This window comes from Adiantum capillus-veneris, chromosome 18 (assembly GCF_014529385.1).
Source record: "Adiantum capillus-veneris isolate H3 chromosome 18, ASM1452938v2, whole genome shotgun sequence".
Classification (NCBI taxonomy): domain Eukaryota; kingdom Viridiplantae; phylum Streptophyta; class Polypodiopsida; order Polypodiales; family Pteridaceae; genus Adiantum; species Adiantum capillus-veneris.
This window is the reverse complement of record NC_140948.1, coordinates 71,154,558-71,297,528: the sequence shown is the minus strand read 5'-3', so window position 1 is coordinate 71,297,528 and position 142,971 is coordinate 71,154,558. Positions and strand designations below refer to the sequence as shown.

Below are 142,971 nucleotides of genomic sequence, written 5' to 3'. Positions count from 1 at the left end.
GAGGCAGTGGGAGCCTTCAATTGGGTTTGGGTTTGACAAATGAGTTCTGAAATTGTATATGGTAGGTAATGTTCCATAGTAGTTGGAACAAAATGTAGGCAACATTGGGTTGTGAGTATTCCGTGTGTGAGACTGAGTTTTTTCTTAGCTCTTTGTCATTTTGCTTTTGGTAGACTTTCATTCAAGGACTATAATCAAAATAGCAAAAGAATTTTTTTATTTTGGGGATATAAAAGGATTTATTGTGGAATTTAAGTGCAATGGTGGATGAAGGCTTTTGATTTTGTTTCTACTTTTTTATATTGATTGTACTTGCTTTTCAATAAATTCTCTTGTTTTTGCCATCGGAGGTGAAGGAAGTCTCACTCGTGGGGCCTACAAATTTCAAGGAAGGAGAGGACTCCATGTGTCACATATTGGTTCTCTTCAAAGAAAAACTTAAATATTATATTTGAGGTGAGCATCCTCAAAAATCTTGACGTTGTAGTAGCATGTACAACATTTTTTCTTACAATTGTGAGTGGGGCTAGGTAGCTTATTGGTGTAGTAGCATGTACAACTTAAACGTGTGTCATTTCTCCTTTCTCAAGCCAACCCATGTGATTAATGATATACAACTAATGAGCCACACACAAACTAATCTGCTATTGTGTGCTACAAAGAAGAAGAGGGTTGGCTCTCCCTCACCATATATGTGTCATATACTCTCTCTCTCTCTCTCTCTCTCTCTCACACACACACACACACACACACACACACACATATACAACTTCTCTCTTTCGCTTACCTTCTTTCTAGTATCAAAGCCGATTCCTTGCCGACAAGAGAGCGTCATCATCATAATTACTTTGTGCACTATTTGGAGCTAATTTGCAACCATTTTCGAGTACTTATGGAGGAGAGTATTCATCTCGAGTGTTATATTTTGATTGCAGACACATTGGAGTGCATTGGGGTGTGCTTACAACAGGATTTGGAGCAAGAAATTTCCATCCATGCATGGGATTGTGGAGCTGAGATCTTCGGCTTGTGTTTAGCTCATTTAGGAGCTAATTTTGCTTAGATTTGGGACTATTTTGTTGTGGTTATTCGGTCCACTATGTGACACATTAGTAGAAATGGGTTTTTGTAGGTACATTTTTTGGCCTGAAAAATATATTTTTGGCCATAACTCCCTCATACAGATTCAAATATGCACAACCCAAGAGTCTTTTTGGGGTTTTTGGCACGTTCCAGGTGCAATGGTGGTGTTCATTTGTGTCAAGCCAAGGGCCAAAGACCACATGCTGGTCTGAACATAGCTCGGGGGTGCTTATTAAGGGCAAAGGCTTCAGTTGGTGAAGAGTACACGGATCTCCTTTCTTGAGAGCTCCCAAATTAGCAACTTTTCATGCACAACCTTTGCTAAAGTTAGCTCCACGGCACTTATACCAATTTGAGACCACTGGGAGTCTTAGCAAGGGAGGAGGCCACCATTGACTAGCACCAAATCGAGTGGGGTTGGGCTTGGCAAGTTTGCATTGAGCAAGGGAAGGCTTTTCTCTTCTTGCTCTCTTGATCTTGTGGCCTATAGCGAGCACAATGAGCATCTTTGTCTTCTCCATGTTGTCGCCGTTATTTATCTCTAGTGAGAACTCATTCAGTTCTCACTAGGGCCACCCAAGGTCACCCAACAAGGGTTGAAATTCAAAAATATTGAAGTAAGGAAGGGTGCATGGTGCCCATGGCAAGCATCCCCCTTATTGGTTCGGCAAAGCACTCAAAGCAACTACAGCAAAGACACCACGTGCAACAATCAAATCTCTATAATTTCAAAATTACAGAGATTTTTGAGAGTTGCAAGTATTCAAGAGATCAAAGTTGCTGAATTCTAAGAGAACTCCGCAAATTTGGAAGGATTCAAAAGGTGATATAGCAAACTGGCGTCAATCACGGGTTGCATGAAAAGACGATCATATTTTGCACAAAATTCACGGCTTTTAGCAGTCGAATTAGACACGATATTTTGTGATGGGTGTTTAAAGATTGACAAAGCTCGTGTTTGGACGACGCTTTCCAGAAGCTCAACATCGACATTGATGATTCTCTTTAACTTGCTAGAAGTAAATTACCAAGGCTAATTATTTTCAATTGCAGTGGTTCATAGTCGATTATGATTTGTTCTCAGCCAATGATTTTCTCTAAGGTACATCTTTTCTCTATCTAGCACATCACAAAATCGCCATGGATTTGGGCATTGACATACAACGTATGTTTGACTTTGAAAATCGTGCACAAGTTCCACTTGTTGCTGCCCTGCGACAGTTGGCTACTCTCATGGAGGGTACCGACGCGGCCAACAAGGTCAAATGATAGCTACAAATTGCTTCACATTCAAGAGTTTAGAGCACTGCAAACACTCATGAAACTATAGCAAATGTTGAAGCATCAATGAACATGAAAGATCTTTTCCCAATATGGTGCTTTTAATACTGGATTGGATATGAGTGCTTTCTTCAACTTTTGAAATGACTCCTCATATTCCTCCATTCATTCAAAGACTACTATAAGTCTATACAAGGGCTGAGCAATGACTGCATACATGTGTATAAACCTCCTGTAATAACTACGGTGTCCCATAATGCATTGTACCTGCTTTGAGTTGTTTGGTCTACGCATTTTTACAATCACTTTTATCTTATCCAAATCTCTAAATATGATGTTTTTTGAGAAAATATATCCCAAGATTCTATCTTGTCTAACCATGAATACGCACTTTTGTGCGTTAAGGTAGATCCTATATGTCCTGCACTTCTCGAATACGTTTTTGAGGTGTTCCGTATGTTCATCTCTCAAGAGAGAGTGTACACATAGATCATCCATATAGATCTCTAAGAATATCCTCAAGTATTCTTTAAAAGCATGTGCCATTAATCTTTGGAATGTTGTCGGAGCATTAGTCAATCCAAAGGGCATGACTCTATAAGCATACATTCCCCATTCTATGCCAAATGCCATCTTATATTGATCTTCAAGAGCGATTGCAAGTTGGTTGTAGCTAGAGAATCCATCTAAGAAGGAATATGCATGCTTGCCTACCACTTGTTCCAGAACATGGCCAGTGATAGGTAAGGGATAATTGTCCCTTATTGTAGCTTCATCAATCTTCTTTAGATTGAGACACGCTCAAAGTTCACCATTCTTTTTAGGCACGACCACAATTGGAGATACCTAGTCGGTGTGTTCTATCTCATAGATTAACTCAACTTCCTTCAGTTTATCAATATCTTCCTTGATGTGCTTAGCAAATGTATCATTATACGTGTACGATCTCTATCAGCTAGGCTTTGCATCGGGTTTTAATGGGATCGTGTGTTGGTATATTGTCAGATATACTCCCTTTAGGTCTTTATATGACCAAACAAACACGTCCTTATACTCCTTGAGAAGACTTATGAGCTTCTCTTTTTCATTTCGGACTCAGATCAGTTGCTATATAGACCGGCCTTGGCTCTTCTTCTAGCTTTGTCAAATCTATCTTCTTTGCGTCCTCTGGCCTGTCATAAGACTCCTTGTCCTTTTGCTCTCGTATGAGTTGTGTCATCGCTACCTTTCTGTCTTGGATAGTGAATTTCCTGTATTGGGAAGGCACACTCACTTTGTCATCATTTTTCTCACCCTCTTCTTCACCACTTCTATTTTTGTTGTCCACACTTCTCTCAGAGTTTTCTTGAGCTCTCTGTATTTCTTCGTTCTCTCAACCTTGGTCCATTTAGTTTCTCCAAACTCGTCTAGTCCTGGTTCTTTTATGTTCTTGGGTTTTGTTTCAGTTTTAGACTTTCGAGTTTGTTTCCTAAGGTTCTTTATGTTGTCTCGTGTCTTTGGATCTCGAGCTCTAGCGAATCTCCCTGAACTTTTTCTTTAACACAATCTTCAGATTTTGCAAACATCAAAAATTGTGTTATGTCTCTTATTCTAGGCATCAAATTCTCAACTCTCTTGCTCTTATAGCGTTGTTGACATCTAGATTTTTTATTTGGAAAGTCGTAAAACCTGACATCCACTATTCTTTCTTTCTTGTTCACTAGGGTTGTCAAAGCATTCATTATCTGTGTCCTCATCTCACTCAAGATGCTCTAGTGAGTCGTAAAACAGCTTCTCTTTGTCTACTTTCATTGGTTCGTATTTTTTGGGTTGTTCAAAGATTGTTTCCTCATTTTCCTCTTTTACCACGCTAACCATATAGTATGGAACCATGTCATAGCCATCTTTATCACAAAACTTTGCCATGGGACCATCCGCAATAGCACACACATCTATGGTAGCTAGAATAGGTGTCCACTCTAAAGGCTCTAGAATTTCTTCAGGGAAGGGTTAAAGAATGTATTACTTGTCTTCAATCGCCCTTTCCAAAATACATTCTTCTCATTTTAGGCTTCCGCATTGAGATGCTCCACACATCCATAGCTCCTTTGGCTTACCTAACCAAGTTGGAAGCTCAGATCCTGCCAATGTAGTTGAATCAAACTCCTCAAACGAGGTTTGGTTTACATCTTTGTAACTATGTTATTTAAGGTTTATGCGCGTTGTGGTTTCCATGTGCCTGAGGTATATATGATCATATTCCCAATCATGGACCATATTCAGTTGTCGCATGAATGGTTGTCCAAGTATCATGTTGTAGTTGTTCTTCTTGCCAAAATCTACTATAGCAAAGGTATGCTCATACTCAATGCCGCAAGAAGTAACAATCACCTTCTCTAGAGGCCCTAGGGGTTTCTCCATATAGCCATTTGCTTTGCAATTTCATCCTTGTGACTCTGAAGACAGGTTTTCTCCATTTCTTCCTTACCTCTTTGGTTGCAATGGCCACACCTGCTCCACTGTTAAGAATCGCCATGGTTGTAACACCTTGGAACTCAACGGGAAATGTAGTATTGCCATCCTCACATTCACAATACTCCCCTACCTTGTTTAAGGGTACTGGTCGCATGTTTAACGGAAGCTTTTCTAGCTCTCTGATACCTTCTTGTATCTCTGAAATCGGATCCTTTACACAAAAATTTTATAAGCATTTGTCGATTGTCACCCACATGTTTGGTCGTATTCAAAGAAGCTCAGCTAGTGTAATGGTGCAAGTCACGAGTGCACACAATATGTTTATCAATCCTCTAGAGTTTATCATCTTTTTTGAGAAGAGCCTTTGTGATGGTATTGCCTTCACATCAAACTTTGCTTCATACTCTCCCATATAAGAGGGTAAGGTTCTCAAGGATCATCATCAACATGTCCTATCTACAGCTACTCCTACACATCATATGGGGTGTTGCATTTATGATTAGAAAAATGCTTCAGTGCCTCACATGGACTAGCTATTGCCTCACAAATCACTCACACACCATCCGTATTGAAACACGGCTAATACTACCTATGGTGGAAAATTCGGGCGAGTCGCACGCTCCCTAGCACTTCCCTAGATCTTATGAGTCCACCTAAAATAAAATAACAAAACTCTGGCGAACCAGAGGAACTTCTACCTTGTAGGATTAGTCTATGGTCACCTACCTAAGGCTCTTGTCCCTGACAATAGTGCCAATGTTGGCGGATACGCCGTGAGCAGACACTAGCATAGTGAGAACTAAACTAACATACCAAAATGTCGGCCAAGGACATATCTCGACCCACAGGCATGTGGAAGCAAATAGATGGTTTTCAATCACCTACTTGACCTTCTAAGACAATCACTACTCGAGGAAATCAAACCCGGACATCGTATGTGCTTGGGACTGCAAGACAACCTACGACGATTATGCTACCAAAATCAAGACCAAAAGTCCTCGAATTGCCTCAAAACTCACAAGAAATCCTCTACTTACCAAGAGGCCACTACCCTATGGACTTTGACCCTATTTCCTGCATGTAACCACTTGGTGCAACAAACACGTGTATGAAGACAAGCAGTCTATTACAGGCCATTAATTCTCAACGATCCTAATGTGTATCTCTACTCTCGTGAACCTGCTGGTATGAAGAACTCACAAAACAGACACACGGTTTGCAAGAAATCTCACTCAAAATCTCGTGGGAGCTCGCCTTGCGACGGAATCGAAACTTTGCAAGCTTGGCGTTGATGTGTAGCCCTCACCGTTGCTAACTCGTTGGTGGTGTCGGCTTCGCAATGACTGATCCATAGCGCACATAGCAAAGAGATAAGGCCTTACACTCTCTCTCTCTCTCTCTCTCTCTCTCTCTCTCTCTCTCTCTCTCACACACACACACACACACACACACACACACACAAATACGGCACAGTAACCGCAATAGTTTGATTAATTCAAAAGTCTCCTTAGGGTTATAAAAATTTGGTTCATATACATTCCACATTTCCATCAGAAATAATCTCTCCAATCTATAAAAAATGAGATATTACAAAAAAAAGGTGCTCGGGTGATCCTTTTTAGTGTTCCATCAGTCAAGATTGGTTATGTTTGATGACCAAATTAGAGACATTCCCGAGATCTCTCACATGGAGGAGAAAATTTTCATTGTATGGGACGCCAATCATCAGCTCCATGCGTGGAAAGATTGGGCATTGTGGGAGCGGCTAGATGAATTCTCTACACTGAGTGTTGAGCGCATGATTGTGAACTGTGAGCCGGAGGAGATGGTGGAATTTCTATTAGTGCTCGACATGATCAAAAAGTACATTTCTTCACACTTCTATTGGTGCACTTGAGTTATTAATTGTTAGTAAAATTTTATATTTGAAAATAGGGTGACACGAGTCCATGTGCCTCTTTGTCCACGACATATTTATAATGCAAAAATTAGCGCTTGTCGACCCACGGTCATTATTGGACAAATTCAATGAAGAGGATAGGGCAAAAGCTATAAGGGTATTTCGTGGCATGGTAATGAACTCATCAAAATGGCTTAGACTACCTATGTCTTTGCTAGCACAACTACTATGGAAGGTAATTCTAGATTTATAATACACATGCATTAGGTAAGTACATGGGGTTTTTCTTGGAAATCACTTTGTTTTGGCAATTTGTATTGCAAGAAGAGTTTGATGCAATGTATCGGCTGAAAACAAAAAAAAAAGTACAGTCAAGGGGAGTAGAGAGTACCACATCACGACAATGATTACAAGGCAAGCTATGATTTGGTTGTAAAAGAGATCGAGAACTTTTTTGTGTGTAAGGAACTAGAGATAGCGGTCATAGCCAATCCTGCGAGAATAGCGCATAGTTTTTTCAAAAATGGATTTTTTTTGTGGGTTGGAGAGAGAAGGGTTGAAAGGGACCCCCTTCAGAATCTCCAAGGTTGCATAGGCACGCAACATTAGCCCTGCGAAGTAAGTACTCTTTTCTTTTGAAAGCACTATTTGCTTTTCTTAATTTTTTTAAAATGTTATTTAATGGTAAATTGCAAAAAATGTCGCCTAGTCGATATACTGGCCAAGGGCGATGTGTTGTTGTAACTTTTCTGGCATCGATGCAATATGGTCATCAGGTATGCCATTTCATTTTTAAGATTTTTTATTCCGTATTTGAATTTCTTAGGATTCTACGGATTTCTTTTAGCAAGTTACATTTTTTATGCAACGACAGTTCTTGTTGTGAGTTTTGGTCATGCAATAAAGAGGAGCAAGGCTCCATACACTTATTCGCCATAGATATTGTTACCTAGCATCTCTTGATATGTTCTAGTGGGGGGAAGCAAGGCTTCTAGGAGCACAGCTCCATATCTACGTATATGTCAAGGATAATAGTAATCAAGCCAAATAGGTACAAGGTACATACTTTGCAAGTATTTTTCTGCTTTTCAATACGTAGTACAATTTGACAAGGTCGATTATCTGTAAATGTTCGACAAGGTCGACTTTGTTTTGCTATGAAACCTGTTTGTGAGCAAGAATATAAGTTAGCTATGAGAGCAATGGTAGCATCCAAAGTGGGGCTACTGTGATCTATCGGGGATCTATCATGCAAAGACAAGACTTCCCTTGTTTGGAATATGCTATGAGCCTATGAACTTAGGGAGGGACTTGACAAGTGTGTGTAGGTTATTTCATCATGTGCCAAGATGGCGTATATGGTGCATCCGACAACTCTCTCTCGGGCGGCAGCAGATATGTCTATGAGCCCGATTTAAGCAAGTTTTTATTTCAAAAACTCAAGACAACTGGCCACAACAGAGAAACCAGGTTAGAGAATTTCAAGTTTTCTTGTTTTTCTATATTTTAACCTTTAAGTTGGCAACGATTTCCTATTATCCAAAGCAAAGTGCTTTGACAACATTCATGAGAAGCAAGGCTTCTTAGCCGTGCCAAGATCCTATCGTTGACTTTGAATCAACGACATTGGCACATAGTTTTGGGCATTTGGCAAAGTGAGGATATAAGCTCAAAATTTACGTATGACAACGACAAATTGTGATGTATACATGCCCGATTATGCAAGGCGCTTCTAGTATCGGCTCAATATGTAGGGGTCGTCAATGTCACCAAGGGCTTCAATCTCTACGTGCACGGCATGTAAATGAGGTACACATAATTTCATCTCATTAATGTTTACGCTTTCACTATAACACTAGCTACTCTGTCAAGGACGAGGTAAGTTATTGATGTCTTAAAACATTTTTTATTTTTGTTCATTCGCAGGCAAAGTGCCATACATAAGTCACCCTAGTACAGTCACGACCACATCCAAGGTAGGTGGGGTCAAGATGTGACTAATGTTACCTCTCTCAACGAGAGCATTGTACAAGCACACTGTTGTACACTTATAGGATAAGCTACGACAAAGCCATTGTCTAAACAAAGGCATACGCACGGGGTATAAAACACAGTAGAATAAGGGGTTTTCTTTAGCCCAGCATTCTCTCTCTTTCCTAATTCTTTGTGAGAAAAGTGAAATTGGGAATGATTTTACTAAAAATTTCTATGTCAATATGGTAATACGAAGGGCTAAGAGCCATCTATTTGGAAATGGATAAGAGCCATTTGTTTGTAATCCATTGGTGATTGCTTTCAAAATCAAACAATTCTATCTAGTTGAGTACCCATTGATTCTAATAAACAAGCAAGAGTTTTTGCCATTACTAATTTTTTGGGTGTAATTTTACCACTACATATTTAAAGTGTGAAGATCAAGTTGAGTTTTTGAAAGTTTTAAACTTGTAAAGGCTTATCTCTACCAAGGTATATAGATGAATCAAACATTTCAGACAGCATGGCTGTTCACATAAACCCAATATTATGGACTTTCAAGTCTAGAAAAGATCCCCTTGTGAATATGATTCCAGCTTGAGCATATCTCCTATTTTGTCTATAGCATTGAGCATGTATATATGAGCACAGTTTTGGGGTAAGACCCAGTTCATGATTACTAAATCACTTTCTAAGTGTTGATGGGTTCATTCTTGAAACCTTCACACTTCCACTTTCAAGGAAGTCCACAAGATGCCAAGAGCTAGTGGACAAGTTTAACTTCTAAAGTTGACATCAATCATTGCTAGACATGGTAAAGTGTGTTGGTCATCATTGGCTACTAGGTTGTGCAGTTTTCATGCAGAAACTAACCAAGGGGTTTGGATTGCAAAGGCAACACCCGAGATTTTTCCAGTTGTTTCTTTTAGGTTCGCAAGTGCACGTGACTACGGGTAGGTGCACGTTGTTATCTTCAACCTCCATGTATGCGCATAATTTGATTTTATTCTCCTTTTGAATATGCTTTGCTTGACTTTTTCAATCTGGATGAATAAGCTTGACTTCATTTATCCATTCTACTCTTTAGAGATATGACAAGGTCATGTAAGAGCAAAGAAGTTTGGGTCACAGTGTCCCGAATACATTTCTGCATTATGCAGTTATGAACCTATATGTAGGGTTTGCTTTGGCACATGTTGTCACATGGGATACAACATGGTCTAGGAACTCAAGGAGTTTGGTTTAGCCAGTGTGGAGCAGGCTTAATGAGGGTCCCTCTCTGTCACATCGTAGAGTGTTGGCAATTACCTCCACACACAAGTACATAACGTACTTGAAGGACGTTCTTCTTATGAACATCCTTATTTGAGGCATATTCCACATGTGGAGAATATGAGTCTCTGGGAATGACATTGGCACCCGCTATTTTCATTAGTGTCGTGACAAAGTCCCTGGGTGTTGGTCAAATCCGTTTTATAGATCATTTTGAGTATGTAGTATTAGGAACAATTTCAGTGGCCAAAAATTTTTGGGCACTTAGAATGACTTGTTAAGGTTACAAGTGCTGCTAAACAACATTAACAAATGGTTTTTTTTGCATATATCAAGTTTATGAGTTGTTAATGAAAATGTTTCATTGTTTGCACCTAGAAGTGACTTATGTTTCACATTCTATTATGGTTCAAACATTTCAGCAAGGCTTGCAAAAGGATTGCAATAGACAATATTAAGTTTCTTTTCAAAACTATTTACACTCCTATTCCATGTGTGCTATGAGCATCACATTCGCCATAAGTATTGGCAAGTATGATCATGGATATGCAAGTTTGGATCAGTTTTTGTTAAATGCATGCACACTAGGTATTCTGGGTCCTAGTGTTTAGCAAAGGCTGATTTGCAGCGGCATGCTCTTTCATGACATAAATCTAACAATCACCAATAGAGGTCATGGCTTGGTTTGGGTGCTTGTGGATCTTTCAAGTTAACCAAGATGGTTATTCATAACATTGTTGATTTCTTAGCAATGTGATGAATAAGGCACTATGATCCCTGTTTACTAGTCATCTGGGAAGACTGCATGTAAACGGTGGGGAAACACACCTAACAAACCTTAGTACTGCCATTTATCCAAAGAGGATAGATAGATTACAAGTGTAATCTTGTGCTAGGATATGTGAAGAGCGTACGTTAGCACCAAGCAATCCAATTTGAAAGCATGTATCGCTCTAATTGGAGTTTGCTTACAATAAGATAAAGCATGTTTAAGGTAGGTCTCTTCATGTTTAAATCAAGTGCTCAACCTTGAACACTAGTTATGGTGGGGTTGTTTACTAATGCATTGAGATAACAGGTTAAGGACTTAGGTTTTGCTGATGAGTTACGTCAGCCATTTACTTTCATGGAAAGTGAAAAGAGGTACTTTTTTTGGTTACATCTTAGTTATGATAACTCGTTTAGCATACTCAAGTGAGTTCTAAATAGACTCTACATGCTATGATGGATATGAGCTAGTTACACAAGATGGTTGCAAAGGGACAACAATGTGGAAAATCGAGATCTTATTCTTGGTTATAGTGAACCTCCTACTAAATCGTGTTCTGGTTAAATGAAAACCTGGATCCATGAAAGATGCCATTGTGGAAAACATTAGTGTTCTTACAACCACTTTTATTTTGGAGGAAAAAAATCCTTCTCCAACGGGGGAGTAATGCCAGGCCTAGGGTAAGACTGGGCAGCAAGCCAAGGGCCAGTACGGACATGCAGTCAAGGGGGCCCTATTATTAGCAGTCACGGCCTATATAGGGCACGGTCAGGTGGAGAGTTTCATACTTCAGTCCCCTCAACCTCACAACCATTGGACCTGGTGCGCCCATAGAGGCTACCAAATTGATGACCCACTTCTTGACAATGAGCCATACTTTATGAAGATTGGTGTCGTCGAGTGGGACGATGTGATGAGGAGTATGACCTAGTTGATTTTGTTGATGTCTTAATAGAGACTAAGCTCTCTTACATGATATTCAAATATTTTAATGCAAAAGTGATCACCTTAGAGAAATTCCAGGCTAATGTAGTCACAATTCTACGAAGCATCTCCACATGCTTAGATGTGTTAGCAGTCACTTTAGGAGGCTCTCCTATTCCTCGTAGTACGATGATGTCCACGGCATGAGTGAGCGTAGCCTCATCCGTAGTTACGAGAGTCTAGGTCAATGTGCCTACGGGGCCGTAGATAGGGACAACCTCATATCTAGTCAAGGATTTTAAATTGCCTAACTTGGAGGCCAAGAAAGAGAGCAGAACAAAGATTTTGTGAATATGTTTCTAGCAAAGTGGTCGGACATTCATGCACTGTGAAAGCAGCCTAACCGTGTGCAAAAACCATAGAGGCTAACTTCTTGTTGAATGGCAAGGCATATAAGTGGTGGATGTGCTTGACTACTCATCCTGCTACTTGGGCAAAATTCAAAACAATGTTTCAAAAGGAGTTCTTGCTAGGCAATGAAGAAGAGAGAAAGAAGGAGCTATGGGACAAGTGCCAGATGGAGAACAAGTCCCTAACTCAGTACATCTCAGAATACAGAGAGATAGTACTCAAGCTAAAAGGGATCGATGCATTCCAAATTTTGGAGGTTTCAAGAGAGGCCTCACAAAGGATTAACTTGAGTATGTTGAGCCTCTTCAGCCGAAAGACTTCTCCGAGGCGATCAAATATGCACAAAACTATGATGACATCAAGCTCTGCGGTGTGCGGGATGGGGTAGGTAGGGATGGGGATAACAAGAAAAAGGGGTCGGGGTTTAAAAGAAAGGGGTTTTGTAGTGAGAGGCATGGAGAGAGGGCAGACCAAGGTAGTCAAGATAATCGTTGATTGAAATAACATGACCATTCAAAACACGACACATGTTAAAGCGCAAATGGAAAATTGTTGCTTTAGCTGCAATGAGGTAGGGCACACCGAGGCCGAATGCCCTGTCATAAATTTAATATCTAACTTTACCAAATAATTTTCTCATATTAAATTGATCATTTAATATGGGAAGATACAAGGGGAACAAGAGTTAGGATATAAGTATGTGCTTCTAAACCTATCTCAATAGGGGACCAAAAGGAGAAATGGTTGCATCTCAATAGGGGTCCAAAAAGGAGACGGTCTACCAAAGAGCAATGTACAATAAGTGTTTTGTACCTCAGCAAGGGACCAAGAGGAGTGATAGTTACATCTCAATAGAGGTCCAAAAGGAGATAGTCTATCAAAGAGCAACGTGCATCTAATGGAGCAAAGAGGACCTTAGGGTTAGCTTCATTAAAGGCCTCCAAAAGTTAGTGTTAAAAAGTCCTTTGACCTTAGGCAAGGTAGGGCTAACCTTGAGGTGGGAATCCTACCCAAGCATGAGATGCTAAGATTCTTAAAGTGGTTGTGGGAACCTTGCCCAAAGCTTGAGGTGATTTTTATGTTTAAATGACTAAGGTTCTTGAAGTGTTCAATTCAACGATAAACTCTCAAGAGGCATAAAACGTTTCCATGCTTGATTAACTAAGTGCTTGAAGTATTCAATTCAAACCAAATGACTTAATAAGCATAAAAGACACATGTTCAAATGATCCTCCACATGTAGCCCTCATGATGTGCTTGAATCCTATTGGATAGGTTTTAAAGGGGCCCAATGAGAATTTAGATACATAAAAATAAATAATTAAGTTCTTTGTCTCAAAGAGGAAAAAGAGGACACATGTCCAAATGAAATAATTAAATAATACGAGAGAGAGAGAGAGAGAGAGAGAGAGAGAGAGAGAGAGAGAGAGAGAAAGAGGTGTAGACCAAGCATGAGAGAGGGGTATACTCTCCCCCCTCCCCCACATACACACACACACACACACACACATTCTCTCATTGTGTGGAGTGCAAAGTGCAAGAGCTCCATCTTCTTCTCCAAGCTTGTTGAGAAGTGGAGAGCCTACACCAACACTCTTGGCTATGAAATGCAAATCCAACCAGAGTCATGCTTCAATGCTTAAGCTTGCCATCTTCTTCATCTTCATGACTATGCTATTATGCTATGCTAAGCAAGAAGAGTGATGATAAGTGAGGAACTATTTCTTTCTCCTATGGATGATTCTTCTTCCTCTTCCCTACCCTCATTCCCCGCTAGCTCTCTTGACCTTTGAAGGTGTTTGAGGCCTTGGGAGTGAGGCTTGAGATAGTTAATGCTTTTTGCAAAGTTTATGTTATGCTCATGATGCATGAAGCTTTCCATCTTCATAGCATCCCCAAGGTCACAAGGAACACAAAGATTGTATTGTACCAAGTCTCTCTTGGAGGGGAGAATCTATAATACAAACGTCTTTTGAGGGGGGACCGACTCCAAGTAAATCCGGTCCTCAACTATTGTCATGTTCTCTAATACTCTCTCTCTTGCAAAAGTATTATTCATGCCAAGTTAATTAGGAATTATGTTTATGTTGCTACCATCAATTAAGTTCATCCTCTATGTTCTCAAAGAAATCTCACAAAAACGCTCACTCTAATTCTCTTAATTCCGCTATTCTCAAAGTTCATAGGCCATTTCCATTACATTGGTATCATAGCATTTGGTTTCTCTTTTCTTGCTTAAGAAGAGAGGTCCTTAAGTAGCCTATTAATGGTTGATTTGTTAATTATATTAGGGTAAGTGGGACTGGGATCTATTATCGATTTTGTTGAGCCCACTATGTGGGATATGGTGCAGACCTCGGGAGCTTTGGTCTTAATAATGGGGTCTTTTTAGACTTGCCTACGGCTTTACCATTATTGAGCCATAAGAAGTCCAAAAGGAGCTATTCCCCGGCAATTCTGCTATGTTAAACCTACCCCACTACTCTCTATAATTAACCAATTCGAGCCGTGGGTGTACTTAATGCTTATTTTCAAAGGCTAAGAGTAGCAACTAAGGTTTTGAATTGCCAAAGGATACACTAAGTAAACACATAAGTATAATTAGCATGGCTGACAGTAACCAAGAGAGTAGAATGAACATTGATAACTTTGATTTTTCACATAAAGGTGCTAATGATGATGCCCCCATGTTTATCAATTATCTTGTTACTAGGTTGCATCAAGCTATGGGCAACCCTACTTTGCAAGCCGAAGTTAGCCAACAACTTTATGCTTATGGGATTTCCCTTCCTCTCCAAGAGGAGAGAGAGTTTAGGAGGCCTCTTGATGAGACCCCCAAAAGAGAGGAGGAATCCAAAGAACAAGAACGAAGTGAATCCCTAAGTTTCTCTAAAGATGCGGCTCCATGAAGACGACGGTCTAGACTAACACCAACTCCTCCCAAGAGGAAACGATCAACCCATAGTCCTTCTCCTAGTCATTCCAAAAGGGAAGAGAGGAAAAAAAGGCAAGAAAAAGGCAAGAAAGAGGTCACCCTCTTCTTCACCTTCCTCCTATTCCGACGAAAGCAACAACTATTCTCCTAGAGAATACAAGAGGATAGGACATCACAAAACTTACCCAGCATGGCAAAGGTCCCAAAAACTCAAGAAATTCAAAGAGGGAGCCCAAGAGAGATGGCAAATCCTCTAGGTAGTTGCACACAATGTAGATACTTCCTCTTAGTTTTGGAGGGTTCAGGGAGGTGACTCTGTGTCCCTATGATGAACCTCATGCTTGTTTAGTGATAGCTATTTTCTTGCTATGTTTTTTGCTTACATCATGGGACACATTTAACACTGCCATTAGTACTCTTCCCATAAGGGAAAGCTTGTTTTTAGTGATATTACCAATGCTTTGTTCACAAAAGAGGAAATATGGTTATGGTTAAGGTTTTGGTTGTGGTTATTTTTATGGTTAAGCCCAATGGATATGATTGTGGTTATGGTTATGGTTAAGCCCAATGGATATGGTTGTGGTTATGGTTATGGTTAGATTGTGGTTATGGTTATGGTTATGTCTTTGACAATGGTTATGGCTTTGGTTATGGTTGTGGTTGTGGCTATGTCGTTGACAATGGTTATTGTTATGGAATTGATATCTTATTATTTATTGCAACAGTGACAGGTGGAAAAGGCTTGACCGAGCTAAGCTATTGCAAAAGGATATCATATTTTATGTACATTTTATTATTCAAGTGCTCTTTATGAGGTTTGGCCATTTATGACCGACCGGCTAGTTTGTACTCACATTGACCAATGAAGAAATCTATAAAAGAAATACGTGCAAGAGGGAAAGGGTCACTCTTGCACGGGGGGAGATTGCACCCAGTGTCTGTGTACTTCTTCTCTTCTCTCCCCTCTTCTCTCTCGCCATGCCGGCGTAGCACTCTGCTTTAGGAGGTGAGCCTACACGTGCTCGCTTACTCTCTCCCGCTCTCTGTCTCTCTTCGTTTGTGTATCTTGTGATCATGCGACCACGTGATTGTGATAGGTATGCCGATTAGTCTGTTTTATGGTTTGTAGTATGCTATTTCGGGTATTTTGCAGGGAACTCCACGCCTCCGATTGTAGCAGTGGTATCAGAGCTATGACTACGCTCCTCCACATAGAACAATCATAGCTATAGAAACGTTTCTCTACAACGGTGGGAGATACGAAGAAGGAGAAAGACAAATTATTTTGCAACATGGATGCAACTCAGGGTAGCTATCCAGATAAGTATTTTATTTTATTTGTGTTTTTGTATTGAATATAATATGTGTGCATAATTGCTTTCAAAAAGAGAGATATCATGATTTAAGAGTACGACTAGGGATGATGTAGTAATTAGATACAATCTGATGATGGAAAAGAAACAGGATAAATTTCTACTTTTTATGTTAACCCTATTAGGAAGGGAAGAAGAAGAATAAATAGAGTAGTAGAATGAATGATTAGAGATTTTTTTTTAATGTCATAAAAGTTGAGTTCGGATGGACATAGAAGCTACTAGAAAGACTTCATAGATACATTCAATGAACCTTAAACAGAAAAAAGAAACCGAGATTTGGAGATCGCTTTAATGACCTATGAGAAACAACCCTAAGAGGTTTCAAAAAAAAATAAAAAAATAAAAATCACGCAACCCTTGAGACATCTACAACAAGCGTAGCATCAGGTTGTGAAGTGCATGCATTAGGAGCTGCGACAAGAGAAAGATGACAAGGCATAGAGAGGAAACGAATTTTTCTGATTGCAGTCGTTGTCGAGGGAAGCTCATTCTACACCAAGCAGGAAATCCATAACCACTCAAGGTTGAACATCATCTGCAGTGCATGACGACAACTAACTACAACAGTCAGTACAACCGATGACGGTAGCCATGAGTGAACACGCCTCAAAGGACTTTCTACTGAGAGTCTGCAACTTGGAGCCGCCATGCATCCAGCTAGACATGCACTAGTCGTCGCACTCTTTGTGGCAGCCACTTAGCCGTCCCCTCCCTTCTTCAAATAGCAGGTATGCACACCACAGAACACTCGAAAATCTCTCTCTCTCTCTCGTCGGTAATTGACGGTTCAGAACTGCCACCTTTTCCCCTCCTTTAAATCACCAACCACTCCTTTTTTAACCAACACTAGAAGCCTCAAGCTCTCATGCACCATCATGTAGTTTCGCTGCACAGGCGCATACAACCCACACATGCTCCCTCTCATTCTCACTCTCACACACTTTTACGCGCTGCCCCCCTCTCGTAGACCTCCCACAACATGGCGACAGCCGCCTTGCAGCATGGCAGCACTAGTGACACCGGCCAGTATACTCACTCCAACAGTGCCGTTCCCCCCCCCCCCCCCGGGCTGCATGACAAGTTGCCTCACCCACCTGATAGCCTACCCTCACTTTTCGGAGCCACACAAACGTCGCCAGTTCAACTGCCTACTGCGCTTTACTACACATGCAAAAACTGCATGGAGTTCGTTGTAGACATCTCTCTTTCTCTTTCACTCCCACTCACACATCCACAACCTTACGCTGCCAACCACTACCGTTCACCAACTCGCATGGAGTAGCAACCTCCCAAGCCAATCTGTGGTACAACATCCGGCAACAAACATCACCACTGATTTGGTTGAGAAGCCCACCAGCACTCTCACTCTCTCTCTCTCTCTCTCTCTCTCTCTCTCTCTCTCTCTCTCTCTCTCTCTCTCTCTCTCTCTCTCTCTCTCATAGTTGCCTACATGGCGCCGTCATGCGGCTCGATCTGTTGGCCGAAACTCGAGTAAGGTGGGTTCCTTCACCAACTACCAAAACTCGCCAGTACCGTCTTGCCCAGTTTGCCCATATCCTACACTCAAAGCATTATAGGAAGCCATAATGCGGGTAGGGCACTTCTCTCGGACACGTTTTCCCACAAGCTTTGTCAACAAGCATTTGGTGAAGCTTTCAGGGATGCTCACCTCTTCTTCCTCCACGATGGCAGCAAATTCAGAGGCCTTGGTATGTAAGGCAAATAGCTCGCAAAAATTTGACAAGGAGACAGGACCTTACCAAGGCCCAAGTGGCGTGCCTTTTTCTCTGCGGCCACGGTGAAGTGGGATAGCCATACTCCGGAAATTAAGCGCTCGTCAACCTTAACCACCTACAGCAGTACTCTCGCAGACGTTGCTTCAATGCCAAGTAGGAGCCACGCACTCGTGGCTTAGCGATACACCACCTCTCTTTCCAGGAAGAAGATCGGAAGCCGATCATGAGACAATGTACCTGTAATGGCAGCTTGATTGCTTGCTGGGAGATTGAGCCTCAAAAGGGGTCTGATAAGCCTTCCAACACATCGGGATCCTGTTGCTCAAGAATCAAGATATCAAGGTCTGCTTTCATCTTGTTGTATATGTTCATGACCTCGTCATATAGTTGATGTCGAAATCCCTGCAGCCATGAGCTGCCCACATTGACTTTAGGTGACGCATGCTAGTGTCCAACCACACACACACACACACACACACACACACACACACACACACACACACACACACACACACACACACACACACACACAAACAGATTGAAGAGCTTGCCTTTCCTGTAGTGTTGATGCACGTCGGGGAGGGGGGGGGGGGGGCATGGGCTTTGATGATGCATGGAGCAGGTTCCTGGATACCTCTTTCTCCATTTATGGCAATGATGAAGCAGTCTTTACAGAACCCTCATCATCCATGATTGCTATACCTACGAGGAGAACGTTGATCCCTTTCTCCTATGATTTCAATGATTTTCATTATGTAATGATTTATTATTTATGTCGAAATATGTGATTACAACTACTGCGATCTGCGCTCACCGACTGTCTACGCATTGTCTTGTCAGGTTTAAGTAACTTGTATAAGATACCAACTCCCATCCTACCTCCTCCCAGTTAATATCCAAAGGCTTAAGTAGATGGTTTTATAAGGCATTTCCTTGACGCACCAAAAATCTATATTCTCATCCCTAATTCTAGCTCTACCTAACAAATAATTTTTCATAGATAAAGGCTTCTAGGCAAAGGCAGTTCAAGATCAAATTACTTTTGGGTTGTTTGTCCAATTAGTCACAGTTAATCATCGTAGAGGTTTGTCAGTCCTCAATGTAATTTTCTCTCCCACATTGCACTATAAAATCCAATTAGATCTCCTTACCTACTTTTTTTTTCTGGCTTGTTCGTGGCTTTTGTCTATCTGTGCTGTTTCGTTAGGATTGCACCATTTTCTCACATTTCCATTTTCGGAGGGCTATGGCTAACTTTTAATCTATGTTCCAGCTTCATTTAATTTATTTTGCGATTGTTGAATCAAAGTGCTAACACTATATGTTCTTAATATGTGATCGCACACTAATCTTGAATCACATGCTCAACAGACAACATAGTCTTGTCTTTTATTTCAAATTACTAACACAAAATTAACATATTTTGGAATTGTTAATTATACTATAGAGCAAGTTTGATAGTCGCAGTCCTCCTTAGCTTCTACAAATCTGTTTGACACGCCTCAAATGCAAGTTACGGTCATATCTATCTCCACAAACACACTACCTCAAATAATTTTGATGCAGTGTACCCTCAAGGTATGTACATCAACCTCACTCCCCTTTTCATAATTGCTTTACCGACAATCTTTTATAGATTAGGCAACCCAACATCTCTCATGTCATCACTAATACTTATCAAATGGAATCTCAGATACATCACTTTTATTTTTAAATTTCATTTCTCTACATTATCTGCTCACTGAATACTCCATCAAATGCTTCGATCATGGGTTCTAATTGTACTACAAGTACTTTTGATGATTTGTCAATAAGCCCTGCAGCTACTCATGTGAGCCACAGTGTTTGGGGTAATGCACAAAAATTTGTAAGTGCCTTGATATACTGCAATGCGATGTCAACATAGTAACTATTTTTATTTTCTCCTTTATGCCTTGTCTAGTCCATTGGTCACAAGCACACAGATCCGCCGATTTAGGCAGTGTGTCAATGCTCATGTAGTGCAGATTCGCCGATTTAGGCAGCACAACAACAAACTACAGATTCACGCTTTTTTGAACTTATATCAAATGCAGATTCGCCGATTTAGGCAGCATTAGTGCAGATTCGCCGATTTAGGCAGCACGTCGGGTGTAGATTCGCCGATTTAGGCAACACCGATCACAAAATCATGCTGCAGTGATTGGCCACCACTGTAACTGGTATGATTTTTGTTACCCGGGTACATAATGAAATTGATTTGGATTTGGACTTATATTGTGGAATTGGAATTGGATTGGGATTTGGTATCTTGTGATTATTACGACAGTGTTTATGTGATGAGACTTGACATTATGAGATTGATGATGAGTGTGACCAATGATATCCTGATTCATCAGGCTATGACATATACTGCTTATTCTAGTGGTATGGGACACTAGAATAGGTAGTATGTGGATGACGGCAGGCATAAGCTAATGTTGTTTAATTTCATCAATTTCTCTTTTGTTATGTGATGCTTTTGGCACAACATACTAATCATTGTCTTTGACAAGTATTGTTTGCAGTTTTTTATCTTCGCAACTGAGGACAGTTGCTTTCCAACGGAGAGGTATGTTATGGAATTGATATCTTATTATTTATTGCAGCTGTGACAGGTGGAAAAGGCTTGACCGAGCTAAGCTATTGCAAAAGGATATCATATTTTATGTACATTTTATTATTCAAGTGCTCTTTATGAGGTTTGGCCATTTATGACCGACCGGCCAGTTTGTACTCACATTGACCATTGAAGAAATCTATAAAAGAAATACGTGCAAGAGGGAAAGGGTCACTCTTGCACGGGGAGAGATTGCACCCAGTGTCTGTGTACTTCTTCTCTTCTCTCCCCTCTTCTCTCTCGCCATGCCGGCGTAGCACGCTGCTCTAGGAGGTGCGCCTGCACGTGCTCGCTTACTCTCTCCCGCTCTCTGTCTCTCTTCGTTTGTGTATCTTGCGATCATGCGACCACGTGATTGTGACAGGTATGCCGATTAGTCTGTTTTATGGTTTGTAGTATGCTATTTCGGGTATATTGCAGGGAACTCCATGCCTCCGATTGTAGCAGTTATGGTTGTGGTTATGGCTAAGTTCTTGTCTTTGATAATGGTTATGGATTTGATTAATCTTCATGGTTATGTACTTAACTTTTTTTTATTGTTTTATGATACAATGTAAGTCTATCGCAACACAATGCAAGGTGGTCACTATTCACTAGGTAGAGTGCATTTACTTTTGCACTTTTCCTTTTCAACAGAGAGGATTGGTATTTGGTGTTGCAATACATGCAACATCGATATGCCAATCCTCTTTGCTCAAAAATATTTGCAATGCAGGTGTTAGAATATTTGTATATATATGTGTCGATATCTGCATCGAAATATACATCGGTTTGGGCTTATAAATTTGCAACTTGTATTTCGACATGTATACAAGCGTCTATTCCAATGCAGATCTCGACACCTAAAATAGCGATGTTTATAAGAACAATGGGGTTTCGACACTTATTTCCACGCTTTAAACTTTTATATCCCATTCAAATGCGTTGAGATAAACATCGATTTTTGTGCGACGTGTTGTAGTGAACACATACGACGCGGCTTACATTGCAATAAGGTATGCATTGTATCGTTTTCCAAACAACTGATGGCATGCTAAGGTAGTTAAGTATAAGAAATTTATGATGAAAAGACAATGTCTAAGCAGATGTAAGAGTGTCTTCCATCAAAATTAATCCTAGGCTACTCATTTGTAGTCAAGGCATTGATCATGACCCAAAAAAATTCTTTCTCTAGGTGTGTGTGTGCATGTGCCCAAGCACCACACTCAATATAGGTAGTAAGCCCATTGAGCATGGATCTATTGCTTAATCAGATATAAGAGTGTCTTCCGTCAAAATTGATCCTAGGCTACTCATCAATAGTCAAGGCATTGATCAGGACCCAAAAAAGTTCTTTCTATAAATCATTATTGTGGAATTGTTAGTCACTTTAATGGTATTTCACAAAAACCACAAAAGAATAGAGAGAAGAATATAATATGAGGTAAAAAAGATTGAGATACAAGTTTAAGGTAGTATATGGTTGATTACACTTTCTTCTAGCAAATTTTGAGAGGGTAATGCATATATTTTCTCTCCTCCAATTAAATCTAGTAAATGCTGCTCATGAAAGGGCTACTCAATGCGGTCTCCATTTTCAAGAAAACAGATGATGTGACAAATTCTTGTGTATTGATATACATAGTTTTGGAAGAAGTTGGTGAATGTGGTCTTATAATAATTAGACAGTAGATACTATTCATTTATACTGACATATATTTGGTCTTATGCACAATTCTCTTTATTGGTTACATCTAGTCAATTGTGTAAACTAATTGACTTTAGCTTGCATTAGACACAAAAATTAACAAATAACATAATGTGGAGGGTTGATTCTTCATTATATCTGGATACAAATTCCTTACAATGAGAAATTGGATTTTGTAGGGATCTGTCAACTACCACAAATTATGGAGGCTTAGAACACCATAAATTGCATAATTAGTGGCTTCAGTTTGTTGAAATCAAACCCATTGTCCTAGTCTCTCTCTCAAAGGAGTCCGAGAGAGAGAGAGAGAGAGAGAGAGAGAGAGAGAGAGAGAGGAAGAAGAAGAAGAAGAAGAAGAAGAAGAAGAAGAGAGTTTTAACGTAGTAGGAAACTATCCCAAGAGACCTTAAAGATCTAGCCAACGAGGAGAGTTGAACTCAAGACCTCTTATTCAAGAGGGAAATGGCATAACCAATCTACCACACTTGGGTGAGAGAGAGAGAGAGAGAGAGAGAGAGATGGTCTTAATTTTGGGCATGACCCCAAAGCACACACATTGTACGCAAAATAATAAAGAGAAGGAGAATACGAAGAACAATCCCACACAGAAAAGCACGTGGGTTGCGGGAAGGTTTAGCCTTAGGAACCACAAAGTGAGTGGTACGCTAGGCTAGCAGTGAGCACGCAAGGTGAAAGTTGAAACAGAATCAATCTGCTACCGTCCACAAATTACGAACATTGAAACGAACCCAGTGTGGAGCTTCCATAGACTTGAGCCGACGTTCAGATGCTCTACAATTATCCATCTAGCTTGCAGCAGGGGTGAAGCTTTCAGCTCATGGCTTCCTTCAGATTATCAGATCATCACGATGCCCTTCTTGCCTCAGGAGGTCCTCATTCCCCTCAACTTCGACTACCATGGTGCTCTTTGCCGGCTCTTAAGCAGAAAACAAATAAATTCCCTCGAAAATCTGTCATCAGAACGTCGAAGGTGAGGCACAATGCTCACAGAAGTCTGGGAATTGCACGAGCAGTGAAAGCTGAGCTGCTACCATCAAATTTGAAGGAGAATGTAAAGCCCCAAGGTGAGCCAATTTCTGTTGTGCTAGATGTGGAGGGCATGATGTGTGGAGGATGTGTTGCCCGCGTCCGGAATGTGCTAAAAGCGCAGCCCAATGTGGGCGAAGTTGCTGTCAATATGATTACAGAGACTGCTGTTGTACGCACATCCCCTACATTGCGATCGCCATCATCAGCAACTGCTGATTTGGATAGTGTTGCATTTGCTGAGAGCTTGGCAGCTCGCCTTACAGATTGTGGCTTCCCTTCCAAGCAGAGAAAGGCTTCCCATGACAGCAGTTCCCAGAGTAAGATTGCAGATTTGACAAAGAAAAGGGAAGCGTCATTAGTGAAAAGTACTGGACGAGTTGCCTTTGCTTGGACCCTTGTCGCACTCTGCTGTGGGACGCATGCTACACATTGGCTGCATACCCTCGGGTTTCATGGTGCTGCTCATGGTAAATTTTTACCGAACTTACAACCTTTTCGCTCTTGTCTTGATTGCATGTTGGGCTTCTTTGTTGTGGTTGCGGTATCACATGCATAAAGATTTCATGCTAGGGAAGAATAGCTATATCTCTAGGTAGTCCATACTTGTATGTTTCCTATGCCTACACAATTTTTGTATTCTATTCATGTGTATATCTCTCTCTTGGAAGGTTGGGCTAGTCTCTGCAGTTTTCGTGGGGTTTCAAGAGATAGTCAAGGCGTTTGTTAGAGAGATTAGATAGATTTTACATTGGCTCTTAGGCAGCATCTCATGGTGGGACGATTACAATTGGCTTTCTAAAGTGCTATTTGATATTTCCAAGTTTCTTTGCATTTGAGATTCCAGATAATTTCTATGCTTAGATGAGGATTACGCATTCCTGACTTGGTGTTGCAGTTTGCTCTTTTGTATTGGAAAGTATTCGGTCATTCACTAGCTCCACAGATCCATTGACTCATTTGGTCGCATGCATTATTACGCCATCTCAGCTTGTAGACAGGTGGCTGGGATGCGATGTCATGCTCTGTTTCACAGAGAGAGGGAGGCATAGGATTGGCTGGGATGCATATGTAGACAACTTGAGGTGTTTCTAAGCGAGGGATTCTTGTGGGCATAGTTGCCAAGAAACTTGTTTCTTCAATCAAGGAAACTTACAAAACATTTCAAATGTTTCGAAACTTCTCTTGAACATTTCAAAGACGAATACTTTTTTAATGTTTTAAGTCACATTGTCTTGTTCATATTTACTCTGATTGAAGTTTCCAATTTCAAGGCGAGTTTTTGAATTTTTGGTCTTTTAATGTTGATTTGTGTATACACGTGTTATGAATGTAAGCTGTAAGCATACGAAAGCTGTTGTATATTTATCAAAGGATAGAGTTTTTGTTGCTAAATTGGCTTTATTTGACAGAAAAATAATTCTAAATGAATTATTGGATTTATAAGTGAAAGGGTTTTCTCGCTTGGAACACCAAGAAAAAATTAATTCTAAATGAATTATTGGAATTTTACGTGAGAGGGTTTTTCTCAATGGAGACATCCGAGTACATAGTATTTTTAGTGCGTCATTCAGAGTAATGACGGGAGCACTATGAAAGGGATTATCTGTAAGGCCACCAGGAATGGGTACTTCTGATGCGTCACATCGGATGGGTGATAGGGAGCATCGGGAAGAAGTATTCGACCATCCGGGAACGGACATCTCTGATGCGTAAGTAGCATGGGTCACATAGAGCATTGTGATCGAGATTGTACCGTAAGTTCGGTAGGAAAGGACTAGGTGATGGGGATTCCTGATGCGTCACAAGGTGGGTGACGGGTGCATCGGAGAGGGGATATCCATAGTCGAGAGGAAATTCCGAACTGTGTTAGAATTGTTTAACAAGGAATGGGCAAGCACTTGAATGAAGGTGGGTTCAGAGGAAACTTTGAGGAAATACTATTGCTTTTTGAGAAAGCAGGTTGCTTTTCAGGAAAGCAGATGCTTTTCCGCTAGGAAGTCGATGTCTGCATTGCAACTGTGCATGTGATTGTATCGAGGGACGCTTGGGAAGTGTTGTGAAAGCATTGTTTTTAACTTATAAGGTTTTATTGAGATTTTGGGCAGGTTTATACCATTTTTAAAAGTGACCGGCCAGCCACTTAATAAGCGGGTAGCCACCTGAAAAATAAAGCAGCAAAAACAAGCCAGCGACTTTTCTCTCTCTCTTTCTGGCAGAAGAGCAAAAAAAGAAAAAAACCCCAGCCACGACCTCTACGCTGGCAGCCAACACTCAGCTATTCTTGCCGTGGCCAAGGAGCTATAAAAGCATCACACACCCTCTCTCAGAGGAGGAGTTGCTAGCGTCAGCAAGAGAAGACTCTGCCGCGAGTAGACGCAAGAGATCGCGAGACTACGAAGCACAGAGATCGCTTTTCCCGTGCAAAGAGCGAGAGGTATCAATTGTGGATTCACCATATGAATTGTTGTCCTGAGCTTGTGTGTGTTTGCAGGTGTACTTCCTCTTCACGAGGGAGGAGGAGCAGAGGAAGGCATGAGCCTCTGCAGAAGAAAGCGCTCTGAGGAACTAGAGCCAGATCAGCCCAAGGGTTTCGTACCCAAGTTTGGGAAGTAGATCCATGGATCGGAGAGAGGTAGTCTCTTGAGTTGTGATCCGGTGTCACAAATGGGAGCGCATAACAATATAAAAATATACTCGGATAAATAGAATTTATCACTTAATACCGAAGCCAAAGGATATAGAGAGAAATAGATAGAGAGAGAGAGAGAGTGAGAAGATCGACACAGTACTTGGGACCAGAAGATGGGCTGGTCCCCCCCCTTAAAGAGAATTCTTTATTAGGGAGAATCTTTTTACAAGCACAAGAACCGTAGAAAACCCCTCCGTTCTAATTCTCTGACTCGATGGTCGCTCCTTCGCGTAAGGGAAATCCGAGAGACGAGCTCTCAATCCTTTTTCCGTCTGTACTCAGAGTCGAGACTCCGCAGACAATTTTCGAATTCCGTTCTCAGAATTTCCAAGCGTAGGCCGAAGCCTTCTCGCTTCTCCTTCGCGATGAAGTACCTGCAAACACACACGCAAACAAGCGACAACAATTCGTATGGCGAATCCACAATAGATACCTGTCGCTCTTGCGCGGGAAAAGCGACTTCCGTGCCTCGTAGTATCGCGATCTCTTGCGTTATCTGGCGGCAGAGTCTTCTCTTGCTGGCGTTGGTAACCTCCTTTCAGTGAGGGCATGTGGTGCTTTTTTGTTTTTTTTTTTTTTGTTCAGTTCTACCCGAAATAGGGAGAGAGAATTCATTGGCTGGTCTTGTTGCTTTATTTTCTAAGTGGCTGCCCACTTATTAAGTGGACGGCCGGCATATTGTAAAAGTGGTCTGAACCTGCCCAAAAACTCAATAAAACCTTATAAGTTTAAAACAATGCTTTTCACAACACTTCCCAGGCGTCCCTGGATGCAACCACATGCACGAATGCAATGCAAACATAGATTCCTTGTGGGAAAGTGTCTGCTCTTCCCGAAAAACTCGTTAAAATATTCCGCTTTTTAAGAAAAGCTTCTCAGAACCCATCTTTATTCTTGTGCTTGCGTCTTTACGCGTATTCCTCTTTCCAGTTCGGATTTCCTCTCGACTATGGATATCCCCTTTTCGATGCACCCGTCACCCACCTTGTGACGCATCAGGAATACCCATCACCTAGTCCTTTCCTACCGAACTTACGGTACAATCTCCTTCACGATGCTCTATGTCACCCATCCTATGACGCATCAGAGATGTCCGTTCCCGGATGGTCGGATACTTCTTTACTGATGCTCCCCTGTCACCCATCCGTTGTGACGCATCAGAAGTACCCGTTCCTGGTGGCCTTACAGATATTCCCGTTCTCAGTGCTCCCGTCATTACTTTCAATGACGCACTAGGAATACTCTGTACTCGGATGTCTCCAGTGAGAAAAACTCTCTCACTTAAAATTCCAATAATTCATTTAGATTATTTTTCCTGGTGTTCCAAGCGAGAAACCCCTCTCACTTATAAATCCAATAATTCATTTAGAATTATTTTTCTGTCAGATAAAGCCAATTACCAACATCCGGAAGTGGGGATTCCCAAGTAGGGGCTCCGTGTCTGGGAAAGCAAAGTTGTTCTGCAGGAAGAGGACTCTGGGAACAGAGTCGGAAAAGAGTTGCAAGGATGCCATGCCCTGAGTCTGGAAGGTGAGATCTAGAGGCGAGAACCTTGATTCTCGAGGATTTGGAACAAGGAACGGAAGTTCCTTGGAATAGGGTTTTGCCCTAGGAATAGGAAGCCGAGGCTTCCAGGAACCATGAAGTCTTATTTTAGAACAAACGTGGTAATTTGTTTGGTTCAAGTGCTTGTATAGACTTCCCTACAGTAATGAAGATACTATTACAGAGGGGGGGGGGGGGGGGGGGGGGGGGGGGGGGCGGGACCAACCCATCTTCTGGTCCCCAGTACTGTGTCGATCTTCTCACTCTCTATTTCTCTCTTTATATCCTCTGGCTTCAGTAATAAGTGATAAATTCTATTTATCCGAGAATATTTTATATTGCTATGGGCTCCCGTTTGTGACAGTTTTCACCTCGATCTCTCTTTGTGGCTTGACATTTTTATGATGACAAAAATTTTCAAATCCAAGACCACCTTCAATTACTCGGATGATAAGGAAGGTAACTCTGCTTTGATACCAACGAAACTTGCCTTGACACACCATAGGATTATTATTGCCAATCAACACTTTGCATAAAAGATAAATACCAATCGTCGGTTAGAGCTTGAGAGAGAGGGACATATATACATATGTAGAGATATAGCATAGTAGATGTGTAAAGATATGGATATCTTGAAAGATGAGAGAGATTAGATAGTGAGAGAAGATTGAGAGTGACACACTACTGACCCGGAACGGTTGGGCCCCTTCACAAGAATATGTTTATTCCTCCATAATTACAAGTGTATAGGCTGAAAATTCAGCATGGAATCACCATCAAACAAGAAAACAATCTTGTTGGTTTCCCCTCGCATGTGTTGCCCTTACAAGCACATACAAGAGCTGGAGAAACTCACCCATCTATATGCCATCCCAAAGGCCTTCCAATGGGTCACACAACTGGTTGTCTTCTCTTGCGTGTCGAAATGCGCATGGGTGATGTCCTTTGATGAAGAAAAATTCAGCATTGGCTTCCTCATGCATTCTCCTTCATGCGATCACTTCGGTAGCACCTTCCCAATAGCTTACTTCCTCACATAAGCTTTAATGTGTGTGTGTATGAGAATGAGAGAGAGAGAGAGAGAGAGAGAGAGAGAGAGAGAGAGAGAGAGAGAGAGAGAGAGAGAGAGAGAGAGAGAGAGAGGGCAATGGTGATGGTAGTGTAGAGGCTTCTTGGGCTGAGATTTAGAGAGTAATTTCAGCAAAGAGTGATACTCGATGAGGGAAAAGGTGCTGTTTCTGTAGATGAACTTTCATCTTGAGTAAGGAGGTTATGTGGTAGCATTACCACAAGTGTCTTCCCACTTGTCTAAAAAGTTAAATTGTCGTTGACAGAAGTCCCTACATGTCTCAATTGTCGTGGCAGAAGTGTCTTGCCTTTTGTTAGAAAGGTGAATTGTATGTGACAAGTGTCCTTATACAGGTCTCAACTTTTGGAGAACTCCTTTTAGATTCTTCTAGCCCTTGACTAGAAGCTTCTAGAACATTCTCAGCGGAAAACCGATAACAAAAATTCAATATGGGAATCAACTGAAAGCTCTTTCCGAGTAGAATATCTAATGCTTAAGAGTTTTCAAAACGACACTCAATGCAAGTCATCATGCATGTTTTACTGTGTCTGTGCCTAAGGTAGATTACATCCATTTCATACACTGGTATCCATCTATATCTCTCTTCCAATAAGGTAAGGTGGTACAGTCCATGCTTTTTAAACATGTCAATGGCCATTCATACTTTCCCACTCAGGGATAGAAGTATGTCTAATCAATTATGGTTCCGTAAGCACAAGAATACATGTTCAAATATGTAGTCTTTCAATCGAAAAGACAACCTATGTAATCTTTCTTTGATTGATGGGTTTATATGCGAAGGTTGGTGACAAGAGAGACATGGACGGAGAGCTTTGTCATGGAGTTTGTGGTTCAACATACTCTGAGAGCTCTTCAGTCATGGGCCGGTTGCATTCCTCCATTTCTTGTAACTGAATTTTACACAGTGCATGGGAGTAGTAATGTGGATAGATATAGAGAGTTGCTATTGTTTGCCGATCTTTTTTTTCATGGATCATATGTGATAGTTTCTCACACCATGTGAGTTTGGTTAGAATCGGTTGCTATTCAAGTGTTGTGTTGTACCTGGGACTATTGCTTCTCTTGGTACTTTGCTGCTTGGGCTTTTAGTCTAGGATACCTCCTTCGACCTCTAGCTCTTGATTCTGATGCTCTTCCATTGGTTATTGCTCAATACCTGGGGCCAAGCGACCTCGCTGTTAGTTAGATGCATGGTTTTGTGATTCATAGTTGCCTTTTGATCCATTACTTTGTCGTTGTCAGTTGCCATCTTTGCTACTTGATATGGATTTACACATTGTTACATGGAATGCCAATAGTTTGCATTACACCAGTATCATTGGCCGGAAGCAGAATTTACTTGACGAGATTTGCACACTTATGTACAAAGAGATGTGGATGTGCTTCTTGTATAGGAACACAAGATGTGCAGTGCCAGCTATTGCCGATGTGGCAAGCTCTTGCACGGTGCCTCTCATACATTCTGGCAGAGTACGGTTTTGATTATCAGTCTAGTGGTGGTGTATGTATATCTATTGTAGGTATATCTGATGGATTGCGTTGGCGACCTTGTGCACGTTATGATGGCACTTTAGTTCCGGGTAGAGCTATTTGGATTCTTTATAGGTCGAGGATGCTTTGGTAGGAATTTTATGTAAGTACCTCCTACTAAAGCTCGTGCGAGGGATTCTTTTTGGCAATAGATGTGGATGTATTACCTACCATGAACTCATGGGTTGTTTGGGGTGATTTTAACAATGTTGAGAATGCAGATGATTGGCGGGTAGTTGTGTCTCATGCCCTACCTTCTATTGCTTGCTCTGAGGGAGGCACTTGGGATAGATTTCTCTTTGCAGTCTCTGGTGTGGATGCATGGAGATTATACAAGCTAGCAGGCAATGCCCGATGTCCGAGCTCTAGCCATTGCAAATGTTCCTTCTCCTTTTCATTGCTGGTGGCCTTTGTGATTTAGGTTTTTGATATGCAGTAGTGGAGTTTGTTTTCGGTGGAATTGCGTATCTTTCAGAGGCTGTATCATCCTCTCTCCACTTAGCTTGCTAGGTTACTTTTTACTCTCTTGCCATCAGTTTTGAATGTTGCCATGTGGCTAGTTGCATCCAGTTTTTACAGTTTCTAGATTGTCACCTTCGGGCTTGCTTTGTAATCAGTGATGTACTTGCCCTCAGAATCGGCACCATTTGGTCATTCTAAGGGATTTTTCAACTAATAATTTTTTTTAAATATAATAATAATAATAATAAAAATAAATAAATATAAATATTATATATTTATATATATATATATATATATATATATATATATAGAGAGAGAGAGAGAGAGAGAGAGAGAGAGAGAGAGAGAGAGAGAGAGAGACTCAAAGATACACGATGAGGGTCTAATTCTTGTTATTTGATATTAGCAGGCTCACTAGCGGGTTTTCTTCATAATCCAGCTATCAAGGGTGCAATTGCTTTGACAACTCTTCTTGGACCAGCCAGAGGTTAGTAGTAATTTGTCTTGAAACACTTGATGACGTTTTGGAATTGAATTTTGAGTAACTTCTTTTATGATCATTGCGCCGAGTTTAAGCAAGTGGGTTTTACAAGGAGAGAACATATGTCTTCAGTTTCAAATCTTGTTTTTAGGAGCCTAGCATATTGTAGGAGAAATTCCTTGTGTTTATATAGTCCTGTTAGCGTGATTAAGTCATAATTTGGGCAATAAAAGGATACAAAGTTAAATTTTGGTGATGTTTTTAATATATTATATAGCTTTTTGTATCCATATGCTTGGAGTTGCTAAAAACATGTTAAGGTTTTGGGTGTGAACATTGGGACATACTTATTTTTTTCATATTTTGTGGTCTTTGAGAATCTTGTTGCTCTTTGATAATCATTAAAATTTACATTCTATTTGCGTACTTGATGTCAATTTCGACGTGCAAAGTAGAATTGTTGCATGTTTTATGTTCCATTCGTTCATATTAATAAGCTAAGGGATGAACTTGTTAGAGTATTCAGCATGGCATGCTTGTGTGGCTAGTGTGTCTCTCGGGATGGCCACCCACTGCATAGCATTCAGGCTACTTCTTTGTCTGGCCGGCTGCCGGTCTTATCTCCAGTGCCCACTTTATTTAAAGGGTGATCCCCATTCATTTTGGTTGGATGATTTGCCCTCTGACCCTTACATATGCAAGGTACATGGGAGGCTATAGGTACACACTAGGCTCATCTTATTGGCTCCCAGCTTTTTCTGCAATAGAGGGTGGGGTGCCTACGTGTAGCCACGTTTTGTCGCGAAGAAGGGGCGTCACTTGTACCTTTACCTAAAATTGTAGCGTTCTCATCTCTTGTGCCTAGCGCTTGCATTTAGATGCAATTTTATTGTTGGAAACCCCCTCAGATCTCCTAGTGTTTTTGCAGACATGCCTATGACTAGCGCTTGCCAAAATCTTCTTTTCTAACCAAACATAGCTTAAAGTTCTCTCCCGGTTTTACTTTCCGTTGCAAGGCTTGTGTCACACATAACTTGGCCCCAGACAACAAGTAACCGTCTTTGAGAGTGTATTTGGAAAGTGTCTCCTCATTCTGCAATCTATCAAAGTCCACCGCAAAGTCTGGATGTGAAGCATACTGCTCCTACATATCCTTGAAATCATGATGAAAAATGTTGTGACCTTGGAAATCTTTGGCTTGTGAGACAATGCATATGCACAACCACATTCTTCTTGTGTTCAACATGGACAATTTGAAAGTCAAAGTGATTTCATTTGCTTGTGGGACAACTTTGGTTGTGAAAAGAAATATCGTAGTCTTTGATGATAAGTGTGCAATGCAAAGTGTGCACTAAGCAATTAGTGCTTCCAAGAATTCAAAGCATTTGCCATCACATTTGCTTGTGGGCCAACTTTGGTTGTGACAAGAACTGTTGTAGACTTTGATATGTGTGCAATGTAAAGTCTACACCAAGCAAGTAATGCTTCCAAGACTTGTTCACAGGGAGGGCTTGGGATCATTGACCCAGCATAGCAGAGCAGAGCCCTTCTAGGGAAGTTCATCATGAGAGGACTTCTTCCAGGTGAGGAGCCTTGGAAGGAGTTCTTGCTACAACGGCTTCGTGCTAGGGTGCCTCAGGTAGGAGGCCCCTAGCAACCTTCGACCAGATGGATCTTCACAGAGATGCGCAGAGTTGGTTTGAGCAGGAGACTGGAGGTCCGCTTTGCTGTGAGTTTACTTCGATCTTGGGAGCTCTTGCGGCGAGGCCTAGAGCAGAGACAGCCTACTTGTACGGAGGAGCGCTTACGGCAGCCCCTTGTCTGGAACCCCATGGTTAGCACTCAGAGAGGCCACTTGGTTGGTAGTCGGCCTCATGTTTCCTAGGGTCCCATGGCAGTGGGTCCAACGCGCTCTCTAGGTGACTGGTTAGAGTTCATTGGCTTGTCAGAGGAGGTGCAGGGGTTCCAGCTACAGGGCATGAGAGGGGTGCAGAGCATGTGCCAGGACATCTCAGAGGCAGTTCCAGCTGAGTGGCTTACGCCTCTCGAGCCAGTAGCACCTAGGTGGATGGGAGCCTTCACACAACTGGAGGTTCTCATCAGTCAGGGCCTGCTCAGAGACTGTTCCATCCCTTCTCTTCGAGCTTCAGGGTGGGGGATGCCTACAGCGAGTTGCAGTAGAGGCCTCGCAGGTGGCAGAGTCAGAGTTACCCGGAACGTGGAACGGGAACGGCGACGGGCCTCCCTGCGGAACGAGGGAACGGGAATGGGCCCGGAACGGGAACGGCGCAGAACGGGAGGCTAAAAAAACACCCAAATATTGTTTTTTTTAGCGTTATGTGTTTTAATACAAGTAGTACTAGAGTCCTTTGACTCTAATACCCACAAAAAACATGATTTGAAGACCATTCAACCTTATTATGACTTGATTGGGATGTGCAGCGCCCAGAGTACATAGCACATATACAACATTGAGCAAACACAATGCCCATACACAATGCTCTCAAATAATTGCAAGAGTAGTAGTCTGAGATAACACTTTGGAATTAATTATGGCTAACAAGCCTCAAGGGCCGCCAAGGTGCTACAAAAATTTTAAAAACCAAAGGGGGGCAAACCAATGACCACAATACCAAAAGACTGAAGGTGACAAATACCATAGAGATGCTAGTAGCTACAAATGGCAAAGAGGGCAAGGCTCAAGCAGCCATACAAAAAGGTAAGGATAAATGGCAAAGACTCAACACTCAAGAGCCACTAGCCTGAGAGGCCTCCCAATCCGTAGTAGCCGGCTATAAATCATGCACATCCTCCCATTCCTCATCATTGAGCTCTAGGCCCGGCTCGATCTCAGCCACGGATGAAGTACCCGGTGTTGGTGGATGTGCATCTCCCCCGCATCTCTCTGTACTGTCTCAATTGATCTCTGACAATGCGTCGCCCATCTCTGTCTTGAACCATCTTGTTTAAGATCTCTGTAAATTGGTTCATGACTTCCCTATCTGGCTCTTGCCCTGCACCTTGGAACTCTGGATCCACCATGTACGTTGCCCTGTGTAAAGGAGAGGCATATGAATTCCACCTCGAGCTGCAAAGCGCATGGATCTCCTCATATCACTCTGCGTTCGGCTCAAGCTGTGCAAGCTGCTCAATCATGCGGTCCATTGCCTCATAAATCTTGCCAATCAAGGATCCATGCCATCCAGAACTCGAAGCAAATGAACCACCGGTTTTACGTGTGCGTCTAGACTCTTGAGCTCCTTCCAGAACTCAAGATTCTTTGCCTTATCCTTGCACAAAATCCTTGCAACTGTCTTTGCATAGGGAGAGGTGGTAAACTCATCACTGATGAAGACCTGTCGAACCGCACTTTGACATTCAGACAGCCTGCGCACAAGAAGAAAGTTGAATGCGAAGCGGGTGTCTGAATACTTTAGAAGCACTTTGCCGCACGACCTCTCTTGAGGTACTCACTCCGAACCAAGTTGTGATTGTTGATGAAAGTAACAATCTTCACTGCATCAGCAATGACTGGAGCGATCCAGTCTAGCTTGCCGATGTCTTTTAGAAGATTGTTCAAGCAGTGTGCCATGCAAAAGCACACTGTTAACATGCGGATAGTGGCCCTCTATAATAGCTGCTGTTGCCCTGTTTAATGCCTCCCCATCTGTGACAAAGGCCACCACGTGTTGCTCGCCGATTGTTTCTATGGCCGTTGTCCACTCTGCAGAGAGGACATCGGCGGACTTGCCACATCTCTCCACTCGAGTTTGCGACGAGACCATGGATAGATCTCTTCCTTGTATCGCTCCACTCGTCGGCAATGAGGGAAACACCATGTTTTGCCCAAAGACGCTGAATATTGAGGGTTGCTTGCTCCACGATAGCCTTCTCTCGATCGAGCAAAGTGGTTCGGAGAGCCTCTGAAGATGGCGGCACATAGCCGGTGCCATACTCTCCTATCCGTTGCACCATGACTTTCCAATACTCTGACCTATTTCGATCAAACATAGAAGAGGTTAGTATCAAAAAGGTGGAAACGACGATAACGGAAGAAATGAGAGAGAAGATTGATAAATCATAAAACAATGAACATACCTTGCTGCGACAAATGGGATTTGGTTGTGATAGAAGAATCGGGCCCTGGCCGTAGCCACCTCGTCCTTCTTCTTTGGGTCCCAAGAGGTGGCAAGGGTCCTTTGGCGACGAATTGGACCTTGTGAAGATGCACCAACACCTACACCGGGTAGAGAAGGGAAAATGAGGGTCTTTGGATCAATACCTTTGCGTGCGGCCTTGGCTTTATGGTTGAATTGCCGATCCTTTTCCTCGAGCTCCTTCCTCTTCTCGATGGTTACGTTGGTGCAAAATCTCACCTCATGTCCCGGCACTCGAAGAAAGTGTGCCCTCACTTTGTCATGCCCCCCTTTCCGCGTGTATGAGCATAGCTTGCATGCCCATGCATGAGAACCTCCTGCCGCCGACAAGGTGCCCTCCGAGGTCACTTCATCCCACCACGACCATTCCTTCGCCTTTTGAGTGTTGCCCGCATGAACGGAGGGGGTTGTACGAGAAGAAGAGGCCATGGATTATCCGTGAGAGAGAGAGAGAGAGCTTGAGAGAGGGCTTGAGAGAGAGAGGCTTGAGCCTTGAGCAATGAGAAGTTGAAACTTGAGATAGAGAGATTGAGAGAGAGGCTTCACCTCTTGAAAGTTGAGACCGAGAGAAGAAAAGCTTGAAAGTTGAGCCTTGAGCCTTGAGGGTTAGCCCAAGAGAGAGAGAGAGGTGGAGAGCTTGAGGCTTGAGCCTTCAACCTTGAGCCTTGAGGGTTAGCCCAAGAGAGAGAGAGAGGCGGAGAGCTTGGCCTTCAACCTTGATGCATTTGTGAAGAATGGGGGTAGAAGGGGCTATTATATAAGCTATGGAGGTGGGCACTGTAAGTGGACGTTGCTGCCCCAAACAGTCAAACTTTTTTAAAACTAAAAAAAACAGCTGTTGGATGCCGTTCCGGCCGTTCCTGCCATGCCGTTCCGGTCACAGGGTGCCTGCCGGAACGTCCGTCCGTTCCGAAACGTTCCCTTCACTCCCAGCCGGCCGGAACGCCGTTCCGGCGTTCCAAGGCCTCTAGACTCCGTTCACTGGTAACTCTGGGCACATTGCTGTTTTCAGAGGATCCGAGTAGTGGGCATCTGTGGGAGGATTTGTGTCATAGATCCTGACCCAGCAGCTCTTGAGACTGGACACTGGAGGCTGTGTGCTTGGGAGTGTTGTCCACTGGCACGAGTACAGTGGGATCCTGGTGAGTGGCTCTGGAGGGACCTCTTCTCTTCTGCAGACCACCCAGGTGTCCCGTTCTTTCAGTACACTGTTCGATTGGGACGTCATATACTAGTAGCACAGAGAGAGGCCTGCCCTGTTGCATCACCTCATTGGCAGGAGGAGGGTCTCACAGCAGAGTTGTTGGCAGCCTTCTGGGAGAGGTTGTGGGACTCTAGACAGTCGAGATGAGTCACCTTGTTTCAGTGGCTGGTCGCACACAGAGCTACAGCAGTAGGGAGCTGGCTAGTGCATAGTGGTCTCTCGGACGCATGTGCAACTTGTGACCATCTTGTGGAGAGTCAGCGTCACTGTCTTTGGGACTATCTCTCTGCCCAGCAGGTGTGGCTACTTGTTCTTCGGCTGATGCCTGCTCTCTCCATGGCTCGACAATACACTTGGGGGAGCAGCGGCTTGGTACACACTCACGGGCCCAGCACTTCAGTTTGAGCTATCTTCCACCAGCAGGATGATAGTGATGCAGGTGGGGCGACCTACACTCTAGCCTGCTACTACAGAGCTTACTCCACAGGAGTGGTGCAGTGAGAGAGAGGAGTGTTGGGAGCTCATCAATGGCCTGACACTCTGGTTCATCTGGCGGGCCCGTTGCTTTCGCATCTTTGAGGCTTGCCCTGTGCCACCAGCAGAGATTTTTTGCGATTTTTGGCTAGAGCGGATCCATACTCTCAGAGGACAGCTTGAGGGACTACAGGGCAGCTCCGACCGCATGCGGGAGCGCAGAGAGGCTTTCCTTCGACTGTGGCGTCCTGGGCCTTTTTACACCATGGTCCGGGGTGTACTCCGATGGCACTACCGACCACCTGTGTGGCTTTTCCCTCCCCCCATTTCTTGATTTAGCCCCCTTGTACATATGCTGGTTTTTTCATTGGGAGAGTCTCCCATCATGGTTGTTGTAGCCCTCTCTTGAAGAGGTGGTTGTAGCCCTATGGGCAGTTTTCAGTAACTAATAGAAGGATCTTTTTCTTGAAAAAAAAAAAAAGTAATGCTTCCAAGAACTCAAAGCATGGATGACCGCCAAGAGCTCTCAACCCTTCTGACTTCAAGAGAATACGACTCTCATGAGCTACCACATGGCCACATTGCATCAACACTCAAAAGGCATCTGCAAGTCTGGTTGTACCTAAACATTTCTTGTGGTCAACTTCTCCTTTAACTGCCAAATGCCGTGATCTGAGACTGAATGGAATTCCTTTCTTCGTAAGGGTGTGCAACGGTGAAGTAATTTTTGGAAATTGTCTGATAAACCTTGTCTAATAAGAACATAGCCCCAATAAGCTCCTCACTTTATGCACATTCCTCAAAGGTAGCCAAGTGCAAATAGCCTCTACCTTGTTGGATCCATACAAACACCCTCAAGCGACACTATGCCTTGAGAAGTGTATCTTCCGCATAAAGAACTTTATCTTCTTGCTGTTGATGACAAGTCTGTACTCTCGCAATGCTCTAAGCACCGGTGCTAGATGCTCTCAATGCTTGGCCTTGTACTAGGAGAAAACATCAATAATGAATGTGCTCAGATACCTGTCTATGCCCTGGAAATATTTGGGCCATCATCCCTATTCAATGTTGTGGGAGCATTGGTAAGCTCGAACGGCATCACCAAAAATTTATATTATCCAAAGCAAGTCCTGAACGCAGTTTGTGTACTTCTCCAAGAATACCCTAATCTAATGGTATCCACTCTTCACATCGATCCTACTGAAGCAAGTAGAACTGTGCAATGGGTCAAGAACATCATCAATCTTGGGTATTGGAAACTTGTTCTTAATGGTGATCTTATCGGGAGACGTGCAGTCTATGCACATTCTCCAAGATTCGTCCTTCTGCACCAACACTCGTGAACAAAAGAGATGAACGCACCCTTAGTGTAAGGTGCAACGGAATGAATGTTGAACTTTGCTCAAGATGAGTGCTCCGAACTGTGCTCAAGGGTTCCTTTTACTTACGGAAGGGAGAGCCTTCCGTTCCTTTAGTGAGAGAGTGCAATGGACACAAACAAAGTGAATGGACACTGTGAATGGAAGTGCATGAGACTGAGAGATAGAGAAGAGAATATGACACCCGAGAAGTTGCAAACCCTCCTCCGAGGGCCCCACTCTCGTCGGCGAGAGTGGTCTACTATTGATTGCACAAACTGGTACAAACTGAATGCATGTGACTGATGCAAGTCTAGGCTAGATCAACGACGACGACGGGATGGCGAGACCGATTTAAGGGCTGAAATCTGACGCTTATGTACTGCTGTCCAAAAACGTTAATGGCTGAATTCTGCGGCTGATTTGCTACTGTACCAAAAATGCTACTGGCTGAAATTCACCGGGACAAAAAACGCTGATGGTTGCTGATCTCTGATGGCTGAAAACTGCTGGTCTTTATGGTGGTCAAGGCTGAAGTCTGCTGTTGCTTATCTACATGAAAATTGCCATGCAAAGGGGGCAACTTGTGGCGATGATGCTGGGAAAAGAAAACGCTAGGCCATGAGGTGGTATGGCGATGCAACTGGATCAAAACGCTAGGCTGAGGTCTTCTGGGCGATGAAGCTTGCTTGATGAAAAACGCTAGGGCCAGGGGAGTCTGCTTGGAGGGAAAACGCCACCAAGGGAGGTTCTTGCTGAGAAGTTGCCTGTTGAGCGATGGTGCTCCCGCTGCCTCTTCTGCCAATTAGTGCTAGTCTAGGTTTGCTTATATACAAACTTACTCAATTTGCCCTACCTACTTTCCAACAAAAGTCACTTAAAAATAATAAGTGAAAAATGTCAAAAATAGGGAATATAGGCTAAATACACTGGAAAATTTCCCTGAAGGATTCTGATGGGAATGCTTATGATCATACTGTGTGCAACTAGAGGATATGCATCTATACTAAGTGTCTGGTCATGCACGGTCTGCTCACAAAAGTGCCATATCACTTCTAAATCTAGACTGATTGGACTGATTGAACCCTTGTCATGCTGTAGCTTGTCCACGGACACATAGGGTTGGATGTGTCACGTGACATCCCCTCCTTTTCAAAGTGAGGTATTGGTACCGAACTGTATGGCGTCGAGGGAGATCGCCAATAGCATCCGGAATCCTGGAAGGGACTCTTTGCCGGCCCACTCTGATGTGTGGGTTGTGCGGTACTTGAACTTCATAAAGGTCTGCAGCGTTTGCTTCTTTGGGCCGCGCCGAAAGCGACACAAAGTCTTCTGTGGCTCCTTCGATGCTTCAACTTCGTCGAGAGTCATGCTTCTTTCTTCTTCAAGAATCTCCATGGCTGAAAATTCCTGAACCCATTTCCAACACAAAACCATGAACATACCTGTAAAGTGAGTGGAAAAAATCGATGAATGTACTCCGATCTTGACACGGAGACTTGGTCCTAGGAGCTCGCTGCTGCTGTTCCCCCCTCGCTGCGCCATCACCTTCCCCTTGTTTTGTGGCAAGAGCAATGCGCTCACGTTCCTAAGCAAGGCGCTCACGATCCTGAGCAAGGCGACTTGCTTCTTGTCTATCCATCATGGCCATCATTTGCTTGACTATTGCCTCCATAGCACTTGGTGGCGAAGATGGCGAAGGGGGAGGGTTGAAGAAATCATCTCCGGGTGGGGACGAGTCTTCGTCGCCTCTCTCATGCTCATCACTTGTATGTGAAGTATCCATTCCGCTTCAGGTGACGACCATGCACTATGATCTTGGGGTCTTAAGCTCGCGAGGAACTTGGTTTCTTGAGGGTCTTGAGGTTCTTGAGGTCCTTAATTCGTGAGAATCTTGGGTTCTTGAGGTTCTTGAGTCTTGAGGGTTTTGGGTTCTTGAGGTTCTTGAAGTTCTTGAGTCTTGAGGGTCTTGAGGTTTTCTTTCGCTTGCAAATCCCGTTGGAGAAGGATCTTCTCTTCACCCGAGCTCTACCCTTTTCTGCGGGCGCACCCCTTGGCGGCCTTGCGCTCACACCAAGGTTGCTTTTTCCCACCTCACGTCGATTGGCCGGCCGCTAAGTGCACGGTCCGCTCTCAATGAGTGAAAAGAGACACAAGGGGAGGCCGGACAAGCCCTTCTTTCTTGGGATTCCTGTCACTCTTCAACAAAACACGATTAGGGATCGCCACGCCCAAGTAAACTTGGGTTCGTGTGATTTGCAACAAGCAAAAAAAATTCTTGTGGTTCTTTCCTTGAGTAATGCAGGACACTTCCAAAGCTTTGATACCAATGTAAGGTGCATCGGAATGAATGTTGTATTTTCTCAAGATTAGTGATCTTTATTGCTCAAGGCTCCTTTTAGTTCTTAGGGAAAGAGAGAGCTTTCCGTCTTATGGAGAGTGCTATGATCACGAACAAAGTGAGTGGATATTGTGCGTGCAAGTGAATGAGACTGAGAGAAGGAGAGAGAAGAGATACGACACCGAGAGGTTGTAAAACCCTCCTTCGAAGGCCCCACTCTCGTCGGCGAGAGTGGTCTACTTTGATTGCACGAAGGTGTACAATGCGTATGTAATGGAATGATGCAATGGGACTATGCCGATGACGACGACGGTGATGACGAAGACAACTTGATGGCTGAAATCTGGGATCTTTTATCTGCTGATTTTCATGGTCTTCTTGGTGGCTGAATGTAACAGACTTGGACACTCCAAGTCAAAAATCAATCGCGACAGCACCAAATAACTACTTCAAAACAATTCACAGATCACAATAGATTTGCACTGGCCCAGCGGAGTTCCGTGCCTAGAGATATTGGCCCCAAAGACTGGCGCCCCTTTCGGTATTTCTTTTTATATTAATCAGTTCAAAGTACAAGAGAGTGGCTAGGGTTTCACTCTCAAACTCTGCCTCCAGATGCTCTGAGAAGTGAGGCCCTCACCACTAATTTAAAGGTTACAAGGGATGCCCAAAAGCAGAGCCCCAAAAGCTTTTAAAAATAAAAAGCATCAGTTCTCTCTCTCTCTTAGAGAGTCTCTTTTTTCTATAAAAAAAAAGCAAGTTCTCTCTCTTTCTCATGGCGTAGAGAAAAAGCAAGATTCGCGTCGCTCGTCATTATTATTATTATTATTTTTTAGTTTTTTTTCAGCCTCCGCGATTTTCAAAAATTAGGGTTTTTGGCAGAAATTAGGGTTTGCAAGAATTTTAGGGTTTTTGGCAGAAATTAGGGTTTGTGCTGTCCGCCACATCATCACTTTGTGACATACCCCCCTCTTGAAAGTATTGTAATCGACCGCGATTACGCCTGCAAAACCGACAAAAGCCATAAACCGTCTTAGCAGACAATGACTGTGTGTACCTACGTACTAGGAACACACATCTAGCACATGTACAAAATCGACAGTCACATCACCGGACATCACCAGACATCACAGGACATCACATGACATTCAACATTCATTCGGATCTTAGACCATGATTTATCGGCAATGTAGCTAGCAATCACATCTAGGTCCAATCGGGACCTCATCGATGTCCGATTGACTAACCCCTATTGCAACCGTGTCTATTCGAGATCAATCAGACCAAAATGCTACAGTCATTTCGGCTATCAGTTCCTGCACTCAAAAGAAGTCAAGAACAAATCAGTATCATTATCAGGAATTCCATTTCGTAAAGTCATCCAACAGAATACTGTCAGCTCTCAGTATCCCTGAAGCTCAAAGAGACATCAGTGACTTTAGTATCAAAATCGAGGCATGTGTTGACAAAGGAGCGGAGTAACTCCCCTCTTGTGCATCCCACTGCACCAGATCTTCGGCCAAGCTGAGTTTCTGGGTTCCGTTTGGAGTAGACTATGCTAAACCAAAACATCGAGGTAAAGTTTCACAATCCGAGGAGTATCTGCTAGGTCCTCCTCCTCCATCCACTTCGCATCAAATGCAGGAAAGTTCTTGAACTAAACCAAGAACCGCCTTTGGACTTTACCTTTCTTCGTATCGTTATGTGCCAAAATCTGTTTAGGAACAAGGATCTCCTCGTTTTCTTCCACTTCGGGTTGCTCATCAGGCTCCCCGGACCCCATCATCAGGCACATCACCCTTAACAGGGTTCAAGAGACTCACATGCAATGCATTATGAATCCTCCAAGTATCTGGCAGTTTCAATCGGAAGGAGACATCATTTATCTTGTCAGTGATCTAGAAAGGTCCGTAGTATCGCATACTAAGCTTTGGAAAAAGCCTCTCCTTTCCCTTTTTCTTTCGTAGGCGTGCCTTCTCAAAAGTAAGAGCACCCAATCATCCTCCTTCAATTTCAAGTCGCGACGATGGCGATCCGTTGCCTTTTTCTGTCGTTCTTGAGACTCCTGCAAAGTCTCGCGAACCTTGGCAAAAGCCGTATCCAAATCTCGCGAATATTCATCCGCTTCAAATATATAATCTTTCGTGCTCAGGAAGGATGGAACCTTCGAAGGACTTTCAACAATCTCACATGGCGTCTTTCCCGTCGAAGAGTGTATCGTGTTATTGTAGGCAAATTCCACCAAAGGTAAGTTCTTTTCCCATTGAGTCTTCTGATCCGAGATACAAGACTTCAATAAATCTAAAATCACTGAATTGGCAATCTGAAATTGCCCGTCAGTCTGCAAGTGGAACGATGACGAGAACTGCAACTGCGTGCCAATGTTCTCCCAAATTTCCTTCCAAAACAAACTCATAAATCTGGGGTCTTTGTCAGAGACAATCGTCTTAGACGTGCCATGTAATCGGAAAATCATCGTGATCATTCTGTGTTCTTGGGAGATCAAAAATGAAATCCATTGCAATACTTTCCCAGGGGTGGGTGGGTGGGTGGGTATGGGTAATGGCTGTAACAATCCCTGTGCCTTATGCCTGTCAAACTTGACCTTCTGGCATACCAAGCAACTGCGCACAAACTCTTCCACATCCTTTTTGAGTCTCGGCCCAAAGAAGTATCTCTCAATCCCCTTCATGGTGGTAGCAATGCCGCGATGACTCGTAAAAGGTGGAGAGTGGCATTCAGTCATAACCTTATCCCTCAACGGCTGTGTAACGCACAACATAGTCTTTTTCATCAAGTAGCCTTCCCGAAGGGAGTATCCAGCTACTGTCTCCCCATCCCGTATCCGTGTGAAAATATCAGCAAAATCTGTATCTGTGGCATACTGATCGACCATATCCTCAAAGCTCCTATGATGTATCGCGGAAACAGCCAGAACCAACGGTTTCCGAGACAAAGCATCTGCCACCACATTCTTCTGTCCTTGCACATGGACAATCTGGAAGTGGAACTGTGACAAGATGTTCGCCCACCGCATCTGCTTTTCCGAAAGCTGCTTCTGTGACAAGAAGTAGCGCAAACTCTGATGGTCTGTAAAGACAATAAAATCCGCTCCGAGTAGGTAATGCCGCCACTAAGTAAGAGCATGGATAACCGCCAAAAGCTCTTTCTCATAGATCTGTGCTGTCATCTCCGGCCTAGAGAACAAATGGCTCTCATAAGCTATGACATGGCCTTCTTGCATCAAGACCGCACCCAGACTACGACCACAAGCATCACAATATACTTTAAATGACTTCTACAAGTCCGGCAAAGTCAAAATAGGTCCCGTAGTCCATTTCTCTTTCAATGTCCGAAAGGCAGTCACCTCTGTGGGTCCCCACGAAAAAGGTACTCCTTTCTGTGTCAAGGTATGCAAAGGGGAAGCAACCTCTGCAAACTTTCATATGAACCGCCTGTAGTACTAACACAGTCCCAAGAAGCTTCTAACTTCATGGACATTCCTCAAATTGGGCCAATCACGGATAGTCTCTATCTTGGCCGGGTCCATTTGCACTCCTGCTGTGCTGACACAATGTGTCCCAAAAAGTGTATCTCTGGTAGGAAAAGTTCACTTTTCTTTGCATTAATCACTAACGTGTGATCTCGTAATGCCTGAAAGACTTGAAGCAGATGATCTCTGTGTTCTGCCTCATTCTTGGAGAAAACAATGATGTCGTCAAAGAAAGTGCCAACAAATAGCCTGTACTCTCGAAAAATCCTGTCCATCATCCAGTTAAATGTCGCAGGAGCATTGGTTAAGCCAAAAGGCATAACCAAAAACTCAAATAACCCAAAAGTCGTCCGAAAAGTTGTCTTGTAGACATCTCCTGGTGCTATCCTGATCTCATGATATCCACTCTTCAAGTCAATCCTGCTAAAGCACGAGGATCCCTGTAACCTGTCAAGTATATCATCGATCCTAGGAATCGGAAATCTGTTCTTGATGGTGATTTTGTTGAGAGCGCTATAATCGATGCACATTCTCCAAGATCCGTCTTTCTTTAAAACCAACAACACTGGAGAGCAATACGGTGAAGTACTAGGTTGGGCAAGACCCTTTTCCAAGAGGTCTTTCACCGGGTTCATAATCTTTTCATTCTGTACTCGGCTCACACGATAAGGTGGCCGATTCGGTGGCGTGCTTTCAGGTATCAGATCAATGGTTTGATCTTCAGGCCCTCTGAAAAGCAATCGGCATGAGTGTGGAGAAAAATCTTGGCGTTCTTTTGATCAGGTCAAAACATATTCAACCTTTATCCAGTGTTCAGTTCTCTCCCAAAAGAATGAGTAAGAAACTGAAGTTCATCAAGTACAATCTCTAAGCCCTTCATTTATCAAAGTCGCTTTCTCGGGCCGGTAGTCAACCACGGCGTAGTTCTTGTGGTACCAAGGGATCCTGAGTAGAACGTCACTCGCGTGCCCTGAACACCCCTGTCATTGCAAACAAAGTTTGCCAATGCTCGGTGTAATGGCAACATCCCATCCGGGTGCCAGTCGAACTACCTCTGCCTGTGGCGTCAGTCTGTTGGGCGTAATTCCAAATCGAGCTGCCAATTCCAAGTGAAAAGAAGTTGGCCTTGGCTCCTTCAAAAGAGCTTCCTGATCCTTCACTTTGCCCCAAAAGCGGCAAAGTTTGTATTTCATTCATTAGATTCGGTGCAGGTCCCACTCCATGTGGTACGACTTCTGCTTTTCTATCTGCCTTTTCTGCCACATTCCTCAGCTGCTCTCGAACTCTCAGACCTGTCGTGGTCTTTATCATTCTGTTCTTTCTGTGCCTTATTAGGGCACTTCGCGGAGATATATCCCTGTTCTCCGCATCCAAAGCACTTCCCCTCTCTGATGAAGCAAGCTCTCTCCTCAGGAGTAAGCTTGGGTCGTGCATCATTTTTCTCTGGGTTGCTCTTTTTCTTTCTACTTCCATTCTTAGAAGTCTCTTCGGCTCGTTGTGTCATGGCCTCATCTGGGGTAGGTCAGACTGCCAGAGTGAATGGCAAAGCCCCGCTTCGCATGACTCTTCAACTCCTGAATAGAAGCTGACTTCTGTTCCAAGCAGTGATCTCGGATCTCTGTAGGTAGACCCAAGGTAAACCGCTCAATCTGTTCTCTGAATGAGATCTTCTTGAATGAAGAGGCGGGTAGAAAAGAGCTCTAGAATCTTTCACAATAAGCATTGATTGTATCTTTCTTGGTCATCCGAAGATGGTTCCAAGCAGCTCTTACATCTCGTTCATATTCTTGCGTCAACCAAGAAGAAATAGAAAGCTTCTTAAATTTCAGCCATTTAACTGGCGCACTCTTGTTAAAAGAAGCGTGGACCACCAAGTACGAGCATTCCCCTTAAGGTAAGAGGTAGCTCTCCGAATCTTGGAGTGCTCTGAATAGCGTCCTCCCGCGAAAGCGATGTCAAACTGCTGTATAAAGGACAAAGCCTTCGAAGCATCTGAGTATCCTGAAAAGTATCAAACTTGATCGAGTGGCCACCTTCCTTAAACTCTCGGACTTTCTTGCTTTTATCTTCGAGAAAGTCATACTGGTTGGCTTTGTAAAAATTCTTCTTGTTCGAATAAACTTTTCTGTCATCGGAATCTGAGCTGTCTGTAGACGAGTCCTCAGTAGAACTGCCAGTCTCTGGGCGAGATGTAGCCTTCTTTGCCTTTTTCTTGCCCTTTCCGAAACTTTGTTTCTTGCTTCGCTTTTTACCTTTCTGTCTTCTTCGCTCGAATCCGAGGAGCTAGAAGAACTATCAGAAGAAGAAGAAGAAGAAGAACTGGGTACTCCTTCAAATCGAACACGCTTCTTCTGTTTCTTTGCCTTGTCAAAAGTCGACTGACGACCCAAATAACGTGGTAAGTCACTACTTTTCCTTTGCTTTTTGCCGTGCTTTTTGGCTTTCTTTTGCGCGTCAAAAAGCTGAGCAATCCGTGCATCAACCACGTTCTCCAGTTCCTTCTCCGTATATTTTCTTGGAGGCAGAAGGTTTCTTGAGAGCGGGTTTCGGGAGTGGTGTTGTGGTTCGTACCTGTTCCAAAGAGGTCTGGTTCATATATTTTGCCATCTTCGGGTCCTTGGCAAAATTGAGCATTATCTTTGTTGCATCGCCGATCAACTGGCGACGCTCCATCTCTCGCCGCTCCGCCTAAGTAGGCCAAGGCGGGCCATACTCTCTGCCGGAATCTTCGTTGTGATCCCTGCCCGCATCTCCAGAAGCAGAGGGAGTCGACTGATCATTGCCTGAAGCCATAGGTGCCGCGGGAAAAAATTTTCGGGGATCGGATTTCCGTAGAAGAGAAATCGGCCGTGCTCTGATACCACTGTAACAGACTTGGACACTCCAAGTCAAAAATCAATCGCGATAGCACCAAATAACCACTTCAAAACAATTCACAGATCACAATAGATTTGCACTGGCCCGGTGGAGTTCCGTGCCTAGAGATATTGGCCCCAAAGACTGGCGCCCCTTTCGGTATTTCTTTTTATATTAATTAGTTCAAAGTACAAGAGAGTGGCTAGGGTTTCACTCTCAGACTCTGCCTCCAGATGCTCTGAGAAGTGAGGCCCTTACCACTAATTTAAAGGTTATAAGGGATGCCCAAAAGCAGAGCCCCAAAAGCTTTTAAAAATAAAAAGCATCAGTTCTCTCTCTCTCTCTTAGAGAGTCTCTTTTTTTTATAAAAAAAAAAGCAAGTTCTCTCTCTCTCTCTCATGGCGTAGAGAAAAAAGCAAGATTCGCGTCGCTTGTCATTATTATTATTATTATTTTTAGTTTTTTTTCAGCCTCTGCGATTTTCAGAATTTAGGGTTTTTGGCAGAAATTAGGGTTTGCAGGAATTTTAGGGTTTCTGGCAGAAATTAAGGTTTCTGCTGTCCGCCACGTCATCACTTTGTGACACTGAAAATGACTGTTTTGGCTGCGTTTTGATGGCTGAAAATGGGGGAGCATGTGCAACCTTCTTGGGGGGAATCTGCTACTGTGTCATGGCTGAAAACCTGCGTTTTTTTCAAGGCTGAATCTCTGCTGTAAAAACGCTGAGGCTGCAGGTATCCTAGCGTTAGTGTTGCTTGACAAAAACGCTGAAGGAGCAGGCCTATTTGATGCTGAAAACGCTGGTAAGGCAGCACTTAAAAACGCTGGTCTGATGAGGAGTCCTACCGTTAGTAAAACGCTGCAATGCTGATGATGGGGCTGAATTGCCTGCGTCCAAAAATGCTATGCCTTTGGGGCTGATCTGCTGGTGGGACTATCGCCAAAAGGGGGAGGACTTCAAGGCGAGGGATGCTCTGTGAAAAACGCCAAGGGGATGGTGGTGATGGGGATGGATCTGATGCTGAAGGGGGATACTGCTGAGAAGTTGCCTGTTGAGCGGGAAGCTCCTGCTGCCTCTTTTGCCAATTACTGCTAACTTGGGTTTGCTTATATATTAACTTAGCAAAATTGCCCTACCTACTTTTGTTGGAAAGTCACTTAAAAATAATAAGTGAAAATACCAATAAATAGGAAAATATGCTAAATGCACTGGAAAATTTCCTTGACTAATGCTAATGGATTCTGATGGGAATTCCGATGATCATGCTGTGTGCAACCGGAGGATATGCATCTATGCTAAGTGACTGGACATGCACGGTCTACGAATAGACTGACAAAAGTGCTAGATCACTGCTAATCTGGTCTTGACTGAACTGACTGAACCCTCCTGTGGTGTAGCTTGTCCACGGACACATAGGGTTGGGATGTGTCACGTGACAACGGCCCCCTCTGCAGGTACAGACATCTTCCCTTGCAGCTATCCCTCGTGGTCTGACAAGCATTGACATCCGGCGCCGTTGGGACTTCTTCGACTATGGCTTCACTCGTTTTCTCGACGATCCCTTAGCAGACCATGAGGCAGCCTGCTTCAGGGTCCATGGTCTATTCCTTGCCGCTAGGGGGACAGAGGCTTTGGACTCAACAGTTGGTTTCTCCTTCCCCCTTTGTGGTAGGGCCGAGACAGAGTGGACTCTCGACTCAGTGTTGGGATGGTTGCATACACAGGTCCTAGAGTTCTCTCACCACATGGGAGAACTAGGAGTTACAGCCATGCTACAGACTTTGTGGCCATTGGCCAAGTTTGTGGTGACACCCCCAGACTCAGCAGGATGTAGGCACATTGTGGTTTACTTCTTTGCTGATACGCAGTGTTTGCCATGCTATGTATACATTCATGAGGACTCCTGGACAGAGGAGGTTGTCTTACGCACGGCCTGCTTGGGCTTGGGCTTGGGCTAGGCACTCACTGCAGTCACGCCTATCTAGAGGACGCTCGGATGCGGATTACTTCCCATCCAAGCCAGCCTCGAAGATAGCCCGCCTAGCTGCTGCGACAGCATCTGCTCTCTCTCGCTCCCCATGAGGATCGTCTCATGGAATGTGTAGGGACTAGGTGGGCCCCAGTTTCAGCATCAACGGGGCCGATTGCGTCAGGAGCTTTAGCGTTGCCTTGTGGGAGAAGAGATTGATCTCCTTATGCTTCAGGAGCACCATCTGTGTGAGAGCCGGATTCGGCGATGTGGTCAGCTTTTGCGTGGACGATATGATACTTTTTGGTCAGCTGCTTTTGGACCTGGAGGCATCCAGGGTGGGGTATGTATGACTATTGCGGACTCATTGCAGCAGGCCGTTGTGGGCAGAGGGATTATTGTGCCAGGCAGGGCTCAGTGGATTACTATGCAGGTTCAGGGTGGCCTTGTGGGTTTCTTGAACATCTATGCGCCCAATGTGGCGAGTGCTCGTGCAGAGTTTTGGTCACAGATTGTTGAGTCTCTGCCGCAGGCAGATCATTGGTGCATAGGAGGGGACTTCAACATGTTGGAGGACCCTTCTGATAGGATTTGTGGCAGCCATGCTACTGTGCATGGAGTCGAGTTGGCAGCTTGGGAGAGGTTTTGTATGACTCTGAGGGTCTCGGATACATGGCAGCACTCTGGTTTTGTGAGGCCCCCAGACAGTCTTGCCTTCTCTCGATCGGACCGCAGAGTGGGAGGAGTGAATCTATCGCGGATAGATCGCTTCTACACTAGTGACCACTTTAGTGACTTGGGAGGATCAATGGGCATCCTGCCAGGGACCTCCTCCTCGGACCATGCACCAATGATCCTCACAGTGGCAGACAGACAGAGGAGTGGGAGCACGATGCTTCGCATCCCAGAGAGGGTCTTGTTGAACTCAGCACTCAGAGAGAGGGTAGAGGCTCTCTGGACAGAGGGCATGGACAGACAGGATTCTCCTACTGAGAGAGTGGCCTCAGGCCTAGCTCAGATTAGCCATTTTTTTCTTTAGGAGTCTCTGGCTCGCCAGGCTGCAGCGAGAGCAGCGTCTCAGACGGGGCATTGCTTCATTACAGAGGATGCAGGAGCAGCATCCAGACAGTCCTTGGTTGGAGGAGGAGTTACAGCAGGCTCGACAGGAGCTTGCTAGCACAGAGGAGAGGCGACATGAGTTTGCTTTCCACCGACAGGCATCTCAGTGGACTCAGGTGGGTGACAGAGTGACCGGTGCTTTCTTTGAGACAATGGGACCTCGGCACTCGCATGCCAAGGTCAGTCAGTTGAGGAGGCTCGACGGGTCAGTTGCTTGTGAGCCCGAGGATATGCGTGCAGTTGCTACTGACTTCTACCGCGAGTTACTTTCTGCAGAGCCCCAGTTAGAGCGGCAGGATGCATGCAGGGAGCAGGTTTGGGCACAGATGCCTTGTCTTGTGACTGAGGAGACGCGCCAGAGGCTAGAGATGCCACTTCAGCTTGAGGAGCTGCACACGGCTCTTATGGCCCTCCCTCACGTCGATTGGCCGGCCGCTAAGTGCACGGTCCGCTCTCAATGAGTGAAAAGAGAGACAAGGGGAGGCTGGAAAAGCAATTCTTTCCTGGGATTCCTGCCACTCTTCAAAAAAACACGATTAGGAATCGATACACCCAAGCGAACTTGGGTTCGTGCGACCGCAACAAGCATAAAAAAATTCTTGTGATTCTTGTGGTTCTTTCCTTGAGTGATACAGAACACTGCCAAAGCTCTGATACCAATGTTAGGTGCAACGGAATGATTGTTTGCGCTTTGCTCAAGATGAGTGCTCTGAATTGTGCTCAAGGTTCCTTTTTGTTCTTATGGAAGGTAGAGCCTTCCGTTCTTAATGAGAGAATGCTATGATCTCAAACAAAGTGAATGGACAATGTGCGTGCAAGTGAATGAGACTGAGAGATAGAGAGAGGAGAGATACGACACCGGAGACGTTGTAAAACCCTCCTCCGAAGGCCCCACTCTCGTCTGTGAGAGTGGTCTACTTTTGATTGCACAAGTGGTACAATGCGTATGCAATGGACTGATGCAACTTGGGACTATGCCGATGACGACGACGACTCTGGGGCTGAAATCTGTGGTCTTCTAACTGCTGAAAATCTGCAAATCTTTGGGCTGTTTTGGGTGGCTGAAAATGACTGTTTTGGCTGCGTTTTTATGGCTGAAAATGGGGGTTCTTCTACATCCAACTAGGGCTGAATGGTCTGCTGCCCAAGAAGGCTGAAAATGCTGCTGTTCTGCTGCGGAATGGGCTGAAAACCAAAAACGCTGCTGCTTCTCTAGCGTTAGTAGAAAACGCTGCCCTGTCTGGTACTGCTGGCGATCATGGGGAAAACGCCAGGGCTGAGTATGGCGATGCCAAGTAGGAAACGCTAGGCTTAACTGTGGATGGCGATGATGCAAGGGCTGAAAAACGCCGAGGATCTGGGGGTACTGCTGGGGAGGTCCAAAAAATGCTAGGTTGATGGGTTCTTGCTGAGAAGGTGCCTGTTGAGCATGTGCTCTTGCTGCCTCTTCTGCCAGAAAGTGCTAACTTGGGTTTGCTTATATATTAACTCAGCAAAATTGCCCTACCTACTTTTGTTGGGAAGTCACTTAAAAATAATAAGTGAAAAATGTCAAAAATAGGGAAAATAGGCTAAATGCATTGGAAAATTCCCCTGACTGAATCTGATGGATTCTGAAGGGAATACTGATGATCATGCTGTGTGCAACCAGAGAATATGCATCTATGCTAAGTAACTGGGCATGCACGGTCTACGAATAGACTCACAAAAGTGCCATATCACTTCTAATTTGGACTTGACTAGAGTGATTGAACGCTGATCATGCTGTAGCTTGTCCATGGACACATAGGGTTGGATGTGTCACGTGACATAGAGCATGCCAATCCATTTGATGCAACGACAGCTTTTTAGATTTTCGGAAATTCACTTGCAGACCTGCAGCCATCCCATAAATATGCAGAGATTCCATTATACAACGAACATCCTCAGGATGATTTTTAGGCCAGAACATGGAGTCATCCGCATACGCTTGTGCCACAAAATGATCATGAGCTGGCAGTTGCAGTCCATGTAGCCGACCAGATGCTGTTAAGGAGTCCAAATACAACAGCAGAGGATGTGTAGCAATAGCATACAACATAGCACTCAAAGGGCATCCTTACCTGACCGATCGACCAAGGTCCCATAACCGAGTCAGCTCACCGTCAAGAATTCTGGCAGATTGATTGTTTTCATAAAGAAAATAGACTACCTGGCGCATCCTGGGCCCAAAGCCCAAAGCCGTCATGATTTGAGCAATGAAGTCCCAGTGAACAGTGTCAAATGCTTTCTCTATATCAATCTGCATGATAAGCACATCTTGTCTAGTATATTTTGCATACTCAATTCCAATAAAAGCATTGGCAATATTATCCATAATTTGCCTACGAGGAATAAATCCATACTGAGCCAGATGTATGCCGGAAAACAAATGATCAGCAACACGAGTAGCTTTCATTTTCGACAACAACTTGTAAACGACCGGCATAAGCATTATTGGTCGCCAATGTGAAAAGTTTTCACACAATGCTTGCTTAGGCAACAATTTCACGAGTCCTTCTTTCCACGATCGCGGCAAAGATTGCGCAGTCCATGCCTGGTTTATCATGAAAAGGAGAGGCTGCTCAAGGGATTCCCAAAAGCGAAGAAAAAATTCCACCGTAAGCCAGTCCCATCCAGGCGATTTCTAGCGACCAAGAAGCAACAAACTGTCGTGCGATTCATCCTCAATAAAACTCGCCTCAAGGGTTTCTACATCATTCATTGTCAATATAGGATGCACATATGATAATAGCAATTGTCTGGTGTGCAAAACTTCAGTCGAGGAGGCTTCATGCTTGGCAAAAACCCGTTGAAAATGATCCACCATGGAATCCACCAATTGACCTTTCATTGCCCAGTTTCATCTTTAACCCTTTTGATAGAGGCAGAATTCCTCGAATAATGCAAATGCTTAAAGAGTTGTTTCGATGAACAACCTTTATCCATAAAAGCGTATTGCCTAGATCTAATTTTCCACTTTTCAAGTTTTCTCTTATCATTACATATCAATGAGCTTTTGGCTATGCACAATTCCTCTTGTTCTGAGCCAGTAAGCCTTCTAGCATCTGCAAGACTTCCCAAGGCTTGACATATCGCCTTATCTTCCTGCACTTTATTTCTCAACTGGTACATGTACCAGGAACCATAATCCTTTATGACTGCCTGGATACACATGACAAAGCGATACCACGCCACATCCACATCAATAAACATCTGAGAGACAAGTGGAGGAATTACTGCTTCAATCAAAGTTCTAAATGTTGTATGCGAAAGATAGGCATTATTAATATGCAACAATTGCTTATGAAGGAGCGAGTCGTCTATATCTACTGCCTCAAAGTAGACCCAGAGCCAAAGAGGAAAATGATCTGATAAAGTGAAAGACCTATCAATCCTCATATCACAGGCAAACAAATCATATTGCGGAGTGCCCAATACATACCAACGATCCAAACGTGCTCTATATCGAGAGTGAGCATTATGAATAAATGTATAACCCCGCTCTGAAGAGTGGGTATTGGCCCATAGATCTAGGACAACGGTTTGACTGACCATGGCATCCCAAGAAGAGCATTGAGAGCTCAACATATGCGAATGACTCGTTGTGTTGTCGGTGTTTGTAGGTGCATTATTAAAATCCCCTCCCCAAAAGCATGCGAACGCCAAGGATATTTGACCAACTCTTGCCAAAGACGATTTCGTTGTGCTGAGGCAGAATAAGTATAATACCAGCAAATTCCAAAATATTTCCTTTGGACAAGACATTGAACTACCATCCAACACCCTGCCGGATCATTATGTGCTAAAACCGGCTGCAGTTCATGACGCACCATCATCAAAACACTCGAGAAAGAACCAGTACTAGCATAAGCAATCCAAAATCCCGCATAATACGAAGATTGACCTACAAACTCATGCTGATTATGCTCCTGTAACACCACTATATCTGCTTTATTGGTATGTATATAATGCCAAATTAACTTCCACTTGTCGTGGTTGCACAAACCGTGCACATTATACGTAAAGCATCTAATAGCAGAATACATCTGTACAGTATTTACAAGAGAAACATGAGGCACTATCATCAAGTGATATTGCCCATGGACACATCCGTCTCCATACTAACAGTTAATGAAGCGGACTCCATATGCATTCCTTGGTGAGGATCCGATGCAGAGGCAACGACTTAGATGTCGGTCCAAGAAGAGCATCTTTATATGAGTATACCACTCTGTCCCATGCTTCAACGAGTGACTTATGATCATGTGATGTAGATGTGGAAGACCCACCACTTCTCGTATCCAAAGCAGGCACATAATTTCTTGAAACAAGCGAAACAGGGGGCTTAACTGGCTTCTTTGGAGTTTGCCAACCATCAGTAGAATCTGTCATTTTTGCTTTACCCTTTGTATCTGTCTTTGTAGTAGGATGCACATTAGGCATGCTTTTATTTTGATCTTTCCCTTGTTTGGCCTGCATGCTTCCATTAGTGTCCCCCATCTTTTGTCTCACAAATGCAGAGGAGGGGGAGGCAACATTGGTTCTAGATGCCGGAACAGCGGAGGGCGGTAGTTTCAACAAAGATTCCTAGCATTCAGACTGCATATGGCCAAATTTTCCACAACCGAAACATGCACCTGCAAATTTTAATTTTCCCCATTTGAGTTTAAACGGCCTTTTGCCTACCATCGGATCACTCGAGTCAACCGTTATTCCAGACGGCGTTGGCGTATCTGTATCCCACAACACACAAAATCTATTGGAATTAATATCCAAATTTGGGGGGCATATCACTTTACCCAACTGAGCAGCTAGGAGAGGCAAAAAATGCTTCCAAGTTCGTGGAAATCCAACTATTTCCACCCACACCGGGCACCTATGTCGAATCAAGCTTCGATAATCTTTAGTAAGCGCCCAAGGCAGTACATGTGTCATTTGCATATTGAAAAACAAGGGCGACATTTCCAATGATTGCGAACGTGCTTCCATGTCTGCTAGTACACCTCATAAAAGCCACAGGCACCAAAATACACTCCTCGGACAGCTTGTCTTTTCAAAAGGAAATCAACCCATTGACCTACATCCTGTGCCGAGGGCATCTTTCCAGGGAAAAACAAAATGACCGCATTCAACGCATACTGTGCTACCGGATCCAAAAGCTGCTGTATCGGAATAACCACTGCGGTAGGTGGTTGCTGACCTTCCCAAGCATTCCGAGCATCAGCAAAATCCTCTGACAAACACTCTTTGATGATATTTGGAGCATCCATCGTGGAAAGATCCACTTGTTTCCTACGCTTATATACAACTTCTTCTGCCATATCTTAAAAAAAAAAAAAAAGGTTTTCTTAGCAAGAACTCTGTTGAACACACTGACAAAACGAACCGCTACTAAAGTGAATACACAGACACACCCACTGTCACTCACACGAGAATTTGACAGAAGGACCGCGTGCAGGTGAAGATCATCTTGGACCACCGGCGCGCTTAAAAGGCCTGCGTAGTGTAGGGGTTGCGCAGGGCAGGGTTGCGCGACAAACGAATGGCAGAAGGATTCACTACACCCGAAACCAACCGTCACTGTTTTACACACCCACACACACGCACACACAGAGGAAGGAGGCGAAATCCGCTGCACTACTCTGTACAAAATCCCTGCAAGACGCTTTGTACTTCGAACACCTTCAAGTCCTCATACATGCCTGGCTACCCAACAAGCTTCACACGCACACACACACACACACACACACACACACACACACACACACACACACACACACACACACTCAAACAGAGCTCCGCCCTTGGACGAAAATTAAAACAGCTCACTGCGGGCAGCATGTGCAGCCAAAAGATTACTACGCGAAGGGGTGGCTGCTGCGAGATGATGCACAAGGCGCACTGAACACCCAATTCGCAGAGCGCGCACACCCACACAGACACTGGCAAGGGCGCCAAGATGCAAATGCGCGCAGGAGACCCACGTGACAGAGGAGCAGGAAACGTCTCCACACACACACACACACACACACACACACACACACACACACACACACACACACACACACACACACACACACACATTCATATTGAATTATTAATGGGAAACCTTAATATGAGGAAAACCCTTAGAAAACATTACATGCGGTAAATCAGAAATAGTCAAAGTAGAGCTCGTTATGAAGGGAGGAGAGCTCATCCAAGTCATGGGCAAATTTAAGAGACTATTGAAGAAGCATGCATAATCCACTTGAACCGGCTGAAACATGAGAAATTTACGTGCTCTCCAAACTGTCCAAAGTGCCCAGAATCTAACCTAGTTGAAAAAGTATACATACGGCCGAAGCAATGATAAAAGCACTCCAAACGGCCAGAAATATCTACCAAAACCCAGGGAAACGAGTGCGAAGACATGTAGAGATGTGATCCACAAACCGTTGTGTATGAGAACTCATAAATTGTGGAATATTCTCAGTGGCGGCACCACATCGAAGACATCGCGAGGAAGCCATTCCTCCAGAGCGAAGAAATTTGACAGTTGGGAGAACCTTAATGATATATCTCCACATAAACAATCGCTCTTTCAAAGGAAGCTTAGCATGCCACACTTTCATGACTTTGTTGCACCACCATGCAGTACCTTTATTTATGCTCCATACCATATTATAGTGTTCCTCTATCCAAGAAGATGACTGTAAATGGCAATATATCGTTGTTGCAGATATAAAGATAATCGAAGAACCAACATAATGCCAATCACATAGTCGATCCTCAATAAGTGACGGAATGGGAGATCTAGAATCAACCATATCCTTAATGATCTGGCATGTGTGTCTATAATGAATTCCAAGACCAAAAGTAAGAGCAGCCTGTCGAAATGAAAGTACATGCCCGTCCTCGATAGTTCTGCCGTAGGGTTACCGAGGGTGAGTGTAAGCAACTCTGAAGGTAGCAATCCAAATGGTCAGGAGTGTAGGAGAGCAACTACACTACCATCCAAGACAGCTCCGGGTGACTCGGACGTAGTCGCGGGATGCCTGATCCCCGCATCTTGCGGCTGAACTCTCCAAGAGAGTCCAAAGCACCGAAGTCCCACTTAAGTCTGTAGATCCAAGCAATGAACCTGTCCAAGAAGCGATCCAAGATCCTCTCTCTATGTCCATGTAGAATCTAGATGCTCCTGTGTAAGCAAGTGATCTAACGTGTCAAGGTCAAGTGTTAAGTGTCTGTCCGCCCAAGATGGTGGTGTCTTCTTTGGTAACGTCAGAATCCCATATGCCATGAGCATGGCCATATCTCGTGTGAACTCCTCTAATGAGTGCATAGGTGTGTCCCTGGCAAACCACAAGTCACCACCCCCTCCGGAGTGCGCAACCGCCGAATGATGGTTGGAATGAATAGATCTCCCGAGGATCAGATGATCAAGCCGATGTCGAAGATACTGTTGTTGGACGCATTTCTGACACCCCGTTTTTTGTAAATTTGTACATATGGACATGACGCCCGATGTCAAAAGGGCGTGTGGGCTTTCTTTTTGTGGGTTTTTAGCTTGCTTTAGCAAGCACATGTACATGCACTGCAAGTCGCTAGTCTAGTGACAATTGTCGGGCTACTGTAAGTGCCCGTGAGTGAGTTTTTTGAAGTGAGCCTTGCATATAACTTAAACTTATGTACAAACTTAGAAAAGTTCAGCCAAACATTAGAAATTTGCAGGTTTTAGCTCGTTGTGTCTCCTTGGTACTCTTGGATGCAGTTTTTTGCCCCGACTAGCCTGCTCTACGTGTAGTCGTGTTGGGACAGCTTTCTGTTCGCGTCAAGTTTGCTCATGGAGGCATATGGAATCAATTTTGGTCATCTTCAGCTTTCTCGCCAGTCATTTTTCAATCTTTTTTTCAAGCTTTAAAGTGCCCCAATTGGAGTTGTGCTCTTCAGGTTACGACTAGTTCTCTGCAGGGTTATGGCTATTGCAGCCTAGTGGCAAATTGTGTGTAGACAAATTCGGAGGGCATGTATCTATGAATTGTGGAATTGATGTTGAAGTTATGGGTTTGTGATGTTTGATTGTGAAAGGAGAGGCTCTTGTCTTCATCTGCATTGGTCGGCGTGTGTTGTAAATCCGTGCTTTGACAGGGTTTTACTCCTATGTGACATAGTCTCTTGGGTGGGCGACGGCTAGTAAATTCCCAAGGGTCTACTCCTATTGGACTTGTGGTGTTTCAAAAGGATTTTGCAAAGCTTTTGGTGTCTTGTAGTTCTCTTTCAACGCTCTTGGGTGACATCACTATAGAGGTGTTTCAGTTTGCTTGTTTCCCAACAGTGTTTTGGTCTCCGCCACCGAGGAATTGCTTCAAGTTACCTTCAGTTTACAGGTTTTGAAGACATGGCGTTTCCGGAGTTTAGTGGGAAATCAAATGAAAGTTTCAAAGCTTTCATTGAGAGAATGGAGTTTCTTGTCTTCTTGCTGACAAGCAAGACCCAACGTTGGTGCTGCGAATCTTCTATTTCTGTTTGAAGGGAGATGCTAGGGAATGGTGGAAGGCTACGAAAAGGAGCTACAATCAGCCCAACCTCCTCAAGTTATGACTTATGAAATGGTAAGGCATGCTTTTCTTACACACTTTCAACAGGTGGAAGACCCACAAAAGGTATGGCAGTCTATTCAAGGCTTAGTACAAGGTGAAGGCCAAATCATAGAAGACTTTGTGAAGGCGTCCAATGCATTGTGGACAAAGAGGTGTACATCTTTGGGGGCTGAAATTCCTCTAGCCATGTTGAAAAAGGACAGGTTTCTTGCAAGCTTAAGGAGTAACCTACTCTTGAAGGTAGAGCTTAAGCTGCCAAGGACCTTTGAGGAGGCAGTTGAAATTGCAAAGAATAAAGAGTGGAAAGCAGAGCGTCTTCATCAACTTGGAATCAATGTCGAGCCAAAGGTTGAAGTGAAAGCGGTAGAGCAACCAAGGGTCCTCATCAGGGAGCCAGGTTATGATCAACAAACTTCTCATGATGTGAATGCCTTTTGCAAGGAGATGCAAAAGGTTGTAGGTCTTATGAAGAATCTTAGTGTGCATATGATGGGAGGTGGAAGAGGTCAAAGCTATGGATATGGACGTGGTTATGGAAGCAATGAGGGTTATACAGTTGGTAGAGGAAGAGGCATGGCTGGAAGAGGGGATATGTTTCAATGTTACAATTGTGGTGAATGGGGTCATAAAAGCCCTCAATGTGACAAGCCAAAGAGAATGGGTGGTGACATGTTTCCTCTTCCTCCACAAATTCCTTCTCGAGCTCAAGATTATGGTATTGAGATTAAAGGGGAAGCAAGTCCAAGTGGTTTGATAGCTGAAGAGAAGGGCAAAACAAAAGTGGTAAGCATAATTCGTTTGGAGAAGAAAGAGGATGATTTGGGAGCTATGGTCATGCCTGTAGGTAAGAGGGTTACAAGAGATCATGACATGAGTGATGCAAGTCCCAACCATAAAAGAGGGAAACAGGTACAGGTAAAGAGAAGAAGAAGAGAAAGCCCAGGAAACATTACAATGCATCTGACTTTCCTTTGGGAGAAGGGCAACCAAATTATAGTTTAAGGGCTGATTTGGTGGGTAGAAAGGCTGATGTTACTTTTGGGCAACTCATGGAGATGTGTCCCAAGTTAAAGAGGCAATGGAAGCACGTAGTCAACCCCATGAAGGAGCCTACAAGGGGGTCAGTGAGAGTCCTATCTTTGAATGAGCTACTTTATATATGCCCTACTATGGATGCATGGCATAAGAGGAAGTGCATTGGAGAGGCTTATATTGATGGAGGTGCACATGTATGTGTTATTAGTCAAGCTTGTGTATCAAAGTTGGGACTCAACATGGTGAAGAATTCAGGTTTTCGCATAAAGCTTGCCAACCAATCAAGGGTGAAGTGCTTGGGAGTTATAAAGGACTTGGAGGTGGATGTATTTGATGTTAAAGTGCTGGTCAATTGCCATGTTATGCCCGCAAGTATTGGTGCTTTCCCTCTCATCCTTGAAAGACCATGGTTACAGGCAACCAAAGCTATACAGGATTGGGGACATGGTACCATCACTCTCTACAATAGAAGGGGTGATAAGAAGAGGTTTGACATGGCTAGCAAGCAATCTTTGGATGCTGATTTTGATGAGAAAAGTGATGAAGAAGAGTTCTCAAGTGAAGAAGAAGACAATGGGGATGATGGCAGTGAAGTGGAAGATAGCAGCGATAGTGATCTAGATGTTTCTTTCTTGTTTCTTGAAGAAGAGCATGATGAGAAACAAAGATTTCTTGGCCTTATGGAGAATGAGGATATCTCTGGTCCTTATGAGCAAATTGAAGAGCTGATGCAACCCAAAGCTCAACCTAATGTCAAATAGGAGCTGATACAAGGTATGTTGTTTCCCGACTTGACTAGTCATGAGAAGGGTGAGTACCTACATATGATACAATAATTTCCCCATTTATTCATCACTTCTTATGAGGAAATTAGAGGCTTTAAGGGAGAGGAAATCCACATTCCAATCAAGGAAGGAGCTCAGCCCGTACGCCAAAAGCTAAGGAGAATGGGACAGGTACAACTTAATGCTTTAAAGGAAGAGGTAGACAAGCTTCTTGAAGCAGGTTTCATATGTCTTGTGTGAGCACTGCAGAATGGGTGAGTCCTGTTGTTGTTACACCCAAGAAAGATGGAAAGTGGAGAATATGTGTTGATTTTAAGCCTCTAAACGCAGTCATAAAGAGGGATCCATACCCTCTTCCTTTCATAGATGACATACTTGATTCTATTGCAGGGCATGAGAGGTATAGTGTATGTGACGGATTCTCTGGATATTTTCAGCTCACCTTGGCTTTAGAAGATCGAAAGAAGACCACATTATATCACACCATGGGGATGCTTTTGTTATTGTGTGCTTCCTTTTGGTCTTATGAATGGCTGTGCGTGGTATCAAAAGCGCGTCAACAAGGTGTTCTCTCCCTTTCTTGGCAAGTTTGTGAAGGATCTTATTGATGACTTTTGTGTTATATCTCTAGAAAGGATCATTGTGCAAAGCTTGGGATGGCATTGAAGCAATATGATGAAAGTGGAGGTCAACTCAACCCAAAGAAGTGTCATCTTGCTCAACCAAGAGTGAAGTTTTTGGGGCATATGATCTTAGAGAATGGGATTGAAGCGGATCTTGACAAAGTGAAGGCTTTGGTGCTCCTCCCATCACCTAAAGATACAAAGCAACTTTCTACTTTTATTCAAAAGGTGAAGTATATGACAAGATTCATTCCTTTGTCCTCTCAACTTCTTTATCCTCTACAACAAGTAGCAAGGTTGGATCCTCTACAATGGACAAATGAATGTGAAGAGGTTTTTCAAGGTATCAAAGAGGTTCTTGGTTCTCTTCCTGCTATGCAAGCTCCTAATTGGGATAAGGAGTTTTATGTGAATCCATCAGTAGGTGAGGATGCTATTGGAGCTATGCTTCTTCAACGAGGTAACAATTCCCACTACATGAAGCCTATCTATTGTGCTAGCAGGGTGAAGCTATAGGTGGAAAGAGGCTATACTGAGGTGGAGCTCATTATGGTAAGTGTGATTTATGCATGTAGAAGGTTTAGGCACTACCTTCTCCCTAAACCATTCACATTCCTCACTAGCTACACTCTTCTACGTCAATTGGTGAATAGCCCTACTTTGTTAGAGAGGCTCATGAAGTGGATTGTGGAGCTACAGGAATTCCAATTCTCTTTTCTTGTTGAGGAGAGTACAAGGGCTACATTGGCTGATTTGCTTACCTATAAGGAAAGCCCTCTTCTTCTTAAGGAGGATGCAGTGAAGAAGCAACACATGGAAGCTCCTGACATAGACAATGCCTATCTATTGTTTTTTGATGGCTCTTACAGGAAAGCGCACGGTGAAGCTTCAGGAGGTGTGGTAGTTTATGATCCTCAAGGTACTTTGGTAACTAAAAGGAGTTTGAAGCTTACAGCACAAAGCAACAATGAAGCTGAGTATGCTACTTTGGAGAAAGGTCTCAACCTTTGCCTTGAGCTTGGCATCCGTCGTGTGAGGGTAAGAGGTGATGCTCTTTTGGTGGTTAAGCAAGTACTTGGGGTGTGGCAAAGTAAGAATCCAAGGCTGAAAAATATGTGTTTTCAAGTGAAGAATCTGCTTAAGCATTTTGAAGCTTGGAGTTTAAGGCATGTGGACAGGTCTCAAAATGAAGAAGCACATGGTGCAACGCGAGCTTCAATTGGGCAATTGTATGTGATAAGGGCTGATTCTCCTCTTTATTTGGGAAGGGAAGCTTTAGTGAGGGAGGAAGAGTTTCTACAAACAGGTATGCTTCCATCAGAGTTGGAGAAGCCAAAAAAGTACGCCTTCCTACGTTGTGCCAAAAGGTATGTGCTACTTGGTGATGCCTTGTATATGAAGGGGGCTGATCTTGTGATGAGAAAAGTGCCTTGGAAAGAGGAAATTTTAGAGGAGAATCATGAGGGTTCTTGTGGTGGTCACTTTGCTTCAAAGATCACTTTGCATAAAGTCTTACAGGAGGGTTATGTGTGGCCAAGTGTTCAACGCGATGTTCATCATTGGTGCAAGTCTTGTAAAGAGTGTTAAAGCATGGAAAATAGGGTTCTCAAATAAGAAATTAGAGGCACCATTATGGCTTATGATGTGTTTGAGAAGTGGGATATTGATGCAATAGGTCCTCTACCTATGACAACTAGAGGCAAATGTTACATACTTACTGCTGTTGACTATCTATCCAGGTGGGCCGAAGCCAAAGCTATTAAGCACATCACGAGTAAAGATGTTTCCTTATTTATATATGAAGATATTTGCTGCAAATTTGGCATGCCATTGGAGTTACTTTCTGACAAGGGTCCAGGTTTCAGGGGAGAGTTGGTGGATTATCTATGTGAGAAGCTTCATGTGTATCGCAGGTTTACTACTCCATATTATCCCCAATGCAATGGCATGAATGAAAGGTTTAATGGAGAGCTCATAAGGATGCTTACAAAGATGACAAGAAACAATGTGAAGACTTGGGATTTAGAGCTACCTTGTGCTCTATGGGCTTATAGGACTGCCATCAAATCAGGTATAGGTTTTTCTCCCTTCCATCTAGTTTTTGGCAAAGAGGCTTTACTTCCTATTGAGGTGGAGATACCAGCCTTGAAGATGATGTTAAAGCTTGAAGAAGAGCCCAATGATGCATTCAAGGAAAGGCTTCTATATTTGCAATGTGTACAGTTGGATAGGTTGTTGGTTTTTGAGCATTATGAGCAGGTCTTGAAGAAGAATCAAGCAAAGGCAAATGAGAAGGTAAAGGACAAGGACATCAAGAAGGGTGACATGGTGCTTCGTTACAATAGTAAGCTTGATAGCACTTTTCAAAAGAAATTTCAAATCAAGTGGCAAGGTCCTTTCTTGGTCTTAAATAGGTTTCCAAATGGCACATATCAGCTTGCTGACTTGGATGGTATCCCTCATAAAGCACGTGTGAATGGCTACAGGTTGAAGAAGTATATTGCAAGGTTGATGATTGTGATTGAGGATGAGCCTTCTTTTAAAGAATTTACTGATCGTGTGGCTAATGATGAAGATGAAGTGAAGACTCTCTCATGTGGTTTACAGGATCTCTTTTGTGTTGCTGATCATGAATGATCTAGCAGGCTGGGGTGTGGCAAACTATGTTGGGCGCATTTCTGACACTCCGTTTTTTGTAAATTTGTACATATGGACATGACGCCCGATGTCAAAAGGGCGTGTGGGCTTTCTTTTTGTGGGTTTTTAGCTTGCTTTAGCAAGCACATGTACATGCACTGCAAGTCGCTAGTCTAGTGACAGTTGTCGGGCTACTGTAAGTGCCCGTGAGTGAGTTTTTTGAAGTGAGCCTTGTATATAACTTAAACTTATGTACAAACTTAGAAAAGTTCAGCCAAACATAAAAAATTTGCAGGTTTTAGCTCGTTATGTCTCCTTGGTGCTCTTGGATACAGTTTTTTGCCCCGACTAGTCTGCTCTACGTGTAGTTGTGTTGGGACAGCTTTCTGTTCGCGTCAATTTTGCTCATGGAGGCATATAGAATCAATTTTGGTCATCTTCAGCTTTCTCACCAGTTTTTTCAATCTTTTTTTTCAAGCTTTAAAGTGTCCCAATTGGAGTTGTGCTCTTCAGGTTACGAGTAGTTCTCTGCAGGGTTATGGCTATGGCAACCTAGTGGCAAATTGTGTGTATACAGATTCGGAGGGCATGTATCTATGAATTGTGGAATTGATGTTGAAGTTATGTGTTTGTGATGTTTGATTGTGAAAGGAGAGGCTCTGGTCTTCATCTGCATTGGTCGGCGTGTGCTGTAAATCCGTGCTTTGACAAGGTTTTGCTCCTATGTTACATAGTCTCTTGGGTGGCCGACGGCTAGTAAATTCCCAAGGGTCTACTCCTATTGGACTTGTGGTGTTTCAAAAGGATTTTGCAAAGCTTTTGGTGTCTTGTAGTTCTCTTTCAACGCTCTTGGGTGACATCACTAGAGAGGTGTTTCAGTTTTCTTGTTTCCCAACACCGTGTACTGCAACAATCAATGAGAGACCGCACGGACCACCACCAAATGGTGTCCTGGTAGGAGGTAACTTCATCCTTTGTGAAACACACAAGCCAAGAGGCTGTTGCTGTCCACCCAAAAACGCTACTGTGAGGTATGAAAACGCTGCTGTCCAGCGATCTTCAGCGTGCTCGTGCGCTCCCGGTAGGATTCGGAGCGGTGCAAAGGGTCTGGGGCGGGTGGGGAATCAATGCCACAACACCAGGTGGGCTGAAAACAGAGAAAACAGCAGTAGTTAATGGCTGAAATTCGACGGAAATGGAGAGGATACGGGCTGGCAAGGCACCGGATGCCAAGTTGGTGTGTCGAAAGGCAAGATTGGGGGCAGGAAGCCCAACGCTCCCCTCCGTGCAGCAAACGATGCCTTGCTGTCCAAAAACGCAGATCTGGCTGAAAATGCAGATGGAGCAGAGGGGTTTTCCGGTGACGGGAAGTCCCAAAAAGGGTAGCACTGGCAGCCAAAAGCAAAAACACCAAGTGTCGAGACAAAAAACGCAGGTGGAGAAGGCCCTCGTGATAAAAACTCTCCAAGTTCCATCGCTTGCCTGGCTTTTGCAAAACATTGGCAGATCTGCAGAAACGTTGGCTGATCTGATCTTCGGGAGGAGAACCTCATGCTGATGGTGAAGCGCTGGTCCCATGGAGAGCCTGAAGCTGCTGATACCATGTGAGAGCCTGGAGAGAGAGAGAGAGAGAGAGAGAGAGAGAGAGAGAGAGAGAGAGAGAGAACACAAAACACTGGTGTAGCGATCAGCCCCCCATGACTACTGGAGCAACAGACCAATACAATGATCAGATGATAATGAATTGTGTACCCCTGGCCCCATATATATGAGTGCCCAAGGTGGGCGCCCAACTCAAGTGGGCGGCCGGCCCCAAACTCGACCGGCCGGACAAGGTACAACCTATGCTATGGGTGGCCAGCTTGGAGGCACTAGCCGTACAAGGAAGTGCCCTAGACCTGTGTGGAGCAACAGAGTGGTGTAAATCTAACACCATTTAGCTTATAAAGCTGATTGACAAATAAAACTATCCATTGATGGCTATTTTGTTGGTTTAAACGTGGCCTTTTCCCCGGATCAACCATGACATAAATGTGTCATTGCCACGATTAGTTTTGGCTTACTGACTATCAAGTCCATAGAAACGCTTTTCCATGAGTTCCAATGGATGTAGTGAGCCAATTTTTTAAAGGTGGTGGCGTATTTACTTAACACTCATTGCACTTTTCACATAGCTTTCTATGTACAGGCGCATTCTCAGCCAATAGAAGTATTTTTTGACCAACGCCAAAGTTCTTTGAATTGAATGCCTAGGTGCTCACTGCCAGGAACATCATGACTTATGAACAAAATCCTTTGTCGAATTTTCTTGACAAATTTATCCATTAGTGGTCCAAGCAGACGGTCTCACTCTGAGCTCTTCAGTGCGACTCACTAGGAATATATAAAAATGCGTTTAAATTTCAGATAGACAAGGTGTTAACTTTAGGAAAACGGCTGAGCGCATTAGCAACTCGATTGTTCGACCCTTTCATATATCAATTGCTAAGTCAAACTCTTGTTTAAGTCCAATCCATTCGGCGTCTGACATGCTCTTGATCACGGATATCGCGCAATGAAATTCGATAGTGCAGCTACAAAAGTAGTGCCATAAAGATAAGGCTGACTCTTTCTCAAGGATGTTTCTTTCTCATAGATTGGATAACATATTTTAGGTCTGAAATCTTCTCGCTATTGATTGTAATAAGAGTTGTGCCAGGACATCCATCCCGATAAAGCGTTGATCCAGTAGCATAGTTGCTAGTTTTCATCTTTACAACGAATGGCTTGCTAACTTAGAGGGACTCTCGGTCACCCACTTGTGCAAAGGCTTGTTTTTAGGAGTGTTTTTGATGTAGTGGTGACAATGAGTTATCTGAGTAGTCACATAGTGAGGCACTCTTGTTCTGATTGTTTGCTGCTTGTGTGGATTGATCTTTGTGATTGTTTTGTGCGAGGAAATTGACACGTAACCCCTGTTTTAAGAGATTTGTGAGGTCATGGAGCGGGTCTGGGTGAGGATTGCATTCCGTACTTTGAATATCATACTCTCTCATACAGTTCCTGTTTTGATTTGGGCTAGATTCTAGAAGAATGCTAGCTGATATGCATTGGGGAGACTGCTAGCAGATGTGGAGCATGATCCAATTTATCCAATTTTGGAGCTCAGCTATTTTATTGTGTTACCACCTCTTTTAAATATTGAGGGATTGTAGAGAATGTAGGTTTCTTATTGGATGCTGGATGACATTCAAGAGGTACTGTTACTGAGTTTTTGGATGAGACTGAGGGTGGGGGGATTGCCTTCCATGCCTTGTATTTTAGGCTTATATCTGGCCAAGCTGGGGATGTTAGGACTCGGGAGAGTGTGCTGAATGTCATGTTTAAGAGATGCCCAAACTCTATTTTTGGGCACACAAGACTAGACAGTTGGTATGGAGAGGAGCTAGGAAACAAGACAGTGGAAGCAGTTTGTTGGCTACATGTGGGCTGCCATACTTATTGCCTTTTACAGACAGGGTGAGACAAAAGATTATTGGCATCTTTCTTTTGTTTAGCTCCAAAAGTGCAAAAGTAGCAGGTTTACTCCTGCTTTTAGTGTTTATACTTTCGATTCATTTGGTAAGGTAATGTATCTTTGTCTTTTAGACTCGTCTTCTTAATTGATGAGTTGGCGTCAATTTATGGACGACGTGTAGATGTGTTTTTGGGCTATTAAGTAGCAAGGTTTCTCTTTTAATCAACATGATTGTGGTAGGTTTTCAATGGGTCACTGCTGGTTGCTACTTGACTTGTTTCTTGGGACTAATTCAGTGCTTGTTTTCTGTTTAGATATATTAATTGATGGATACAATGCTTTTTGGAAGAGGTCCCCCAATATGAATACTCTCGTTGGCTTTGGTGCAACTGCAGCGTTTACAATTAGTGCTGTACGTTGAGAGCCTGGACTGTACTTAAGCATCCTAGGTGCTTGCGTTTGCTTGCATACATACACTACATTGGCTATGAACTCTTTGTTTAAAAAAATTATGACCTGTTTGTTTACAGGTTTCCTTGGCAAATCCTGATCTTCGTTGGGATGCTTCCTTTTTTGATGAACCGGTATAATTTTCTTGCTATCAAGAAGTAAGAGGTCTGTGATAGCTATGGCTTTGAAATTTACTTTTTCACTTGGTTATTCTCAGGTCATGCTCTTGGCATTTGTATTGCTGGGAAGGGCGCTGGAGGAACGTGCTCGACTACAAGCGTCCAGTGACATGCATGATCTTCTGGTAGGAAATTGATGCATTTTAAGTGTTGGTTGACCACCACAACTTGCTGGCTCAGTCTCATGGTTTAAAAGTTTTTTGTGGGCTTTATTGCATGTCAGTCCCTGGTGCCCCCTGAATCCCGTCTGGTGATTGATGAGGATGGTGATGCTTCAAAACAAAGTGGGGACCTCCTTGCCGGCCATGCTTTGTCTGTGAATGTTCCTACAGATCATGTACGGCCTGGAGATTGTGTACTTGTGCTGCCAGGAGAAACTATTCCTGTAGATGTAAGATGGGCAGTTTCATTGTAACTGTTCCTTTATTTAGGAGAATGGAGCTGTCATTTCAGTGACAGGAGATGTGGGTGTGACAGGGTTCTGTTGTGGCAGGCAGGAGTGCAGTAGATGAGTCAATGCTTACAGGTGAGCCAATGCCAGTATCCAAGACAATGGGCACTACTGTATCTGCAGGGACTGTAAATTGGGTAAGCTCCCTTCAAATAGAAATTATTTAATTTACTCTTGAAAATTTAGCATTTTGAGTGTTGATGCTGTTCTTTTGTTTGGGCATGCTGCTTCTATTCAACAGGGTCACCATAAAAAAAATCAATTATTGATTGTTCAATAGTGTATAAAATCAGTGATTTTGATGTAGTATCTTCTCAACTGTAAAGCAAGCTAGTACACTTATCTTTGAGCCTTGGTTTACCATGTTTACTGTATTACGTACCTTAGTTAGTTCAGACTGCTTATTGTTTCCCCCATCATGCAGGAAGGACCAATAAAAATAAAAGCATCTGCAACTGGAGCCGAGTGCGTGGTTTCTGATATTGTCCGAATGGTGAGGCAAGCCTTATGTTTTCTCACTATGAGTTTATGTGTTTTCTACACACACACACGAGGCTTATGTGTTATATGTGTGTGTGTGTGTGTGTGTGTGTGTGCACGCGTGCCACACACACACACACACACACACACACACACACATCTGTGGGAAACGTCAAAGAGTGGGAAAACCCGCAAAAAGGGAAGATTATACAAGTGAGTGAGGCTATGCATCAAGTGTATGCATGCCAAGGTAGAGCTTTACAAAAAGATGGAGAATAACTCCAAATCGTCCAAGGATAATACAAGTAGGCACGATAATGCTGCTTCGAATTGTTTGTATGTGTGTGATAAAAGGGAGTTCATGCAACATAGGTCGAAGAAGCTCAAGCAAGGGAGGCACCGGTGCAAAGGTTGGCGGACTCTATTGCAGGTCCGTTTGCGTACACTATTATGGTAGCTGCTGCAGCAACATTCCTTTTCTGGTGCGTGTTACATTTTTGGGGCCTTTTATTTTCTTTGATGGAGGAACCTGTTCAATACTAATCAGAATTGTTTTGAGTTCTTCAGGAATTTTTTGGGTCATCAATTGTTCCTCAATATTCTGGCAGATGACTTCTCAGACTCAGATGAAAGCATGCTATTTTTAAGCCTTAAGCTTGGCATAGATGTGCTGGTATTTACTTCATTGCCAATTTGATTTGATGTTGTATGAAAGTATGTTTGCCTTTGATGTAGTTTGAGAGGTGGTAATTGGGTGTTAGGTGGTGGCATGCCCATGTGCTCTTGGCCTTGCTACCCCAACTGCAGTTCTTGTTGGGACTTCCATGGGTAAGACTTTTTGGACATCCCTTTTTGAATTTAGGAGGCAATTTTTAAAAATTGAATCCTTTTCTTTAGACATTGTGGTGAAAAGAGTTTTTTTTTTTCTTGGGGGTAGGGGGGTGAGGAACGCCGGGGGGGGGGGGGGGGGGCGTGCGGGCGCGGGAAAAAAAAAACTATGAAATGAGCTGTCAAATTGGTGCTTGAGAGAGAATTTGTCAAAATCCAGTCAGTTATGTCATGAGAGAGTTAAGTTTTGGCAGCAGATTGTGGATTTATTGCCTACCATGGATTCATGGATTGTTCGAGGTGATATCACAATTTTGAGACCTCTAAGAATTGGCATGCAGTTCTACCACCTTCTTTACCATTTATTCCGCTATGTGAGCCGAGATGCTTGGGACAGATTTCTTTTTGTAGTTTCTAAGTGCCTGGTATATCCCATCCCTGACTTGCAGTCCGTAGTCATTGCAGTTTTCGAAGGGTTTCAGGAGGCAGTGAGGTTGCTTGATAGAGCGATTAGATAGATTTTACATTGGCTCCTGGTTATCATCTGGTGGGACAGTTACGATTATTTGATCATGCCCAAGTTTGTTTGCGTTTGGGATTTTTAGACTTCCTCTATGTCTGCTACATGTGTATAATGTGGTACCCAAATAAGATAGAAGACTTCCTCTATGTCTGCTACATGTGTATAAGATAGAAGACACATGCACCCAAAAATTGATATAGAGGGTTTGCTACATGTGTATAATGTGGTATCCAAATAAGATAGAAGACACATGCACCCAAAAATCTTCGCATGTGTATAATGTGGTATCCAAATAAGATAGAAGACACATGCACCCAAAAATCTTCGCACTTCAATTATTGTTGTACATGTTTCTTTCATGGTGTGATTGCATCCACCTTTGTTGGACAAGGCCTTCTACCATAAGGATCACACATATGCCTCACAATTAGCATTTAATGCATTGACTCCAAATACAGACTCTTGCCTTGACAGGGTAAGATTGACTTCTTCCAACCTTGTCAAAATCTTCTCACAATCTTTAATATGGTTTGTAATGAATTTATAGCACCCCCGGGAATCCATAGCTTCATCTTTGTCTTTTTCTTCATATTTCCTTTGATAGGCACATCATCAAGAAATGGCATTGTGGTTTGAGATAAAAAGTCACGTAGAACCTTCTTCATTCCGTTCATCATATGTGAAACTGAATTAGTGATACACATCCTTCAAAGGTGTTTTCATTGTTCACAAATCTCTGCTTACAATAGCTAGCTAAAATTGATGATATTGTGAATAGAGATCTCCCATTGAGCAAATTGCCCTTCTTGCAAATGCCTCTGTGAATTCATCCACAATTGGTTCTGTATCCACATTTCTAATAGTAACCTTGTTTATAGGTTGCATATCTTGTATGAAACACAATGCTCCATTCTTCTTAGCCACAACGAACCACCTATTTGAGTATGTTGCGCAAGAAGGCTCCAAAATACCTATGACTAATCTTCTGATTGAGTAACTCTATTAGCTTTGGCAAAACGTGCTTTTGGGACTTGCATTGGACGTAAATTCCCAGGCACATGAGGGATAGTGAAGATCACCATGGGTGCAACGACACTAGGATCAACACATCCTAATCTCTAAGCGGCTGCCAAGCAAAATCTTTACCATGTCTTGTGTCACCAGGAGGTATACTTTTCGTGTTGCCTTCTTTAAATATGTACTACATATTTTTATTTATTTTATTTTTACTTTTCCCCCGAAACCCTTGGAAAGGTGCAAGTGGAAATTGCATGGGTAGTGTGAATGTCATGTGCACATCTAACCCTATGTGCATGTGGACAAGTTGTAACTCCTATTTCTAGGGTCTAGGACAGCCTAGGAAGTGTTCTGGCATCCTTGTGAGCTTGTACGCAGGACGTGCATGTCTAGGCACTTTAGTGTAGTTGCATACCCTCTGATAGCACAAGAGCACAACCCATGTCTACTAGTGTAGGCATTGGGGAGTGTTCCCATTAGTACCAAGCCTAGGTAAAATTGCATATGACGCACCTCTTATTAGTAATTTTGAAGCTTTTGGGGCTCTGCTTTTAGCATCCCTTGTAACCTTTATAATGAACCCAAGGGGGCTCCCTCTGTAGAGCATTTGGACGCAGAGTTTGAGAGCGAGCACCCGCGGGAGTTGTACTGTGCTCAAAGATTAATATTAAAAGAAATACCGAAAGGGGCGCCAGTCTTTGGGGCAACTCCGCCGGGCTGTGCCACATCAATTGTGAATTTTATGAACTGCTTTGAAGTGAATCTTTGTTGTGTCGCGGTAGAATCTTGACTTGGGAGTGTCCAAGTTTGTTACACAGGTTAACAGACAATCCACTATCATGATCAAATGTGTACAAAGCATGAGAGAGAGAGAGAGAGAGAGAGAGAGAGAGAGAGAGAGAGAGAGAGAGAGAGAGAGAGAGAGAGAGAGAGAGAGAGAGAGAGAGAGAGAGAGAGAGAGAGAGAGATGAAAATGAAATGAAATGTAATATTAACGTCTTCAAAAGGTCAAAATGACCTATGAGACCAAAAGGTTACATGTGGTGAATCTAATACTAGGTCTGGGTACAAAAAGTACAAAGAATTGAAAAGAAAATAGTGGGTAGGGTTGGGGTGAAAGCTGATACAAAGGGAATACAAAGGGTGAGCTGATACAAAGGAGCTCTCTGACAGTCGAGGCATCATATACATATACATCAATATCCGGGACGGCTCCTATGTCGCGTTAGTATAGTATGAAGATGGATGGCATAGCACTTGGACTCTCCTTACATCTTCATCCATCAGTATTGCCAGCTCTGCTATGATGATCAACTGAGGGGCCCCATATCTCCACTCCGTACAGCATGGCCGAAGTGACCAAAGTGTCAAAGAGCCAAAGCTTTGTCCGAGGTTCCTGGAACTGAACCTGCGAACATATCCTCTCAAGTCTCCCCAATGCTGCATAGGCTCTAGTCAATCGCGTATCTGCTGCACGCCTTAGGGAAAATACCGGACCACTGAAAACTGCCCCAAGATAAGTGTATGTATCTACATACTCCACAGTCTCTAGACCATATGTAAAAGTGGGGGCGGACCTCCTTACCCACTGCGCCGTGGTGTTAAACACCATTACCTTGGTCTTACCAAGGTTCACAGACAATCCACTGTCCCGTGCAAATACATGCAATGCATCCAAATGACGCTGCATCCCCTCTGGAGAATCGGAGATAAGCACAATATCATCAGCATATAATAGCAACGGAATCCATGTCGCTGCAAGCTGAGCACCTCTATCACCCTCTGTATGTACGTAATCTGAAAACTCATCTACATATATCCCAAAGAGAGTCGGAGATAGGGGACAACTTTGCTTCACCCCAATGGTGGAGTGAACCATGTCGGACATGCCCTGAGTAGTGCATACCATAGTAATAGGGAATGGCCGTTTTCAGGTCTCCATTCCCCGTTCCCATTCCGAATCCCCGTTCCGTGTTTCAAACGTGAGTACCCGTAACAAGGAATGGCATTTTGTTCGGCGTTTCCGTTCCGCGTTCCCGTTCCGATTTCCTGTTCCTGGTAACTATGGCACTGCATACCTGTCCTACCACTATCCTGTATAAAGCTAAGATCCCCCAGATCAGCTCTGTGGGCACCCCCATGTCTTTCAATTTGCGTATGAGTCTGGCTCGTGGCACTGTATCAAAGGCTTTGCGGAAATCCACAAAGCTACAATATATCCTCTTGCCATGGTGTCTACCCTCCTCAATAATGGCTCTAAGTGTCAAAATCTGGTCAAGAGTGGAGAAACCTCTCTTGAACCCCTGCATGTCCTGTTGCCCGTACCTCTCTCTCTGCCTATCCACTCAACTCATGCTCAAGAATTGATGCATATAGCCTATCCAAAGTGTGACCAACCATGATGGTTCGGTAATTCCCGGGAAGCATAGGATCTCCTGACTTGAAGATAGACACAATAGTGGACATACTTCAAGTCTCAGGGAAACCCTCATACATGGCTCTATTAAACACCATAGGAAGAGGCTCTGCAAGCATATCTCTGGCATGGATAAAGCGCTATGCTACCAGACCATCATGATCTTGTGCTCTTCCTGTCTTCATCTTGTCAATGGATTTCTTTACCCTCTCAGTAGTAAAGAAAGTACATGTTTCTGGGCATGCCTCTGGAGGGTCAGGCAAAGGTGGCTGCCTCGATGCTGTATAGAGAGATGTAGCATATTCCCCCCATGTCTTTGTCCCCCCATGTCTTTGTGGAAGTGATGGCTGGCAGTGGAGAGTGCTCATTGAAAAGCCTCCATGCCTCACTAGAGTCCTGACTTATAAACAACTGATACAGATCACGCTCTAATTGAGATAGGTAAGCCCTCTTCTTTCGTCGTACTAGGCGGCAAAAGATAATTCGTGATTGTCTATGTGTAGTAGTATCAATGAGCACCTCTTTCTGTAATGTGATCTCGTCTCTCTAAACTCTTCAGCATACCAACTATTTTGAGGCATGCTCCCAGATCGTCTGCGTGTAGGCTGGCTGTGGGGATATGCCTCTGATGCTGCATCATGTAGCGTCTCTGTCAGAATCTGGGTGAGCTCATCTAGTGGTCGTCCTGGCTCCCGAGTGCATAGCTGCCTGTATATCTCATCAGTGTACCACGACGCGATCCGTCTCCCTCGTGAAGGTATACCGAGTATGTGTGGAAGCCTCTCCCAATGGAGCTGTGTTGAACTGGAACGATGAGACAAGATAGCATGATCGACTGCTACCCCAACCGGCCTAGTTCCCACCACGAAATCCTGAAAGGAAGGAATGAGTCCTGGCGGAGCCATAACATAATCCACTGTACTAGCGCCATGCCGATGTGGAAAGCATGTAAAACCACCAGCTGTAGGGAATCTCTGTAGGCCATTCAAAATGGCCAATCCATGTACAGTCCCCATATCAATCAAGTATCTGCCATACTCAGTGTGCTCCTCATCCCGTGATAATCTAGACAGGCCCATTTCTGTATCAAGCTCCCGCATCAACTCCTCTGAGGTATCATAGAATACTGTCTGGTGATGGGCAGTCCTAGCATTAAAATCCCCCAAGATAATAATGTCGCCATCTTTGGAAAACTCCCATATATCATCATCTAAAATAGAGAAGGGCGATTGTCCTCTAGGTGATGCATATACTTATGTACTAGGAGGGAAATAGTAAATAGCGATGTAGAGATATCTGCCTGTCTCTGCCTTCAGTCTCACCCACATGTACCTAGCATGCTCATCCCTCCGAGCTATATGTATCAGAGACTGTAGCTCCTCCTTGAATAAGATTGCCACTCCTCCCGAACCTCGTCCTGTGCGCTCTGATCGAGTCTTTTGTCTGCAAGTTGTCTCCCATCTGTATCCGCTCACATGGGGCCTAGACTGCCCCGGGGCCTGATGCGTCTCAGAGTGGAAAATGATGTCTCTCCCTGTGAAGCTATCCTCAAAGGCCCCTACATCAAGGCGCAAAGATCCATTACAATTCCGTGTATCCACTCTGAGTGTGGTCCCACAGTTCTCGTACCGTCATGCGGGGTGCTTCTCCAAAATAACCACTTGTCCATCCCTGTAGAAGGCCACTTTCCCCTTCTTTCGAGCTGTATTATCTCGGGCATAACTTCTTTTATATGAGCAAGCTGTGTGAGTGTGAGGTCATCTCCAAGGAATATGCCCGTTTTCTTTAGTGTAGGACGCTTCTCCAAGAAGTCCTTCTTTACCTCCATGGATGGGAAGCGCATGATTAGAGCTCTTTCTTTTGAAGTCTCCCCATTTCCTTGTGTCTTCTTCCCTACCCTCCATGCCTTTGTACGAGTAGCCTCACTACCCATCATGAGGAGAAGTTCTTTGACTTCCCCTTCCACATCATCTCGGTCTTTTAGACGTGTTATTCGTATGTGCAAAGCTCTAGTCTTCCTTTGTTGCTCTTCTTCTAAAGTCATGTCATGTTGATGATTGTAGGCGTGGGGATAGATGTGGTTTTCTTTCCCTTTCCCTTTCTTAGCGACTTCTATCCATTTCTTGGCCTCATCCGCCTTCTTCTGTGTCTTCATGATTACATCCACCCACAAAGACGTCTTTGCCCCATTCTGTTTCTCTTCCTCTTTGATCATCCGTACTTGTTCCTTGATGACCTTGATTTCCTCTTATCACCGAGGGCTGGAATTCACCTTCCCCTGGTCCATTGCTTGCTCTATCAGCAAGCTCTCGCTTGAGGGCTGAGACCTCTTCTTTGAGTGCTTGTGAATCCGTTTTAAGTGCTTGTATCTCTATGTGCAGGTCCTCTTTCTTCCTCTTTCTCCTTCTTCCATTGTGTGCCTTCGTTGAAGAACATTTGAAGAAGGTTGGTCTTCTCCTTCCACCATCCTTCCATCTCTGCTTTCCATTCCTTCATCTCCCTTTCCACTTGTGTTATCCGCTTGTTTGTAAGCATGAAGGTTGCCTTCGTACGGGACTTACAAACTGGTGAAGCACTCATGACCTCCATCGTAACGGCCCTTGTTGCGTAGGCCCTCAGTTCTGCTTGTGTTTAGTAACACTGTTGAGTACTGATGGGGTTCTGCTGCTCCAATCCGCATTGGCTAAACGCGATGGCGACCTGCTGTGCAAACTGTCCCAGGTTTGCTGCAAAGCCCCGTACACCACTCGCACTGTCCAGCGTGTGCTGCCTGCTCCGCTCAGCACATGCTGCTTGCGCTGCCCCACATGCGCTACCTTGGTTGATAGGAACGAAAAGGACTGGTTTGATTGATCATCTGAACCTCAAACCTTGGTTTCACGCAAGAACCCAATCTCGAGTGCGAACCTTGGCTGTATATGGTGACCCGCCCACCTTTATGAATTGTTGGCAATGCACGAAACCTTTGCGAAGCCTGCTGTCCATGCGAAACTTGTTGTGCTGCTGATTGCACTAACTGCCTGTTTGTTGCCCCATCCAGCTATGCATGACAAGTCCACTTGCAGGCTCTAAGTGCGCCCTACCAGGCCTGCTCGCCAGTGTGTAGAGAGAACTCTTCAATTGGCGCGCAGCAGTAGAAAGCCATGGTGCGAGCAGGGGTGGTGACGCAAGCTGCAGTCTGAGGGCTCAGTAATGATGCGGGCAGCAGGCTGAAGGCTCACAGGTGATACGAGCAGCAAGAAGCCATGCCCACAGGTTATGAGAGAGAGAGAGAGAGAGAGAGAGAGAGAGAGAGAGAGAGAGAGAGAGAGAGAGAGATGAAGAAGAAGAAGAAGAAGAGAATTTTTAATGTCGTAGGAAACTAGAGACCTTGAAGATCTATCCGACGAGGAGAGCTGAACTCAAGACTTGTTATTCAAGAGGGAAATGGCATAACCAATCTACCACACTTGGGTGATAGAAAGGTTATACCATTTTCCTCTTTTTTAGTACCCCCCCCCCCCCCCCCCCCCCGAGAAGAAGAGAATTTTTAACATTGTAGGAAACTATCCCAAGAGACGTTAAAGATCTATCCTACGAGGAGAGAGAGAGAGGCTTGTTTCGGAAAAATTTAAGCAAGCTTTTAAGGACATGGTTTTAGATTCTGCTGAATGTGGAGACATAATCTATGTTTTGGGTTGTTTGAATTACCTTGAGGCATCTCACTAACCTGTAGACTAGGATACTTACAAAGACATTATTATATCTTGGGATTGCCAGTGGTGTTGCATTTGCATTCAGCTCTCCTGGAAATCAATTTCTATGAGGATTTTTCGTATTTCAGGTGCAAAGAGGGGGCTACTCTTACGGGGTGGTGATGTTTTGGAACGACTTGCTGGCATCAAGAAGATAATATTTGATAAGGTAACAAGCAGTTTTGGCTCTGTATAGTGTGTGTGGGTGGGCGGGTGAAGTAGAGGGTCATGTTTGCACCCATGTGTAGTAGTATTCGACAATACTATGCATGATGGACTCGACCTGGTGGTTGTATTGTCTTGCTGATGACTGTTATGAGTTGCGCTTACCTTCAGGGTGAATCAGGGATTTTGTGTGTTCATATAGGTATATATTTGTGCACTACTTTTAGGCATCAGTTACCTATCCAAAGAACTAATATGTGGTGTGTAATTTTCCGCGTACCTCTCTCTGTCCTCAGTTTCCTCTCTCTCTCTCTCTCTCTCTCTCTCTCTCTCTCTCTCTCTCTCTCTCTCTCTCTCTCTCTCTCTGTGTGTGTGTGTGTGTGTGCGCGCGCTTGCTTGCTGAAGGGAGGGCTATGTTATGCAGGCATGTGGCATGACTTTTATCTAAGTTTTCCAGCTGTAGTGTTAAGAGCCGTGTGACAAGATTTATGGTGTAATCTACTTGCTTTCTGGTGAGTCTTTGAAGTCTTGGGAGCAATTGTGGACCGTTAGATTAAGCTTGCTGTAAGCAATTGTCTACCGTTGGATTAAGCTTTTTGAATAGGTCGGAAGGAGCAATTGTGGACCATTAGATTAAGCTTGTTGTAAGCAATTGTCTACCATTGGATTAAGCTTGTTGAATAGGTTCATATGACAAAGTAAATGTTTTCCCTTATGTTTGATGAGGGGGCCACACACACTCTTTCTTCATTTTAATTAGTGTGCAAGAGGGGCCATTAACTTGAGGCCACAGGCGCTCTTCCTTCATCTAATGTAGGCCACTGTGGCTATCCACCTTGTTTTTTGTGGTGCAATCAATGACTAACCATGTTTTGATTCACAGACTGGGACCTTAACAGTAGGTAAACCAATGGTTTCAGCTGTGGCTACTATCGGGTTATACGATGACCTGGCCATATTGAGGCTGGCTGCTGCAGTTGAACGACATACTTGTCATCCTATTGCGACAGCTATAACAACAGCAGCAGAGGCAGTAAATATTGAGCTCCCCGTGACCACTGGCCATCTGACTGAGCCAGGGCATGGTGCCCTCGCAGAGGTAGATGGAAAAATTGTTGCTGTTGGTCTACTCCAGTGGGTGGATGGGTGCTGCCAAAGAAAATCCTCTAATGACATGGCAGTGGGAACATTACCAGCTGACTCAAAAGACTTGGAGGCCCGATTAAATGAAGTTTTGGCTGCAAAACTAGGCCCTGAGTCTATTAGGCAGTCTAAGAGCATAGTTTTTGTGGGCATGGAGGGTGTTGGTGTCATAGGAGCAATTGCTGTGACAGACACTCTTCGAGAGGACGCGAAGCAAACTGTCTCGAGGTCTGTCCTGAATAAGCTTGGAAGGAAATATGATCTGTGCTCTCTCAAACTTTCACAAATGGTGATCTTTAACATTATGTGTTTTCTTTTTCAGATTACAGGAAATGAATATAGAGGCTATAGTGCTTTCTGGTGACAGGGAAGAGGCAGTTGCAAGTATCGCTGGGAGTGTTGGAATACGAAGTTCGCATGCAGGTTTAAAGCCCAAGGATAAGGCTGATTTCATAAAGTCTTTACAAAAGCAAGGATTTTCAGTTGCAATGGTATGCATGGCAGTTTCTGTTAGGAGTATGTGTGTGTATGGCTCAGAGGCTTATATGTTGCTATCATTAGTTGTTTGTTACTTCTAGCAAAGGTTCAGAACTTGAGTTAAGTTAGATTGTGAGCTGCACAAATGAAGTTACTAATTGAATGCTGTGAGACATCGTACTCTATATGGGTTCTTTTGTTTCAAGTTGCTGATTATGTGGCATAGAAGGAATCGATTGGCTTGAAAGAGAAAGTAAGCCTTACCATGCCACTAAACTTGTATGGTTGATAATTAACATTCCCACAATGAGAGGATTTAGTTAATTTGACTTTTTATTATAATCTCCTTCGGTGCCATAAAGGCCTATGAAGTACCAATCTGTTTGCATGCTGAGTGAGCTAAGCAGTCCCAGAGTTCTCCACTCCTGTGCTTCCATTTCTATTGCAATAGTATTCATTTACTTTTTTCTTAACTCAAAGCACAAAGCATGCTTCTGTAAAAGGTGTCAAAGAGGACCTGTGTTCTTGTGTGAAGGTGGGAGATGGCGTGAATGATGCCCCTGCTCTTGCTGCTGCTGATGTTGGTATGGCTCTGAAAATGCAAAAGAGTGAGAATGCTGCATCGGATGCTGCTTCTGCAATCCTTCTTGGAAACTCTTTGTCACAGGTTGGTCTAATGTAGGCAACATGAAAAGATGATTGCTTTGAGGTTGGAACACTGTTTTTGGGTGTGACATTTTATGATACTGTCTAATTATAAATGATCTATATTTTCACTCAGATGTGTGCATTACATAATTGTATACATACTTATATGCATGCTGTATCTTGGTTATCAATGTGTGATTGTTTGCATAGGCTCACATGCATAAAAATTACTTCTGAATAAAAGGACATGTCTATGTTGTTATAAGTTGCTCCATGGCTGAAATGGAGTTGTCTCTTGAAAAATCCTTCTTTTATCAAGGAATCTCTAGTTTCTTGCCTCTTTATTTCCTTTTGTGTCTCTGACACGTATTATAGATAAAGTGCACAGTAAGTCAAATTTAGCAGCGGCTGTGTTAGATGGAAGCTCTTTTAATGGATTGACCTCATCAATTTTTTTTTTCTTTTGCTTGGATTACATATTTTGTGCAAACACTGCCTTTATTGACCTTCTTCAAAGCTAATCAAAATGAAACTGATCATATGCCCTTGTAGGTTGTAGAAGCTGTTGACTTGTCACGAGCGACAATTCAAAAGGTAAAACAGAACCTTGGATGGGCTTTAGCATATAATGCAGTTGCTATACCTCTTGCTGCTGGTGTGCTTCTTCCAAGCTTTGGCTTTACCATGTCTCCATCTGTGGCAGGTGAAGTTCTTGCCTAATTATCTATTTGTTTGTGAAAATAGGTGCCCTTGTTTCGTCTCTCTTGATGAATATTACCTCTGCCTTGGTAAGGAAGAGTGTGAACCTTCTCTAAACCACATATAACTGATATTCCTCTCAGTACGACATTATGAATTCAACTCAATGAAGTTAGGTTCAAAGGAGAGGACGAAACTGACTTGAAACTCTATAGAAGGGCCATAAGCAGTTTGTGTGCTACTCTGCAGAATGTTGCGTCCAGGGAGTATTGTTAGGCAAGCATATCCAGCACCCATCACGTTTTATGAATTATCGTGGCAAACATTGTGATTGGCATGGATTGTTACTTCTGTGGTGCCGGAAGTTTTATTCTAGCCACTAGGAAGTGACATAGATAAAACAGTGCTGCTTAAACCTTACCCAGGGGCCAGCTCAAATAAACTGTCTCAGTACATATAGCGGAAAACGCTTTTCACATATCTAGGTCAGAATGGGATCAGGTGTTCCAGGATGTTGCTTTCTTTGGGACCTTTGGAGGTTGCAGCTGTATAGATAACCATACCGTGATCTCCTGGGGCCTACTTCCCATGTGCTTGAATCATCAGACTGGCTTCACAGCAGGGACCAGGCAGCTGCAATAGCTGAGCAGCGGTACCCACTAGGTGCTGAGGCTGCAGTACGGTGAGCATGAGAGGCACACAGGTGAGTGAGAAGTACATGCATCTGCAAGCAGAGACTTCACATTCTTCTTCATTGGACTCTTTCCAAATGCAACAAGAACCGAACAACTAGGTAACAAAATAACAGCCTTGGACACTCCAAGCGAGAAATCAATAGCAACACACGAACAGAAATTTCAAAATCACTGAACTGTAATAGAGAGAGAGAGAGAGTCGACACAGCGTGGCGTAGTTCCGTGCCTAGAGGTATTGGCCCCAAAGTATGGAGCCCTTTTGGTATTTCTTTATCATTAATCATTGCAAAGTACAACTCCCGAGGGACCTCTGCTTTCAGACTCTACATCCAGATGCTCTACAGAGTGAGGCCCCCAGGGCTCTTATAAACAGTACAAGGGATGCCCAAAGCAGAGCTCCAAACGCAATCACATGAAAAGATTGAAGTCCCAAAAGCATCTAGCCCAAAAGCAGCCAGCATGTTTTGCAGAAATCCGTACAGGTGCCATGTCATCACGTCAGCGCAAATTGCGGGCATCCGTACAACGTGCCACGTCAGCACGATTTGCAGAAATCTGACCTGCCTGCCACGTCAGTAGCTGCACGCCATTTCTTTTAAACTCCTTGCGTCCCTCCTGGGCCCCATCGGACGGACCTCCATAAGTTAGGAGAACTTATAAAAAAAAGTCATTTTATCCATCAACTGGAAATGCCACATCATCACTTTTGAAAGAATTGTAATCACCCTTGATTATGCCTGCAAAATCAAACATAAGCCAGAAACCAGTTCAGTAGACACTGACTCTTAAGTGTTGAGATACCCCCCTCTTGAAAGAATTGTAATCACCCTTGATTATGCCTGCAAAATCAAACATAAGCCAGAAACCAGTTCAGTAGACACTGACTCTTAAGTGTTGACGCACTAGACGACACAAATCCAGCGCTTGGACATAGACGACAGTTTGTGAACATTCAAATCACATTCAAATCAATTCACATAAAGTCCATCGAGATATTGGACCATGATCTATCGGCAACGTGTTTAGCAATCGCATCTAGATCCATCCCAAATCTCATTGATGTCTGGATTGACTAATTCTTATTGCTATCATGTCCATCTCATCTTGAATTTCAAGACCGAAATATTGCAGCCATTTCATCTCTCACACATAAATCAAATTCATGTCGGGAATTCCCAATTTGAAATACTTCTTTCATAAAGTCATCCAACAAAATACTATCAGTCTATTAGTCCCTGAAATCCAAAGGAAAAATCAGTGACTTTATTCCATCTGGGCAACCTGTGACAAAGGAGCGGAGTGACTCCCCTCTTGTGTAGTCCCGTCTGCACCAGATTGAATCGTGCTGATCCACGGGGATATCTCGGAATAGTCGAAGCTAGACCGAAAACCTCAAGGTAAAGTTCCAATATATGAGGAATATTCGCTAGGTCCTCCTCCATCCACTTCGCATCCAATGCCGGATAGTTCTTGACTAAGAAGTGCCGTTCACTTTACTTTTTCTTTCCTTTCCTAGTGAGCCAGTATCTGTTCGAGAGCGAGAATCTCCTTGCTCTCTTCCACTTGAGGTTGCTCCTTAGGCTCCCAGTCGATTGGCACCTCACCTTGAAAGGTTTCAATAAACTCACATGAAAAGCATTGTGAATCTTCTAAGTATCTGGCAACTTCAGTCTGAAGGATACATCATTTATCTTCTCTTGAATGTGGAAAGGTCATAGTACCGCATTCTTAGCTTCGGAAAAAGCCGCTCCTTTCCCTTACGTTTCCTTAGGCGTGCCTTCTCAAACTGTAAGAGCACCCAATCATCTTCCTTTAGCTGCAAGTCGTGTCGATTCTTGTCGACTGCCTTCTTATGCCGTGCTTGAGACTTCTCAAGAGCCTCGTGCACCTTGGAAAAAGCAGTATCGAGATCTAGATCATACTGATCCGCTTCAAAAATCTTATCCTCGGTTTGGAGAATTCTTTGATCTACCAGATGATTCACTTTTTCCTTTCTTTCCTTGTGCCCTAAGACTTGTGGGTAGCTTCGCTGGCTTTCCCTGTCCATTGGCATGTCAGTCTCAATCATCGAAACCCTGAGGCACACTATCATTTGAACCCCTTTCTCCGGAATCCTTTGATGAACTTGCATTTGGTTCCCTTAGTTCGTCGGAACCTTCGGATGTGCTACCAATTGATTCTCCAGAATCTTGTGATGAGCTGTCATCAGATTCCCCCGATTCATTCTTTTCACTGGCAGACTCTTGCCCTGTTGAGGTGGATACTATCTTGTTCGTAGGGTAAGTCAATGAGCCGGCATGTATTTCAAATTGTTGCTTAGCATGTCCCACAAGTCTTTGAATGGAGTTAGACTTTTGGTTTAGACAACAGTCTCAATTCTCTTTTGGCAAACCACAACAAAACCGCTCAATCTAGTCTCTCTGGCAAATAAGTATCCGAAACCCTCTCGTAGTAGTCATCCAATGTATCTTTCTTAGTCATTCTCAATTACGGTATTACCTCAAATGACGCCTCCCCCGTTGAAGAATGAACTATGTGGTAGGGAAACTCCACCAAGGGCAAATACTTTTCCCATTGAGTCTTCTGATCCGAAATATAAGACTTCAACAAATCCAAAACCATTGAATTGGAGAAAATAAGAAATCACATTGTCAACTATCAATTCGATCGGATAGCGTGCTCGCTTTTGCCCCCCCCTCCCCCCCGGCCCTCACGTAACCCCTCCGCTCTTCCTCCTACGCGCAGCCCACCTGCCTGCCCCCTACGCGCTCTGTCCTGCCCGCTGCCCGCTACCCGTCGCCTTCCCGCTGAAGAATGAACTGGGTTGTAGGGAAACTCCACCAAGGGCAAATACTTTTCCCATTGAGTCTTCTGATCCGAAATATAAGACTTCAACAAATCCAAAACCATTGAATTGGAGAAAGTAAGAAATCACCTTGTCAACTATCAATTCGACAGGATAGCATGCTCGTTGCTGCTGCCCGCCATCGCCGTCGCCCCCCCCCCCCCCCCCCCCCCCCCCTCCCCCCCCCCCTCGTGTAACCCCTTCGCTCTTCCTCGTGCGTGTAGCCCCCCTGCACGCTCTGCCCTGCCCGTCGCCTGCCCGCTGCCCGTCGCTTGCCCCTCCCGCTGCCCATCGCCCTGCCCGTTGCTCGTCACCAGCCCCACCCGTTGCCCTATCCGCTGCTCGCCCATCCCTCGGCGTTGCCCTGCCCGCCTGCTTGCACATTGCCATTAGCCCACTGCTCCGCTCGCCTGCACTTTACCATTCCAGCGGGAGCTTCCCCCCTCGTCGATGCTTTTCTGCCTTTTCTCCACAACAGCAGACACAGATGGAGGCTCAAGCTCCGCCACAGAGGAACTCCAATGAAGTCCCCTCGCCCGACCTCGCTGAGCCCACCATTCGACTTGCTCTTTCACCGACAGAGCAAGCGAGCCTAGCCGCAGAGGTGGAACGCGTGCAGGTGACCTCCGTCGTCTGCAAGATTCTCGGCACCAGACCTAGCAGAGGAGAGCTGCGCGATCTTCTCCAAGCCCGCCTTCTCGCAGAGGTGGGCAAGATATTGGACGTTCAGTTCCTCGGACGCGACTACTATCAGATAGAGTTTGAGACCTCCGAGATGGCGTCCAAGGTCATCGCAATGAGCCCCTTGACCATCTGAGTAGTTCGAGCCCACTTTCGATAGTGGAGACATGGTTTTGACCCAGCTTCAGATGTTCTGGTAGAGGAGGCAGACCTTCCCATCTCCGTTTCCTTTCCTGGTTTGAGGAGGGAGTACTTACCACCTTTGTCCAGGATAGGCTCAAAGATTGGGACTGTCCTGGAGACACCTTGCAAGACAGCCTCAATAGCTACCAAGGCGGTCGGCATTCCCTCAGTACGTGTTTTGGTTAGGGACACCCGCACTCTCCCCAAGGTCATCCTACTTCCTTGGGTGAGTGGGGGTTGGTTTAGACAGAGCGTGGAGTATTCGGGCCTCCCGAATTAGTGTTTCACTTGTCTGCAGATGGGCCATCTTGCGAAGGCCTGTCCACGGAGGAGACCCCGACCCACACCACAGGCCCAGCCCCAGTCCTCAAGGGCTGGCCAGTAGCAGCAAGCAGAGTCACAGAGTACGCAGGTAGAGCCACCCTCCGAGCCTGGGGCTCAAGCAGAGGAGGGCTGGCAGCAGGTTCGTGGTCAACGTAGGCAGGGACCACCACGCTAGCTTGGCACTCAGAGTGGTCCTCAGGCTCCTGCCCAACAACAATAGGTTCCCACGGGAAACCGATTCGACCCTCTTCAGGAGGACGAGGTCCCTGCTAAAGCCTCCACCTCAGCCTCACCCTCGACAGCCCCTTCCCCCCCCCCCCTTCCGTCTCCCTCTGCCTCTCCATCTCGCCCTCCTACCTTTGTCGATCCCCGTCGCCTCCCCGCTACCCCTTCTCCCCGTGCTCCCTCACCCCCTCCCGCTCCAGTCTTGCAGCCATCCCAGGGGGTAGGGCCTTTCTCGGCTGCTAGGAGATCTCTTGGCAACACCTTTCCCATGAGTCGCTTAGCGAGAGAGGGACAGCCTTTCTTGTGACCCTCTCTTTTGGTGCAGACGTGTCTCTTTGCAACAGTTCCTCGTGGTCTGACGAGCTTCAACATTCGTCGCCGTTGGGATTTCTTTGCCTACGACTTTACATGGTTTCTCGACGACCCCTCACCAGACCTTGAGGCAGCCTGCTTCAGAGTTCACGTACTGTTCCTTGCAGCTAGGGGGATAGAGGCCTTGGACTCGGCGGTTGGCTTCTCTTTTTCCCTATGCGGCAGGGACCAGGCTGAGTCTACTATAGACTCAGTGTTGGAGTGGTTGCAGACACAGGCCCTAGAGTTCTCTCATCACATGGGAGACCTAGGGGTTACAAACTTGCTTCAGACTCTTTGGCCATTGGCCAAGTTTTTTGTGACACCTCCAGACGTAGCAGGATGTAGACACATTGTGGTTCACTTTTTTGCTGACACGTAGAGCGTGCCATGCTATGTACATATACATGAGGACTCCTGGACAGAGGAGGTTGCTTTACGCACGGCTCGGTCTACTTGGGCTTGGGCTAGACACTCTTTGCAGTCACGCCTATGTCGAAAACGCTCGGATGTGGATTACTCCCCATCCAAGCCAACCTCAAAGATAGCACGGTTAGCTGCTACGGCAGCATCAGTTCTCTCTCGCTCCCCAGAAGGATCGTCTCATGGAACGTACAGGGATTAGGTGGACCCCAGTTTCAGCATCAGAGGGGCCGACTGCGTCAGGAGCTTCAGCGATGCCTTGTGGGAGGAGAGATTGACCTTCTTATGCTATAGGAGCATCATCTGTGTGAGAGCCGCATTAGACGTTGTGGTCAGCTTTTGCGTGGACGATATGAGACTTTTTGGTCAGCTGCATTTGGACTTGGAGGCATCCAGGGCGGGGTATGTATGACTATTGCGGATTCTTTGCAGCAGGCCATTGTGGGCAGAGGGATGATTGTGCCAGGCAGAGCTCAGTGGATCACTATGCAAGTTCAGGGTTGTCTCGTGGGCTTCCTAAACATCTATGCGCCCAATGTGGCGAGTGCACGTGCAGAGTTTTGGTCTCAGATTGTTGAGTCTCTGCTGTAGGCAGAGCAATGGTGCATAGGGGTGACTTCAACATGTTGGAGGAACCCTTGATGAGCGCGCGGCGGTGTGTGCAAGTGAAAGAGCACGCGAGGAAGTGCAGTGTGTGTGCAGGGAGGGGAGGCGAAAGCCAGCAGGAGAGGAAGGCTAGCAGAAGAGAGAGGGCTTACGTTTTTGGGGAAAACTCAATAAGTGAGTTTTGGGTTTTCCCACTTTTATTATAAGTGACCTTTAAAAAATGTGTCCAGGTTCAATATGAACCTGGACAAAGTATAAAAATGTACAAAAAGGGGTTATTTAGGCCTTTAACCCAACAACCTCCCACTTAAAGACATAAATGGCGCCTTTAAGCTACGTGACTCCCACCATCTTTATGCATAGATGATGTTGTGCTTTGGGTAAGCACTTAGTGAGAGCATCGGCTGGATTTTGTGATGTATGGACCTTAACCAATGTAATAAGGCCATCCTCAAGCACTTCTTGTATGAAGTGATACCGCACATCAATATGCTTTGTGCGTGCATGAAACATGGCGTTCTTTGCCAGACATATAGCACTCTGGCTATCACAACCAAGCATAGGTGCCTTGGTAGGCAAGCCAAACTCACTGCATAGGCGTGCTAACCAAATAGCTTCTTTGGAAGCCTCAGTGGTTGAAATATATTCAGTCTCTGTAGTAGACAATGCAACAATCTTTTGCAATCTAGAACACCATGAAACAACACCTCCCGCAAGAGTAAATACATAGCCACTTGTGGATTTCCGTGTATCCACATCACTAGCCATGTCAGAGTCACAAAATCCCTTCAACTCCATTGGTCCTTTACCATAGCAGAGGCATTTGTTTTTAGTCCCTTTCAAGTACCTCATAATGGACTTCACTGCATCCCAATGCAACCTGCCTGGATTAGCCATAAATTGGCTCACAACTCCCACTGCATGGGCTATGTCAGGCCTAGTAGCAACCATAGCATACATAAGTGAACCGCAAGCTGAAGCATAAGGCACACTTTGCATGTCATTGGCTTCTTCCTTTGACTTGGGACAATCATCCTTGGAGATTTTAACATATGGCTGTAATGGCACACCAAGAGGCTTTGCTTCAGCCATGTTAAATCTGTCCAGCACCTTTTCAATGTACTTTTCTTGCGACAAATACAATAGACGCTTGTCTCTTTGCCGTGTAACACACACTCCAAGTATATGTTTAGCTGCCCCAAGGTCTTTCATTGAAAACGCAGATTTCAGCTGCCCTTTAAGAGCATCAATAGTGCTTCTTTTCTTTGCAGCTATTAACATATCGTCGACATAGAGCACAAGAATGATAGGGCTGCCATCATCACGTTTGGTATACGAACAATGGTTTGCATGGCTTCTTTTGTAACCATGTTTAAGCATGAAGCGATCAAACTTCTTGTACCATTGTCTACATGATTGTTTCAGCCCATACAAGCTTCTATTGAGCATACATACCAAATGTTCCTTGCCAGGGATGACAAAACCCTCGGGTTGCTTCATGTAAAGCTCTTCTTCCACATCACCATGCAAGAAAGCTGTATGTACATCCATTTGGTCCATTTCCAAATCAGGAGCAGCCACTATGGCAAACAATACACGCAACGTGGTCATCTTTACAACCGAAGAGAACACTTCCTGAAAGTCTATGCCCTTGGTTTGAACATATCCCTTTGCAACAAGCCTTGCCTTATACTTGGGTTTTGCATCAACAGTCTTGATTTTATACGCCCATTTGTTAGGAATAGCCTTCCTTCCTTTGGGCAATTCAACCAAATCCCAAGTATGATTAGCATGCAAAGCTTTAATCTCTTCCTGCATAGCAAACTCCCACTTGTCGCTGTGCTCACATGTCTTTGCCTCTTTATACGTAAGAGGTTCTCTCTCATCTGTCAACATAATGTAATGCAAAGAGGGGTCATATCGACTCACAGGCCGTCTTTGACGAGTAGACCGCCTCACCCAATGATCCACATTATCCGGCAATGGGTTGACATCATAGTTACCGGGGAACGCCCCCTAGCCCCCGTTCCGGCGGGCAGTTCCCTTCCCGAACGTTCCGGAACGTCCTGGAATGTCTGACGTTCCGGGTGGCCAATGCAAACCGTTCCGGAACGTTCCGAAACGCCCCCGGACCGTTCCGGAATGCCCCTGGAACGGCCAACGGCTACAAACAAATTTGGCAAAAATTGAAAAAATTGAAGTAAATGTTTGGGCTTCTTTTGAAAGTGTGCAAGGCCTCAAGGACTCATAAAATGCACCCCCCTCCCCCTTTCTCTTCACAAGCTAATCCTCAAGGCTCAAGCTCTCTCCCTCTCACTCTCAAGATCTCTCCCTCTCAAGACTCACTCTCTCAAGGCTCAAGGCTTCAAGCCTTCAAGCTCTCTTCCTCTCCCTCCCACTCTCTCAAATCTCTCCCTCTCCATCTCACTCACTCTCTCTCTCTCTCTCTCTCTCTCTCGCACATCATCTAGTCATAGCAAGGTTGAATGGTCTTCAAAATGAGTTTTTTGTGAGTATTAGAGTCAAAGCACTCTAGTACTCCTTGTATTTAAACACAAGGAGCTAAAAATTGCACTATTTGGGTGTTTTTTATACCTCCCGTTCCGCGACGTTCCCGTTCCGGACCCCTAGCCGTTCCCCCGTTCCGCGGGGATCCCGTTGCCGTTCCCGTTCCGCGTTCCGGGTAACTATGGTTGACATCAGGTGGCACGACAAAATCATCAACAATGGGCTGTTGTACATCATTTCCAGCACCATTTTCAGCATTGTTTCTTGGCTGCAAATGCCCTTCAGGAGCCTCAATTTGCTGTCCAACATCATCTGGCTCAAACACCACTGGATCATCTACATTTTCAGCCATTTGTGGTGCATCGTGAGGGTCAAAAATAGGCCTAACAGGTGGCTGGTCATGCTGAATTTTCACCCTTTTATGGTCATGCTTTGAGGCACAATTGTTTTGAAGCAGCCTTGCCTCATTAAAAACAACATCCCAGCTGCGTACAACCCTTTTGAGTTGAGGTAACCAAATCTTGTAACCCATTTCGCCTTCTTCACCATATCCCATGAAGATGCCTTTAATGGACTTCGCATCTAATTTACTCCTCAACTCAGGTCTAACATGCACAAAAGCTTCGCAACCAAAAATGCGTAAGTGATCATATGAAGCAGGCTTGCCAGACCAAACCTCTTCAGGGATGTCACCTTTCAAAGACATGTGAGGGGATCGATTGCATATATGCACTGCAATTTTCAAAGCTTCTCCCCAAAATCCATGAGAGAGATTAGCTGTGGACAGCATGCATCTCACCCTCTCACAAAGTGTCCTATTGAATCTTTCAGCCACACCATTAGAAGAGGGGCTGTATGGTACAGTAAGCTCCCTCTTAATGCCCAAATTTTCACAAAACTTGTTAAATTCAGCACTTGTGTGCTCCCCCCCATTTGTCTGTACGCAAGCATTTTAGCTTTCTACCTGTTTTTGTGGTCACAAATGCATGAAATCTCTTAAACGCAGCAAAGGATGAATCCTTAGACTTAAGAAAATAAACCCAAATTTTCCTAGAATGATCATCAACAAAGGAGACAAAATAACATGCACCACCCATAGACTTAGTAGGCATGCTACATACATCAGAATGTACAAGATCAAGCACACAAGATATACGAGAGACACCAGAGTAATAAGAACGCTTTACTTGCTTGCCATATTGACATTCATTACAAAAATCAAGCTTTGTGCCTTCAGCATCAAGCTTGTTCAAAGTACAAAGCTTAGAAAGGCCCTTTTGGCTCATATGGCCAAGCCTCTTGTGCCACAACTCCATGTGAGAGTTAATTTCAGCCAATGCAATAAACTTGCCCAACACGGCCTTTCCATGCATGCAGTAAAGTGTCCCTTTCTTTGTGCCCTTTACAATCAGCCTTGAGCCTTTAGTCATTTTCCATGACCCTCTCTCAAACAAGATGCTGCAACCATGCATATCCATCTGACCAACAGAAAGCAGACTCTTCTTGATTCCCGGCACATATCGAACATCATGCAAGACAAGCTCATTTGTGCCATCTATGGAGAGATGCACAGTGCCAATACCCTCAATGGAACATGCATGATTGTTTCCAAGGTATACATGGCCACGCTTGCCCGCATCAAAAGTAGAGAAACACTCCTTGATAGGAGTCACATGAAATGAAGCACCGGAATCAACAATCCAAGTCTGGGACAATGCATCATTGACAGTCAACAAAGCATCAATAAGATCACTCTTGGTGATTTGCATGTCCCGTGAATGAACATTTAGAGAGGCATCAAAGTCATAAGCATCATCATCTGACAAAGTGGCACACAAGATGTCCTCTACATTTGACAGCTCCTCAATCACGATACTAGAGGCCACATTGGCCTTCTCTTTGTCCTTTGAGCTATCCTGTGCATCTGCCTTGACTTCCTTCTTCTCTTTCTTTTTGTCTCCACCATTCTTTTTCCTTTCTAACTCAGCTTTATTGTACCTGCAATTGGGTTTCTTGTGACCTTTCCTGCCACATTGATAGCAAGTTACATCACCCTTGCCTTTGCTTGCATTTCTTCTTTCTTTACTCTTACTCTTACTCCTTTGTGCATAAGCATTCTTCTTTTCTGTCCTGCCTCTAACCATGTTGGCAGAGCTTCCTCCCTCTCGACTTGCTTTCCTCCTGATTTCTTCATTCAAGATAGAACCCCTGACACCATCAAAGGTCAAATTGGGGTTATTGGACAACGAAACCACCAAAGTTTCCCATGACTCAAGTAAGGTCATAAGCAAGAAGATAGCTTTCAGCTTATCATCAAAAGGGGGCAAGCCAGAATCGTGTAACTGCGAATAATGACAAGTGCTCTGCCGCGCTCTTGGACCCATCTAGTTGCATGCCAACAAGTTTTCGCATCAAGTGCACCTGGTTGACAGGCGTTGTATTTTCATACATTCCCTTCAACTTCTCCCACACATCAAAAGCAGTCGTGAGACCTTTCACATCAATGACGGTCTCATCGGTCATGGCCATTTTAATGTATGTAACGGCCTTCCTGTTCATGCTAACCCATGCTTCATCCGTCATATTCTGTGGCTTCACCTGTTCAAGTGCCCCTTCGCAATCCTTAAGAAATAGGATTCCTTGAATCCTGTCTTTTCAAAGATCAAAACCTGTACCATCGAACCTCCTATCTCGAAGAGGTTCTTCACATCCGAAGAAGATGAGGCCATAGTTGCACGAAATAAGAGGGATAATACGCTGAATTTTTGGGCAAAATGCGCAAAATCAGAGTATAGCCTCACAGAGATGTGCACTACAACTCCAAATGGTCACAAGAGCAATTTGGGGTAAAATAGGTCGATTTGGGCACAAAATTCAATTTCCGAAATTTATGCGCAGGAAATTTCAGCGAGCAAATTTGTGCTCGAAAACAACAAATTTAGTTGTTTTTAGCCTCAGAAGACATACTTAGGCTAATACACAGCCTTTAGAAGCATGTAAGCGCAGAAGCCCCAATTTGTAGCATCAAAATTGCATGAAATTGAGCCACAAATGGTCATACATAGACAAAATTTGTCAAACGTGCGTAGATTGCATCAATTTGCACTTTCTCCAATGTAATCGCACCATAAAAACACTTGCAAAAACCTGCGTAAATCTGAAATTTGCTTAAAACACCTGTTTTAGGGCTTGTTTTTCGGCAATTTCAGGGTTTTCGGGTAGCGGGGACTTAGCAAAAGTATTCCCATACCTTAATACATCATTTGCAAAACTTGTATTTTCGCTGTCATAACCTGTAATTTCCTGTTTTTGACCTAATTTCAGCCTGTTTTAGGTCAATTTGGGTTGCCGGGAGCTCTATAATGTCCGGGGACGAGTCCTTTGGCGACGAAATTGCAAAATCTCGCGAGAAAGTTGACCTTCTTGGCTGAAATTCAGCGTTTGCAGGTTTGTGGGCAAACCCTAATCGGGCTCTGATACGAGTTGATGAGCGCGCGGCGGTATGTGTAAGTGAAAGAGCACTCGAGGAAGTGCAGTGTGTGTGCAGAGAGGGGAGGCGAAGGCCAACAGGAGAGGAAGCGCTAGCAGAAGAGAGAGGGCTCACGTTTTTGGGGAGAACTCAATAAGTGAGTTTTGGGTTTTCCCACTTTTATCATAAGTGACCTTTAAAAAATGTGTCCAGGTTCATATTGTATAAAAATGTACAAAAAGGGGTTATTTAGGTCTTTAACCCAACAACCCTCTGGTAGGATTGGTGGTAACTATACTACTGTGCATGGAGTTGAGCTGGCAGCTTGGGAGAGGTTATACATGACTGTGCAGGTTTCAGATGTGTGGCAGCATTCCAGCTTTGTGAGGCCCCCAGACGGCTTGGCCTTCTCTCGTTCGGACCGTAGAGTGGAAGGCGTGAGTCTATCTCGGATAGATCGCTTCTACACTAGTGACCACTTCTGTGACTTGGGTGGGACAGTCGGCATTCTGGCGGGACTTCCTTTTCGGACCATGCTCCAGTGATCCTTACAGTGACTGATAGGCAGAGGAGGGTGAGCACGATGCTTCACATCCCAGAGAGGGTCTTGCTGGACTCAGCGCTTCGAGAGCGAGTGGAGGCTCTTTGGACAGAGAGCTTAGACATGCAGATTCTCTTGCTGACAGAGTGGCCTCAGGACTTGCTCAGCTTAGTCGACTCTTTCTTCAGGAGTCTTCAGCTCGCCTGGCTGCAGTGAGAGAGGAGGAGCAGCGTCTCCGACGGGGCGTTGCTTCCTTGTAGAGGATGCAGAAGCAGCATCCAGACAGTCCTTGGTTAGAGGAGACAGTCCTTGGTTAGAGGAGCAGTTACAGCATGCTCGCCAGGAGCTCGTCAGCACAGAGGAGAGGCGCCATGAGTTTGCTTTCCATCGACAGGCATGTGAGTGGACCCAGGTGGGTGACAGGCGCTTTCTTTGAGGCAGTGGGACCTCGTCATACGCATGCCAAGGTCAGTCAGTTGAGGAGGCCCGACGGGTTAGTTGCTTCAGAGCCAGAGGACATGTGTGCAATTGCTATTGACTTCTACCGGGATTTATTGTTTGGAGAGCCTCAATCAGAGCGTCAGGATGCATGCAGAGAGCAGATGTGGGCACAGATGCCTTGTCTTGTGACTGAGGAGATGCGCCAGAGGCTTGAGTTGCCTCTTCGGCTTGAGGAGCTACACACGGCTCTTAGAGCACTCCCCCGTGGTAGCTGTCCAGGTGAGGATGGCTCAGATCTCTGCTGTCACAAGGACGTGGCAGCTGTTAACTATGTCACGAGGACGTGGCAACTGCTAACCTTAGTTGTTGGTTTCTTTCCAATGATTTTTGTTTTATTTTCGAGACCCTCTTTTTGAAGTAGCAAACGGTCAGACTTTGTATGGCCAATGTGAACGGTAGTTTCCCCCGCAAATGGGAAGTGGTTGGCACTGGATTTCGTATAGTAAGAGGATGTCTAGGCTCAGAGCAAGATCATGTAGGTCCCCCTCGTCGCACTTAGCAAGTTGGTGGATACTAGGAAGTGAACTCAGTAAAGACATAAAGTCAAGGTGGGACTACCAACAGAAAGTATCCGACAGTTGGGTCACATTGCACTATTGGATGCGGTCCCAATCAGGATAGATGGTCAGATGACCAGTGGGAGCCTAACAGAATCATTTCCTAAAATTTAGGGAATTGCTATTTTGGGCTGTGAAATGTGTTCGCGTCATTACCTCTGGTATGACTAGGGGAACACTTTACAACTCTGTCGCGAAGTCAACTGGGCAACCAACTGGGAGATTTTTAGGCAACCTTGAAACAAGCAAAAGCTTGTAAATGCGCCAAGTGGCAGAATTTCATGCACTTGCTTCATACAGGAAAAGTGGCGCTGAATTTTAAGAGAAGGGAGGCCTCATTTTGCATTCTGTCTCACAGGTTAAGAGCTATGGAGTGCTTTCTTTCCCTCTCATGTACAGTGTGGTGCTAGGAGTGATGCCCTGCACGCTACACATTGCTCTCTCTCCCCCCTACGTGCAGATATGTGATGCCCCACAAGAGGGCTCCTTATTTGACTGATGTACAGCTGTGTTGGTTCATGCTTTTGTGCTGAGGCAAGAGCCTCCTTGAGCAGGAACAGGGGTAGCTAACTGCGACTCCAAAGCAGGCACTACTGAGGGTCATACCTCACTGTACAGGTGCGAAATCAGCGCTGTGTATGCGCTGTAAATTGACTGTTTTTCGGCCATACGGACGCCAGAACCCTTGGGAATCGTGTCCCACTAGCAGAGGACAGCTAGGGGACTGTTTGGGGCTGAAAACAGGGTAAAAACCAATAAATACAGCGTGCTGAATTTACTGTTTTTGGGCAGGAATCAGAGGGTATACGCCAGTGGAAGTGAGTTCTAGCAAGGGAATTGGTTTCACGCAAGTTTTGGGGCTGTTATGTTGCTGAAATTTGGCCAAATCAGGTAGTATCTAGCGGGACTCTACTTTGTAATTTACCCTCTCAAAGAATAAAGAAATATCGAAAGGGGCGCCAAGTTTTGGGGCCTACAGGTTGTCGGCGTCTGCTCGGGGCATTCTAGCTTCCGAGCCATATGTGTACTTAAGTGTTAATTCCCGTCACAGGTTTCTTTTGCATGTTCTCTCTGTGTGTGTTTAAAGTAAAGAATTTCGGGTGAAAGCCAAAGCCTACCGCCCCACAGGCCGGTTTCAAGGTTCCGTTGCCGGGACATCAATCACGTTTTCCTCAAAGAGTGAGCCTCAGTTGTTTTGAGTAAAGTCACAGAGTACAGAAACGGGGGATTACACTATGGCCGACAAAGGGAAGGGCATTATGGAAGAGGGTTCCTCTTCAAAGGACAGATAGGAAATCCCTATGGTCTTCGATATTGGCGAGAGCTCACGGCCACTCCAGACTGTACCTCCTGTTAATGTGAATGTCCCTCCAGTAGTACAGGGCTTTATGACCGGGCAACTTGAGGATAAAGCGTTCAGGACTCAGTTAGTTGCAGCGGTGAATGTCTTCTCGCAATTGGTGCAGAATCCAAGGTTTATGGAGTTCTTGCAAGCGCCACCAGTGCAACAGCAAAATAGGCAACCTACACCGCGTACAGAGCTTGTTGACGCTCAAGCCCAAGTACTCAATGCGACTCAACAGGATAGGGAACAGTCGCATGTTGCGGAGTCAGGGGCTCCAAAACAGGTTCCTCCCGTGCTTGGACAGGTGGCTAGAACGCCTATTCCACAGGTTATGCCAGTTCAGCCCGCTACCTTTCAGAGTCCACATGCTGTCTTGAATGGACTCGGAAGTGGATACCAGGCTATGCACCCAGTTTTTCCACCACCCACGGTACATCCTGGGTATTTCGGGGGTGGATCAGTGTTCCAAAGTATGGCTGGTTATGCGCCTAGAAGTCAGCCGTACATGCCAGGAATAGTGTTTGGGGGTATGCAAGGCATGATGCCAAACCCCATGTATGGTCGTATCGGCATGCAACAGGGTTTTCAGTGTAACCAGGGCCAGTTTGGGGTGCGACAGGGTCATTTTGGCATGGCTGGTTTTGCACCTCTGACGCAAAATGTGAATGGCCAAGATGTGCCGATCATGCCTACTACAGTGCCCATGTTGCAAACCATTCTTTATGACAACTTGGGGGCATTGGAGAAGCCGAATGTTAGGTGCAGCGGAATGATTGTTTGCGCTTTGCTCAAGATGAGTGCTCCAAACTGTGCTCAAGGTTCCTTTAAGTTCTTATGGAAGGAAGAGCCTTCCGTTCTTAATGGAAAGTGCTATGATCACAAACAAAGTGAATGGACACTGTGCGTGCAAGTGTATGAGACTGAGAGATAGAGAGAGAAGAGAGATATGACACCAGAGACGTTGTATAACCCTCCTCCGAAGGCCCCACTCTTGTCGGCGAGAGTGGTCTACTTTTGATTGCACATAGTGGTACAATGATGATGCAATGGATTTGATGCAATCTGGGACTATGCCGGTGACGACGACGGTGATGACGACGACGCCTTTAGGGCTGAAATCTGTGGTCTTCTATCTCCTGAATTTCGGTGGCTGAAAATGACTGTTTTGGCTGCGTTTTTATGGGCTGAAAATGAGGTTCTTCTACAACCAACTAGGGCTGATTCTGCTGCTGTCCCATAGGGCTGAAAACGCTGCTGTTCTCACGCGGCAATGGTTGGAAACCAAAAACGCTGATCTGATGGCTGAGCGTTAGTAAAAACGCTGGCCTTCTGTGACTGCTTGGCTGAAAATAGGAAACGCTAGGGCTGCCTGCTGATGGCGATGATGCAAGGGCTGAAAATGCCAGGGTAGCTGTGGCGATGCACTGTTGTGGGAAACGGCAAGGATCTGGGGGTGCTGAGGTTGTCCAAAAACGCTAGGTTGATGGGTTCTTACTGAGAAGGTGCCTGTTGAGCATGTGCTCCTGCTGCCTCTTCTGCCAGAAAGTGCTAACTTGGGTTTGCTTATATATTAACTTAGCAAAATTGCCCTACCTACTTTTGTTGGCAAGTCACTTACAAATAATAAGTGAAAAATACCAAAAATAGGGAAAATAGGCTAAATGCACTGGAAAATTCCCCTGACTGAATCTGATGGATTCTGAAGGGAATACTGATGATCATGCTGTGTGCAACTGGAGGATATACATCTATGCTAAGTGACTGGGCATGCACTGTCTACGAATAGACTCACAAAAGTGCCAGGTTACTTCTAATCTAGACTTGACTGGATTGATTGAACCTTGATCATGTTGTAGCTTGTCCACGGACACATAGGGTTGGATGTGTCACGTGACATCCCCTCCTTTTCAAAGTGAGGTACTGGTACTGAACTGTATGGCGTCGAGGGAGATCGCCAATAGTATCCGGAATCCTGGAAGGGACTCTTCGCCGGCCCACTCTGATGTGTGGGTCGTGCGGTACTTGAACTTCATAAAGGTCTGCAACGCTTGCTTCTTTGGGCCGCGCCGAAAGCGACAAAGTCTTCTCTGGCTTCTTCGATGCTTCCACTTCGTCTAGAGTCATGCTTCTTTCGTCTTCAAGAATCTCCATGGTTGAAAATTCCTGAAACCATTTCGAACACAAAACCATGAACATACCCATTACATGTAAAGTGAGTGGAAAAAATCTTGTCGTCGCTAAAGACTGTGTATGCAATGTAGATGAACATAGAGACAGAGTTACAACCCGTTCACCATATACATGCAAACAATGAGATCGAATCTTTCTCTTATGATCTAGAGCAATCAACTGTGGCAATTCACAATAGAAATGCCCATGCTTGGTGCTTGTACTTTCATGTGCTCGTTCGGAAACTGTGTCATGCCAAGGAAGAGACATGGAATGTGACTTCCTCACATACATACTTTTCAGCTTTTCATGAAACATCCACAAATATTCATGCTCATCCATGAGAGAAACGTGCTCAACACACAATATGTCATGCCTAGGAAAATGGATCACATAGAGATGCTGAATGAATACAGGAAACGATCACGAATGAAACACTCGAACAATGCGTGTGTATCAATCATGCGAACACATAATACTTCTTGTGAGGGTTCTTTGGACCAAGGCTCGAGAGCCAAGATCGGTTCTTCTTGAATGATCGAAGTGTCCTGTGGGGGTTCTTTGGACCTCGATTGGAAAGCCAAGATCTGTTCTTCGTGATTGATCGAATCTACAACGAGGTTAGCTTGGCTAGGAAAAGCATCAACTAACACATCATCCTTCTTTTGAACAATCACATCATGCTTGTGGGAAATCACATCTGGAACATGCAAATCATCATGCTTGTCATTGTTATCCAAATTATCATGCTGATCATTGTCAATCAATTCATCATGCAAATCATTATCAATCAAATCATCATCATGCTTCACACAATCATGCAAATCCTGTGTGTCCTGCTTTGGAGAAGAAGAGACTGAGAGAGTCTCCTTTTCCCGATCCTATTGAATATGTGCCTGCATTTGAGAAAAGAGTCGCAACATCTCTTGCATTCTTGCTTTGGTCTCGCGGTCATATTCTGCTTCTCTTGCTTTGGCTACCAAGCAGGCTTGCTCGCTCGCACTCGTTATGGCTGCCATTCTATCTTGGTACTGGCGCTCTATGGCTGGTATTCTTTCTTTGTGTTCACGCTCTTTTTCTGCTTTTCGTTCTGCATCTCTTGCTTTGTCTTCTAACTTCTTGTCTGTCATCCTCTTGTCGAAAGCCTCCATAGAAGTTAGTGCAATCGGTGTCGTAGATGGGGAAGGGTTGGAAAAACCTCCTGGTGGGGAAAATTCTTCTTCGCCTTTCTCATTCTCACCACGTCCAAGCGAAGTATCCATTCCGCTTCGAGTGATGACCATTCTGCAATCGTGGGTTCTTGTGGGTTCTTAAGTTCACGAGGAACTTGGGTTCTTGGGGGTCCTGAGTTCTTGAGGTTTTCTTTCGCTTGCAAACCGTGTTAGAGAAGGATCTTCTCTTCACCCCAGTTCTACTCTTTTCCGCAGGCGCACCCCTCGGCGGCCTTGCGCTCACACCAAGGTTACTTTTTCCCACCTCACGTCGATTGGCCGGCCGCTAAGTGCACGGTCCGCTCTCAATGAGTGAAAAGAGACAGAAGGGGAGGATGGACAAGCCCTTCTTTCTTGGGATTCCTCTCACTCTTCAACAAAACACGATTAGGAATCGACACGCCGAAGAAAACTTGGGTTCGTGCGACCTCAACAAGCAAAAAAATTCTTGTGGTTCTTGTGGTTCTTTCCTTGAGTGATACAGAACACTGCCAAAGCTCTGATACCAATGCAAGGTGCATCGGAATGATTGTTTGTGCTTTGCTCAAGATGAGTGCTCCGAACTGTGCTCAATGTTCCTCTTAGTTCTTATGGAAGGGAGAGCCTTTCGTTCTTAATGGAAAGTGCTATGATCACAAACAAAGTGAATGGACACTGTGCGTGCAAGTGTATGAGACTGAGAGATAGAGAGAGAAGAGAGATACAACACCAGAGACGTTGTAAAACCCTCCTCCGAAGGCGCCACCCTCCCTTGTCGGCGAGAGTGTTCTACTTTTGATTGCACAAAGTGGTACAATGACGATGCAATGGACTGATGCAATCTGGGACTATGCCGGTGACGACGACGGTGATGAACACGACGACTTTAGGGCTGAAATCTGTGGTCTTCTATCTGCTGCATTTCCGGATTGTTTCGGTTTCTGAAAATGATTGTTTTGGCTGCGTTTTTATGGGCTGAAAATGAGGTTCTTCTGCAACCAACTAGGGCTGATTCTGCTGCTGTCCCATAGGGCTGAAAACGTTGCTGTTCTCACGCGGCAATGGCTGGAAACCAAAAACGCTGATCTGATGGCTGAGCGTTAGTAAAAACGCTGGCCTTCTGTGACTGCTTGGCTGAAAATAGGAAACGCTAGGGCTGCCTGCTGATGGCGATGATGCAAGGGCTGAAAATTCCAGGGTATCTGTGGCGATGCACTGCTGATGGGAAACGCCAAGGATTTGGGGGTGCTGAGGTTGTCCAAAAACGCTAGGTTGATGGGTTCTTACTGAGAAGGTGCCTGTTGAGCATGTGCTCCTGCTGCCTCTTCTGCCAGAGAGTGCTAACTTGGGTTTGCTTATATATTAACTTAGCAAAATTGCTGTACCTACTTTTGTTGGAAAGTCACTTACAAATAATAAGTGAAAAAGACCAAAAATAGGGAAAATAGGCTAAATGCACTGGAAAATTCCCCTGACTGAATCTGATGGATTCTGAAGGGAATATTGATGATCATGCTGTGTGCAACCGGAGGATATGCATCTATGCTAAGTGATTGGGCATGCACTGTCTACGAATAGACTCACAAAAGTGCCAGATCACTTCTAATCTAGACTTGACTGGATTGATTGAACCTTGATCATGTTGTAGCTTGTCCACGGACACATAGGGTTGGATGTGTCACGTGACATCCCCTCCTTTTCAAAGTGAGGTACTGGTACTGAACTGTATGGCGTCGAGGGAGATCGCCAATAGTATCCGGAATCTTGGAAGGGACTCTTCGCCGGCCCACTCTGATGTGTGGGTCGTGCGGTACTTGAACTTCATAAAGGTTTGCAACGCTTGCTTCTTTGGGCCGCGCCGAAAGCGACACAAAGTCTTCTGTGGCTCCTTCGATGCTTCCACTTCCACTAGAGTCATGCTTCTTTCGTCTTCAAGAATCTCCATGGCTGAAAATTCCTAAAACCATTTCCAACACAAAACCATGAACATACCCATTACATGTAAAGTGAGTGGAAAAAATCTTGTCGTCGCTAAAGACTGTGTATGCAATGTAAATGAACATAGAGACGGAGTGACAACCCGTTCACCATATACATGCAAACAATGAGATCGAATCTTTCTCTTATGATCTAGAGCAATCAAGTGTGGCAATTCACAATAGAAATGCCCATGCTTGGTGCTCGTACTTTCATGTGCTCGTTCGGAAACTGTGTCATGCCAAGGAAGAGAAATGGAATGTGACTTCCTTACATATATACTTTCCAGCTTTTCATGAAACATCCACAAACATTCGTGCTCATCCATGAGAGAAACGTGCTCAACATACAATATGCCATGCCTAGGAAAATGGATCACATAAAGATGCTGAATAATTATAGGAAACGATCACGAATGAAACACTCGAACAATGCGTGCGTATCAATCATGCGAACACATAATACTTCTTGTGAGGGTTCTTTGGACCAAGGCTCGAGAGCCAAGATCGGTTCTTCTTGAATGATCGAAGTGTCCTGTGGGGGTTCTTTAGACCTCGACTCGAAAGCCAAGATCTGTTCTTCGTGATTGATCGAATCTACAACGAGGTTAGCTTCGCTAGAAAAAGCATCAACTAACACATCATCCTTCTTTTGAACAATCACATCATGCTTGTGAGAAATTACATCTGGATCATGCAAATCATCATGCTTGTCATTGTTATCCAAATCATCATGCTGATCATTGTCAATCAATTCATCATGCAAATCATTATCAATCAAATCATCATCATGCTTCACACAATCATGCAAATCCTGTGTGTCTTGCTTTGGAGAAGAAGAGACTGAGAGAGTCTCCTTTTCCCGATCCTGTTGAATATGTGCCTGCATTTGAGAAAAGAGTCGCAACATCTCTTGCATTCTTGCTTTGGTCTCGCGGTCATATTCTGCTTCTCTTGCTTTGGCTTCCAAGGAGGCTTGTTGGTGCTCGCACGCGCTATGGCTGCCATTCTATCTTGGTACTGGCGCTCTATGGCTGGTATTCTTTCTTTGTGTTCACGCTCTATTTCTGCTTTTCGTTTTGCATCTCTTGCTTTGTCTTCTAACTTCTTGTCCATTATCCTCTTGTCGAAAGCCTCCATAGGAGTTAGTGCAATCGGTGTCGTAGATGGGGAAGGGTCAGAAAAACCTCCTGGTGGGGAAAATTCTTCTTCACCTCTCTCATTCTCACCACCTCCAAGCGAAGTATCTATTCCGCTTCGAGTGATGACCATTCTACAATCGTGGGTTCTTGTGGGTTCTTAAGTTCACGAGGAACTTGGGTTCTTGGGGGTCTTGAGTTCTTGAGGTTGTCATACTATTGTTTGTAATACTGTTTGAAAAGCTGTTTTAACGAACAGTATCATAAATAAAGTAAAGGAACATGTATATTTAAACAGTGTGGTAGTAATTAGATAACAAAAGAAGGGTGAGTGTGGTGTGGAAAGTGGGAGAATGATACCTCGATGGTATCATTCTATGGACGGGTGGACCCGATGAGTCGGGTAACTTTCCAACGCTAGAAATTGTTTTTTTTAAGTCATAAATCTTAAAAGAGACAAACCTTGGCGGTTGTGCTTCTGAAACATGAGAAAAAAAGCGCACAGGTTGGTCACTCTAAGATTTATACTTTTAGGTATAATTGATTAATATAACTACTTTCTAGATGACAATATATGACAACACACAAGGTCTAATTGCCCTCCACATTCACATCACACCAACCACACCAATCACAAATCTATCTTTTGGATCAATACTATGTCTACCTTTTCGAGTGTAAGATCAAACAACTAATGAAGTGTAGTTACTCTCCACATTCTTGTGGAATGACCAAGGACTCATCTCCTTCTAGTTGGTCAAGCCAAGCTCCAACATACTTATCCTAATCATGGCAAGTTTGTCCCTCCTCCCCTCCTTCTCCTGCCCTTCTCTCTAAGGCTATGTGTGTGTGTGTTGAGTTCAAGAATTATCAAATCAATTTGATGTTTCTTGGGAATGAATTCAGTAAATGGGCTCACTTCGCATGATGTCTTGTCTTAACATCCTATGTTTTCTTTCGCTTGCAAACCGTGTTAGAGAAGGATCTTCTCTTCACCCGAGTTCTACTCTTTTCCGCGGGCGCACCCCTTGGCGGCCTTGCGCTCACACCAAGGTTACTTTTTCCCACCTCACGTCGATTGGCCGGCCGCTAAGTGCACGGTCCGCTCTCAATGAGTGAAAAGAGACACAAGGGGAGGCTGGACAAGCCTTTCTTTCTTGGGATTCCTGTCACTCTTCAACAAAACACGATTAGGAATCGACACGCCCAAGGAACTTGGGTTCGTGCAACCTCAACAAGCAAAAAAATTCTTGTGGTTCTTGTGGTTCTTTCCTTGAGTGATACAGAACACTGCCAAAGCTCTGATACCAATGCAAGGTGCATCGGAATGATTGTTTGTGCTTTGCTCAAGATGAGTGCTCCGAACTGTGCTCAATGTTTCTCTTAGTTCTTATGGAAGGGAGAGCCTTTCGTTCTTAATGGAAAGTGCTATGATCACAAACAAAGTGAATGGACACTGTGCGTGCAAGTGTATGAGACTGAGAGATAGAGAGAGAAGAGAGATACAACACCAGAGACGTTGTAAAACCCTCCTCCGAAGGCGCCACCCTCCCTTGTCGGCGAGAGTGTTCTACTTTTGATTGCACAAAGTGGTACAAGGACGATGCAATGGACTGATGCAATCTGGGACTATGCCGGTGACGACGACGGTGATGAACACGACGACTTTAGGGCTGAAATCTGTGGTCTTCTATCTGCTGCATTTCCGGATTGTTTCGGTTTCTGAAAATGATTGTTTTGGCTGCGTTTTTATGGGCTGAAAATGAGGTTCTTCTGCAACCAACTAGGGCTGATTCTGCTGCTGTCCCATAGGGCTGAAAATGTTGCTGTTCTCACGCGGCAATGGCTGGAAACCAAAAACGCTGATCTGATGGCTGAGCGTTAGTAAAAACGCTGGCCTTCTGTGACTGCTTGGCTGAAAATAGGAAACGCTAGGGCTGCCTGCTGATGGCGATGATGCAAGGGCTGAAAATTCCAGGGTATCTGTGGCGATGCACTGCTGATGGGAAACGCCAAGGATCTGGGGGTGCTGAGGTTGTCCAAAAACGCTAGGTTGATGGGTTCTTACTGAGAAGGTGCCTGTTGAGCATGTGCTCCTGCTGCCTCTTCTGCCAGAAAGTGCTAACTTGGGTTTGCTTATATATTAACTTAGCAAAATTGCTGTACCTACTTTTGTTGGAAAGTCACTTACAAATAATAAGTGAAAAAGACCAAAAATAGGGAAAATAGGCTAAATGCACTGGAAAATTCCCCTGACTGAATCTGATGGATTCTGAAGGGAATATTGATGATCATGCTGTGTGCAACCGGAGGATATGCATCTATGCTAAGTGATTGGGCATGCACTGTCTACGAATAGACTCACAAAAGTGCCAGATCACTTCTAATCTAGACTTGACTGGATTGATTGAACCTTGATCATGTTGTAGCTTGTCCACGGACACATAGGGTTGGATGTGTCACGTGACATCCCCTCCTTTTCAAAGTGAGGTACTGGTACTGAACTGTATGGCGTCGAGGGAGATCGCCAATAGTATCCGGAATCCTGGAAGGGACTCTTCGCCGGCCCACTCTGATGTGTGGGTCGTGCGGTACTTGAACTTCATAAAGGTTTGCAACGCTTGCTTCTTTGGGCCGCGCCGAAAGCGACACAAAGTCTTCTGTGGCTCCTTCGATGCTTCCACTTCCACTAGAGTCATGCTTCTTTCGTCTTCAAGAATCTCCATGGCTGAAAATTCCTAAAACCATTTCCAACACAAAACCATGAACATACCCATTACATGTAAAGTGAGTGGAAAAAATCTTGTCGTCGCTAAAGACTGTGTATGCAATGTAAATGAACATAGAGACGGAGTGACAACCCGTTCACCATATACATGCAAACAATGAGATCGAATCTTTCTCTTATGATCTAGAGCAATCAAGTGTGGCAATTCACAATAGAAATGCCCATGCTTGGTGCTCGTACTTTCATGTGCTCGTTCGGAAACTGTGTCATGCCAAGGAAGAGAAATGGAATGTGACTTCCTTACATACATACTTTCCAGCTTTTCATGAAACATCCACAAACATTCGTGCTCATCCATGAGAGAAACGTGCTCAACATACAATATGCCATGCCTAGGAAAATGGATCACATAAAGATGCTGAATAATTATAGGAAACGATCACGAATGAAACACTCGAACAATGCGTGCGTATCAATCATGCGAACACATAATACTTCTTGTGAGGGTTCTTTGGACCAAGGCTCGAGAGCCAAGATCGGTTCTTCTTGAATGATCGAAGTGTCCTGTGGGGGTTCTTTGGACCTCGACTCGAAAGCCAAGATCTGTTCTTCGTGATTGATCGAATCTACAACGAGGTTAGCTTCGCTAGAAAAAGCATCAAGTAACACATCATCCTTCTTTTGAACAATCACATCATGCTTGTGAGAAATTACATCTGGATCATGCAAATCATCATGCTTGTCATTGTTATCCAAATCATCATGCTGATCATTGTCAATCAATTCATCATGCAAATCATTATCAATCAAATCATCATCATGCTTCACACAATCATGCAAATCCTGTGTGTCTTGCTTTGGAGAAGAAGAGACTGAGAGAGTCTCCTTTTCCCGATCCTGTTGAATATGTGCCTGCATTTGAGAAAAGAGTCGCAACATCTCTTGCATTCTTGCTTTGGTCTCGCGGTCATATTCTGCTTCTCTTGCTTTGGCTTCCAAGGAGGCTTGTTGGTGCTCGCACGCGCTATGGCTGCCATTCTATCTTGGTACTGGCGCTCTATGGCTGGTATTCTTTCTTTGTGTTCACGCTCTATTTCTGCTTTTCGTTTTGCATCTCTTGCTTTGTCTTCTAACTTCTTGTCCATTATCCTCTTGTCGAAAGCCTCCATAGGAGTTAGTGCAATCGGTGTCGTAGATGGGGAAGGGTTAGAAAAACCTCCTGGTGGGGAAAATTCTTCTTCACCTCTCTCATTCTCACCACCTCCAAGCGAAGTATCTATTCCGCTTCGAGTGATGACCATTCTACAATCGTGGGTTCTTGTGGGTTCTTAAGTTCACGAGGAACTTGGGTTCTTGGGGGTCTTGAGTTCTTGAGGTTGTCATACTATTGTTTGTAATACTGTTTGAAAAGCTGTTTTAACGAACAGTATCATAAATAAAGGAACATGTATATTTAAACAGTGTGGTAGTAATTAGATAACAAAAGAAGGGTGAGTGTGGTGTGGAAAGTGGGAGAATGATACCCCGATGGTATCATTCTATGGACGGGTGGACCCGATGAGTCGGGTAACTTTCCAACGCTAGAAATTGTTTTTTTTAAGTCATAAATCTTAAAAGAGACAAACCTTGGCGGTTGTGCTTCTGAAACATGGGAAAAAAAGCGCACAGGTTGGTCACTCTAAGATTTATACTTTTAGGTATAATTGATTAATATAACTACTTTCTAGATGACAATATATGACAACACACAAGGTCTAATTGCCCTCCACATTCACATCACACCAACCACACCAATCACAAATCTATCTTTTGGATCAATACTATGTCTACCTTTTCGAGTGTAAGATCAAACAACTAATGAAGTGTAGTTACTCTCCACATTCTTGTGGAATGACCAAGGACTCATCTCCTTCTAGTTGGTCAAGCCAAGCTCCACCATACTTATCCTAATCATGGCAAGTTTGTCCCTCCTCCCCTCCTTCTCCTGCCCTTCTCTCTAAGGCTATGTGTGTGTGTGTTGAGTTCAAGAATTATCAAATCAATTTGATGTTTCTTGGGAATGAATTCAGTAAATGGGCTCACTTCGCATGATGTCTTGTCTTAACATCCTATGTTTTCTTTCGCTTGCAAACCGTGTTAGAGAAGGATCTTCTCTTCACCCGAGTTCTACTCTTTTCCGCGGGCGCACCCCTTGGCGGCCTTGCGCTCACACCAAGGTTACTTTTTCCCACCTCACGTCGATTGGCCGGCCGCTAAGTGCACGGTCCGCTCTCAATGAGTGAAAAGAGACACAAGGGGAGGCTGGACAAGCCTTTCTTTCTTGGGATTCCTGTCACTCTTCAACAAAACACGATTAGGAATCGACACGCCCAAGGAACTTGGGTTCGTGCGACCTCAACAAGCAAAAAAATTCTTGTGGTTCTTGTGGTTCTTTCCTTGAGTGATACAGAACACTGCCAAAGCTCTGATACCAATGTAAGGTGCATCGGAATGATTGTTTGCGCTTTGCTCAAGATGAGTGCTCCGAACTGTGCTCAAGGTTCCTTTTAGTTCTTATGGAAGGGAGAGCCTTCCGTTCTTAATGGAAAGTGCTATGATCACAAACAAAGTGAATGGACACTGTGCGTGCAAGTGTATGAGACTGAGAGATAGAGAGAGAAGAGAGATACGACACCAGAGACGTTGTAAAACCCTCCTCCGAAGGCCCCACCCTTGTCGGCGAGAGTGGTCTACTTTTGATTGCACAAAGTGGTACAATGACGATGCAATGATGCAATCTGGGACTATGCCGGTGACGACGACGGTGATGAACACGACGACTTTAGGGCTGAAATCTGTGGTCTTCTATCTGCTGAATTTCGGGACTGTTTCGGTTGCTGAAAATGACTGTTTTGGCTGCGTTTTTATGGGCTGAAAATGAGGTTCTTCTACAACCAACTAGGGATGATTCTGCTGCTGTCCCATAGGGCTGAAAACGCTGCAATGGCTGAAAACCGAAAACGCTGATCTGATGGCTGAGCGTTAGTGAAATCGCTTGCCTTCTGTGACTGCTTGGCTGAAAATAGGAAACGCTAGGGCTGCCTGCTGATGGCGATGATGCAAGGGCTGAAAATTCTAGGGTATCTGTGGCGATGCACTGCTGTTGGGAAACGCCAAGGATCTGGGGGTGCTGAGGTTTTCCAAAAACGCTAGGTTGATGGGTTCTTGCTGAGAAGGTGCCTGTTGAGCATGTGCTCCTGCTGCCAAGTCAGGAAAGCTGCCACTTTTTTAAAGGACAATGCGCTTATATGGTGGACGACATTGTTAATGCAAGGACAGGTTTACTTCAAGCAAATGTTTGTATCTGCTTGGCTGTCAAATGAATTTGAAGCTGACATCTTGACAGATTGGCACCTGCTACGTCGGCTACATGCAAGAGCTTGTTGAAGTACAATAGGAGGTTTTGTAAAGTGTTACTCTCAGTGACCTCCTATAGATTTGTGCCATTGACAGAGCAGATAGAGAAGTATTGTTGTGGGCTGCCAAATGGGCTTCGTGATTACTGTACCAAGAATAGAGTGGCTACCCGCACTCAGTTTATGGAAGTTGCGAATACTGGTGTTGCCTTGTTGAAAGGAGAGGTCAGTGGGTTTACCAGCAACGAGAAAGGAGGGCAGCAAAAGAAAAGTTCAGCGAAGAAGCCCTTTGTGAAAATGGCTCTTGAAGCGTCACAGGGGTCAGAAAAGGCCACCAAGGACAAGGATTCAGCCAGGACTTCTAGAGTGCAGGCAAAGAAACAGAAAAGGAAGCCTTTTGTGCGCAAGTCGCTCGAGGAAAAGAAGGTCCTAATGGCTGAAAATAAATGCTTTATATGCGAGCAGCCTGGTCACTTTGCTACCAATTGTTCACAAAGGAAAAGACCAACTGACTCAGATGATAAAGAAGACCAGCAAGTCAAGAAGCCTAAACCCACGGTAGGTTTGGTGCCAAACATGGTGGGTGATAGGCCCAATACAGATGCCAGTGAGTTATGCAGGGCATGGGGTAAAGTTAGGGATCAGACGTCACTGATCTTCTTTGATCCAAGTGCCAAAGCCAACTTTATCTCATCAGAGTTAGCTATGAAGCTGGGCATCAGAGCTGAGGAGATGGGTTACACAACAGAGGCAGGGTTGGCATGTCCTGGCCACTCGGAGTGTGTTACTCCCATCATTGGAAAGCTGCGTCTGCATATTCAGTCATATGTGGACACAGAAGAGTTCTATATCATGCCATTGGAAGGGTGTGATGCGCTACTTGGGATTCTTTAATTGTTCAGAGTACATGGCGTGCTGGATGTCTTCGGCAAGACGATCACCCTTCAACATAGGGGCAAAACTCATGTTTTGGATGTAAAGCTCAAAGGGGAGTCTGTCCCTATTGTATCTTCTTCTGCTATCACTTCTGTAATAAAGAATCATCTTTCTGTGTACTTGATTTTTGCACTTGATGTCTCAGATAGTGATCAGTCAAATTTATCTGTGTTAGATAAAGAAAGGTCAGCATTTTTGCAAAAGTTTAGGGACTGTTTTTCTGATTTGTTACCGTCGCAATTGCCGTCAGAGAGACCTGAGGACCATCGGATAGATTTGGTGCCAGGGTGTAGCCCACCAAATAGACCTCCCTACAGGGTTAGTGCGGCGCAACAGACAGAGATTTTGGGCCAGGTTGAGGAGTTATTAGAGAAGGGGCCGATTCAGCCTAGTTCTTCACCCTTTTGCTCCCAAGTGCTCCTAGTGCAGAAGAAGGATGGCTCATGGAGCATGTGTATTAATTACCGTGCGTTGAATAAGAATACCATCAAGAATAGATTTCCTATTCCTCGAATTGATGATATTCTCGATCGTTTAGAGGGTGCTACAATTTTCAGCAGGATAGACCTTAAGAGTGGGTACCAACAGATTTGTATAAGGCCAGAGGATGTGCACAAGACTGCATTTAGAACGACATTTGGTCTTTATGAGTTTCTAGTGATGCCGTTTGGGCTAACAAATGCTCCTGCCACGTTCAACAGAATGATGGACTAGATTTTTTGCTCGCATCAACAGTTTGTTGGGACGTTCTTTGATGACATGATAGTCTATTCGAAGAATGAAGAGGAGCATAGGCGTCACTCGACCATTGTGTTCGAAGAGCTGCACAGTACACACAGGTTACTTATCAATCCTAAGAAAAGTGAATTCTTCTTGGAAGAGATCCACTTTCTTGGCCACATAGTCTCAAAGGATGGTGTCAGAATGGATCCCGCAAAGGTCAAAGCTATTAAGACATGGTCAAACTTGAAGACTGTGCATGATGTCAGAAGCTTCTTGGGATTGTGTTCTTACTAGAGAAGGTTTATCAGAAATTTTGCAGAGATAGCATCGCCTCTTCACGCATTGCAAAAGAAAGAGGTCACTTTCAGATGGACCCAAAAAGAGATTTCAACTTTTAGTCTCTTAAAGGAAAAGTTGACTTCAAATCCAGTAATTGTTTTGCCAGATCTCAGGAAGTCATTTGTGGTCTAGTGTGACGCTTGTGGCAGTAGCATCGGAGCAGTGTTAATGCAAGATGGACGGGTAGTAGCTTATGAAAGCCGAATTTTGCAAGGGCCAAAGAGGACTATGCAAGTCTATGAGAAAGAGCTCTTGGCCGTGTTTCATGCGCTTTCTAGCTGGAAGCACTACCTCTTAGGTGCTGATTTTGTTGTCCAAACAGATCATTAGACCTTGCGATACTTCTTGACAGAGTCAAAGTTATCCGAAAAGCATATGCGATGGGCAAACATTCTTTCCATGTTCCACTTCCAGATTATGCATGTGGAAGGCAAGAAGAATGTTGTGGCTGATGCGTTATCAAGGAAGCCACAAATTCCAGGTGTGTCAATTCCTTATCATCATGAGTTAGATGACATGAAGGAACAGTATGCTACTGATGAAGATTTTGCAAGGATCTTTGAATAGTCGCAAGAGGGGCAACATTCTGAGCACTACCTCCTCAGAGATGGTTTTATGATGATGCATGGTAGACATTGTGTCACTAGGCCATCGCGACATAAGGTCATGGAAGAGAGTCATGTCCCACCGTATGCAAGGCATCGTGGTATTGATGCGACAGTTAAAGCGGTAGAGACATTCTTCTATTGGCCTACGAGGAGAGATGTGGATGCCTTTGTGCGAGCATGCATAGTTTGCCAAAAGGTCAAGTTTGACAGGCAAAAGGCACCAGGGCTGTTACAACCATTGCCGATTCTGGATAAGCCATGGGAAAGCATTGCTATGGACTTTATCTTTGATCTACCAAGAACGCCAACAGGGAATGATGGTATATGGACCATTATCTGCAGGTTCAGCAAGCAAGGCCATTTTATCCCTGTTAGGAAGAAGATAAAATTTGATCAGATGGCACGCTTGTTCATGTACAATGTGTTTAAGTACCATGGTATGCCACAATTGATTATCAGTGATTGTGATCTCAGAAGAAGAAGAACTGGGTAGTCCTTCAAAGCGTACATGCTTCTTCTGCTTTCTTGCAGGTGCAAAAGAAGATTGACGGCCCAAATAACCAGGGTAGTCAGTCCCCTTCTTGCGCTTTTTCAATTGCTTTTTGGATTGATTCTTCGTGTCCAAAAGCTGACTAATTTGAGTCTGAAAGTTCTTGTTCTGTAAACATCCTTGAAGAAGGAGGTTTCTTGATTGCCGGTTTGATTGGTGGCTCGGTGGCTTTCTGCCTTCGAGTGTGCACTTTAGTGATGGATTGCTGAGACAAAAATTTTGCAAACTGAGGATCTTTTGCAAACTGAATCATCTGCTTTGTGCACTCGTCAACCTGTTGTCGACGTTGCATCTCTTGAAGTTCATACTATCTAGGCCGAGGTGGCCCGTACTCTTCTTTTGTTAATTTGTTTAAATCTCTTGCGTAGTCTCCTCTTGCCTCAGCGGTTGCAGAAGAAGTTAACTGATTCTTTTCGGAACCCACGTGTCGCGAGAAAAGGGATCGGATTTCCCGGTAGAAGAGAAATTGGCCGTGCTCTGATACCATTGTAACAAACTTGGATACCCCAAGTCAAGATTCTACCGCGACACAACAGAGATTCACTTCAAAATAGTCAACACGCCCCGGCGTAGTTCCGTGCCAAGAGATATTGGCCCCAAAGACTAGCGCCCCTTTCGGTATTTATTTTTATATGAATCTTTGAGCAAAGTACAATCGACCCGGGGGTGCTCGCTCTCAGACTCTGCATCCAGATGCTTTGCAGAGTGAGTCCCTAGGGTAGAGTTACATGGGATGTTAAAAACAGAGCCCCAAAAGCTTTCAAAATCAAAAGCAACTTGTCCTAAAATCAATTGGTCTAAAAACTGCCGCAAAAAGCTGTCAGCGTAATCTGCGGAATTCCGTACGCTCTGCCACGTCAGCAAGTCAGCGTAAGTTACGGAATTCCGTACTGCTGCCAGGTCAGCTTGTCAGTGCGAAAAGCGGACGTCTGTATAGTGCCACGTTAGCTTCCCCGTACGTTGAAACGTCAGCAGGCAGCGCGTATCGCGGGATTCCGTACAGCTGTCTGAGTGACCGGGTGGCTCTGCCACGTCACCAAAAGGAACCCCTTTCTGAATCAACACATGCAAAGGAGAAGCTATCTTCACAAATTTTTGAATGAACCATCGATGATAGGAGTAGAAACCCAAAAAGCTTCGAACTTCATGAACATTCTTCAAATCGGGCCAACCACAAAGGGTCTCAACTTTGGCCGGGTCCATCTTTACACCTTCTGCTGAGACGATGTGTCCCAGAAAGTGTATCCCTCGCAAGAAAAACTCGCTCTTTTTCGAATTTACAACTAGTTTATGTTGCCACAGTATCTGGAAAACTTGTAACAGATGGTGTCTGTGCTTTGCCTCACTCTTGGAGAAGACGATGATGTTGTCAAAGAAAGTGATCGGTACTCTCTGAAAATCCTATCCATCATGCGGTTGAATGTAGCCGGAGCATTGGTAAGGCCAAATGGCATCACCAAATATTCATACAAACCAAAAGTCGTCCTAAAAGCTGTCTTGTAGATGTCTCCAGGAGCAATTCGGATCCGATTATAGCCACTCTTCCGATCAATTCGTGCTAAAGCAAGTAGAACCTTGAAGTCTGTCAAGTTTATCATCAATCCTCGGAATGGGGAATCTGTTCTGGCTTATTATTTCTTCATTTTAGGCTCGGCTAACTCGGTAAAGTGGCCGGTTCGGTGGTGGACTACCCGGGAATCAAATCAATCGTATGATCTTTCGGATGTGCAGGAGGTAACTCTCCTAGTAAGACTTCAGGAAACAGTAAGCCTGAGCTTGTAGAAATTCTTGTCGTTCCATGTCGAGGTCAGACATATCTGACCTTTGATCATCATTCAGTTCTTTCAAGAAGATCGAATAAACAAAAAGACTGGATTTCATCAAGTGGAACGGACTCGCCTTTCAGTTTTACATCAAGTACAATCTCTTTTGCCCTTCTCATTCTTCAAGGTGGCCTTCCTTGCAGATTCGGGCGATGGCTACATCAGGGTCAGATTTTCTACATATCCTCTTTGTGTTGGCTTAATTGTTTGGTCTGCAAGGTGGTTGGGATTAGGCTCTCTAGCTTCTCCAAGCAGCCTTTCATTCTAGGCCTCAGATCTTTGAGGTCTCTTGGGGATTGTTCCTATAATGCTAAAATTTATTCTCCTCCAGAGGGGAGAGGTTACTTCAGAGCTCGTTTTGTGACAATCAGAGCAGGCAGCCAAGGTACAGGCACAAAGCTCTTTGGATTGGAGCAAAGAGCATTCTGCTATTTCTATAGAAGGAGAGAGAGCATGGACCTATGTAGCTTGGGTAGAGGGTATGGATGTGACAGTTTGATTACCCAGGCCTTGTTTTTAGAGTTCTGGCCTTGTATTTCAGACTCTGGGGGGAGCCTGGGTGTTTTACTTGGTGATGCTACTCTGTCCGGACCCCTTCCTATTAGAGTTATCCTTCACTCCTCTCTTGTGAAGGATCTGCCGTGGTTCAACTCTGTTCCTTATATTTATGGGGGAGATAATAGATATATGGCAGACAGTCTTCTTCATTGGGCTTCTTGGACATTGTTTTCCTTGTGGGAGACTTGGTCATTTGGGAGCAGCAGGTAGTCACAGGTTGAAAAACAAATTGTAGCCTTGGTTCTTTCATTGTATATTCAGTTTTGGATGTTTCATCTGATGGCTTTTGTACCTCGGTCTTGGGGTATGTGCCCTCAAGGTGTTTATAAATAGATGGTTCTTTGTGTGTGCGTGTGTGTGTGTGTACATACATACATACATACATACATATATATATATATATATATATATATATATATATATATATATATATATATATATATATATATATCTATATATATATATATATATATATATATATATATATATATATATATATATATATATATAATATCTGAGAGAGAGAGAGAGAGAGAGAGAGAGAGAGAGAGAGAGAGAGAGAGAGAGAGGTGTGCTTTTGCAGGTGCAATGATGGCTCTGAGCTCAATTTTTGTTGTTTCAAATTCTCTGTCTTTGCGCCTGATGAAGCCAAGGGACTGAGGAGTGTATCCTTGTATATCTATTCATCATTGTTTAGCCATATGTAAAGATTTTTGTATCTTAATTGTGTCATTGTAAGAAATATGGTCGCATAGCTTGTCATAGTAGGCGGTGTGCCTGGTTGTGTAGAGCTGGGTGCATGTGATATTTCTCGGTAAAGGCGAATGTAAAACAACTTTTGGCAAGACTGTGTATGAATTGCTATTGCCAATTTGTGCTGACCCCCTTGTGCCGGTGGTGTTGTGGTGGTGGTATTTTTAAGGTTGCATGTAGAATACCCTCAGCAAACAGAGGACAACAGAAACGTGCTCTATTTCTATGGAGTTCTTCTTGTTTTACTAGAGCAGTCCTTTTTTGAGATAACAAGATTCTTTCACTCTCTCCCAAACAAGAAAATAAAAAAAATCATATTTTACTATCTTGGCAGATTTAAGGTGTAGAGCTATTGGATGAGAGACACCTCAGCAGCCAGAATCTGACAGGAACTATCCAATCAAATTCAAACATCTCAGGAACGAGAATGAGCTCAGAGCTTGACGACTCAACATGCAAATTTGGGAGTCACTGAGCTTTGGACAACTCAGCATGCAGAATCAGCACCTTTTGACAGTAGGTACAGTAACAGCGTGCTGCATGATGTTGATAAGAGGACCAACAGGTGACAGTGCAATTCGTCCAATTTACTCTGATCAGAACCTGTACTTCTACTGCTGCTCGAGGCTGATGGTGCAGTGAACACATGTTTTTGGCCTCCGACACTGTCGAAAATGGTCCTGGAGTGACCATTCCCCCATAATATGTGCTCCCACCATGGCTCCCGGCCTCCGCCGGTCGTCATGCCACACATTAGGGGGAATGGTCATGGGTTGTGTCATGCCCTAGTCTTTCCGATGATGTGAAGAAGGATTCCAAAAGATTTCCTTTTTAGAAATTTATTGATAAGCTAGGTTTATTTTTCAACCGCCCATTCTCCTCGAGATGGCGAGGGTTGTAGATCCTATGGCTCGCACCCCGTGAGAGTTAGTGTCATGGGTTGGCATGCCCTAGTCTTTCCGACAATGTGGAGAGACATTCCAAAGGATATACTTTTCAAAAATTCATTGAGAAGCTAGGTTCCTATAGACGAAAGTAGAAGGATGCAATTAGGTCTTCCCAATCTTGGAAGAATAAAAATCCTTTCAAAACATATCTAGTGCATAAGTGAAGGGTGAGTTTAGGAAATGAAAAGTCTCATGAAGAGGTGGTTTAGATTGCATTGTATGCATTGATACATTCTTTTACTGTTTTGTTCTCCTTAGAGTTTCCTTGCACTATTTGCACATTAAGGCAGTGAATTTATTTTTTTTGAAGCCATTAGGAGATATAAAAGGATGCCATGGTTGAGAGAATACAATGCAATGAAAATTATATTGAAATCCACCTAGTATCTTTGTAGAAACTCAATTTCAGAGTTTATCTTGGGCATCTTTGAGAGAGAGAGAGAGAGAGAGAGAGAGAGAGAGAGAGAGAGAGAGATATGATGAAATGAAATGTTATATTAAAGGTCTTCAAAAGGCAAAATGACCTTTGAGACCAAACCGATACAATCGTGGTGGATCTAATATAATGTTTGGGTACAAAAATAAAATGAAGTAAAGTAAAAACTAAAATCTTAACTACTAGATGTGAACTAAGCAGCTGAGTAGGATATGAGTTGGGGTGAAATTAGTGATTGGGGGCTAGTACAACACAATGTGGGAATATAATGGGTGAGAGCTGATACAAAGGCTGACACAAGATGAACAAGATGTACAATAATAAAAAAGCTAAATCATAGGAGATCCATCATCGGTCGATGGTGGATTTTATCAATCTCCTTCATGGTCAAAGTAGTCCGATCGGGCGTCGTGCCTGTCGGGCCAAAGTGATCCAAATCCTTTGATGTAGCCTCCATCGATGTTGTGTAGCTTTCCGTAGTCGTGGACGTCTAGATCTCCCTAGCTCGTTCTCTCGATTGATCAACGTGCCTCTAGTGTGAAGAGAATGTGAGCTCTATTGTGGTAGTTGCACCTTTGGTTGCCCAATGTCCACTCTAAAGAAGGCTGTGGTCCCTCTCTGAGATTGGCTAGCCTCTCCTCTCATTAGGCTCTCTCTGTGTCTACGCAACTCGAGAAAAAATAGATCTCGACATCTTTGGTCCTTGTACCCCATGACTCTAGCGAGTGGTCCAAAGCTCTTTGAACAGGCAATGAAAGCAACCTCGTTCTCATAGTAAATTTGGCAGTGGCATGTGTAGTGCAACTCTATCTTAGGCTCTATGTGACATAGAAAAATGTCTCGGCCTCTGTTGGTACTCCGTTGTATCTACCAGTCTCGATTTAAGGTTGGTGTGAAGATGTGCATATCTGGCCAATAACACATTGTATCCCATGAGATAAGTGGGTGTCCATGTATATGGGCCTCGTTACAAAACCATCCCAACTCTTGAGCCCATTGTATTGAAGTCCTTCTAGTAGTTAATTGAATTAGGTCTTGATGGATGAGCCGGCGATCTTGGACTGTGTAAGAGTCAAAGAGGGTGCATAATGAGTACTTGAAGGGGGGCAATGTGTCCATGCTGAACCAATGTACGTGAAACCATGATGTAATCTCCCCATATCAGCATGTTGTGTCTCCCTGCGCTTATTGAGAGGACTCAAGTGCTAGGCAGGCATATCTGTCTCTGGGAAGGTCCCACAAGCGGTGTAAAAAGGAGATTGATCTTTCAAGTGCCCCAACCACTAGTGGGGAGGTAGCTAGCTTTGCTCGAATAATGTCATGTGGTACTGAAGCCTTAGCTCTAATAAGCTGTGAGATCATAGAGACTAGAGACTTCTCCATGTCTCCCCATCCATCACTGTGACCCGACCTCCCATGATGGTCCAATGAAGGCCCCCATATCTAAAGTCCATAGAGCAATGTGGAAGCCACCAAAGTGTGAAAGACCCAGAGCTTCATCCGAGGCTCTTGAACCTGAATCTGTGAACGCATGTGCTCTAGTCAATCTAGTGTCTACTGCTCTCCTCAAGAGAGAGAGAGATTTGAGCTTTTTGTTAAAAACAAGTTTTACAGTCTTGAATGTATGAACTCTTTTTCGTTTTTGCTATACTCAGAGAGTTCATACATTCAATTCAGCATTCGAGAATGGCAGGTCGAATGTATGAACTCTTGAGTCTTGACCTTCCAATGCCCAATACATTAACTCTGGATCTTCCACTTCACTCTTCTATGTTTCATTTTTAAAGCTTCTTTTACCCGTTAGTTCAAACTTGTTCGATCTGAGTTGATTCTTCCATTTTAAATGAAATGGGGGTCCCTGCATTCCTTTGTGTGTATTTTAGTTTTCCTTGTGGAAGGGTGATTCTGTGTAGAACAAACCTTCAAAAGCTAGTAAGATATTATTGCTATTTTCTCTACAAAATGTTTCTTTAATCTATTTATAAAAATGACAAATCAATTAGCAAATTGTTAAGAATTTCCGAGTAAGAGTTGGCTGCTTCCAAGTATAGAAATGACCAACAATCTTTGGGTCTATTTCTTGAAATTGACACTCTTGACACCATGAAAATTGGAACTACACTGTTTAATAGAGGTGTCAGTTTTGGGTACGCTCTTTTCCCTCTTGTTCATTCAAACAAGTTTCACAAATCAAACTATAGGAGGTGGAAACTAACCCTTGCATGGATCACCCGGAAGCTATTCGAGTCACCTAGGCCAGTATAGACACATATTAATAGGATCCATAATCCTATGTTGGGTTTGCTAGATCTACATATTCTACTTGTAGCTTATAGAGCATAGGAGCACTCAGAGTTGAGCTTTGCAGTAGTTGTACTTTCGAGGTTATTCATTCTAGAGCTCTTTTCCTTGAACTCTTGTACTGTGAATCAATATCTAAACTTGAATACAATTCTTGTTATCTGAGTTTGTTGTTTGAAGTCTGTCATTTGATGTTCGAAGTCCTTATTTGATCATTTGAACTTCGCCAATTACTCTTGAATTTTACTTTGGACTAGTTGTCAAACGATCCAACTCATTCCATTTTGGCGATCATGTTGGTGAGCTAAAGCTCTTGACAGAAATCAATCTCCCTGGTAGAACTTAGAATTAGTCAATCATTTACAACACCTGCACAACCGTCAACATGAGGAAGGAGAGTTTCCATAATGTTTACAAAAATCACGACCACATTAGTACGATGGCAGAGTGATCATAACAAGGGTACGATGATGAGCAGTTGCACTCTTAGGGTTCGAAAATTGAAGGAAATCTTGTAGACGACATTTAGAAACAGCTAAGAGATGTCTCTACTGACTCAAGTGATGCTGGTAGATGCATGCATTCACAATCAGGTTCTTAGACAAAATTTGGTCGAGAGAGAGAAGTAGACACAATAACAAATATTGATGAGGACTAATAGTTCAGACTTAAGAGATGGGAGTCAGATACCAACCATGAGGAAAAACCTAGATGACGAGAGAAAGAAGCCCAAAGTCATGAGAAATCTAAACAATTGAATGAATTACATCATCATACAAAATCCAATGATCTCTTCAAAAACACCTAAAATTTACTCATCCTCATCTAGCAAATCATGGTTTTGTATTTTCTTTGTACACTATTTACATGTCGTTTTTGTACTTTCTTTAAATCTTGAAGCATTGTAAAAGATACTAATCCATCCTTTGCTATTAAGGTACTTGTAGGAAAAGCTTTCTCTCCCTTTGGATCAGCCTAGAATCTTTTTCTTCATGTATCATTGCGCTCCCGCTTTACAATGGTACTCGGATAAAACCCCTCATCTCCCTTTGATCTCAAAACTCCTTGCTTGGTTTTTGTAGAGAATGGTCCCTTAAGTTGTCACAATTTTTCTCATGGTCAACGCCAACTGTAAGAATTGAACAACTTGTTTTCATCTTTGGTTGACTCTGGCGTAGGCAGATCCATCATCCAGTACTTTTGTCTCTATGTGCACTGCCGTGATGTATAGTTGTCCAAGGATTAGAGGATAGCTTGACATCTCTTGAGCAAAGAAATTTGTCACATCCCCTATGGTTACATTAACATTCCCCAGAGAGATCATGAAATGAGTTGTTTGCAGCCCTAATCATCCACCTTCAGTATCAATCGATCACTTTTTCTTCATAAAGAGACACTTGGACATGAGGTTAATCTCCGGACCATGGTCTATCAAGGCCAAGTAAGGATCCTCGAGATCTCCCACTTTAACCAAGGTTTCTGTTGTAGTCCTTGTCCAATGGTTTCTAGAATAGTGGCTCTTATGAATGGCTTCCTCCTCATCTTCATCTTCAAACTTAACGTGCCTATTTTTGTCTCGCGAAGATTGGTAGCAGCTTACAACATTCCCATCTTCATCCCTTTGTTGTACTTGTATCACATGCGTCCTCAAAGCACTCTCTTTAGCCTTTGTGAAAGCTTGTTGCTTTCTTCTTATGATATCAATGATTTCCTCGTGGAACTCTCTCTTTGCAATGGCAAGGACTTCTTTCAATGTAAACTCCACTTTGCTATTTAAGATCCTTTCCTCTAAAAGTTTCTTTAAATCTATGGAAGCTTCAATATCTAATTGCAACTTGTATGATGGGTTTTTTTCTTTGCTCTTTTCTTTATCTTGCTTTTCCTTTGGTGCAACATCTCTCATTATTACTTCTTGTGATGGAGGTTCCCTTGACATGGGATCTTGAGAGGGAGCCGGATCCTTTTTTCCTCCACCTCTAGTAGACCTCTTTGACGGACCTTCATCCCCATTTTCTCTCATGTGTTTTTTTTTCAACAAGTGCCTTGTTGGCTTGACACTTTGCAATAGAGGCATGCACTCAGAAGGCATCTACAGGTTCATCTCACCCAATCTCAAGACGGATACAATCTCTAGCTTCATGCAAGATTTGTTTAGTTAACTTTTGTTTTATAGCTAACTCCATCACAGATGGCCAGGCATCTTCACCATCCTCACTCACGTCTCAATAAATTTTGATCCCTTGAGTATGACTTGACCAACCTTCAGGCCACATGCTGCTGTTTTAACTATTGTGATCGCATGATTGATTGCCATGTCCTCAACTGGATTTTTCATTCCTTCTTTGCCAAAGTTGGTCGCCAAAAGCTCCCCTTTTCCACTAAGATGTATCTTCCCCCCTTTGAAGAAGACAATATCTTTATCCAAAGCATCTCTGAAGCTTTCACAGTCCCTTCTTGGATGGTCAGGGCTGCCACACCATATGCACCTATTTACAACCCCCTCTCTGTTTTGAGTTCTTTGACTTGATGATTATTCAGATGTTTGCCCCTCTCCTTCAAGCCTTGCTAACTTTAATTTTAGCTCACGTATGCCCTTCACAAGTTCTTCAAGCATATATCCATCATCCTTAGAAGCTACGATAGCAGGTTTTGATTGCTTTTTAGAAATAGTAGAAACTAGAGTACTGTTGTTCACCACCATCTTGTCTCTTTTGCATTGCCTTTTTTCCAATAGGGAGACTACATCTTATACATCATTTCACCTCGTCTTCAAACCTTTGTTTCAATCTTTGTCTTCCAAGAAAAGCTGTAACTTTTCTTCAATTTTTTAACCTGTTGCTTGTAGGAAGAGTTCTACCTTCTCCGTATCCAAAGAAGCGTGTTCAGTTTTGTGATAGTTGAGCATAACGTCGCTCAAACTCTCTGAGAAGCTCTTGAGCAGAAATCCCTTCTTTACACTTTGCGACCCAATCTAAGGAAGTTATTTTGGTTACCCTCTTAGAGTCCTCCATAAAGTAGTGTTCCTTTAGACTGAGCTTGAATTCCTCCCAATTTCTTCCATGAGCATTTTGGATTGCCCTAATACGATCTTGGATCTCTAGGACACATACTAACCAAAAACTTCGCACCATGTCTTCCTTGCACACTCATTCAACTCCATTTCCTTCATATAATCTCATAGATACATTGTGATGTCCTTGCCATCAAATTGGTCAATTCCCTTCACAATGGATTGCAGTGCTTTGGTGGAAATCTAGCTTCTTTCCGTTACTTGTTGTTGTTGTTGCATATATATGCCAAATGCTTAAAACATCGGCATGATTGCAAGATCAAAGTGCATCCATGTGTCGTTGGATTTTCATCCATGGCTAACAAAGTGTGTAGATCAATTCACAAACTCCCACCCCAACAGCTTCGTGTCGGGGTCACCATAAATGTTGGGTTGTGTGCGGTCTAGATGGGAAGGTGCGGAACCTATAGGTGTGAGAGTTTGTGATGACAATCACAAACACTTTATGAAAAAGTGTTTATGGATAATCACGAACCCTCTTCCATAAAGATTTTTTAAACTCTAAGAGCGTTCGTGAGAGAAAAGTCACAAACCCTCTTTGCTATCGTGCTTGGATTCTGCTTGTTGTCGTAGTCGAGATTATGATCAAAGGATCACCAAATCACATTCAATATTACTTAAAAAGATCAGTTGAAAAATATAAATTTTCAGGCATGAGATCTCAATGCTCAAACAAGCACAAATCCCTGTTAGAACCCAAACCTCTTTGATGGAATCATGTAGCCTCGTCCCCAATTACATAGTCGTAATATCAAACACTTGAAAAGAATACACGAGCTTCCACCTTCATGGCGATCATTTTTTGATTTTGCACAGATTTAAGAGCTTCTAAAGTGAAGCCCACACACAGGAGAAACCCTAATTTACTCCCTCATAAGCTCAAATATAAGATTGCGAAGAGGCAAGACTGCACTACACATAGATGGAGCAACCATGAAAGCATTGCACAGTAGTAAAAAATTGCAGCCTTTTTCACTAAAAAGCAGCCTTCTTTCTCCTCCCCACGGCATTTTCAACTGATGTGTCAAGTTTTGGGTTATTTTTTCACTTTGGACCAAAATAGGTCATTTTTGATGTGAAAAAATCCAAAACGAAGTTAAAAAATCCCTAAATTTATGGGACCACTGGCATAAGAATAAAAAGCATAGATATGCATCATTTTTCATCAATATTTTATTTTGGGTCACTTTCCATGCAATTTTACGACGACATCCGTTAGTTGTTTTTTTGGCAGTTTTTGTCGCATCAATCTTTGTAGGCGGGATGAGCGTGCCACCACGAAATAATTGGAATATGTACATCCCAAAAATAAATTAGGAATATTATCAAGTAGGGAAAAGACGCAACGGTGCCACATTCAGAGCCACGACTCCCCAGATAGGTATGTACATGATAGTGACCGCAATAGTGCCGCTTCAGCATACATCACAACATGTACAGGATTGCTTTTATATTCATGCATCCAAAGGTGTCAAAAGTGAGGTGAGTGTTTTTATTCCACATTGTATATGTGCCACAACATGAAAATGTCATGAATGGGAATCAAAGCTAGAGATAGAGATTGCCCACCTAGAATCTTGTATCTAGGAGGGTCATTATTATCTTCAAAGGCTTCAACCTGAATTAGATGATATGCAAACTTGTTCATTGTTGTGCTATGTCAACAGGGTCACCGTGCCATGTGTATCTAGTCTAAGGGTTTCCCCCCCTGTCAGCAGCAAAGGTCGCTGCCCTTTTGTAAATTTTTGGATTTTTATAAAAAAGCATGCCGTTTGTATGAAAAAATTTGATTTTATCCTTCCATATCAGGCCACAACACGGATATCTGCGGTTGGACATGGCAATAACTCACGGAGCGTGCCATTGAGTGGATTGCTAATAATGAGTAGCAATGAAGAGTCGACATCCTTAGGCTAGCACTGCATGCCTCCTGCATGATAGGGATCAACAGTGCAATGTCTCTTGATAGTAGTATTGCAGGGCATCCTTTGATTGGTTAAGCCAAACATAACTTCATAGGTTTTGTTTTCAACATGCCTTCAAGGGTTACTCCAATGAAATGAATGGGCTGACAAATCTCCAAGTCGATTTTTTGGAAGGAAGTTGGGAGAAAAGTTGAAGATGTCTGAGTTGAACTGGTGCTTGACAACAGCTTGCCATGAGCGCTTCCAGTTGCGTCGCCAACAACTTAGGAGCAGATGAGCATGTAATTCCATGCCTCGTGCATTTTGCAACTCCAATAACTAAGAGAGGGGTAGTGCCGATAGCCCGTGCACGAGAAGCTATGGCTCCATCCCATATGGCCATCCAACAACTAAGAGAGGGTAGTGCCGATAGCCCGTGCACGAGAAGCTATGGCTCCAATGAAACGAATGGGCTAGTCATCAACATGAAAAATCTGCAAGTCGATTTTTTGGAAGGAAGTTGGGAGCAAAGCTGAAGTTGTCTGTGTTGAACTGGTGCTTGACAACAGCTTGCCATAAGCGCTTCCAGTTGCGTAGCCAACTCAGGAGCGGATGAGCATGTAATTCCATGCCTCGTGCATTTTGCAACTCCAACAGCTAAGAGAGGGGTAGTGCCGATAGCCCATGCACGAGAAGCTATGGCTCCATCCCATATGGTCATCCAACACTTGCACGATGGCATTGACAAGAAGCATCCACACCAGCCAATGTGATTCCTTGCCTCCTCCAAAGCGGTCCTACCCATGCTACAAATTAGCTCCAACACCATTCTAATCTCTCCTATATCTTCCAACATAGAAAACATAGTCATACTTTCCCACTTGGGAAGTTCATGTAATGGTTTTTCCATTTGGTAATGAAGACATTTAAAAGTTCAATATAAGAGGCTGTAATTTTCTTGGGAGTCCTATGTAAATTTCTTGGGATTTCTATGCTTGAATAAAGAGCTCGTTATGATAATAAATGCCAAGAAGTTTGGGAGGGGTGAACGAACCTTATGCAACCTCTATGAGTGAAAATATTTAGAAAGCTTATAAATTTAAGATATCAAAAAGATTTTCTTAAAGCAAGAGAAAAGTTTAGCTCCTGACATCTCTTTTGGATATGGGATGTGATTGCATTTGATCGACTTTGAATCTCTTGTTTTGCTTGTGAGACGCGTAATTTCTCATGTTATTCGTGATGGAGCCAGCGGCGGAAGGCACAAAAAGAGCAAACAAGGGCATTGCCTTCGTATTTTGAAGGTGTGCTATGTTTGTATCTTTGCAACATGCAAGATAAAAAAATGCTCGCTTATTGAGATTGTTTTTGAGGAGGTTTCTCTTCATTATTCTTGGGATCACATCCATGTCAACAATATTAAGCCAATCATCATTTGTGAGAGATTGGGATCTTTTGTACAGTTTTTTGGGCAAAGAGAAATTAAGAGCACATGTGAATTTCCTTAGATTGTTTACCTCAATTCAAACAAATAATTGTTCGTTTTGCTTGATATCTTTCTTGTCTCTTGGATTTCTTGTTAGGGAAATCATAGAAGATTGCCTCTTTATTTCTTGGTTTCATTTCATTTTTTGAGCTACGCTATAGCTCACCTTTAGCATCTATCTCAAGAAGAAATTCATCTTGTGAATCTTGGAACTCTTTCTTGCTTTTGTGGCTCGGATCTCTGAGGGAGACTTCATCAATTATGCATTTGCACTCAACTATTTTTTGTGTCTCCAAGTCCCTGATTTTTGGCTCTATTTCTAAGATAACACACCATATGGAAAGAACCTATGTAAAAGCCCTCTTCATCACAAAATTTCATTGGTCCTCACACTAATCCTCTTGCAAATCTCATTGTGTCGCAAGTAGAAATAGTCATAGCCCCAGTCTTGTACCATTTCAAGTTGACAAATAAATGGTTTTCCCAAAATGACATCAACGTTGTTGCTCTTACCAAAATCCATTATGGCAAAGGTATGCTCGTACTCTATTTTGCATGAGGACACTATGATTTGTTCCAACATACCTATTGGTCTCTTTATGTTTACGTCTGCAAGTTAAAGTTTTTTTTTTTTTTTTAATAAAGAGAACTGATCTTTCCCATTTCTCCCATATATTTTTTGTGGAAATGGCCGCTCGAGCCCCGCTATCTAGTATAGAAATTGTTTTCACTCCTTGGTGCTCCAATGGCAAGGCGGTATTTCCCTTTTCGCCCCTTCACAGTAATCGTCCACCTTCTCAACAAGTATTGGTTTAGCCTTTGGTTTATGTGGTGTAGGTTTACCCATCTGTTCCTCTAAGGAAATGTCTTGATGATAATTTTCAGCCCCATCTTTTCGAAATTTTTGTCATAGAGATGGTCTAATTTGTACCAACTCTGAGAGAGTTATCATGCATTGTCGACATCAGTTCATGAAGGCTCTTGGTGTCCATCATCTTTGGAACCACCTTCCATTGAGAAGACACTACCTTGACCTCTAATTTTGTTTCATGCTCTCTTATGAATGACGGTGAAGTCTCAATGTTTCAGGTTTGATCTTTGTAGATGCTTTTGTCCCTGCATCACCGTATAGAGATTGTATATCTCTAAGGTACAACTAATGATCCATATTGATCTCTGTGATAGGTTCAAAATTTTAAGTTGCACTACCATATTTTCTATTCTGTATCATCTCTCATAAGCTTGTGGCCACGGCTGTTCCACTTCTAGAATTGGCATCATCACCTATGACTTAGAGTCATCCATGGTATTAGCCACTACCCCAGTGTCCACCAATGGTGTTTCAGTCTCAGGCTTTATCTGATCATTAACTTCATTTTCTTTCTGCTAAATTCATTTGTTTCTTGGATGGATTAACACTTCTTGTTCGGAAATGTTTAGTTTTTCTCACTCCATTAGAGTTTAAGCAGTCTCTATGAGCCATTTGCAATTTTCTAATCTTTGTTTCTCAACTTCAGGGTGCTAGTATGTCAACCATCTCTGTTCCCAATTTTGGTTGGTCCCCGAGTATTGACATCTTATGTTAGTGCCAGATAGCTACGCTACAGATGTCTATCCCGATGATCCACTAACATTGGCACTCTTGCTAGGGAATGATCCTTAGGTGGTGAGTAATCAAGTCGTATTAGAGCCTTCTTTTCCAAAAACTTATCATCCATTTTGTTTACACCTTAGCGGTGAAGTAGCTTTACGTGGGTTTAGTGCTTGATAGAGTTTAATGTCTAGGGACCAACTAGATCTATCCTTGAGAGACAAGAAAGTTGTGAGTGAGAAGCATTTCATTCTTCAAATCTTCTCCATGATTTGAAAGTATTGTTTAGATTTACATTTTGACTTTTAATTTGCACCATTTTGTTCACTTTTGTTCTTAGTTTCTTTCCAGCACATATGAGTAGGGTAAGGATAAACTACCACCATCTAATTAGGCTGAAAAGATCAAGGCAAAAGGGGTGAAAACCATATCTTAGAAAAAAAAACATAGCTATGAAAATTGAGAAGTTTGATGGTATAAACCTGAAAGCTGATCAAAACTTGAAAATGACCAAAGTGCAAAAATTTACAAGTATGGTATGTATCACTAGAGTGTGTTTAAGGACTTAGTGTCTAGGGACTATACTAGTGATCGATATGTTGATGATGAGGAAATAATGTATCTAGTTATGCAAAATCCCTATATTGTGGAAAAATGGGGAATGAAAAGCACAAAAGACAAAGTTGACATAGAGCGAGAGGATAAGCCACTTAAGTTGGACATTCCACATGAAAAACTAAGGCGAGTAAACAAAATAGTACGAGTCGACACGGACAACACTCATGTGAAGTTGTACAAGTACGATAATGGAGAGCAAATTCTCTATTACAAATGTGATGAGTCGTACGTTGGAGATTTGTGAGAGCACAAATGATTGATGTCTTTACATACATTGAAGGTAGAGATACCCATGTAATCATGCTTGATAAGTATGGGCAGAGATACTTCACATTAGACTGTAATGAGCTTGAGAGATATACAAACTTTGGAGGCTCACTCCATAAGTAATATGTCACTTCTAGAATCGTAAGTCCTATTGTATCAAAGAGAAGACCAAAGAAGGGAAGCTTGAGTCCAGAAAAGTCCTTCTTGAGTGCTCACTCTCTTGTTCTTCCACAATAGTACTCTTCAAATCCCACAAAAAACCATTCACTTCCTTCGTAGCATCATCCTGAACAAACAGATTACCAATGGCTAGCTTGGTAGGACCTTGGCCATCCTTGAAATCCCTACAAAAATTTCAGTCTAAACACCCTCAACAATATTCTCTACACAATCAAAAAACATGAACAAATATTTTGATTAGTTGACACAATAGGCACAAAAGATTAATTAGCATGCAAAAAAACTACCCATGTACTCTTCAATGTAGAATGCCCATTGATCCAAGCCTTTTCCTCCACAATAGGCACAAAAAATTAATTAGCATGCAAAAAAACTACCCATGTACTCTTCAATGTAGAATGCCCATTGATCCAAGCCTTTTCCTCCACAAGGATTGTAGTGTTACAACCACAGATAGTATTCTTAGCATCCACAATATGAGGCCTTGGAAACAAGGTGAACCTCTTGTCCCTCTTTACATTTGCGATGACCTTGCTAACAAAACCAAACTGATTTTGATATTCATTGCACGTAGCCTCAAGCTGGTCATATTCTTTATATAAAACAAAGGAGATATGTTTGAATGTATATCTCAAGCTCCATAATTGCCAATCATACAAAAGAAAGTGAGGAAGCATTAGTAAAAACCATAAACCAAGCAGTCCTAGAGCACCGAAACTACTAAATATACCAAACATTTTTAATTTTAGTGACAAGTACCACAACTACCAAAAGGATCAAACAATACCAAACAATACCAAAAACACCAAATTAGCTAAAACTACCAAAATTTCCCAAACTTGACCAAAAGGACCTCAAGTAGAGTCTTTTATCAACAAAACAAGGAATTACTAAAAATACCAAAGGTTGAAAAGTACTCAAGTTTCAAAAGTACCAAAGCATTAGATTTACATCGTTCGGAAACTATCAAACCCACTAGATAACTACGAAAAGCACCAATGTACCAAAGAGTTCTTATTTTAGGCAAAAGTACCAAAAGCACTAAATAGTCCCAAACAATACCAAATGCACCAAATAGTTCTATAACTAACAAGATATACTAAATAGTTTTCAAAACTACCAAATGAGCTAACCTACAAAAAGTACCCAGACTTAACCAAAACTACCCAAACTAGAGTGTTTTTAATCAACAAAACCTAGAGCTACCAAAAGTACCAAAGGCTCAAAAATACCAAATTTATCAAAACCTTAGAACAAAAAACACTAACAAACACACCGAAAAATCACCAAAACTTTTTAAACTACTAGCACTAGCCAAACTATCAAAACTACAAGACCGTAGATGTTGTCACTTGGAGTAAGATTATGCACCCATTTTGGCTGGCTACCAAGTCAGCCTCCAACCTCCTTATCTCATCATCACATGTAGGGCTTTGTTGTTGCACCTCAACAATTTTCACTTCACATCCCACAATATTGACATTTGAGCCTTCGTATATGAGCACAATCTTCTTCTTCTGCTAGATTCTAGCCCTTTAGTCTTCCAAGGAATCCTATTTGGTACCACCTACAATTCAGCAATACAATCAACTATTGTCCCAGGGTATGCATGCTTTGTCTCTATATAGATGTTGCTACCACTCTGTGTCACGATTGGGGAAACCTCCATGGGAGGCACAACTATCCCTCCTCCAGGTTGCACCTTTCTCTCTGAACCTCCCACTACACATATTAAGCACACTCTCACCAAACCAGGCCCATGCCATGATACCACCTCATGAGTTGTAGGGTTTGTTGTCACTGTGTGGCACCTTTCAAACGCATAGCACACTCTAACTTACTTGTAATATTTCCACATGATAGACTTTGTGATACAAAAATATTCAATCATCAAACAAGTGGGGATGCACACGATTCAAGTAATTTTTTGAGTTCTTTTCGTAATTTTGCTTGAACATTAACATCCACTGATCAACATGTAGACATTCATCATTGAGGTCCTTTGAAAGAACCCCCTCTAATCAACCCCTTATCCACATTTAGGGTGTCTATCGTGTCGTAAAACTTAGTGAGTATAGAGGATATTCTTCTATTTTATTTTCACCAAAAATATAAAAGGACATTTCAAATTAGCTAGACATGCCTTATAGGCTTTAGAGTGGTGGCATACAATACTAAATTTGGGACTAATTAGTAGCAAATGTTGGAATTAGGGTTGCAAGAAAACACACACAGCTTGGAGAAGACAAAGGAAGCTCAAGGCACACAATAGAGAGTGTATAACTTAGTGTGCAATGGAAAGATAGATAGCCCTAGAATAAATGGGCGTGTATACAATGCACGAGGGAAAAAACCTCCTAGTGAGGGAAAAAATGCCCGATGGTCCTAAGTGTATTCACACACATCACTACCACATGTATATGGTAGCAAATGCCTCTGGAGTGATGTGATGAATGAGAGATGGTACATGAGAAAGGGAAGTGCCATGCCTTGAGGACATGATTAGTCCACAAAGGGGAGTAAGCCCAAAGATTTACGGAAAGCTTCAAACTTCTCACGAGACAATGCCTTTGTGAAAAGATCTGCAAGGTTGTCCTGTGTTGGCGCATAATCCAAGATGATCTCTCCTACTAAGAGCCTCTCCCTGATATATTGGTAATGCACCTCACTGTGCTTTTTGCGAGCATGAAAAACTGGGTTCTTTGCAACTGCCAATGCGCTCTGACTATCAATATAGATAGTGTTGGCAATGTCTTGTTCAACACCCAAATCATCCATAAGGCGTCTGAGCCATACACACTCAACCGTAGATGTGAAGACTACCCTGTACTCACACTCACAACTAGAAGTGGCCATAGTAGGTTTCTTCTTGCTTAACCATGATATGCATGAACTGCCAAGCATGAAGCAAAAAACACTTGTGGACACTCGCGTGTCAAAACAACTAGCCCAATCCGAGTCCAATAAAGCATGTAAGTCTGGCGGCAATGATCCCCCCTTGGGATACAACAAGACAAGATGTAAAGTGCTACTCAAGTAGCGGAAAATCCTCTTGAAAGCTTCCAATGCTTAGACCCTGGGCTATGAATAAATTTGCTGACCTATGAGATTGCAAATTGAATATCTGGCCTCGTGTTGCATACATAAATGAGGCATCCAACAACAGTTTGGTAAAGAGTGACATCATCAGGATCACCAGCATCATGAAGACTCAATTTCAAACCTGTTTCCATGGGAGTGGCAATAGGTTTGCAATCTCAAGTTCAAACTTACATAGCAATGTCTCTATGTAACTTTTCTGACATAAGGCAATACCACCATCACACTGCTTAAATTATATACCCAGTAATGATGCAACAACCCAAGTAATGATATACCCAAGTAATGATTCAAACCTTTTTCCATGGGAGTGGCAATAGGTTTGCAATCCTCAAGTTCAAACTTACATAACAATGTCTCTATGTAACTTTTCTGGCACAAGGCAATTCCACCATCACATTGCTTAAATTATATACCCAAGTAATGATGAAAAAACCCCAAATCGTTCATCTTGAAAGTAGCATTCAAATTAATCTTAAATTCAACAATATATCTCTCATTTGGTCCAGTGATCAGAAAATCATCTATATAAAGGACCACAAAGAGAAGTATTTCATCCTCACGCTTTACACACAATGTGCTTTCTGTTGGACTGTTACAAAAGCCTTGTTTGACCAAATGAGTGTCAGCCTTCTCATACCAAGCACGAGGAGATTGCTTCAACCCATACAAAACTTTACTACATTTGCACACCTTATCCTCTTGTCCATTCTTGACAAAACCGCGAGGCTGCATTACATAAACTTCCTCAAATATGTCACCATTCAAGAAAGCAGTAACAATGTCTGACTGATGTACATCCCAACCATGCCAATGCACATAGAAAACGTACAATACTCATATGACAAGTGGAAGCAAAAGTCCCTTCATAATCTATGCCTTTTTGTTGTGCATAACCCTTTGCAACAAGTTGAGCCTTATAGCGATCAATCTCACCCTTCGGCTTGCGTTTCAACTTGTAAACCCACTTTGTACCATTGAACTTTTTTCCAGGAGGCAAATCACATAAAGTCCATGTGTCATTTTCTATATGTGCATCATATTTTGATTGCATGGTAGCCATCCAATTTTTTGAATTCTGTGCTTCATCAAAAGATAGAGGTTCCTCAACATTATGTAAGCTAAACACAACCAAAGCATAACGCATAAGATGCATGGTGAGAACCTGAATAAGTACGACTAGATAAAGGTGCATCCAATTTACTCTTATGCAAAGTGTACACCAGCCATTTAGGCATACCTCTAGCCTGCTCATTCTCAACCCTTTCCTCATCAAGTACATCATGTACATCCGCATCAGTAATAGGCTGATATGTACCATTTTCAAAAACCCCCATAGGCTATACATTTGCCTCATTGGAATTCACATTTGTATTTCCACCACGGAAAAGAGGCAACAAAGTGTCATAAATGTCCTGTGAGCTTACATTACTGTCTCTAGTACATGACAACAAGGGCTAAACAAAATCTTCCACAAACACAACATCTTGTGGAACCAGAATACACGTTTTTGTGGATGATACAACCTGTAACCTTTTCTTTCAACACTATAACCAACAAGAATATATTTGGCAACCTTATCATCCAGTTTTCTACATTGTGTTTGTGGCACCAAAGCATATGCCAAACATTCAAAAAAACGTATGTGCTCAATAGAAGGCTTTTTATCATGCCATGCTTCATATGGAGTAATAGATTGCAAAGCTTTCATAGGACACCTGTTTAGTACATAAGTGGCACACGTGATGGCCTCATGGCAATAAGGAAGTGGCAAAGCTTGACTTTTGACCATACATCGTGCCATTTCTATAAGACATGTTTTTCCTTTCACCAACACCATTTTGCTGAGGCGTATAAGGCATTGTGCATTGGTGTTTTATCCCACGATTAGCCAGAAATGCATTAAATTCATGAGACATATACTCCCCCCCTCTATCAAAACGGAGGGTGCTCATAGTACATTTTGAGATATTTTCAGCCATAGCCAGAATTTTTTTGAAGCACATAAATACTTCAGACTTCACTTTAGCGGAAATACCCATGCATGCTTGGAGTAATCATCAATGAAAGTCATGAATTAAAGGTAATTGCCCAAGGACGGAGGTTGCATAGGCCCACAAACATCACTATGTATAAGATGCTGCAACATGCATGTGGCCCTAACTGAACCATCCTTTGGAAACTTCGAACATTTCATCTTACCCAAAATATAGCCTTCACAAACATGTTTGAAAGGTGCTTGAAGAGGCGATAAAGAAGCAGCCATATCTGATTTTTATAAATGCTGCAAACTGGCAAAATTTAGATGATCAAAACGTGGATGCCAAAGATAAGCTCATCTAAAATAGCATTTGAATCCACAACTGCATTTGCAAAATTCTGCCCACACTTGTCATACAAAGTGAGCTTATGCAGCCCATGGCATAAAATGCCAGATGCAACAATTCCATCACCAAAATTGAGATCATGTACTGTACATCTCTTATCCACAAATTTTACTACAAGACCAAGTCTAGCAAATGTAGATATAGACAAAAGATTCTTCTTGATCCCAGGTACATAAAGTGCATCAACAAGTGTGAAAGAACTACCATTTGCAACAGTAAGCACAATCTTTCCAACTCCTTGAAATGGATAAGAGGCATTGTTGGCACAAGGAACTAAATTCTCGTGAGAGACAGACTCAAGAAAGGTGAACAAATCAAGATGTTAGGTAATGTGCTTTGTAGCACCACTATCAAAATACCACACATGTGAATCTGTAGCAATTGACATGCATGCATCATGGACAATAGGATTATAGGTACACTCTGCACTAAAAGCCCATTCTGCATCAACATCAGCATCACAGTCTCCTTTCACAGAAGACTCAACAATAGCTGCATTTGTAGTAGATCCAACATTTGTAGTGGAACCATCCTCTTTCTTCTTAGCCTCTTTGGACTTCAGCTTAGGAAATTTCTTGATCAAGTGATCATTAGCTTTACAATAATGACAAGATATCTTCTTTTTGCCCTTATCACCAAAATTTCCAGATGAATTGTTGCCAGCAGAAGCATCAGGAACAGGTGATTTTCCACTTGCAGAAGAACCATAAGAAGTGGCTACATTGCTGTTACCACCTTTTCTTTGAGCATCAATAAAAGCCTGTTCAATTGCACGTTGTCTAGTCTTGTTTTTTTTGGACAGTGACTATTGCAACATCAATGTGTACAATGCATCAAACATGACAACTTCAGGATTTCCTTGGGTCATAAGTCTCCAAGTACTAGCAAAAGTCTGGTAAGTGGCTGGCAAGGCATCAAGAACAATTGCACAAGGAAACTGTCTGAAATGACTTCACTTGCTGCAAAAATAAGTTGCTCATTGATATCCTTGACACGAGCAAGGAAAGTGTCCATGTCATCTTTCTCAAGCATAATCTACGATTCCAGCTCTTTACGCAGCAATGCGATTTTAGCCTCATTGCGACTTGCATAAAGACCAGCCAGAATATCCCAAGCTTGTTTTGCAGATTTTGCTGAATGAATGTGAGGAGTAATAGTGCACTTCATATAAAACACAATCAATGCATGAGTCCGTATATCTTTTACATCTCACCGAGCTTGTTCTATCGTAGGCAAAACAACTCTAACAACAACAATCCTTGCAGCAAGACCTGCAACATCCCTCAACATTGCCTGTATCCTCAGAACCAGGACGTACATCAATGCCTTGCACAATATTCCAGACACCTTTTGACACAAGAACATGTTGCATCATGTAAGCCCACATGGGGTAATTGTCCCCATCCAACCTGTCCTCAACAACAAACATCTTGAACACATTTGTGTTGTTGTTGCCTATGACGAATTCCTGTACTTGATGTGAAAACTGCTCAAAAAAAGGAGAAACAAAAAGAGGAGGCCGAAAGGGGCCTGAATTAGAAATCTAAGCAAGCTAAGGTCTTTGAGCTCCCCCAAAATTTTTGTTGACCTGTAAATGCTCGCCAAATCTCACAAAAATTAGAGAAAGTGAGCAGGCGTATTGGAATTGCTGGCGACTAAGCCCGGAGGATGTAACCATCTCTGATACCAATTGTTGGAATTAGGGTTGCAGGAAAACACACATAGCTTGGAGAAGACGAAGGAAGCTCAAGGCACACAACAAAGAGTGTATTACTTAGTGTGAAATGAAAAGATAGATAGCCCTAGAATAAATGGGCATATATACAATGCACGGGGGAAAAAACCTCCTAGTGAGGGAAAAAAATGCCTCCACGGTCCTAAGTGTGTTCACACACATCACTACCACATGTATATGGTAACAACAAATTTAATAGTATATAGACCATAGATTCAAAACATGTAGATGATACTACATACTACCATTTTTGGTACTATGTAGAATGTGATTTCACAGCATGCATGCTATATGCAACTCATAAATGTGCCTCCTACAACACATAATCTGGTTTTCTATCTTGCTCAATGTTGTAGTACATCTAAACATGCATACCTTATATTGTAATAGAATTAAATGTCACAACATGCATACTATACATAATAATACCAATTTGGTACTATTTACTACCAAATATGACAATGTATGGAATCTAGTTTCAGAACATGCATACTATAATGAACCTAGAAATATGCCTCCTGCAACACATAATTTGATTTAGGTATGCTCAAAGATTTAGCACATCTAAACATGCATGTATACCTAGTACTACATAGCAAAATAGGGAAGCATGCAAAGTTTAACCAACCGGGGAATCATCCCACATTTATCAAAACACAGTTTTTTTGAAGCCAACAGCACACTTGATTGCATATACACATGCATGCATGCAAAGATGCATTCAAACATGCATGGTTTAAACATGAGGAAAGAAACAAAGTAATGACTTATGGATGTTCAATGTTTACCTCTTTCCCTTGATGTAGACTTTCTCATACCCTCATCATAAAAAAGGACAAATTCTCACTCTGATTCTTCCACCGACATGCTCTGCTTAGCACTTTTCTTTGTGTTAAGGGCGATTTTTGCTCGTCCACTATTGTTAGGTGTCGGTGTCTTGTTGATGCTAAGGTGAGATCGTCGTTGCCCTTTGATTTTGGTTTGGTCCTAGTTGAGACTCTGACGATAGGTTCATGTATTGGGGTCCTCATTGCACAGTGCTGTAAGGTCCTTTAGAAGAGAGAGAAATAGGACAATTAGGAAAGAAACAAAGTAATGACTTATGGATGTTCAATGTTTACCTCTTTCCCTTGATGTAGACTTTCTCATACCCTCATCATAAAAAAGGACAAATTCTCACTCTGATTCTTCCACCGACATGCTCTACTTAGCACTTTTCTTTGTGTTAAGGGCGATTTTTTGCTCGTCCACTATTGTTAGGTGTCGGTGTCTTGTTGATGCTAAGGTGAGATCGTCGTTGCCCTTTGATTTTGGTTTGGTCCTAGGTGAGACTCTGGCGATAGGTTCATGTATTGGGGTCCTCATTGCAAAGTGCTGTAAGGTCCTTTAAAAGTGAGAGAAATAGGACAATTAGGGCTGAGCACTATCTTAGACATTGTAGCTAACAACTCGATCATATCAATAGAGCAAGCTACAATTCATGCAACAATTGCAAGCAAAGCTACTCCTAATAGGACCCTCATTTTTAGATAGCACAACATTGCTCTCTCCCACATGTTAAAAAAATTCACCACTCCCAACAATAAGGACCCATCACCTTACGTTTCTTTCACACTTATGGCCACACTTTCACTTTTGTACTTATAATTTACCTTCGAACTTTTAAATACATTTTTGCAGCCATTGGATTCTCTCCAAAATTCCAAAGGCTATGTGGTCCAAGCACCAATAAGGTGGAAAACAATGGTCCTTTTTTGTACTACCAAAGCCTGCTTTCAACCAATGGTGAATGTTTTGACCTACACAAAATCCTGTAGAGAGAAATTTTGTCAATATTCCTCTCCAAGCACAAGTCTACCTTCTTATATTTTACACGCTTCCTTACCAGAATTCACTTGTAGTTTTTGTGATATTTTGTCATTAGAAGGTAAAAGTAAACGGATGCCCTTCCATAGGGAAGGATACTACTTCTGTTGATGTTTTGAAAGAATAAGGAGACCTTCAAATCCTAACATGGCCTTGGGTCAAGTGTATTTGAAAGAATCAACATCAAGAATCTTCATCATTTCAATTCTTGAAATGATGCACTCCTTGAAATATGCACTTTACTTCCTAATGAGTAGATCTTAACTTTTTACTAAATAACCATATAATCTTGAGAAGAAAGTTCATTCAATATAATCCTTGAGACTAAATGGCACATGACATTCGATGAGGGTGGGTGAGAGGACCAATGGCGAAAAAGTGTTTTGTAGGATCTCAAGACAAGGTAAACTTGGAAAAGCAGAAAAAAAGGTGCTACCTCCTCATGAGCCGAGGCTTCAACTTGGAAACCTATGGGTTTATGTTAGACAAGGGGAACTAGAACCTAGGAGTCCACCACCCAACCACCCACTATATAGCATAGCCCGTAGCCCTTTGCCCTAGTTGGACTCCATTTCCACATTGCCTAGCCCGGCCTTGCCCTTGTCTAGTCCGGCCTTGCCAGCATAGCGGAAGCATGGTGGGCCCATAACCCACAGGTCCCAAGATCGAAACCTGGCTCTGATACCAATGTTAGACAATGGGAACTAAAACCTAGGAGTCCACCACCCAGCCACCCACTATATAGCATAGCCCCTGGCCCTTTGCCCTGGTTGGACTCCCTTTCCACATTGCCTAGCCCGCCTTGCCCTTGTCTAGTCCGGCCTTGCCGGTGTCCTGACAGTTTATGTTCACAAGCGTGTGGACTAACCACTTCACCCATGCACACATCATGTACCCATGCCCACTTTTTTAAGCCCATATTCCAGTAAACATGGGTTGCCCACATTGTCCAAGTTTATTTTGTGCATGGGTTTGGTTTTAATGAGACGCCTACAGCCATGAATATCTAGTGTTCTTTGTGTGGACTATAACACCATGGATCCTTTTACCCCCCTTCATTAAATGTCATGTTGTTATTGAATATCTAGTGTTCTTTGTGTAGACTATAACACCATGGATCCTTTTACCCCCCTTCATTGAATGTCATGTTGTTATTGAATATCTAGTGTTCTTTGTGTAGACTATAACACCATGGATCCTTTTACCCCCCTTCATTAAATGTCATGTTGTTATTTAGTCATGAGCGAGATAGGTCCTGAGGATCAATAATGCTCACCCACCACTTAAAGCCATCGTGAATTTATCTCCAAAGCTTATAAAAATGAATTAAATGCTAAGGCTTTTTCCACTAGCATACAACTAATAGGGAAGTACTAAGAGACTAGCATGCAAGGGATAACACAAATACAAACAATCACGTGGATTTTTTGAGAGCTATAGACCACCTTCAAATGTGAAGAGAGGGACAATGTTTTCCTATGGAAAGTTCTTTTTAGATTTATTCCAACCGGGGATAAGGCAAAAGCGAGAGGCTTAGGTGAAGGCACCCGTGTCAGATGTAAACACTTGAATGCTACCCTCATGCACCCGTGTCCGATAATCAAAGTCGAGTGTCCGATAATCAGAGTCTTCATGGGCACAATCTACAAGGTGGATGTACACACATTTGCTTTAGACACAACCTTGTAATTGGCTCTAGATGCATCAAGAACAAGGATTTACTGACTAACAAGTATAGTAAGAGCTAATGTATTGAGAGCATTCTAACAATCCAGAAATGTGATACTCTTTCAGAAGAAGTGTGAGCCTCTTGACAAAAATCTGGTTTTGGAAACTTGTTGGTGGCATATCCTTACTAGAAGGAATTAGCATTGCAAGCTCCAGAAAAAAGAGTAGGTTTTGGGATTTGATGTTTTTGTTGGAGAACCCTTTGCAAAGGATATGCTAGGTCTATTTGTGACATTCTCTCATTAATTCATATCAAGCTCATCAGAGAACTTTAAAAATAAATAAATAAGTAAAAAAGAGTTGTAGAACACCTTTGGGAAATGATGATTATGGTATAATTAGTAAACCTACTATGGTAAGGGTTAGTTCATAAGAGGGTATACAAAAAGGGTAATTTAAGATAGCACTTGAAACCAAAGGTTATTCTAACTAGCATTAAGATTCTAGCCAGAGGAATTGGATTATATAGATGGTCAAAATGCCTGATTATAAGCGGATTGCAATTCAAGGTTTACAAATAGATATAGAAGGCATGGATGAATATTTTCTGCAAGAAAAACTTAGTCATGGGAGGAAAGTTTTTAAAGAACCAATCTATTCTTACCTGCATAAAAGTTGTCCTCTTTTGCTACTTTAAACAAGTCTTGAGTTCTAGGAACCGATGCATTTTTCAAAATGACCTCTCATCTATTGACTTTGACGGGCTATAAAGCGGGAAAGTGATTGTATCTAATGGAAAAAGGAGGAGCTTTGGTGAGTGGGTCCAAGTATTACAAGCTATCACACTCCATCCTAGTTGACATCACGAAGAATGATAGTGTACAAGCTAGCTCAAGGGTGCTACTCTACATTGTATCTCTCTCAAGTAGCTCTCTTATGTTTTCTACCAAAAAACCCCTTTGTAGTACTTTTGATCCGTAAAGGCACGAGCTGTGCTTGAGGTCTTTTGTACATTCTACTGCCAATTTAATATATATTTTCCATTCACAAGCCATCTCGCGGTTGCTACCCTACATTGTATCTCTCTCAAGTAACTCTCTTATGTCTACTATGTAGTGGTCTCGATCCTCCATTTGTTGCACAAGGCTACTATATAAGGACTAACTAATATTGATTTCAGCCTTGGGATTCTTAATCGTTGCCAATAGCATACTAAATAGCTTCTCAAAGGCATAGGTCGGGCTGGTTTTAGGGCTAATGGCTTCGGCAATGAATTTGTATACTAGCTTGAATTCAAGTGCAACTATTAGAATGCCCTCTCCATCGTTCTTGCACTTCTTTTTGGTTGTTGATGCATCTTCATTTAAAAACTTGCTAACATCATCTAAATTGAATAGTGTAGGCTAAGCAAAAAAGGGTAATTGTAACACATTGGACAACTCTCTTGTCATCACCTCCACTGTCTTGCCATAAATTTCAGTAGTCCCCCTTTTTGGGTTGAAGGTATCCACACCTGTTGGATGATCTTTGCATAAAAGGGAATCCTTGTGGCTTCCATCACCACTTCCAAATTCTAGAGTTTGAGGACCTATTTTTCTTTTTGCTGAAAACGTATTTACTAATCTTGTGATGCGATATCGAGCCATAAATTTCTACCATGGGCTCAAAAGTGCATGTGTCCCATGTGTTGAACCGTAAAAGCTACATGCACTCATTCCTAGACATTCAACTAAGGTTTGTGGGAGCATTCAAGGGTTTCCTAAGAGGAGGCACCAAGGGCATGGGAAAGTTATAAAAGAATGCTTTTATGTTGTAATTGATGGATCAATGAATGAGAAAACTATTGTGTGCCTATTTGTGTCTCTCTGTCTCTCTCTTGCGTCTTCTCTCTCACATTCTCTCTCTAACCACCATCTTTCTCTCTCTTTTTACACTCTCTCTCATTTATAGGGTCTACTTAAGGACCCCCAGGCTAGTATAAAAGCAGTACCTTGCCCCCATTGTATAATAACTAAATCATTGGACATTTGTTTGGTTCAATAGTATCTATGTATGTGTGTGTGAAAATATATTTGTCTCTTGTGTATTCTCTCTGGTGCTCTATACTTCTGCATTGTTGACTTTTACAAAATCTTACAAATGTCTTGATGTTTCAAGATAACCTCTTGCAACATCAAAAGATAACAACAACTATATGTTTAGGAGTTTAGTTCACCTAACAAGCACTCCAAATAGTACTTTTTTCACATTGCAGAGGGGGAAATGGGACACACCTAGAAACACTCGCAAATGCCTCTCTATAGCCTAGGGTATCCAGATCACCCTATCCTCTTAGAAACACCTTTTGAAAACACTCTCTTCTAGTAACAAAACCTCAATTGCACACACCCTCCAACACCCACACTCTTGTAGGGAGCACCCTGCTTCTCACTTTCTCTTACACACAACACCTCTCTCTCTCTCTCTCTCTCTCTCTCTCTCTCTCGCTCTCTCTCTCTTTCTTTGCACAACACAAAGAATAGGGGGTACACACACACACACACACACACACACACATTTAAACAAGACAATGTGTTTTTACCCTTAGTAGATGAGACCTTTCTGTCTCATTCCATATTCAGGTTCGGAATCCCTATCCTGTGTTTTCTTTATTAGTATCCTTGACAAGGATTGGCTTCCCACCATGCAGACCCTACCCTTGCCACATTGTCCGACATGATGGATCACACACACATTCTTATCTAGAAACAATAGTTTATTTTTACCCTCTATTGGCTATAGGTCACAAACATTGGCAATCTGGCTCAAGCACCTGCTCATAACAGTATCATAACCTCAATGATGTTTGTTTTAGTCTCTCAATGTAGTGGTTTCTTTAAGAGTTTAGCTATGTTCCCAATTGCTTGATCATATCTACCTAAAAATTGACACACAGTTGATTGCCTTACAAAATGTGGTGTATCGTTAAATTGGATCTAACCGGATACTTAGAGGCCATGTACCTGATCTACCCACCCCACCTTCACATGCTTTAAATGATGTCCCAAGGGACGGTTTTTTACATCCCTAAATTGTGTGTGTGTGTGTGTGTGTGTGTGTGTATAATTACATCTCCACACACACACACACACACACTTATCTAGCTAACAATTCATTGGCTAACCCTTGGTTGACTGCTTCACTCTTTGGTGATCTCGCTCTCGCTATCTAGACGACAGTGACTTTGGTAAACCTTGGCTGGCTATAGATAATGCTTGAATGCATTGGTATACATTATCCACAATCTGTTCAATTTGAAAAAAATGACTCATGACATACCAATACCGACAAAAATACCTCATTGGACTTTTCCATAATTCTGTGACTCACCCACTTGAAATATATCTGCTGATAATATTAGTACTTGGATTTATTTCTATCACCCTTGTGTGGTAGATTGAGTATGCCATTTCTCTCTTGAATAACAGGTCTTGAGTTCAACTCTTGTCGGATAGAGCCTTGTGGTCTCTTGGGATATTTTAATACGATGATAAAATCCTATTCTTCTTTTTCTTCTTTAATGGAATTAGCATAGTTCTCACTTGTTAGCTTGTATCGATAATACTGTTCACACATGGACTCATTCATGGTGGTCTCCCACTCCAATTGGTTGACTCTAATGTGTGGTTTACAAACACTTACCCTCACATGCACCTACCCACATGATGGGCGCGTGGTTCTTTGGAATGCTTGGTGCTCGCCACACCTTATCTCTGCGATAGACAGCCTTGCGTACATTTGTGCAATCAAACATGCAGCATCGTGCACACGGCCCCTAGCAAAGCTTGCTCTTGGCTCGTCACAATCTCCTCTCAGCAGCGATCGTTCATCCCTTTGCCTCCGTGCGCATCGAGATCACATGCCTATTTCAAGAGGATTCACATTTGCCTTTGTTGTGCTGCGAATGTGGCTGTGAACCAAACCCAGATGTTCTTCACTGCAAGCATTTCTCATGGTCATCCATAACCGGCAGTCCTGGTTCGTGCTTCTCACCACCTCTATGCATCTCTCACGATTTGATAAGCAACACACACACACACACACACACACACACACACACACACACACACACACACACACACACACACACACACACACACACACACACACACACACACAGATTGTAGAATGCTTTTAGAACACACTCACCCATTGGTGAGTATCAACACAGAGAATACAATCATCACAGAGTGTTCATTATCAGTCACAGATTTTAGCAGCAAGCAAGGTAGCCCATGCAGCTACTATGGATCAGGATTTCATGATACACACTAGCCCTTGCCGGCTATCAACATCTGCTAACAGCTTCCATTCTTGCAATAATCAAGCCAGTGGAGTCAACGGCATAAGAATCAATCATCAAAGGCATTATCGCTTTTGTAATCCGTTCGAACACATGACTCAAGCTAGCATTCGACTACACAGGTAGGTGTGCATGCACCTACTTAGAATCTGGTTATATTTTAAGTCTCCAAGACAAGCATGCTAAGGAAATCTTGTTTAAAGTTTTTTTAATATATAGATCATTATGCTGGACTGTTTGGTGGCTTTGTATGAAGAAAAAGCATTGAAGTTATAAATGTTTCAC

General features: G+C 43.3%; 1 protein-coding gene across 2 annotated transcripts; it reads left to right on the top strand.

The window, feature by feature from the left end:
- Window positions 1-23,047: 23,047 nt before the first annotated feature.
- LOC147435854 (copper-transporting ATPase PAA2, chloroplastic) lies at window positions 23,048-114,917 on the top strand. Of its 2 annotated transcripts, none has more exons than XM_086488767.1 (17): window positions 23,048-23,957; window positions 31,216-31,293; window positions 67,753-67,850; window positions 67,969-68,022; window positions 68,106-68,192; window positions 68,291-68,458; window positions 68,545-68,655; window positions 68,943-69,011; window positions 69,371-69,480; window positions 69,566-69,671; window positions 69,760-69,826; window positions 77,606-77,685; window positions 78,565-79,052; window positions 79,147-79,315; window positions 79,837-79,968; window positions 80,502-80,652; window positions 114,620-114,917. In XM_086488767.1, the coding sequence occupies exons 1-17, from the start codon at window positions 23,279-23,281 to the stop codon at window positions 114,694-114,696; spliced, it is 2,724 nt and encodes a 907-aa protein (XP_086344893.1). In that variant the 5' UTR covers window positions 23,048-23,278; the 3' UTR covers window positions 114,697-114,917. The 2 variants fall into 2 exon arrangements, with proteins under 2 accessions (XP_086344893.1, XP_086344892.1); XM_086488766.1 differs by having other exon boundaries at window positions 31,213-31,293.
- The last annotated feature ends 28,054 nt before the right edge of the window (window positions 114,918-142,971 follow it).

Coding starts and splice junctions, on each gene's coding strand:
- LOC147435854 (XM_086488766.1), top strand. CDS start 23,279: ATGGCTTCCTTCAGATTATCAGATCATCACGATGCCCTTCTTGCCTCA. Junction 23,958..31,212: donor GTTTCATGGTGCTGCTCATG/GTAAATTTTTAC, acceptor ATTTGATATTAG/CAGGCTCACTAGCGGGTTTT. Junction 69,012..69,370: donor TTTCTGATATTGTCCGAATG/GTGAGGCAAGCC, acceptor CATGCAACATAG/GTCGAAGAAGCTCAAGCAAG.